At 36.8% G+C, this 144,179-nt stretch overlaps 7 protein-coding genes, 1 long non-coding RNA gene and 2 pseudogenes across 20 annotated transcripts; 5 read left to right on the top strand and 5 right to left on the bottom strand.

Moving 5' to 3' along the window:
- Positions 1–16,971: 16,971 nt before the first annotated feature.
- LOC125475607 lies at positions 16,972–19,628 on the top strand. Its single transcript, XR_007256936.1, has 3 exons — positions 16,972–17,432; positions 17,509–17,582; positions 18,978–19,628. It is a non-coding gene; the product is annotated as an uncharacterized LOC125475607 (long non-coding RNA).
- Positions 19,629–27,716: 8,088 nt separating this feature from the next.
- Positions 27,717–28,202, bottom strand: LOC125475580. The gene has a single exon (XM_048580551.1). It carries the CDS (start codon positions 28,200–28,202, stop codon positions 27,717–27,719), a length of 486 nt encoding a protein of 161 aa, XP_048436508.1.
- Positions 28,203–49,568: 21,366 nt separating this feature from the next.
- LOC103939593 lies at positions 49,569–50,610 on the bottom strand. Its single transcript, XM_048580601.1, has 2 exons — positions 50,349–50,610; positions 49,569–50,092 (listed from the first exon to the last, which is right to left on the bottom strand). The coding sequence occupies exons 1-2, from the start codon at positions 50,450–50,452 to the stop codon at positions 49,744–49,746; spliced, it is 453 nt and encodes a 150-aa protein (XP_048436558.1). The 5' UTR covers positions 50,453–50,610; the 3' UTR covers positions 49,569–49,743.
- A 2,029-nt stretch (positions 50,611–52,639) lies between these two features.
- On the top strand, positions 52,640–55,746 carry LOC103939594 (probable protein phosphatase 2C 22). 2 transcript variants are annotated; one of them, XM_048580430.1, is made up of 4 exons: positions 52,640–53,409; positions 53,678–53,884; positions 54,123–54,334; positions 54,964–55,746. In XM_048580430.1, the coding sequence occupies exons 1-4, from the start codon at positions 53,278–53,280 to the stop codon at positions 55,526–55,528; spliced, it is 1,116 nt and encodes a 371-aa protein (XP_048436387.1). In that variant the 5' UTR covers positions 52,640–53,277; the 3' UTR covers positions 55,529–55,746. The 2 variants fall into 2 exon arrangements, with proteins under 2 accessions (XP_048436387.1, XP_009347967.2); XM_009349692.3 differs by having other exon boundaries at positions 52,653–53,427.
- A 1,456-nt stretch (positions 55,747–57,202) lies between these two features.
- On the bottom strand, positions 57,203–64,303 carry LOC103939592 (pleiotropic drug resistance protein 1). The gene is made up of 24 exons (XM_009349687.3): positions 63,523–64,303; positions 63,302–63,422; positions 63,114–63,202; positions 62,939–63,023; positions 62,696–62,855; positions 62,534–62,610; positions 62,380–62,433; positions 62,196–62,286; positions 61,810–62,111; positions 61,420–61,701; positions 61,009–61,325; positions 60,782–60,942; positions 60,588–60,691; positions 60,300–60,456; positions 60,112–60,219; positions 59,895–60,016; positions 59,498–59,830; positions 59,116–59,406; positions 58,951–59,034; positions 58,668–58,801; positions 58,309–58,536; positions 58,042–58,213; positions 57,679–57,933; positions 57,203–57,587 (listed from the first exon to the last, which is right to left on the bottom strand). Exons 1-24 carry the CDS (start codon positions 63,771–63,773, stop codon positions 57,330–57,332), a joined length of 4,236 nt encoding a protein of 1,411 aa, XP_009347962.2. The 5' UTR covers positions 63,774–64,303; the 3' UTR covers positions 57,203–57,329.
- Positions 64,304–73,476: 9,173 nt separating this feature from the next.
- LOC125475543 lies at positions 73,477–77,009 on the bottom strand. Its single transcript, XM_048580431.1, has 2 exons — positions 76,315–77,009; positions 73,477–75,730 (listed from the first exon to the last, which is right to left on the bottom strand). Exon 2 carries the CDS (start codon positions 75,707–75,709, stop codon positions 75,053–75,055), a length of 657 nt encoding a protein of 218 aa, XP_048436388.1. The 5' UTR covers positions 75,710–75,730; positions 76,315–77,009; the 3' UTR covers positions 73,477–75,052.
- Positions 77,010–79,174: 2,165 nt separating this feature from the next.
- LOC108865421 lies at positions 79,175–86,889 on the top strand (annotated as a pseudogene).
- A 6,623-nt stretch (positions 86,890–93,512) lies between these two features.
- On the top strand, positions 93,513–107,429 carry LOC125475581 (annotated as a pseudogene).
- Positions 107,430–109,489: 2,060 nt separating this feature from the next.
- On the top strand, positions 109,490–117,522 carry LOC103935823 (glutamate receptor 2.9-like). 12 transcript variants are annotated; one of them, XM_048580437.1, is made up of 13 exons: positions 109,490–109,706; positions 109,863–109,935; positions 110,154–110,233; positions 110,450–110,582; positions 110,678–110,744; positions 111,148–111,187; positions 111,447–111,498; positions 111,586–111,658; positions 112,720–113,955; positions 114,341–115,686; positions 115,762–116,074; positions 116,213–116,619; positions 116,852–117,522. In XM_048580437.1, exons 9-13 carry the CDS (start codon positions 113,679–113,681, stop codon positions 117,410–117,412), a joined length of 2,904 nt encoding a protein of 967 aa, XP_048436394.1. In that variant the 5' UTR covers positions 109,490–109,706; positions 109,863–109,935; positions 110,154–110,233; positions 110,450–110,582; positions 110,678–110,744; positions 111,148–111,187; positions 111,447–111,498; positions 111,586–111,658; positions 112,720–113,678; the 3' UTR covers positions 117,413–117,522. The 12 variants fall into 12 exon arrangements, with proteins under 12 accessions (XP_048436394.1, XP_048436395.1, XP_048436389.1 ...); XM_048580438.1 differs by having other exon boundaries at positions 111,447–111,492; XM_048580432.1 differs by having other exon boundaries at positions 110,678–111,187.
- A 10,606-nt stretch (positions 117,523–128,128) lies between these two features.
- Positions 128,129–137,111, bottom strand: LOC125475544 (pleiotropic drug resistance protein 1-like). The gene is given in 25 exon segments (XM_048580444.1): positions 128,129–128,623; positions 128,728–128,982; positions 129,208–129,379; positions 129,472–129,699; positions 129,827–129,932; positions 129,935–129,959; positions 130,076–130,159; positions 130,250–130,540; positions 130,625–130,957; positions 131,150–131,313; positions 131,399–131,506; positions 131,585–131,741; positions 131,819–131,922; positions 132,016–132,176; positions 132,264–132,580; positions 132,740–133,021; positions 133,133–133,434; positions 133,525–133,615; positions 133,711–133,764; positions 133,875–133,951; positions 134,045–134,204; positions 134,297–134,381; positions 134,469–134,557; positions 134,650–134,770; positions 136,535–137,111. Coding segments are annotated over 25 exon segments (4,353 nt in total). The 5' UTR covers positions 136,864–137,111; the 3' UTR covers positions 128,129–128,365.
- Positions 137,112–144,179: the final 7,068 nt, after the last annotated feature.

The following is a 144,179-nucleotide window of genomic DNA, read 5'->3' on the forward strand; positions in this document are numbered from 1 at the left end:
TCTTCTGGATTGCATTACTTAGTCTTCTGGATTGCATTTCGATAACTATGCTCTGGTTGTGTGTATCTTTACTCTAATCACTTTTACTTGTACTTATAGGCTAGTCTAAGGTAAGATAATCTAAGGTAAGATAACTAGTGGTTTTTATTTATTCGCATTTTCATATCATTACCACTTTCGCACAGCGCACATGGTTACTTTACCCTCACGTGACAGCTAGCATGCCTCGATTGAGGTCAAGGTGTGTCAGATATGTCAAATTAAATTATAAAATAAATGAATAAACTTATAAAAGGCATTTAATAATTACTAAATCCAAACCGATCACCTTTTTTTTTTGAACAAAAGGAAGGATTTGGATACTTGCCGAATCCCTTCCTTGGGGATCCTAGGGATCAATGCATGTGGACCGTTGATAAAAAATCGTGCGGGCCCAATTAAATGTTTTTTATATTTTTAAAAATAAAGTAACCTCATTTTGAGTGAAAAATATAAAAAAGGAAAAAATTGTGGCTGCACAATTTTTTGTCAACGGTCCACATGCGTTGATCACTAGGACCCCCAGGGAGGGGATCCGGCAAGGATCCAAATCCCAAAAGGAAACCGTTCAATTGAACAAAAGGGAACCTGTCAACAACAACATTAATTACAATAATGATTAAACAAATAAAAAATTAATAAAAAAATGAATAATTAATTTTGAAACTGCTGTCAAATTTGACCACAACTCTCTTTATTATCAATCCATGACACACCCCGATCGAGATCAGGGCATGCTGGCCGTCACGTGGAAGTGACGTAACCATGTGCACAGTGCGGAAGCTGATAAAATAATGGAAGTAGTACGAATAAATAAAAACTAGCATACTTAAGGTAATAGAACAAGTGCTAGCATAAGTGAGACACAAGTTCAGAGCAATAAACCTAAAGCAGTCCGAAAGAAAATGACGCAACAACAGTACACCCGAAGGTGGTCCTACGCTGGTGATCGTCTGTCAGATATGCCGGGAAAGCCTTCTGGGAAACCACCGAACGTGCTAGCCGACTAGAACCTGGAGGGGCGCAAAACAAAAGCGTGAGTGGGTAAAAACAAAGCTTCTCGAAAACCATTTAATAAATAAGTTCTAACCCCTCGCCGTAAAACCTGTATACTTCCCAGAAAATAGAATACATATATATATATATATATATATAAGTCATGCTCGAGGATATGCTCTACCAAGACCTCAAATAAAATGCAAGTGCTCAAGTAATATCACATCCAAATCATATAAACTGTCAGCCGGAGTCACTTAACGTGACCTGTACGGCTGAATCTAGAGCTCAAATCTCAATCTCACTATCTGGACCTGCACCCGAGTCGGAACCACCTAAAGTGGTCTGTACGACAGGCCTGGGTGTAATACATATAAACGCTCAAGTGCTACGATCACGTGAAGGCTGGGCGAAATGATTGCGGGTCACCTACGAGTCGGAACCACCTAAAGTGGTCTGTACGACAGGACTGTGCACCTAACTTGGATCCAAGCTGAGCGTGTGGTGCGGGAGGTGAACATCACGTGAAGGACTATGCCCTACTCTGGGCGGGAGCACTAACACCAGGGGTGCAGGTTATGAGCTCTCTATGTATCTCAAATCATTACTAAACGTAAATATAAATTACCACTCACCTGGCACTTACCTGAGCATCCACGGCACCAATACATACACACACATATATATAAATGCAACTAATCATGCATAATAACCGACAATATAAAAATGGCATATAACTAATGAACATTTAATTCAATTTCTGGGAAAATATAAGTATATAGGTATATACGGAAAACCAAAAGCCCACTCACTGGTAAGTGGAAGGGTCGTAACCCCCCTGCCTCGAGTGACCACGCTCGTCCTCAGGATACGTCTCACCTATATGCGAAACAACTATAAAAACGTTAATTTTAAAGCACATAACCAACCTTTAGAAATAACTTCTCATACATTGCTCAAATGGGGTGTATGAATACACCAATGTGATCTACTCAACCTCAGGAACATCCTCATATTTTTAAAATAATTTTTCACCGTTGCACGCGCCCCCACGCGCCGGCCACGCGCAGGCACGTGCCTGGCACGCTGACGGCATCAACTGACGCCGTTAGGAATATTCTGTTATTCCTAACGGTTTCCGTCAATGGCGTCAGGAATATTCCGTCAAATTTGACGGAATATTCCGTCGTCTTCTTTGGCGAGCCTCCGGCGCCGTCGCCGGCGCCGGAAAACTGGGAAAATTTTAAAACGTCCTATCTTCTTCGTTTTTCAACCAAATTTCACAAAATTGGTACCAAAAAGAAGCTTACAACGAGAGGAACATAATCATACCACTTTCAAGTGCTAAAATCCACAAAATCTCACTGGAAAATCACTCCAACTCCGGCCAACTTTGAAACTCGTGATCCCGACGTCCAAAACCTTCAAACGAACCACCCCGAGCCTCCTAGGGACCTCACCAAGCTTCCTACAAGCTTGAAATTCCCTAAAACGTGAGAAATTACGTGTGCATGAACAGTACCAAAATCGGGCATCGTGAGTTCGACGTGAAAACGAAGGTATTCTCACCTGAAAAAGGTATGGTTGGACTCCCACAAGCCTCACGAGCACGAATATATACTTTATACCTTCGATCTGTGAAGGTTTGATAGGCTTGTGGGTGTGTCCGTACGTTTCAAAGAGAAATGGGAAGGAATGGGGCTCGGGACAGGGTGCAGGAATAGGGAGGAAAGGTTGTGGAGTGTGGGAAATTGTGTGTGGCTCAAAGCATGCCAACAAAGCCCAAAACATAACACAAAACGTAAAGAATCGAACTGGGGGTAAAATAGTCTTTTCACGCGTGCGTTTTTAAAATTTCAGGGACGGGCTGTCACAATCCATATCATTGCCACATAAGAATTGACATTTCGATTGAAGAACATTAGTGTGGTCTTTTTTAGTATTATAACTTATGTGAACATTTTGACACTCTCATTTGGAGATGTCTAATGGTCTTATTGCCTAATGGGTTATTGTCCAAAAGTTCTAGTTTCAGGTTTCAACCAATGGAACATTCTCTCCTGTCTTGCCGATTTGAATACTATACTATATTTTCTAATAGACGTTACCAATTTTTTATTTTTATTTTTTAGTTTTATATTTCAAAAGTAATGATATGTTTTTTAGTATGTACATATTATCTAATTTTTACACAAAGTATCTTATTCCATATAAAAAACATTCTTCTCGAAATAACCACTATTGAAATTTTCATCGATATATCTGTAAACCATTTTCTTTCCGTAAGAATCGATATTTCCGTAATTTTGTAAAATTAAGTGAAATCGATATTTCTGTATAACTAATATAAAATTTTGTTAATTGATACTATATGAAGCGGTACCAAAAAAAATTTGTTTAATTGATAATTATAAAAAAAAAAAAAAAACAATTTAACTGATACTATAAAAAATGGTGAAATTTTGTTTAATTGAATTTTATTTTTTCGAACATTTCGGCAACAATTGCTTTTATTGATAGTGAGTCTATTATGCAATGTTTTCATTATATGAAACTTAGCCAACACAATTGTAACTTGTTTATATTAATAAACTATGAACGATATTAATATTGTCTAAAAATTTTTGGAACTTTTTACCCTTTTAACTTTAGGAAAACTAATGAAAAAGATTTGAAAACTTTAAATTCTAATGATAAGGACAAAATAAAGAGTAAAGTGAATAGTATCGGGATTGACCTTTTAGTATAAAAATATGATTTGTCGTTAAAATAAACAGTACCGAGAATTTTTCGTTAAAATTCCCTTTAACTTTAGCCCCTCATGGCTCCTCATTATATGTTTTAACATTTCATAATAAGAAAATATAAAGTTTACAAGAAGAAACTATGAAGTGGATTTTTTTTGGGTTGCTATGCTTGAGTTGTACAGATGGAAAAAAAAATTGATGAATCTGGTAGACCAAATCAAAACCACTTAACGGAATTAAAAGAATTCAAACAAATGTGAAGCGAATTTTGAGTTTTATGAAGTAAAATTATGACTTTTGAGTTTCACGGGGCAAATGAGATCAAAATCAAGTTTCAGGTGACAATGTGAAATGAATTTGACTTTTCAAGAGCAAACTGATGGCTTTTAAGTTACATGGAGCAAAATAAAATTAAAATTGACATCTAAAAAGCGTAATTAAAAACAAGCCATGAATTAATCTAAGCATTGAGGAGTTTGAGATGCAATGACCTTTCCTTCTCCCAACATTGTGAAGTAAACCGACTTGACACTTCAACAACATGAGAACAACATATTCCATATCTAATGGGATTATGGGATATTTAATTCAAGAAAAATATTATTTTTATAAGACTTAAGTACAATGACATTATAAATTTCATTTAATTTCTATATTGTCGCAGCCGCGTGAATATGTCCTTTGGTCAATGGCTTTTAGTCTTGTTCTTTCATTTATTTATCTCTTCCCTTTCTTTTAACTTTCATATTGTCGTCCTACTCAGTATTACAGTTTGGTAATATTTAATTTCACTTATAAATAAAATGTTTTAGGTTTGAATTTGTAGATGACGAATTCAATATCAAATTAGGTTGCTTATTATGTTGTTTACCCGAATCCTCCATTCCTTTATTGTATTGTTGTACTAAAAAATAAAAAATAAAATAAAAAATCTTCCATACTTTCGCAGCCGCGTGGATATGTTCCTTTGGTCAACGGCAGGACCCAAACATTGGAAGTCTTGTCCTCACTCTCCTCAACCACTCCCCTTAGAATCTTAGACCAAAGTTCATAGTTTAATTTATTTTGGATAATAATAAAATAAAATATAATTTGTTTAAAAAGATGATAACAATCATCATAATATATTCATTAAGTAATCAAAGAATCAGACATAAAGCATGAACGCATATGATATTGTAACACACGATGGTAGAGCCAAGTTTAAAATAAAAAAAAAAAAATTGGTGGATAATAATTACAAACTTACTAACCAAAACATCTTAATTACAAAGATTATTAATTTTATGTCATATAAATATAATAGTAGTGGTGGGATGTAACCAGACTTGGAAGTTGGAATTTGGAATTAGAAAATAATAGGTTTGAATTTGTTACATTGTTGACCAATAAGAGCATGACTGTAAATGAATGAAGTATGATAATTGGAGGAGGGTTGAAAAGAAAAGTTCAGGATACGCCTAGGCCAATCCTTGTCTCTTCAACCCTCCGCCACTCTTTTCTCTCTTAATAATCGCCAATATCATCTCAGTAGATAAAGGATATATGATGATTTCATTCATCTTTTTACGTGTTCATTATATGCTTCATCAAATGTAACTCATCACGTGGCCTTCAATAGCCTTTTTGCCCTACTGACGCCATTTATATTAATCACTCAAAATAATACAACACTAAAGTTCTCATGTTCCATAAACAACCTCAAGTATTTCCACATATAATTGTGTATATATCCCATCATAAATGTGGGAACATGATATTCCAAGATCAGAGTAAAGCATATCGTAATATGAATGCCTCAAAAATCAGGTCATGAACTCAGAGTTAGTTTGGTATTGCTCTACTTCAAAAAAAAAAAAAAAAAATGTTTTTGTTGTGCTTTTGGAATAAATAGTTGTATATAAAGCAGTTGAGTGTTTGGTAATTTTTTTGGCCCAATTGGATAAATGGTTCTCGCCGTGATAAAGTAATCGGAAGATAGCCCGGTAGTAAAAAAAATTAAGATTTAAACTCCGGAGTGGAGTCCGTTAGCAAATTTAATTCAAAAGTGATTTTTCCGTAAGTTTTCTGTTAAATATGAGGATAAAAATGTATTTTAACGTGTACACCTTCTTCTCCCTCATCCCTCTGCGTTCTTCTGAAACAAAAAAGGATGGTATTTCTTTGCCAGCGTATTGTTCTTGTTTACCGTCTTCAGCCCTTCAACATTCATATAGTCCAACCCAATCTTTTCAACTTGCAATTAAATATATAAGAACAACCCACTAGCTTGGAATAAGTATTCAACGAAAGCAAAATCGCAGAAATTCATCATCCCATCCCACTGGTAAAATTGACACGTAATAATCTCCTGATCAGGGGGTAATCCAGGTAGATCTTCCGGAAATACATAAAGATACTCATTCATGATTAGTACATCTTCATCATTAGGGACTTCTTTCTCTTTAACCGTAACATGAGTAATGTATCCCTCACATCCCTTCAACATAAGTCTCTTGGCTCTTAGACAAGAAATATAACTATTAGGTAAAATCCTTTGTTCACCATGAAATTCCACAAGTGGTCCTCCAAGAGGACGAAAGACTACCAACTTCCGAAAATAGTCAATATGAGCGTGATGCCTCGATAACCAATTCATACCCAAGATAAGGTCAAATTCTACCATATGTAAGGGTACAAGATCCGCTTCCATGAGTACTACACCGACAAAAATTGGAAAATTTTTGAATTCCCAATTTATTCGAATAGTTTCTCCCGTAGGGATAAATAGCCCAAACTCATAATAGAAAGGAATAGGTTGAATATTTGCCATACAAGCAAATTGAGGAGACAAGCAAAAATGAGTAGCAGCTGGGTCAATTAAAACCCGAGCAAGATATCCAAAAGCATTCAACGTACTAGTAATAACATTAGGATCCTCATCGGCCTGCTAACGATTTATAGCAAACATCTAATTCTGAGTCTGCCTTTTGCGACCCTGTCTGTTATTCGGGCTCCAACTACCAGAGGCTCCACCACTGGACTGCCCCTGAGAAATATTCTACTGAACAAACGACGAAGTAGATTGTGGAAGTAAAGGCATAATAGGCTAAGGAAACTGATGAATAGGAGGATAGCATACAAAATGGGCTGAAATAACTAATGCCCATAAGCAGGATAAAGTGCAAACTACTGATATGGATTATCTGGAACTTCAAGCTCCAGCCACTGAGTCATCCCATAAGATATCCCCAAATATTGCTTCAAATTAGGTCAATTCCTCCGATAATGTCCCGGCTGACCACAATTAAAACAAACTCACATACCCGTTCATGATATGTGAAGCAAGAAGTGCATAGATGTATATTGTCCTTATGAAAAGAGCCACCCGAGATCCGCTGCCAGAGGATTGGCCACTACCACTTGAATCCTTGCTGGCACGAACTGTAGTACTATATGATCCACCGCTAGTAGACCTAGAAGGCTGGCCCTTCTTCTTAAAAGTCATCTTACTCTTCATTCCACTCATAGATAATGCTTCCTTAATATTTTTGGCCTTGAACTTACTTTTAAATCCTCCAAACTGTTTTCCACCATCACTAATGCTTGCTTGTTTACACTTTACTAACTACTTTTCCTTTTTCTAGTTAATCACTTGTTCAACTTGTTGAGCTATGCCTGCTTCCTCTTCTCATTGACGTTATCACGGATACCAAGGCAATACTCGACCACCACGACAAAACCATTTATTAGTGTCGCTATGAAAACCGACAAGAAACTTATATTACTGTTGGATATTAAGCAAAATCCAACAGAAAATGGATGTAGTGGCGGATATAATAAGCGACAAATTTGCCAACATCAGGAAATGAATTTTCTGTCGGTTAAGGCACTAAAATCAATAGAACTTGTGTCCGATATATGCGACAATAAATACTAAATTACTATCGGATAATATATATTAATGTCGTTCGTGACCGCCAAGAAATTAAAAATACCGCCGGATTCACATCATGTTCCTGTTGGTTCTAACCGACAGAAACATAAAAAAACAAAATCTATTTATTTTCCATCGATCACAACCGACAGAAAAATATTAATAATTAAAAAAAAATGAAACTTTCTATTTGTTTTTCGTCTCGGAGACACAACAATTAAACATCAAAAAAGGTAAATGGGCTAAATTCCTCAAATGGGTTCTGGTTTCTGATAGACCTGGCAATTTATTACACGACCCGTTAACACGACACGTAAACGACACGAAAATAACGGGTTTCGGGTCAACACAATAACTAATCGGGTCATTATCGGGTCACACGATAATAACCCGTTAATAACGGGTCCTTAACAGGTTTACACGAGAGTGACACGCGGGTAACCTGTTTCGACACGATAAGAAAAATGCTATTTTGATGATTTTAATTTTTTAAACTACTAAAAAAAACTTACTATAAAATGCAATAGATATAATGAATATGTATATATTGTTTATTAATTATTATTCTATTATTATTCTATATAAATTTTAAAATTTAAGTTTTGTTTATTTATTTATTTTTATAGTATATTATAGGCAAAGATTGAGATTAAAAATCATAAAACACATTAAAAATAAAAATATCAAGTAATTTAAAAATACCAAAAACATAAAAAAATTATAATAATTAATCTCCCGCCTAATATTTCAAGAGTTTCATCCATTTCCCACCTAATGTTTGGGAAATTTTGCAACCTATATCCATCCATTTCCCGCCTAATGTTTAATCCAAAGAAAAAAAAATAACTAGCTTTTTTTTTTTTTTTTTTAATCTCTTATAACATTTTAACTTGAATAAAAATAAAATACATAATAAAAACATAAATGTAATTTTATTATTAAATATCATCACATACTAATTGAAACATAGTCTAATTAACACTTAAAATATATAAATAATTAATATATTTATTCCAAGTCATCAAAACGATAAGATTCACTAAAGCTTAAAGTTTATTTATATTTTCATTAAGTATAACATCAATGCGTATCCCTTCAAAATGATGAAAGTATGAATAAACTCTTAAGTGTTAATGAATTTATCGTTTTGATGGGATACGTATCCTACAAAACTAATTTCAACAATCTAACCGTCAAACTTGTTTATACATGCTTCGAGATCGCATACTCCAAAAATTGCAAAAAACAAACATTCAGAGATGAAGTAATGAGATAAAACTTTTCAACGGTTATAAACGAAAAATCACGATTTAACGGTTATTTTAACTCCGATTTTGATGATTTTTTACAGCTACACTCCTTGACCTTATATGAATACAATGAATGAATTTGATCTTCAATTTAAAATATTTACACTAGTGGATACCACAAATCTTATGTTATACTTAATGAAAGTATAAATAAACTCCTAAGTGTTAGTTAATGTATCGTTTTGATGGGATACGCATCCTATGAAACTAATTTCAACGATCCAACCATCAAACTTGTTTATACATGTTTCGAGATCGCATACACCAAAAATTGCAAAAAACAAACATTCAGAGATCAAGTAACGAGACAAAACTTTTCGACGGTTATAAATGAAAAATCACGATTTAACGGTTATTTTAACTTTGATTTTGATGATTTTTTACAGCTACACTCCTTGACCTTATATAAATACAATGAATGAATTCGATCTTCAATTTAAAATATTTACACTAGGGGATACCACAAAATCTTATGTTATACTTGATGAAAGTATAAATAAACTCTCGAGTGTTAGTGAATTTATCGTTTTGATGGGATACGCATCTTAGAAACTAATTTCAATGATCCAACCGTCAAACTTTTTTATATATGCTTCAAGATTGCATACGCCAAAAATTGCAAAAAACAAACATTCAGAGATCAAGTAATAAGACAAAACTTTTCGACGGTTATAAACGAAAAATCACGATTTAACGGTTATTGTAACTCCGATTTTGATGATTTTTTACAGCTACACTCCTTGACCCTAAATGAATACAATGAATGAATTCGATCTTCAATTTAAAATATTTACACTAGTGGATACCACAAAATCTTATGTTATACTTGATAAAAGTATAAATAAACTCTTAAGTGTTAGTGAATCTATCGTTTTGATGGGATACACATCCTACGAAACTAATTTCAACGATCTAACCGTCAAACTTGTTTATATATGCTTTGAGATCGCATACGCCAAAAATTGCAAAAAAACAAACATTCAGAGATCAAGCAATAAGACAAAACTTTTCGACGGTTATAAATGAAAAATTACGATTTAACGGTTATTTTAACTCCGATTTTGATGATTTTTTACAGCTACACTCATTGACTCTATATGAATACAATGAATGAATTCTATCTTCAATTTAAAATATTTACACTAGTGGATACCATAAAATCTTATGTTATACTTGATGAAAGTATAAATAAGTGTAGATTTTTAAAACCCTCCAAATTTCATGAACAATGTTATTTATTTGAGTGAAAAATTAATAATAATAAGTGTGAAAAATGTAATCACTCGTAATGAAAAGCTTTACAACATTTCATTAAAGGGTCAACTCCGAAATTTAGTATATATATACTAATTTAGTATTATGTTTTACATTTTTTTGGGTCAAATTATGTTTTTCTTTTCATTTTTATTAATTTAAAATATAATTTTTTTAACGGGTAACGGGTCGGGTCATATTACCTGATAATATTAACGGGTTGATTTCGGGTCGGGTCATATTACCCGTTTACTTTAACAGGTATTACACGACACGACCTGTTAAGCTATCGGGTATGACACGAAAACGACACAAACACGAGAAACACGACACGAATGCCAGGTCTAGTTTCTGAACAAAAATTATCCATATAACTCCATTTCCTTTGCTTTTATGCCATTTTCTCAGCAACCAAACAGAAAAATAAGAATTAAAGCAAATCAATTTCCCCTTAAAGTTATAATTAAGAAAAGTTATAAAATAAAAAATAAAATAAAAAGTTGGGGGGTGGGGGGCTTACTTTGAGGGGTTGGGAGAGGTCAAAGAGCTGAAATCGGAGCTCGAATTTCGGGTGGTCAGCATCCTTCTCGAGCTCAAGCTCTTTGGGAAGTATGGCCATACTGTAGACATCCCCAAAAACCCCACCACCACTGTACTTCTTCTCACTCTTCAGATACTGTGATTCAAATGCCATGCTTTTCCTTTTCAGTATCAATATAAATATATAAATATATTCAAACAAATGCAGATATATGTTTTCACAAAACACACAAACACAGAGATCAACACAAAGATTCAGCATGCAGAGATTCAGCAAACGCATGCATCAAAGTGAGTAACGAGAGACATGATTATACCTTTCTTTTTTAGATCTTCCGACCAGGGGATTTCCGCTGCTCTCTGAGATGCTCAATTCGTCATTTTTCTCAGCCCTCATCTTTGATCGTAGTCCCTTGTGGGTGTCGGAAAATCGATGATTTATGCACTGAGATTCACCAGAATCTGTTACAAATATTTTTTTAAAAAAGTCAAAAATACTGGCGGTTATAATACTTTTATGGCGATTGCATCCGACAGGACTTCATTATTATCTGACACTAACTGAAAGATGTGTCAGATATCTTTTATCCGACATAATGTCTTATTAAACTGCCACCATCATCCGACACCTAAAGCTAATATTGTAGTAGTGGACCAAGTGCCGAAAGTCTTGTTCATAGTCGACAACAACCATGTCTCCTTGCTTGAGAGCCAGAAACTCTCACATCCTAATAGCTTGAAACTTAGGGCTCAAAAAACTGTTGAACAACTCCTTAAAGAGATCCCAAGTCCAAACCTCATCAGCCTGAAGATTAAGACGCTCCGTCTTCCACCAATTCTTGGCACTATTGACCATTGAGAAAGTTATCATGCTCATTCTCTGGTCACATCATCCATTTGCTCCAACTAAGATTTAGCTTCTGCTCCAGCTCCACCACCATCAAGAGAGTAGGAACCATGACTCACTGCAATTCTGCTTGAGTGCAACCACAACTCGCATTAGGAATTAGTTGGGTCAATGCCTCAATTAATTGTTGTAACCTGTATGTTTTCTTCTAACCATGCTCTGATACCAAACTGATACACCCCAATCCCAAAAACTCAAGTTACAAAGCTGTGATATGCTGGCATACACTAAATTAACCATATGATCCTATTCGGAGATGACATCACAAGCCAACTTAAGGATGAAGCCATAGTAAGATATTTATGATGTGAAAGAATTTGAACCAAAAACGTTCATTAATAATAAATCCAAAGCTACTACAAGAAATCACTTATCATCCTCCCCACTTAAGGACACAAATTTTCTCGGGTTTAACCCCGTTATTATCACATCATGTCAGAACAGCTAGAAGTTTCACATAATAGTAAACACATAAAAGTGTAGTGGTATGCATAATCAAAAATATGATCATGCCATTATTACAACAAGATAAAATAGCAGTAAATGAATCATCACCCAATATCCATAGGATAAAAGCTTCACTTCCAAGCCCACTTGTCACCACCAGTGTTCTCCTTACTTTCTTACCTCCTGAAGGGGTCAATAAAACAAAATGTGAGTGGACCAATTTTATCACAGTTATAAGATCATCATTTGACATAATAACCCCTGTTTTGAAAACATATATAGCAAAAACTATTAATAATATTTACTACCATAATGGTAAAATTTCATCAATCTCTACAATCGAAAATATTCAATCCAAGTTTAGAAATCATACCTTAACTCAATCAACCACACTGGCGTCCACTAGCATAAGTATAGCAAGCAGTATATACTAGCGTCAACTAACTAAACTCAATACCAGTACAAATCAATAACCCTAGTATCTACTACGATAAATATCCCCTGTAAGTAATCTACGATCAAAGATAACTATACAACGTATATAAGAGAACATGTGGTGAAAATAAATCACCAATGATCTAAAGATATTGTCAAATCGTCATAAGTCTTATCAAAGACCAACATAGTAATATGCATTTGCATATAAAACATCTATAAACATCTATATATATATATATACACACGTAAAAACGTTTAGTTTTTGAAGGGGTCCACTCATAGGTAAGCAGAGCGCCCTTTGCTACTAGGCTCCTTGCCTAAATCCTTGTTGATCCTCTAATAACCTTGTGATAGTCAATATAAGCTAAATCAAGCTTTAATCATCAATTTATGGAATATTGCCCAAAAATACCATTTAGGTATTGAATTTGCACAAATGGAGGGCACCACATTATTCAGAACACCGAAAAAACTAGGGTTAGGTCTTGGGTCCGTCAAGTGTTGCCACACACACCACCACACGTTGCCGTGTGTGTTTGTGTGTGTGTGTGTATATATATAATGGAAAAATGTTTACTTTTTGAAGGGGTCCACTCACAGGTAAGCAGAGCGTCCTTTGCCACAGGCTCCTCACCTAAATCCATTTTGATCCTCTAATAACCTTCTGATAGTCAATATAAGCTAAATCAATCTTTATCATCAATTTACGGGACATTGCCCAAAAATACCATTTAGGTATTGAATTTGCACAAACGGAGGGCATCACATTACTTAGAACATCGAAAAAACTAGGGTTAGGTGTCGGGTCCATCAAGCACCGCCCATGCGCCACCACATGCTGTCATGCTTCAGCCACGCGCCACCATGCATTCTCACGGTGGTGCCACGTGCCATCATGGGCTGAGAAACACGTGCCACCGTCGATCATTATCGTCGATGAACACACTGTCGTACTAACACCCGCAGTATGACAAATAAACGTCACACTCGTTGTCACTAGAGCCACGCACCGATGTGGTGACGTTTAATTAAGAGTTAACGAAATATACCTTTTCTGTTACAAGATTCCATTAAAATTAATGGAATCTCAGTTCCTGCCGTTAAAGTTAACGGTGGCCGTTGCTGGTCACCGTCGCCAGTCGTCGGGGTCTCGCTAAAAACTGCAAAGAAAACCCAAAATACCATCAAGGCTTTCCCAAACTCAATTTCATCGATTTCAACGCTAACATTTGTATAACTTAGTCCTAAAAACTATCAAGAACTCACCTAGGACCTTTTTAGGACGAGGAGACATTGAATCCACCTCAGATTCAGTAGTTTGGGCTCGGTGCAACTCGACGAAATATGGAAACAATAGGTAGAAGGTATGCATGTCAATACATGGCAATTTCTAACCAACATCACACATGCAAATAGGTAATCAATTACCTAGGATAATGTTCAAATGAGTTCGAGTGCAAACACCTTCGAACTCGCAGGAGAATGCTGGGGTTTCACAGTCGAAAACTAGACAATGAGTATGGGTGCATGCAAAGGGTTAGTCCGATAATTTCAAGCTTAGGTTAGCCCCAAGCACACATCAGAAGCCAAGATCGAGCTAAAACCAAAGAAGACAGTCACCGCCTAGCTTTAAACTCAACGGCATTCGTCAGAATTAATCGCCGGGGTGACATACATGCACAGATTCAAAATAAGGTTTAAACCCTTGGATTTTTTTACATAAACACACATCAAAGACCACATTATAACCCACACAAACCAAGAGAGGGATTAAATCATACCTAAGATGAAGTTCGAGAGAGCTTAAGCTCTCGGCGTTAATGGTAGAGCACACGGAGGTGCTCTGATGACACATGCAAGGCTACAAGTGGATTTCCCATGTCTCAAAGGTTCAAGGTTCAGATTTTTGGGGTTTGATTTGGACAGAAATGGTGTAGGTGATGGTGGTTTCCTTCTCGGCGCCGGAGAGGGAAAATGAAAATGTTTAAAGAGACAACCGAGAGTTAGAGAACGAGATGGAGTGATTTCAGAAATGAGGAGGAAGGGAGACCGGAGTGGGTTTAATCCCACTTAAAAATTGTTTTAAGTGAAATTACAAAATTGCCCCTCCAATTATTTTAAATTACAAATAGACCCTCGAGATCTTGATTTGTAATTCGTTTTCAATGTAAAACTAATGTATGAAAATAAACGTGAAACCTAAGAAAGTAAAAGGATATAATTCTCGAGTTGTGGCTCGATAAATTAATTAAGACACCCACTCAGGGGTAAAAAAGTCATTCCACATGTCTCAGGAATAAAATACAATGTTTCAAGTTACGGGTTGTAACATTAATCTTCATCAAGGTCTCCATAATCTAGTCCATGGAAGGTGGGGGTTTGTTAATCTATTCGTTGTTGTTCCCAGGTGCAGCTGCTAATTTTTGTAGGTCATTACTCGCTTTAGGAGTGGCAGAGTCATTAGGTAACATCTTTCTGTTCTTGGGCAACGGATGCATCAGATAATGGATTGTCCCCATTAATGGGGTTGGTGTTACCATAGATGAACCTTAGATGGACTGACAGGGAAAGAGATCTTTTAGGATAGAATCCTTGTACTAAACCAGAAGAATCCTAGATGATACCTAAGAGTAAAGATACCTACGAGTAAATATTACATCCTCTTAGGAGTGTGATTACTTATGGTGCATGCCAATTCCTAAATTGTAGGAACGCCAAGACTTATGAGGAATCTGATTAAGTCCTTATCCAGATCAAATCTCATGTCTTACGGAATAAGCATAGTCAATCCACTGGAGTCGCTCAGATTTCGCCTATTGCCCTGGAGCAAGGTGATGGTGGCATTACTGCTCCGTCTGATACAACTTTGCTCAGAGTTGCAGAATCCATTACCGGACTTATGAGGTAACTGTATTCCTATCAGCCTTGCTCTGGCCCTAAAAAATCATGACCCTACAGTGTGATTAGCACTATGATGAAACCCACCCGCTCTAACTAGGTTTGGAAATCAAGAATGGAGGACATGCTTTATTGAATGTGTTAAGAACAAGCCAGCAAGTATGTCTGATGTTGATTGGACCAAAATAAAGATTAGCAAGGTTTTTTGGCAAAGAAGTCTATAATTTCCTTTGCTAATGAAGGTGTGTAGTTCTAATCAGGGGGAGCCTAGTCAAGAGAAGTCTGATCAAGAGGAACTTGGTCAAGAAATGTTCGATCATGAGGAGTCTGGTTATGAGTAGTTTAATCAGAGTCAACCTGATTATGAGTAGTTTGATTAGAGGCAGTCTAGTCATGTGTAGTTCAATCCAGGGGAGCCTAATTATGAGAAGTTTAATCAATGAGATTTTGATCAAGAGGAGCAATCCTATTTTGATATACCTTCCTCATGACCTAAAGAGGGAGATTGTTGGGTTTTTCCAACCCATGATGAGTTGTCCTCGGTCTATTAGGAATTATAGACTTACATGATTTAGTGGTTTTCCCATTTAGAGTCGTTTTCCCAATTGGAGTGGTTTTCCCAATTGGAGTTGTTTACCCAATTAGAGTTGTTTTCCCAATTGAAGATGTTTTCCCAATTAAAGTTGTTTAGCCAATTAAAGTTGTTTTCCCAATTGGAGTTGTTTACCCAATTTAAATTATTTACCCATTTAAGTTGTTTTCCCAATTAGAGTTAGTATCTCAACTGGAGAATGATTCATAATTAGATTCTAATTAGGATTAGTAATCCTTATTGAAGAAAAAAAAAAAGAGATAAAAGTGTGTATCTTATTCTTTCAGGTTTTTTATCAAGTCTTAATTCTAGAGGCTTGGCAAGATTATCCGTTGTAATCATTATTGATATAGTGAAATATCGTTGTTCCTGCCCTGTGGACATAGGCACATATAGCCGAACAATCACTACAAGAAAACATGGAACAGGTGACCAAATTTTATGTGGCGCCCAAAAATGCGTCACATATTTTTTCTATATGTGACGAATTGTTCAGAGCGTTGCACATGACTAGTTTTTAAGGTATGAAATTTGAGAACACTTAGGTAACGATAAATACATCACATATTCTAGAATGGAGTGGCGAAAATCATAAGCGTCACTTAAAATTATTTTATATATTTTAAGATGAAAAAGTGGTGACACAAATTTTTTGAAGTCCTTACTAAAATCTATGGCGAGGAACAATGGCACCCTAACGAAGTATGATATGTGAGGAATTGCAAAAGTGTAACATATGTGTATTCTCGGTGACGAAAGTGATTCATCACTTTTCCAACAGTAAATAAATAAAAAAAGAAAAAAGAAACATAGTAAAGTATTAAATAAATTTGAGAAAGGCCATCTAAATTCTAAACCATTCTCTTTCACTTTCACTTTCACTATCTCTGTCTCTCAGAGTTCTCCCATTTCTCATCGTTGTGACCCAGGCTAACCGACGCATCTCTTAATCTTCTTCTCTCTCTATCGCGACATTACTGGGATCTTCTAAGCCAAATGCTCAAACCGTCTCTCATCTATTCCTTGTCTATCACACTCCACAATCAAAAACCCTAGAGACGAATTCAACCAACAAGCCAAATCCACACCCTGTCGCATCTAAACCTTCTTCCAGTTTCTTGCGCCACCACCGAAAACCCAAGAACCATAGAAACCCTTTCCACCAACTACATAAATCTATGCCAAATTTCTCCACGCCTACGAGACTACAATGTGGCCAAATGGTTAACAAATTCAATTTTTATCATTCTTTTTAACTTAGGGTTTTGGATTTACAGGTAATTGCGTCCAAATTGAGCACGCCAGCAGCCCTCGACCTCTTCATCCATTTTTCAAGGACTCTAATTGGGTAAAATTTGGTTTTTAATTTTTAGATTTATATATATATATCCCTGGCTTTTTCTATTTGTTTTTGGAACTTGCAGGTTTACATTCACAAATTTACAAACAAAAAAACTGAAGGAAGGAACATTAATCAATAACTTTAGCAAAGAAACTTGTAAGCATTTCTTCTTTTTTCTTGCTACATTTTGTTTCCTTGTGAGATTATATGTATTTGTCCCTGGCTATTTTATTCTGGGTAATCGTTGGGGATTATTCAAATGATTTATTTGCACATATGGAGGCTTTAATAAGTTGTTTTATTTGGTCTTTCTATTTCAATTTTTTGTTTGTTATGAACTTGCAAGTTGGTATTTTTTTTTTCTGGGCTTATTGGTTTTACATGGTGATTGAAGGTAAAAAAATTTGAGTTGGTGATACCATTTATTGAAAAGGAAAGTTGTTTGATTTGGTTTTGAATTGCTCTGAAATTTGAACCATAACTCTTTTAAGTGCTCTGCATATGAAAAAAATTGAAAATGGTCTCTTGGGCAAGTATAATGATTTCCCCCATCATAGATGATTTTCTTTCTTCTAATTATTAGTGGCAATGTCTTTTCTATTTATTGGTGTTATTATTTGGAGTCCTAGAAAACCATGAAAAACTATATAAAGAAAGATTTAAGAAACACATATATTTCTCCTATATATTTTTTCAGCTGCTCAGTTCTTATTAGATGATATGGGATGACTGATGCTGCATATGACTAATGCTGCATGTGACTGATGCTGCATATGATTGATGCTGCATATGACTGATGCTGCATTTGGATATTAGATGATATGGGGTGACTGATGCTACCAGATTTTATGTTTCCTCTTTCCATGGGATTCTCTATTAAGTCTAATCCCTTAATTTGAGGAAGATTGACATCTAGATGACTTGTTGATAGTTGTGTGCTAGCGACTTGCTGCACTCCCTTAATTTAAGGAGTGATAGCTTGAGGGCTTACCGGGTTAGTAGGATTTGCTAAGGTAAGGTTGCTTGTAACCTTCTACCTCATTATATATCTCCCCTTGTACATTCAATCAGTCTATGAAAACTACATTCAAACAAACTTAAAATTTCCACAGTTCTGTTTAAGCATGGGCTTTTACTTCCTTTTAAGTTAGATACAAAATAGTTGAAAGCTTATGTCATAGTTTGATTATTATGACTTTGCACTGATCTTTAAGTAATTCTTCCAACTAGTGACCATATGACTTGCTCAAAATTAATCCAATGTGTTTTTTGTGTTCTTCTATTGGCTGGAGGCCATTACCTTAGATGAATATATCAATTTGGTTGTTTAGTAAGAGCAAAACCACCTTTGTAATACCAAAGTTGGTTTCGTTTTGGTTGTGTGAGATCCAGTGCAGAGTAAAATTTTAATTATTGAAAACTTTATCTGCATGCAAAAATGGTAAACTGATTTAGATCTTCTTTATGCCTATTTTGCCTATTTTTTTGTATTAAGCACACTAATGTTTTTATTTCCAAAGTAATTTGTTGTTGTGATTATGTTGTTTGTAGGTTGGTCATGGTTTTTGACAAGGGTAGTTCTCTTGCTTGTGTTTTTAAACCAAGATGTTGTCGGTATAGGTTTTATACTCTGCAAATTTTGGGGTTGTTCTGCTTTCAGTATTTTCATCGTAATCTCACTTAATCAACATACTTGGTAACTTAAGTGATAGCCACAACTTCTAGAACTCACCTTTTGAAGGATATTGAAATTAAAGTACATATAAAACTCAATTGTGTAATTTTGATAGGCTCATCTCTTACGTTTCGTTCTTCTTACTGTTAACTATTCCTTCAATTCTTATTTTCTTCTCTTTTGTTATTCAAATTCTCAATGCACCTGCTATTCTCTAGACACCAATGTTTTTATTTTCTTCTCTTTTATTATGTAAGGATAAGATGAAGAAAAAGAAGGATGGAGTTAAAGGAGAAAGTATTCAAGAAGCACTTGAGGTAGTGATGGTGATCTTTCAAATGACAATGATACTTGTGCTGAACTAAAGACCATGACATGGCTGATGACTTATATTATGTATTTTGTCGTTGTTTTCAAATATGCACATGGTATACCTGTTTTGTTACCGACTCAATGCCTTAGAATCTTGTTAGCATCGCAATATGTTTAGAGGTGTTAGGATGCTTATGTTAGCTTTTGAGATAAACACTTGGTGTATGTATTGGATGTAGTCTAACTTATTGATCAATGAAATGAGATTAACTAAAGTATTGCCTCGTATTTGTTATGAATTCTAATTCTAGATGACGAAGCAGGGAATATGTGGTAATTGGTTCGTCATGAATTGTTTCTAATAGGTTTATGATTTTGACACATGTGACACAAATTGCGTCACATGTCAAAGGAATATGTGACGCTTTCAGTCTCACTTATTTTTAGCCATAACATTCTAGGATCAAATTGGGTGACGATAAATTCCTCACTTATACATTTGTTATGTGACGAATTTATAGGTCACTAACTTTTATGTTTTGTGACGCTTATTTTGCCACAGTTAAAGTTATTAAGTGACGAATTTGGCGTCACAAATACTAAAAATATGTGGCGAACGTAAAATTCGTCACATGAACTATAGGTGACGAACATAGTGACGCTGGATTTTCGTCACATATAATCAAATGTAACGAATTTTCATGTTTATATGACGAATGTCTGTCACCACCTAAGCTATGTTCTTGTAGTGAATGTTAATTCTTGTTGTTAAATTATCTTGGTTATTTGTTCAATTTTGGAGTTTGTTCTGTTTTTTTCTCATTCTTAAAACCCGATATTCACAACAAACAATATGAGGAATTAGTTATGGAGCTTCAAGTTTCCATACATTAGTGCAATTGGCGCTTTATTTTACTTAGCTTAGTGTATTCGACCGTACATCTCCTTCGCTATTAATCTTTTAGCAAGAAGTAGCAACGCGCCTAAACATAGATGCTGGATTGGTGTCAAAGACATCATTCGTTACCTTAAGAGTACTTTAGATTATCAAAAGATAAAGAAATGGTAATGTTATACTTATTATTTTCATCCCACATTTGTACTACATCTTTAATATAAGTAGGACCACTGACACATGTGAGTCCTATCTCTATAAAAAAAGGTGGTACAAATGTGGGATGTGTCGTATTTATTAAAATGAAAATAATCACAAAATGGAAAATACATGGCGGCATGTAGTGCCCTTCGTGGTTGTGATCATGGATGTGAACTTCTAGCTTGCTGCCGCATGTGTTTCTTTTAATTTTTTAATTAAGAAGTTAGGAAAAGTATTTTGAATATTTCTACAGACTCGTTCTCACATTGAGCACGATGATAAATTAAGTTTATGTCATGTGTAAAAGTCCTTCCTCAGTGGAATCAGATTATGGACTTTTCTATTGTGTATGTCGCTTTACCACATAAAATAAAGTGCTCTTCGTTTTTTATAATTGTCATTCATCACTGAATTTTAATCTTACTGACTACACCTACTCTAGATCTACCTGATTAGCACTTTCAACACGTAAGAACTTGGATAATTTCAAGTGCGGCGGCGAAACCTCAGTTAAAACTTACACCAGACTCATTCCAGTCAATATTTCAATTAATTTAAATAGTCAGAAACTCGTGAGAATTGTCCTCCCATTGACATTTAATTAGCCTTCGTGCGGTTGACGATCACATCATTCTTTTTATTTTTGCCATGGTTTCCTCAAGATTAATCAGATTATTCTTCCTTTCCACACAAATTTTGTTACTCGTCATCAACGTTAATTTCACTCAAGCCCTACTTGGACCTCGTGGAGTTCCAAGAGTCCGCTGTTTTAGCGACAGAGGTAACTACACCACTGGCAGCAACTATCAAATAAACCTCAACAGCCTCCTCTTTGACTTACTCTCTTACAAAACGGCTACGGCTTTTACAATTCCTCCCTTGGCGAAAACATCGACAGGGTTTATACAATCGGGCTCTGTCAAGGACTAATTAAAGAGAATATTTGCGGTAAGTGCCTTGCTGACGTTGCAAACGATCTAAGGGAATATTGTCCTAATTGTAAACCTTATAATATATGTATGTATACACACACACAAGGGATCCATTCGATTAAGTTATAAACTACATGTGATTCAGTATGTAATATATACAACTAACCCTAGTATTTACTGCAATGAATGCAGTGTCAATATGAACCCTAACGTTAAATTAATATGCATGAATAAGCATGCAAACCTGAACCATCCAGCCATGGTTTGCAAAGATAAATGTCTTCCCTTCTCTTGTACGAGCACAAGTGGTTCTCCAGGTTACAATGGGACAACCTTTATACTGATACGAACACCATATATGTACCGAGAAGAGAGGCCAAATCCCATTCACTTTGGTAACTGTCTCATCCCATCATTACGGCAGTTACATGAAGTTATGCACTTAAAAATTAACTTCCATTTAATTCAGATAATAATTAAATGTCATTTTTCCCTCCATTATGTTTTAGTTTGTCCGGACCTAAAACCCTTAAAGTCTATCCTTTATGCCTAGCTCATTTACTAAGTATTGCTGCAGTTCATAATTGATGAACTCACATGAATTAAAACTTGTGAATTCACATGATTTCTTACATTCTCTCACATGAGTGAGATCAAATATTCAATATTACTGCAGTTATTTAGTAAATGTGATCACTGAGCTATAACATCCATTAGACTTCATCAGCTAACCAATATAAAATTCTTGCAGAACCTAAGAAAACATAATACCAAAGTAATGTATCAGTTTTCCAAGATTACAAAACAATATTATATAAGGTGAATACTGTCAATGAGGAATGCTTGTTTTTGGGATCAAAGTCAGTATTCGGAGATACTCTCCTACATTTTTGGTCTTTGAGGTACTAAGAATATCTCAACTTAATTAACTTTGCTAAGATTCACATTCGAGTTAACAATATACCCTTTAGTCAGTACTTTGCATTACAAGTGATATTAAATAACTCAATAGTACTCTTTAACACAATACAACATATAAGTAATGAGACACATTCTCAAATACTTTACTCCCACATTAATAGAGATCCATTGCTGAATGCAATCCCATTTTCATGACATGCTTGTTGAATCCAATGACATTGAGAGCTTTTGTCAAAGGGTCAGCCACCATTTTATGAGTACTATTATGCTCAATATCAATGAGTCCATCTCTGACTTGATCTTGCACTTTCAAGTACTTGTCATCCATCAGTCTCGAGGCTTCTGATCTCTTATTGTTCTTAGCAAAGAACATTGTTGAAGTGTTATCACAGTATATTTTATGTGGCCTCTCTATACTACTCCTTACAATCTTCATGTGATATAACAAGTTTTTCAACCAATTTGATTGCCTCATTGCTTCAAAACAGCCTATATACTTAGACTCCCTATTTGACATTGCCCTTGTTTGTAGTTTCTTGCTTTTCCATGAAATTGAACCATTGGTTAGCATGAAAATGTATCCACCATGGTTGACATTCTGTAATCCACACATCCTCCAAGATCAGCATCTATGTAGATTAATTCCAAGTTGTCAACATAGCTGTAGCACAACACATGATTGTGTTCTTTTTCAAATACTTGAGAACTTTCTTTCCAGCATGCCAATGAGCCACTCTAGGATTCGATTGAAACCTTCCCAAAAACCTCAATGCAAATGCAAATGCATAAGGCTTGTCCTTCATCACTTGAATATCATGATCTGTGACATGACAGTGCTTTAAAGTAAGCTTACCACTTTTCCCAATTGGCAACTCTCCTTCACTGCAATGCTCCACATTAAACCTTTTCAGTACCTTTTTTTAATATATGCTCCATGTGCTAATCTCAAAGTCCTTTGCGACCTGTCTCTCATGATTTCAATACCCAAAACATATTGAACATGACCCATATGCTTCATGTCAAAATGACCGGACAGAAGCTTCTTAGTTTCATTGAACAATTCAACATTGGTATTGGCAAGAAAAATATCATCTACATATAAAACCAAAAAGATGAAATTAGACTTCACTATTTTCATGTAAATGCAGTTGTCAATCTTATTTTCTGTAAAGCCAGAAGCAGTCACACTTGATCAAACATACCACTATCTTGAAGCTTGTTTCAACCATAAATTGATTTGTTCAACTTATAGACCCAATTCTCCGTCCCCATTTCAATGAATCTAATTAAGTGGCTACTTCATATAAATGTTCTCATCTAATTCACCATTAAGAAATGCAATTTTTACATCCATGCAATTCAAGATTGAAATGTGCAGTAAATGTCATGATAACTCTAAAAGAGTGACACTGGTAAAAAAGTTTCATTATAATCCACTGATTCTCTTTGAGTGAATCCTTTTGCCACCAATCGAGCCTTATATCTTTATACATTGCCTTGGGAGTCACATTTTGTCTTGTAAATCCACTTACAGCAGATGGATTTCAAGTTTTCTGCATTATCAACCAAAGTCCATGATGAGTCGATTTTATATTATATATTTTCCCCTATTTTTGATATATTTTGGTTATTATTTTGATGAGATTTTGATGCTTTGTTATGTATTTTCAATGTAGGACGTGCGAACTTGTTCTAAGCATAAAGTAATCAAACGATGAAATTTTTTAGTGATTCCAATTGGAGTAGGTTCGTGAGTCTGTCAAGAAGATTTTATCAAAATTTCATAATTTTATCCCGAAGCATCTGATCATGACGAATTCATTTATGTCCAGCGTGCAGTGCTGGAGATTGGACTACAGAGCTTGTTTGTGATTTTTGGGCTGGAAGTTTATGGATTTTGGACTTGGGCTCTTCTTGGGACTTCAAGAGGAGGTTCTAATCTTTAATTTGATTCATTTTGGGCCTGGTTTGGACCCCTGAAGGTTTAGAAACGTGACTATTTTTCTGCTGGGCAGATTTTCTGGTCAGATTTGGAGTGTGTTTTTAAGTTATCCTTTTATTATTTTGTTTCCTAGTTTCTAGAAAACCTTTTCTAAGAGGGATTTTAATTTGTAGTAGTATAAATAAAGTTTTTTAGCCGTTAGGGTTCTCTACACGACATTGAAAGAACTTAGCGAAGCTTTGGCGAATTTTAGACTTTTTACGTACAAGGTGTTTTCAATCATTTTTCTAGTTAATGATATTTTCTTTGCTTTTTATTATGAGTATGCATAACTAATTCCTTTTGCTAGGGTGAGGCCATGAGCCTTAGCATGAATATATGATTTTATTAATTTGCTTATGAATGGATGCATGCTTGCTTTGAATTATTAATCACCATGTTTAAACTATCTAATTGTCTTAATGCTTAGCTACCATTAGGGTAATTAGACAAGTAATTTGAAGCAATTTCTATTGGAACATCACCCTGAAATTGAGGAGGACTTCTTGTGAATAGTAATTGTAAGTTCACTTAAGTCGAACATCATGCTATTAAGAGTTGAATGGTTTTTCAAAGGGTTTTCACAAAGCTTAATGAGTCTTATATGTTTATAGTTGACCTGAACATCGTAGACGGGTTGCATGTTAGATATACGTTTTCGCTTGAACATCACGAGGAAAATATGCATTAGGAAAACCTAACCTTCAAAGCATGTATGTGGAAATTCATAAGTAATTGGTAAAATTGCATATGATTGTTAATGGTGACGGCAGAACCCTAGTCTTTCTCATAATTGTTTTAATTCAAAAGCATTTTCCTTCTTTGCTGCCATTATTTCCAAATTTTCAGATTTCTTTTATTGTTAATTTAATCTTTTAAAATTCAAAAATCTCAAATCTTTGATAAAATATGTTTTAAATAATTAATTAAGAATTAGTATAATCACAAATGAGTTAAACAATCTTTGTGGAGAACAACCTTGCATGAGCAATTATACTATAATTTTCTTGTATTCTTGCAAGTATTTTTAACATAATTTTAACCCTATTTGCGCATGTACTAAAAATCCTATCAATCCACACCGTGTTTTTGGTCATGGAAGCGAACTTTTCTTCCATTGCAGCTTTCCATAAGTGAGAATTGATACTTTCTATAGCTTCTTAAAACTGGCAGGATCATTTTCATAACCAACATCATAATCTATTTCTTGCAGGTAAACCATCTAGTCATCTAGTATAACTCACTTCCTTGTTCTTGTGGATTTTCTTAGAACTTCTTGAGGAACAGTCATGTTTGCCAACGATGGAGGATGAAGTGTGGTTGGAGAGGGCAATATATTGTCCTGAATGGCAGTTGGTGGTGCTTGAGTAGACTGCATAGGTGGTTGCAGATTTACAGTAGCTCCCACATTCTCACTGTTAGTTGATGCATTTCTTGGTATAGTTGAAATTGAACTTGATCCAATTTCTGCAAGAGCTAATGGTAATAATGTGGACTGATTTAGTTGTGGAGCATTCCTAACTTCTAATACATCTTCAATTCTTTCCTAAAAAACATAGGATCTGTTACTTGATGCACAAGTTTATGCATAATTTTCAATGAATTTTGCATTGTGACTCTCTGGAATTGTGGTATAATGATGAAGGCAATAAAATCTAAAACCTTTGGACTTCTCTGCATATTTAACAAAGCAACAACTGGTTGTTTTCAAATCCAGTTTCCTTTCATTTGGATTGTAAAGTTTGGCCTCACATTGACACCCTCATGTGTGAAAGTGTGATAAGCTAGGTTTTCTACATGTCCAAGCTTCAAAAGGAGTGACCATAACAGATTTTGTAGGTACTCGATTCAATATGTAATTGGCAGTTTTTATGGCTTCTCCCCATAAGAACTCAGGCAAGCGCGAATGTGACATCATACTCCTTACATACCTTTGAGAGTTCTATTTCTTCTCTTAGTAACACCATTCTGGGATGGTGTCCCTGGGGTTGTGTACCAAGTTACAATCCCATTTTGCTGCAAATACAAGGCAAATGGTCCCTTATGTTGCCCACTTTGAATATACTTGTCATAGAACTCCCCACCACAATCAAACCTCACTATTTTAATTTGTTTTTCCAATTATTTTTCAACTTTAGTTTTGAAAATTTTAAAACAATTGAAAACTTGAGATTTGTAAGAAATTAAATACAAGTAAGTATAACTTGAGAAATCATTAATAAAGACGAGAAAATATGAGTTTCCACAAATGGTTCTAGTTGGAAATGGACCACATACATCAGTGTGAATGATCTTCAATAGATCATTACTTCTAGTGGCTTGAGTTTTCTTACTGAGATTGGTAGTCATGCCTTTATAGCAGTTTATGCATTCCTCAAAATCATCAAAGTCAATGTTTAACAGTATCCCATTCTTTTGAAGTCTCAACATCATATCTTTTGATATGTGTCCAAGTCTTTTAAGCCATAACATGGAAGAGCTGTCATTAAGAAGCACATGTTTTGAGACAGAATGTTCAAGATTGAGACAATCTTCATAATATGAGCATTGAATTTGCCAAAGATCTCCATTTGGGAATGCATAACCAATGGAATTGTCAAGCTGGTTGTTAAGGAAAACCTGAATCTTATTAACACCACCAACATATGAAAAACCATCTTTAACAAAACTGAGTAACAAAAAACAAGTTCCTTCTTATTGAAGGAACATAGAGTACATTATTTAAGTTAATACCTAACCAATTGACTGTTTTAACATTATCCTACCAATTGCTTCAACTGCCACTTTATTTCCATTTCCAACAAACACATTGTATAGACCTCTTTATTTGTCCCCTTCTAGTTTTGAAATCCCTGCAATGAATTTGTAATATGGATTGAACAACTAGTTTTAAACCATTATGGGTTTTGAGAAATGAAAATCATGTAGACTTACTGTGACAAAAACATTGATTTCAATATTACCTTTCTTAATCAACCAAACTCTGAATGCAGGACAGTTTCTCCTTAAATACTCAGTGGATTGACAATGAAAACACTTTTTAAGATGGACCTTATTAACTCTTAGACTTGTGGAGGAAAAAGCACCATCATTCTTAATAGCAACTGAAGTGTTCTTAAGGGGTTTCTTGGAACCAAAGTCTGCACCAGCTTGATTTTTGTAACCTAATTGCTTTTTGCCTTTTTAATTTTCATTTTTCATTCCTACAGTCATTTTACCCTTCCCTTTATTAGAACTGACAAGATTTGCCAACTCCAATCTCTTAGCTTTGGGCTCCTTCATCCTTTCTTCCTCCTAACAGCAGAAGTAAATGAGTTCATTGATGGTCCAATTCTCCTTCTAAGTATTATAATTCATTTTTTTTTTTTTTAATCTAATCCCCTGACAGGGAATAAAGAGCCATATGGACCAAAAACTGATATGTGATCCCCACTTCTAATGCATTCAGTTTGTTGGAAATGTTGACCAACTTAAGCAAGTGCTCTCGAACACAACTGATACCTTCGTGCTTGGAATTGATGAGTGTTGAGAGATAAGCTCCAATCTTAGCCTTATCAGATGTCTTAAACTTTTCCTCGATTCTAGCCAAGTAGTCCTTAGCCAAATCACATGCTAGTATACCACCTCTGATGTGTTCTTCCATAGCATTTTGCATGATGAGAAGTGACATCTGATTAGCCCTTTCCCACTTTGTAAAAATTTCCCTTTCAGATGCAATGCTTGAATCAGTGAGTGCAGAAGGTTGTGGAGTTTTGAAAGCCATACTGAACTCCAGCATTCCCAAGTTCATCTCAATGTGGTGCTTCCATGTGTTGAAATTGTAACCATCGAGTTTCTCAATGTTCACAAGATTCAACATGTCAAAACTTGCAGAAATTACTTCCTTTAGTGAATTCATAAGTTTGTGATCAAGAATGTAGCATCTTGTCACACTAAAGCATGTATAAAATCAGCATCACCTTTAGGCAAGACACCATCAATGTATAAATATGAATTCCTTAATTCTTGCAAAGCCAAATATAAATATACATGAATATATGTAAAGCATCACCTTTAGGCAAGAAAAACTTTACACAATTGACATGTTCATCATCACTCACTATACATCAGTGAATAAGTAATCCCATTAATCTATTTCTTTTGAAATATTTTTACTGTTAGCCCTATAAACTGCTTTATTAAGTGTTCTAAAGATACTTGTATCATAAGATTAGTCCATATACCTTGGTGTAATTAACTAATTAATCGTAACGCATCAACACTTAAACTGAACTTGCATTCAACTTGCTGAAATCAAATTAACTGGTGTAAAAGCATCAATATTACTGCATTACTGCAAATAAAATGAGTATGAAGCATTTCTGTATGCATAAACATATAAAGGTGTTTCTTAGACATGCATAAAATAAAGATTGTGAAAGAATCTTGTTTACCAACACAACTATGTGTGTACTTTTGCAATTCACAATTTTAATAACAGCGGAATGACATGTACGGATGCAAGTTGAATTCAAGTCCTTCTGATACCACATGTACACTTTATACACACACACACACACACACACACACACATACATACATACAAGGATCCAATCAATTAAGTTACTAAACTACATGTGATTCAATATGTAATATATACGACTAACCCTAGTATTTACTGCAATGAATGCAGTGTCAATATGAACCGGCCCTAACGTTAAATTCATATGCATGAATAAGCATGCAAACCTGAACATCCAGCCATGGTTTGCAAAGAGAAATGTCTTCCCTTCTCTTGTACGAGAACAAGGTGGTTCTCTAGGTTTCAATGGGACAACCTTTTTACTGACGTGAACACCATTTATGTACCGAGAAGAAAGACCAAATCCCAATCAGTTTGGTAAATGCCTCATCCCATCATTAAGGCAGTTACATGCAGTTGTGCGCTTAAATTAACTTACATTTAATTCAAATAATACTTAAAGGTCTATCCTTTATGCCTAGCTCATTTACTAAGTATTGCTGCAGTTCATAATTTGATGAACTCACATGAATTCAAACATGTGAATTCACATGATTTCTTATACTAATCAGAAGGAGGCAATTGGATGTCACAATGATTATATGTTACGCTACTCAAACCGCTCCATATATGGCATAATGGAAACTAATCCAGCTTTCTACCTGCCCAGTGAAGTTAGTGTATTGACGGGCTTGGATGCGTTTAGTCTGAGCTCTCATTTACTTAAAGGACTGGGACAAAAAGCAGCAATGGTGATCTTCGTAAATTTGCAACAGGAAATTAACGCAAGCATTCCAAATCCTAACATAAAAATATATGGACTTGTTCAATGCACCCCAGAAATGTCCGAGCAAAGTTGCATTGATTGCTTAAATTATACTTTGGGAGTGTTTAGATCAAGTTGTAATGGAGCAGTTCGTGTGAGAATTGTGACACCAAGCTGTGGCTTAAGGTGTGAAACTTGCACCATTATTTTTTGTTGGGGTGAAAAACTTAGAGTACAGAACTCTAGCACAAGTGTCGGAGAGACAATACAAGTAAACAAATTACTTGTATTACACAAACAAAATATTACAACACTCTCAAAGGACACTCTTAGGAAGCTATGACACTCACTCACTTTCTAGAGACAAACTCTAGACCACTCACACTCTTACAAGACTACTCTTTCTTCTCACTCTCACTTGCTTGCTTGCTTACAAGCTTGCTTGGTTGGTTTGTTGTTACAAATGGTGTGGATGCCTTCTCCTTTTATAGGCATGGATGGAACCTTGGAGAAGCATGGACACACCATGCTAGAGATATCTAGATAATTCCACTAACTTCCTAAGCTAGAATTATCTACCCTAATCTTGCATGTTGGTGGAAACCTCACCATTCTTCTAGACTTTTCCACCAACTTAAGAAACAACATTCTAGTCATTTCTACAAAGTACTACTTTAACTTGGATAATCTAGCTAACCAACCTTAGTGAATGTTCTAGAATTCTTTATTCTAGATTTGTGTAGGTCCTTGAATGAGATGGGGTTGATTTCCTTAACATTTTTCATACTGGTCTCTCATCAAACTGTGTTATTCTCATTGGTTTTGCTAATTTTTGTCTATATTTTTATGGTACTAACTCTTCTCTTATGACACTCATTGTACTCCCTGTATCTATCATAGCTATTGTTTGTATCTTATATTCTTTTGCTAATTCTATTTCACAATTTATGGTAATTAAAGAACTATTTTTTGGCTTTTCTATACTATAAACAATATTACCTAATATTTCAGTATTTTCTTGTGATTCTGCTGAATTAATTTCTATTAACCTATTACTATAGCATTTTTCACATAATATTGAATATGTATTATAGTATTTATTTGCAACTAACTTGGTACACTTATGACATTTTTCTGGCCAACCTAAATTAATGTATTTGTACTCTTCTTTATGCTGTTCTTCTATGAATGCACACATATACTCTTCTAAATCACTATTTGAACTACTTGGATCTTCCAAGTCTGAATCTATCATATTTATACTTTGTATACTATAAATACTCTCATTATCACTTAAATCATCAAAATTGTATATTGACTGTATATCTTCATCTTCTTCTAACTTAAACAACTCCATTAAATGTACTTTTTCTCTGGGCTATTTTCCTAATTTTGGACACTTAGGTCTAATATGTCCAACCTCTCCACATGAATAACATTTACAACTACTTTTATCTTTTGGTGCTTTATATTTTCTAATCCAAGGTCTGCCACTTCTTTTTCAAAATTGTTTTGGAATATATTTTCTCTTTCTATATGTTCTTGAAGATTTTATGTTGAAATTCTTATGCCGTTTGTAGGGTTATATGACTTATATTTCCTTTTGTATATTTTCTTATGCTTATTCTTCTTATGATAACCATTCTGTTGTGGTAAATCTATATTTTTACAACTCATGTAAAATTGTTTCCTAATTTGTCTCTTAGCTTTTATTTGACTACACTCTTGTCTAAGTATGTCATATACATGTTGAATTCTAGGTCCTATTGCAATATCATTTTTCTTTGGATGCTTTTGCCATTCATTCCAAATATTTTCACCTATTGGGCCTTTTATTTTTTTCATATAAGTATCTAATAAATTAATATCACTAATTCTACTTGTTCTTCCTAAATATTTAAAGAAATTTATTGTGCATTCAGCTATATATTGTAAATCACAAATTTGTAATTATTCTAAATTTCTAATTGCCCTTATTTGTTCTTGTTCACTTCTGCCATCTAACCTATTATGATCTAAAAATTCTTGTTTAATCAAAGTAACAAAACCGTCAATATAAAAATGTATTTTGGCTGCCTGATGCTGTTCTGGATTTTGAACTTTCCATAACTGAAAATAATAAAAAACTAAACCATCTAAAGTATGTTCAAAATAATCTAATATATTTTTTGAATTACTAAAATCTAACATTAATGATGCATGTACGCAACCTTTTTCCTATCTTTCAATTGTTCTCTCCTAATCTTGTGGATCTACATTATCTAAGTTTAATATATTTCCTGCTATATTAATTTGTTCTAACCCTCTCAAATATGGTATCCTATTTTTTCTAGATGATTTTATCATACTTTCTTCTATGTAATCTACTCTTGCTTTTTCATTATATTGTTCATTTGTTGGTCAGTTCTACCTGTGTATCCTGAATTTTCTACTCTTGATGTACTACTTTCTTCTGCTAGATTACATTCTGCTTTCAATTCTAATAAATTATTATGTTTTTTGATCCTAAAATATGTTCTACTCCTATTTCTAAAATTAAAATTTTCATCTCTTCATCTGAAATTTTATGTAGTCCTAAAGCATATGCATTATATTTTTCTAAGTACTCTTCTTCATCTAAATGATCAATATCTTCTATAAGTTTATCTACAATATGATCAAAATTTTGCGCAACTAAATTAATATCTAAATTATCAAAAGCTATATGAATATTCTCATTTTCGATCTCACTTTCATCCTCTTCTATTTTTTCTAGTTTCTTGTAATTAGTAAACCTAATTGTTGGTTGACCTGTACTAGTTTCCTATATTTGTACTTTATTTGGTTGTCTATTTCTTACTACTTGTAAATTAGGTAATGTCCACTGAGTTCCTTCTAAAAAACTATTATCTATAGGTTTTGCTTCTATCATATTTACATGTTTACTACCAAATATTTGAACTAAATTTTGAAATTCTAAATTAAACTTATGATTATATCTATCAGACCCTTTACTAATGTACATTAAGCTAATACACAAATTTTTGTACTTTCCTTTCATATTATAATTTTTTGTTCTTATGCTTACTTTAATATATTTACTAAATTCATTGATTGTCATAACATAATTTGGAATACATCCTATGACTGCTAAGTTTGAACTTAAGTATATTTCAGCTGTTGCTATTGCTGCTTGTTGGTGGTTATCCCATTTATCATCATATATGTATACTAAAGTTTTTGTGCCTACTTGTGCCGACGAGGACGTCAGACCCCTAAGGGGAGTGGATTATGAGATCCCACATCGCCTAGGGGAGTGGATCATATAAGCCTTATATATATATTCTCATCTCTACCTAGCATGAGGCCTTTTGGGAGCTCACTGGCTTCGGGTTCCATCGGAACTCCGAAGTTAAGTTCACGCGAGAGCAATCCCAGGATGGGTGACCCACTGGGAAGTTCTCGTATGAGTTCCCAAAAACAAAACCGTGAGGGCGTGGTCGGGGCCCAAAGTGAACAATATTGTACTACAGTGGAGTCGAGCCCGGGATGTGGTAGGGGCCCGGGCCGAGATGTGACAATAATTTTTTATAACAATTAAGCATTTGCAGCTAGTTTTAGGATTCGGGAGCACAATAGTTAAAAGTGCAGTGATGGTAATTATTTGGTTAGGAAAGAGTTTGTCTGTTGCCAAAAAACAAAATTACAGTGGATGTTAATCCCAAATCCAATCAGAAAGTTAGGAAGGCAGATGCTAGAAGTGACTATAAAGCAAAACTTATGCTATATAAGGGAATTGGTTGTGAAAAGTTTGTTGTAACAATTTTTAATGATGGACACAATTATCCTATGGCAACTGCCTCACACTTATTTAGATTTCATAGTCAAGTTTTGAAGGCAAAGAAGACGATAACGATGATTGAATAATGTACGCATTCTAATATTTTCACAAGTAAACAAGTGGGTTCATGGAGGTGAAACTTGGAGGAATTGGAAATATTAGTTACACTCCCAAAGATATGTATAATGTCGAACAACAAATGCGAACTTGGAACCAAATTCGTGCACCACCGTGAGTGGTGGAGGTACAAATCCGAGTAACATGTAAAATAGAAAACAACCATGGTCAATCCTTAAGGAGGGAGGGTGCCGGACAAAGGCTCTCAAACCGTTAAGCAAGTTTGAGACTCAAGCGATGGCAAGAGAATAACAATATGATGATTGCACCACCAGAGATAAACCTTAGATGGGTGTATTTATACTAATTGGGGGAGAGACCTTTTTAGGGTAGAAACCTTGTACTAAGTCGGGTGAATCCTAAAGGATATCTAGAAGTAGATTTTGCATCCTCTTAGGAGTGTGTTTACTTGCGGCGCATGCCAGTCCCTAGATTGTAGGAACTCTAAGATATATAGAAGATCCAACTGATTCAGTATTGGATCAAATCCTCTTATCTTGCTGAACAAGCATGGTCATTATTGGCGGAGTCACTCAGACTCTGCCTATTACCACGGAACAAGATGGTGGTGGCACCACTACTCCGTCTGATCCAGATTCGCTCAGAGTTGTTGAGTCCACGACCAGACTTCTGAGGTAAACATAGTCCGATCAGCCTTACTTCGGCCTTGAAAAATCGTGGTCCCACATATGAAAAAGATAAAAAAAACTCATTCTATTTTAAGATGGAGATTAATAAAGGTGGAACACTTGACCATTTTTTTTGGCGGATGTTATGTCATGACGTGGTTATGGCCATTTTCGTAATGTGATTGTGTTTGACACCACGTTCAACACCAATGTGTACGGTATGATGTTTGCTCCTTTGTTAGGAGTTGATAACCATGGTCATAATTACGGATCAAGATGGAGCCATACTATAGGTACTAGCAATAAACTACCAACAACCTTTCATTGGTACTGGATATGACATATTATTAACAAATTCAATAATTAGATAGGGGGCATTTTCAAGGATTTGCATGAGTGCATATGTGATATTGAAAACAAAGAAGACTTTGAGGCAAGTTGGAAGGGGTTTGCAGAAGAAATGGATTGGGTGATAAATCTTGGCTTAAGGACATTTATGGCTTGTGTGCAAATTGGATTCCCATATTTTGTAAGCACTTTTTTTCTGTTGAAATGTCGGACAGTATGTGCATAGGAAACACTCTTTGATTGAATTGCTCATTCACTTTAATTAACCCTTGGACAACAATGTCAAAAAGAGGTGGTTGGTGACCACAATGATGAAAATTGTGTCTCTCCTATGCAACTTCGTACCCCAATGAAATATTAAATAGCCAAATTCTACACCGGATTTATGTTTAAAGGTTTCAAATGGAGGAATTAAAAAGTGTGACTTGTTTCTTGAGGGAGCAGTTAGCGGATGGGAATGAGGTGGTGTATAAAGTACTTAAGAGACCTGCATGGGTGACAAAGATGAAGACGTTGGTGGTTGATAAGGTCTCAGAATATGGTAAATGCAGCTGCAAAGAGATGGAGTTTTGGGGAGTTCCTTGTCGCCACATATTTGCCTATTTGAGAATAAAACAAATAGAGTTGTTACCTCAAGATTACATAATGAAAAGGTGGCTTCAAACCGTCAAATTCGATATTGTTTTGGACAATGAAGGCAAAGACGACAGCAAAGATGCCGACAATTCTGTAGTGTTCAAAAGACCTCAGTTTTCAAGAAATGCTTCAAATTTGATTGACAAGGCGGTGATGTCTATAAAAGGTGGCCAATTCTGCCCACACTTTGAAATCCTTGGATACAGAGCTACACTCTTTAGTTGTTGATAACCCTGGTCGAAAAATAATAGAAAGTGAAGAGGGAGGTAGGAGTTCTCAAACTGATGTGGTTAAAATTCAATTCAAGTTAAAAGAAAAGGGGCATCCAAAATAAGTCAAAAAGAGAAGAGAAATCAATTTTGGAGACACAGCAATGGGAAGCTGAATACCAAACACAATGCACAGGACGAAAGTAATTGTCGCTTATGCACTACCTCACAATATTTTAGTGGTAGTAATATTTCAAACAAGTTTGAATTGTGTTGTAATTTTTTAGGTCTTGTCCTACCGATCCTGACGAACAGAGGCCACACCGAGCGTCGTTGCCGGTGTTGTTATCGAGACAACTGAAAGTTCTCACCTTGTGCCAACTTCTCAGCCAACTCAAAATAATAACAATGATGCGACAGCTGGATGTTCGGTAGTGCTATACATTTTTACGAGTATATGCTTGATGAACGATTAAGCACGTTATGAAAAGTCATTTGTGGCGGGCACATTATTAGACAATCAGTGCTAACTGTCCGGAGTGATGTACATGTGCTTTTGTTTTGCAATGGCCAAAGCTGTTTGTTTTGGAATGTATTGTGTGACAGCACAATTGGATATTGTGATACACTAAATTTGACTTGTGATGAATGTATATGAATTTCTATGATAACTTATGAAAGTTTGTGAAAATAATAGCCGTATCAGTGAATGACCCTTGAAATTCGATTATGATTTTATAGGAACGCATACCTAAATACATCCCAATTTGAAAACGAGTCCGGAGACTTGCGTTACAATATACTTAAAAGTGTACAAATTAACGAGACCTAAAAAGGCAAAATTTACACTAAGGATCCTAGAGGGTCTTGTGAGCAGCCTTTATGTAGTGGTGCTCCTCGTAGTCACCACCATCTTTGAGGATTTCATCCACTTTAGAGGAGAAAATGCAGTCCCAAAGGGTTACCATTGAGATACAAACAAAACTTCTCGGACTCATAATAGAAATAGCGGAGCCCAGCTCCCTTCCTCGTCATCCTCCTCCTCCAAGCCCAAATCCGAATTGCTATCCCCCTCATCGTCATCCTCCTTTTCCGAGCTTAGATAAAAAGAATTTGAATCATCGTCTTCCTCCTTCAACTCATAAAAAGTTTTGTTGTCAGTGATCGAAGCCGAACGGAGGAGGTGGATTTGGTACTGTTCACAAGGTAGTGAAACATCATTGCGTGACCAATTAATAATTAATGGGCCTAAACGAATATTAATTATCCTTAAAATTCCTTGATTGCAGGGTAAGCTTTCCAATGAGGAATATACTGCTGTGAAAAGGCTTTCTATGGATTCTGGACAAGGAGATTTAGAAGTCAAAAATGAGGTCTCCTTAGCGGCTCGACTTCAACACCGGAACTTAGTCACGTTCCTTTGTTGCTGTTTGGAAGGAGAAGAAAGACTTTGTCCCTAAGGCTAATGGAAGTCTCGATCAACTCATATTTGGTGAGCATACTTCAAAGACTTTTTTATCATGACTACAATCATGCTTTTATTTACATTGTGTTTGGACGAGGAATTTTAAAATGACGGAATTTTATTTTCTTGAATTTGTGAATTTTCTTGTTTAGTTAACCTAAAAGAACAATGAAATTTGAATACAGAATTTTTTATTTCTAAACTCTCACTAATAGAAATTTAGAACTTACACATATTTGCATGAAATTCAAACTTGGGAATTAGAGGAGGTCCCAAATTCCAAGTTTTTTTTTTTCATGCAGAAATTCTAAAGTTTCATGTTTATAAATCCAAACAATGAAATTGATGCATACCAATTTATAAATTATGACTTTTGTCAAAATTCCAAGTTTATTTCCCTCGTCCAAATAGAGAACATTAAGGGTGGGCACGGTACGGTTTGGTGCAGTTCCACCCTCAAACCGAAATCGGAAAATATCAACGACTCGGTTTAGTACGGTTCCACTTAAATTTACTACTAAAACCATACGGTTCGGTTTACACCGGTTCTGGTTCAGTTCATGACGGTTTATGGTTCCGAATACTAAATCATTTGAGTACCAAATCAAAATGGTATTCAAAGTTTACTTGTTTTTTTTTACTTATTTTTTGCATGCTTGCATTCAAATACGACTTCTAAAATGGTTATACAAAGTTACAAACAAAACATATTTTTTCAAATACTAAATCAAAATGCAAATATCCTTGACACCAAGCAAACAAAAAAAGAAACACAATTCATAAGTACATATACATTGATAATACAAATATACATCTACACGTACTATGCAGTAAGAATGTTAGTACAAATACAGTAATTTAAGCCTAATAAGGACTTATCAAGAGATTAAAAAAAATGCCTAGGAAAAAGGGAAAGAAAAAAGCATGATGTAATTGAACACCTTAAGATCATTCTATCCAAGAAAAATATGAAATCAAAACCTAATTGTCAAATTTGGATATCTGGGAGAGAAAATGACCTCATTTTTTTTTAAATATGTGGATTATCTCAATAGGTGAACCGTGCAAGTGAAAGATCAAATCTAGAAGTGCTCCTACGTAGTCGCACTAGGTGGAACCAGTTTGGCTTTCACCACTCATTTGATGACACTTGTATACAACTATTAAATTTAATTAATTATTTATAGTCACAGTTCGGTTCTAAGTGGTTCTACTAACATGAAAATCGGAACTGGTATGGACAGTTCGGTCTGGTTCTTGAACCTACGTTGACTTTTTTGGTCAACACACTTGTTTTTTATTCATTTTGTTGCGGTTCAATTCGGTTTCGCAGTTTCACAGTTATTATGCCCACCCTTAGAGAACTTTATATACGTCAACATGAAAAAAATGAGGCTCCACCATAAAAACAATTGACATATCAAGAGTAGCAACACATGTAGGGTCCTGTTCCAATTAAGATAGGAACTCGAAGTGGAATGAAAGGTATAATCCATGAATATTGATATGTATATTCCATAAAAAAAAAAAAAAATTATCTTAATTAATTGTTTCTGAGTCACCGGTTCTTATTTCTTTTCTTTGAAAGGGGTCGGTTAATAAAAAAAAATTAAGCCTTTTCTCGATGTGGGATTTACTTTCAACATGCCCCTTCACATGTGGGGCATTTTCAAGCCTTACATGTGAGAAATTTTCAAGTCTAACACGTGGAGAACATAAATCAAGTGACGTGGAGCACGTGGGGATTTTGGGCTTCAAGCATTGGATAACTTGGTCTAATACTGTTAGACAAATAAGGAATATGGTTGGAGTCCTTGTGTAATTGTATATAATATTATTATTGGAAGAATAAGCCGTCCTACAGCCGTCAAGCCGTCCTACAGCCGTCCTACCTTGTCCTACCTACACACTAGCCGTCCTACAGCCGTCCTACCTTGTCCTACCTACACACTAGGACGGCTACCTTGTCCTCTACAGCCGTCCTACCTTGTCCTACCTACACACTAGGACGGCTACCTTGTCCTACCTACACATTTGTATCATGTATATATATCCTTGTAATCTTGTAGAGAAAGATAGTGAAAAAAATAAGCATTCTCTTCCATTTGCATTCTCTTCCATAAGCATTCTCTTCCATTTGCATTCTCTTCCATTTTTCCACATTCATGTATCAATAACAAATATAATTTTTAGCCTATATACCTTTTTCTACATGGTATACAGAACAGGTTTATAACCCTAGCCCTAATTTTTTTTTTTCGGCAGCTTTCTCTGCCGTTCCCATGGCTGTTCGTGGCCCGTCCCGTCCCTCCTCTGCTCGTCCTCCCCTCCACTGCACCTACTGCAATTTTGATTATCATATCCGAGACACCTGCCATAAACTTCATGGCTATCCCGTTGGCCATCCCCTCCATGGCCAACCATGGCGACCACCGCGCCGTGCCACTGCTTCCAGTTCTTCCCGCAGCCATGCACCTTCCAGTCATCCCCAGCAGCCACGGTTTTCTGCTTCCCGGCCCCATAATTTCACCCAGGCCCATCACGTGCAAGGCACCCAGGCCCCCGCCTCCTCTTCTACTCCAGCGACCCACCAAGTGCACGGGACCCAGCCCACTTTGCATGACTTGCAGCTTGCCATGCCTGACCTCTCTGCCGAGCAGCACTCCCGTGTTCTAGCTGCTTTACGTGACACCACCACCCCTCCTCAGGCCAATGCCGTGCTCACTACTGATTTTGCCCAAGGTTTGTTACCTGTCACCTCTCGTCATGGTCAATGGATTCTTGACAGTGGTGCTACGGATCATATTACTTCTTCCGCTTCATATTTGGTTAATCGTTCTTCTTCACATTTGCCGCCTGTTTCTTTGCATAGTGGTGCTTTCGCTCCCATTACTTTTACCGGCACTCTTCCTTTAAATTCCTCAGTTACTTTGAAGGATGTTTTATGTGTCCCTAATTTCCGAGTGGACCTTTTATCGGTTGGTAAACTTACAGATGGATTATCGTGTTCCATAACCTTCTTTCCTTCTTGGTGTGTTTTGCAGGACTTGGTTTCGAAGGCGATGATTGGTGTGGGTAAGCGACGTGGCGATCTGTATTACCTTGTGGCCCTTACCTCTTCTCTCCCCACCCGTCAACCTCTCTGCAACATCATTACCATCCCCTCCTCCCTCTGGCGTAGGCGTCTTGGTCACCCCTCCTCCACTCGTTTGCAAGCTTTAGCATCTAGCTCTCTTAATTGCACTTTTGATTCTAGTCATATTTGTGATGTTTGTCCGTTGGCAAAACAAACTCGTCAACCTTTTCCTTTGAGTTCAATTTCATCAACTTTCCCTTTTGCTTTAATTCATTGTGATATTTGGGGCCCGAATCGTCAATCTTCTCTTTCTGGTGCTAATTATTTCTTAACCATTGTGGATGATTTTTCTCGCTTTACGTGGGTCTTCCTCATGAAACATAAATCCGACACTCAACAATTAATTAAGGATTTTTTTGCTTATGTCACTACCCAATTCCGCACTACCATCCAATGCATTCGTACTAACAATGGTGGTGAATTTTTATCTCTTCGTAGTTTTTTCTCTGATCATGGGGTGCTTTTACAAACTTCTTGTGTTTATACCCCCCAACAAAATGGCGTTGTTGAAAGAAAACATCGTCATCTTCTTGAAACCGCTCGCGCCCTTCGTTTTCAATCCCATCTTCCTATCAAGTTTTGGGGGGAATGTGTTCTTACCGCTACTTATCTCATCAATTGTCTCCCTACCCGTCTTCTCCATCATAAATCCCCATTTGAGGTCTTTTCGAAAACCCCATCTTATGACCACTTCCGCGTCTTTGGTTGTCTCGCATATGCCACCTCTGTCACTCCCACCACCAAATTTTCCCCTGGGGCTCATCGTTGCATTTTTCTCGGTTATCCTCATGGACAAAAGGCCTATACCCTTTACGATCTCGACAATCACCGCATTTTCACTAGTCGAGACGTCATCTTTCACGAAAGTACTTTCCCTTATGCCGTTTCTCACCCTCCTATCCCATCCTCTTCGCCTACCCTACCCATCCCACCCCCTCTGGACTTTACATATAACCCACCCCTTCCTGCCCCAACGCCTCACCCTCCTCCACCTTCCTCTCCTTCCACGCCTCCCACAGATTCCCTTGCTGCCCCATTACCAGTTCCTCCCCATGCCCCTGCCCTCTCGGCATCCCCTCCTTCCCCCCCCCCCCCCCCGCTACTTCCTTACCTTTCACCCTTTTACCCACGGACATCCCTACCCCCCCCACTACCTACCAATCCTCCCCTTCCCCGCACCTCTTCCCGTGCCCATAAACCTCCATCCTATTTAAAAGACTACGTTTGCTCGCAGGTGATTCTGCCATCCCACCCATCTTCGACTTCGCAACCCAGTTCTACACAAGGTACGCGATATCCACTTTGTAATTTTCTCTCTTATCACCGTTACTCTCCTAGGCATTTTTCTTACATTAACTCTGTCAGTCGGACTGTGGAGCCTTCCTCCTTTGCTGAGGCTGCCACTGACCCCAATTGGCAACGTGCTATGACTGAGGAGCTTCAAGCTTTACATGCTAATGGTACTTGGACTTTAACTTTCTTGCCCCCTGGCAAAATTCCCATTGGTTGTAAGTGGGTGTACAAACTCAAGCACAATTCCGACGGCTCTATTGACCGCTACAAAGCTCGTTTGGTTGCTAAAGGCTTCACTCAGGCTGAAGGTATTGATTATCATGACACTTTTTCTCCTACTGCTAAGATGATTACGGTGCGTTGTCTTCTTGCTCTTGCTGCTAGTCAGTCTTGGTCTCTTCATCAGCTTGATGTTAATAATGCTTTCTTACATGGTGACTTACATGAAGAAATCTATATGTCTCCTCCTCCTGGTCTTCGGCGACAGGGGGAGAATCTTGTGTGTCGCCTTCACAAGTCACTTTATGGTCTTAAGCAGGCTTCTCGCCAATGGTTTGCCAAATTCACTAGTGCCATCATTTTTGCCGGTTTTCAACAATCCAAAGCTGACTATTCATTGTTCACTAAAAAGTCTGGTATTTCTTTCACAGCTTTGCTCATTTATGTGGATGATATTGTGATTACAGCCAATGATGCTAGTGCCATTAATTCTCTGAAGTCTTTTCTCCGTGATCATTTTCGGATAAAAGACCTTGGTGATTTAAAATATTTTTTGGGTATTGAGGTTTCTCGTTCCAAACAAGGGATTTATATTTCTCAACGCAAGTATGCATTAGAGATTCTCAAGGACTATGGTTTTTTGGGAGCACGACCCATTGCTTTTCCTATGGATGACACAAAATTATCTGATAAAGGAGAACTTCTCAAGGATCCTGAAAAGTATCGACGATTAGTAGGTTGGTTAATATATCTCACTATCACTCGGCCGGATATCACCTATTCTGTGCATGTTCTAAGCCGTTTATGCACGAGCCAAGGATATCTCATATGGATGCTGTGCTTCGTATTGTTCGTTATTTGAAGGCTACTCCAGGTCAAGGTTTATTATTTCGTTCTGACAACCAGACCAAGTTAACTGCGTTTTGTGATTCTGATTGGGCAGGTTGCCCTATCACTCGCCGTTCGACTACTGGGTATTGTGTATTCTTGGGCGGTTCTTTGATTTCTTGGCGGACGAAACGACAGAAAACCGTTTCGCTCTCTTCAGCAGAGGCGGAATATAGGGCCATGGCAGGTGCTTGTTGCGAGATAGTTTGGCTTCGTTTTTTGTTGAAGGATTTGAACATTCCTTTGGATGGTCCTTCCATTTTATTTTGTGATAATCAAGCAGCGTTACATATAGCTGCCAATCCTGTTTTTCATGAACGAACTCGTCACATTGAGATGGATTGTCACTTTATACGAGATAAGATTGTAGATGGCACAATAGAGACCAAGCATGTGGGTACGGCACAACAGTTGGCAGACTTGTTTACCAAACCTCTTGGGAAAGAAAAGTTTTCGGGTATGTTACGCAAGTTGGGAGTTCTTGACATCCACTCTCCAACTTGAGGGGGAGTGTTAGACAAATAAGGAATATGGTTGGAGTCCTTGTGTAATTGTATATAATATTATTATTGGAAGAATAAGCCGTCCTACAGCCGTCAAGCCGTCCTACAGCCGTCCTACCTTGTCCTACCTACACACTAGCCGTCCTACAGCCGTCAAGCCGTCCTACAGCCGTCCTACCTTGTCCTACCTACACACTAGGACGGCTACCTTGTCCTCTACAGCCGTCCTACCTTGTCCTACCTACACACTAGGACGGCTACCTTGTCCTACCTACACATTTGTATCATGTATATATATCCTTGTAATCTTGTAGAGAATGATAATGAAAAAATAAGCATTCTCTTCCATTTGCATTCTCTTCCATAAGCATTCTCTTCCATTTTCCCACATTCATGTATCAATAACAAATATAATTTTTAGCCTACATACCTTTTTCTACAAATACTGTGAAGAAGTTGAGGCTTCACCATAAAACCAATTAGCAATATGGGGAGTAACTCAACTTTAAAGTCCTTACAAGGCGAGTAACTCAACTTATAAACCTTTAGAAGGTTTCTTTTTTCACCGATGTGGGACTATTTAATTAATCTTCACATCCTCAAGCGTGGCAAATTTTAAAACCAAACACGTGGACAACACATATTGGCTAACGTGATGCACATTACCATTGGGCTTCAAATGTGGGCTAATTTGCACTGATTTTATTAAGAAGTTGAGGCTACACCATAAAATCATTTAACAATATGGAAAGTAACCAAATTACTTATCAACACATGCAAGGACCCTTCTTTCTCCGATACAAGATTCATTCTCATCATAACAAACACCATTACATAAATTTAACTAATATGCAGATCAATCCAAATGCACACGCTTGGATTGGGGTTGTCTTTACAAAATCATAATTGGCATTGGGCGAGGACTCGTTACCTTCATGAAGAGTCTCCTCTTAGAATCATTCACCCTGACCTCAAAGCTGGAAACATTTTGTTAGATGAAAACATGAACCCCAAAATTGCAAATTTCAGCATGGCAAAGTTTGTCGTGCTTGCTTGATCAAACACGAGGAGAAACTGTTCGAATTTGTGGAACCTAGTATATGTACACTAAACTATGCTGTATATACACCTTGCAATAGTTACCGTGTTTATGTATGTATGATGTATATAGATTACGATTTTCATGAACTTGCACACAATTGATTGAAGAATACTATTGCGACGTACAAAGTGATATCACGTACAAAAGTAGTGCATATAGTGAATTAATAGTTCCCCTTAATCTTGTTGAGGAACAGCTATCAAAGTTTTGATTAATTAACAATGCAATTGAAGAACAAGCAATGTCTAGCAATAAAAGAATTAGATACTAACTATGACCTGTTCCTTAGAATTAAGTTCTCCTTTCTTGTTGATATTCATGTGCAGCAGATTTATGGCTCCAAATACTTATTGGTCATTTTTCTGTAAAGTTTGATATTTATAGTTTTGGGGTTTTAATTTTGGAGATAGTAAGTGGACGGAAGAACAGTTCTTTCCAACACCAAGAGAGCGAGATCTCCAAAGCTATGTTAGTTAAGCAAAATAAGTGCCCACTTCATGGTTTTTAATCGTCTTTGGGCTTTGTTTCATCTTGTTTTCACAAACCATGAAAGCATAGAAAGCTTGGAGTGAAGGTACAACTTTAAATTTCATGGATCAACGACTTAAATACTGAAGCAATGAGAAGCATTTAGATTGGATTGTTGAAAGGCCAAACAATTTTTTTTTAATTAAATTTGGCAGCAAAGTCCATCCCACTCCAGCATTGCTATCATGGGAAGTGACTTTGAGGAAAATTTATTGATAAATAAGAAAAATACAATATCTCAAGGGGCATGAGGCCAAACTCTGACCATTAAAGAATTCATGAATAATAGCGCATAGTTCGGAGTCCAAAGAAGAGGTCAAGCCTATTGAACCCGCAAAACAATCTAGAGAATGACCAATAAAATCCCGAAAGATACCACCAAATGCAGGCACACCAAGGGAACCTCTTGTAACACCATCAGTATTTACCTTGATCCAAGACTGAGAAGACGGACGCCACAACACCTCAATAATTTTTGGAGCCTTAGCAGGACGTCCATGAACAAATAGCAACTCCATCACTCTTCCAGTACCCTCGGAACCAAACAAATTTCCACCTAGATCGGGCATGCCCGCGGTCATAGGATCAAATGTTTCATCGTTTCGATTACGGAACTAGCTCCACGCTAGTGCACATTATAGCTTCTTTTGTCGCTATTGTCGTTATGCATGGCAACAGAATGATAAGGAGAAGATAGGAAGGAAAACTGACACGCATTTTCTCTGTACTACATATGATATTGGGTTCAGACTCGGAATTTTTCTGTCATGGCCCTTTTGGGCATATACGTTTTATTCTACATTGCACCAATTTTGACTATTAAATTTTTAACCAAGAATCTAACCACTAAAATACTTGATGTATAAAATGCAACGAAGCATACTAAAAGAATTAAGGATTGAATCATTCAACAAAAAATTAATAATAAACATATATACACAGCAATATACTAAAAAATCTTCAACGACGCATTTGAGGTCATAGGAAAAATAGTTGACCTATTTCTTTTTTGTCAATAGCTAGGTGGGATTATGAGGGAGAAGGGAAGTGGAAAAGCATATAACAAGGAAGGCGACAAGGGTGCTTGACTTTCACTAGGACACTAGCCCTCCTCGAATAGTTGGCCTGATTTCCTCTATGACACTAGCCCACCTCGAATAGTTGACCATCTGAAAGGAGGCTCCTATTAGTACTTTTCTGTGTTTTTGTTTTTTATTTTTCTTTAAACAACTTCCAAAGTTTGTACTACATGTACTACGTACTAAACTATAATCTATATAATTCTAAAAATCAAATGTTTCACTGCATAGCTTCCAAATTTTTACAAATATCTGGTTCACAATTTTCCCAAAATGAAGAAGGATCCAACAGATAAAATGCCTACTTGGTGATATTTCATTGATTCTGTATTTGGCTATCAAGATGGTTCATATACATGGTGTATCAAATTGTAAATCTACATAGCAAAGCAGTCGCCACCTTTTCTAACTACCATTTGAACAGCCGGAGCATCCTTGTTAGAAAAACCAACGGTTTCCCATCTCGTTTGAGCAGATGGTCTAGGAAGATTTTCAGGCACAATGGTCTCTAGTGAATTAGGGCTCCATTGTGGGCACATTCTTTTGTCACTCCATTTTGCTACCCTCTGATCACTTGATGTTTCTATTTCCAACGGCGAAGGCATAGCATTAGCAATGGCTTCATATTTTTGGTTGCTTACTAGGGTTCCCATTTCCAATCCAATTGCGATGCAATTCATACCTAAAACGCATCGATTAGTCCATGATCCATGACCATATTTGTTCCTACACACATAAATATTTGACATAATTAAACACCAAAATGACCTCTTCATGCATAACTTCCAATTGGTCATTATAAAAAAAGAGAGAAAAAAATATTGGATGAGGTATTTCTATCACGTGAGAGTGTTGAATGATCTAATTAAATTTGACAGCAAAGTTCATCCCACTCCAGCATTGCTATCATGGGAAGTGACTTTGAGGAAAATTTATTGATAAATAAGAAAAATACAATATCTCAAGGGGCATGAGGCCAAACCCTAACCATTAAAGAATTCATGAATAATAGCGCATAGTTCGGAGTCCAAAGAAGAGGTCAAGCCTATTGAACCCGCAAAACAATCCAGAGAATGACTTGTAAAATCCCGAAAGATACCACCAAATGCAGGCACACCAAGGGAACCTCTTGTAGCACCATCAGTATTTACCTTGATCCAAGACTGAGAAGGCGGGCGCCACAACACCTCAATAATTTTTGGAGCCTTAGCAGGACGTCCATGAACAAATAGCAACTCCATCACTCTCCCAGTACCCTCGGAACCAAAAACATTTCCACCTAGATCGGGCATGCCCGCGGTCATAGGATCAAATGTTTCATTGTTTCGATTACGGAACTAGCTCCAGGCTAGTGCACATTCATGAATCAGCTACACTGTATGTTGTTCTTACTGAAGAAAGAGGATGATGAGAGTCGTTGGAACTCTTCAAGTGGGGGAAAATTATATGCTCACATTATAGCTTCTTTTGTCGCTATTGTCGTTATGCATGGCAACAGAATGACAAGGAGAAGATAGGAAGGAAAACTGACACGCATTTTCTCTGTACTACATATGATATTGGGTTAAGACTCGGAACCTTTTGGGCATGTACGTTTTATTCTACATTGCACCAATTTTGACTATTAAATTTTTAACCAAGAATCTAACCACTAAAATACTCGATGTATAAAATGCAACGAAGCATACTAAAAGAATTAAGGATTGAATCATTCAACAAAAATTTAATAATAAACATATATACACAGCAACATACTAAAAAATCTTCAACGACGCATTTGAGGCATAGGAAAAATAGTTGACCCATTTCTTTTTTGTCAATAGCTAGGTGGGATTATGAAGGAGAAGGGAAGTGGAAAAGCCTATAACAAGGAAGGCGACAAGGGTGCTTGATTTTCACTAGGACACTAGCCCTCCGCCTCGAATAGTTGGCCTGATTTCCTCTATGACACTAGCCCTCCTCGAATAGTTGACCATCTGAAAGGAGGCTCCTATTAGTACTTTTCTGTGTTTTTGTTTTTTATTTTTATTTTTCTTTAAACAACTTCCAAAGTTTGTAATGCATGTACTACGTACTAAACTATAATCTATGTAATTCTAAAAATCAAATGTTTTACTGCATAGCTTCCAAATTTTTACAAATATCTGGTTCACATTTTTCCCACAATGAAGAAGAATCCAACAGATAAAATGCCTACTTGGTGATACTTCATTGATTCTGTATTTGGCTATCAAGATGGTTCATATACATGGTGTATCAAATTGTAAATCTACTTAGCAAAGCAGTTGCCACCTTTTCTAACTACCATTTGAACCGCCGGAGCATCCTTGTTAGAAAAACCAACGGTTTCCCATCTCCTTTGAGCAGATGGTCTAGGAAGATTTTCAGGCACAATGGTCTCTAGTGAATTAGGGCTCCATTGTGGGCACATTCTTTTGTCAATCCATTTTGCTACCCTCTGATCACTTGATGTTTCTATTTCCAACGGCGAAGGCATAGCATTAGCAATGGCTTCATAGTTTTGGTTGCTTACTAGGGTTCCCATTTCCAATCCAATTGCGATGCAATTCATACCTAAAACGCATCGATTAGTCCATGATCCATGACCATATTTGTTCCTACACACATAAATATTTGACATAATTAAACACCAAAATGACCTCTTCATGCATAACTTCCAATTGGTCATTATAAAAAAAGAGAGAAAAAAATATTGGATGAGGTATTTCTATCACGTGAGAGTGTTGAATGATCTAATTAAATTTGACAGCAAAGTTCATCCCACTCCAGCATTGCTATCATGGGAAGTGACTTTGAGGAAAATTTATTGATAAATAAGAAAAATACAATATCTCAAGGGGCATGAGGCCAAACCCTAACCATTAAAGAATTCATGAATAATAGCGCATAGTTCGGAGTCCAAAGAAGAGGTCAAGCCTATTGAACCCGCAAAACAATCCAGAGAATGACTTGTAAAATCCCGAAAGATACCACCAAATGCAGGCACACCAAGGGAACCTCTTGTAGCACCATCAGTATTTACCTTGATCCAAGACTGAGAAGGCGGGCGCCACAACACCTCAATAATTTTTGGAGCCTTAGCAGGACGTCCATGAACAAATAGCAACTCCATCACTCTCCCAGTACCCTCGGAACCAAAAACATTTCCACCTAGATCGGGCATGCCCGCGGTCATAGGATCAAATGTTTCATTGTTTCGATTACGGAACTAGCTCCAGGCTAGTGCACATTCATGAATCAGCTACACTGTATGTTGTTCTTACTGAAGAAAGAGGATGATGAGAGTCGTTGGAACTCTTCAAGTGGGGGAAAATTATATGCTCACATTATAGCTTCTTTTGTCGCTATTGTCGTTATGCATGGCAACAGAATGACAAGGAGAAGATAGGAAGGAAAACTGACACGCATTTTCTCTGTACTACATATGATATTGGGTTAAGACTCGGAACCTTTTGGGCATGTACGTTTTATTCTACATTGCACCAATTTTGACTATTAAATTTTTAACCAAGAATCTAACCACTAAAATACTCGATGTATAAAATGCAACGAAGCATACTAAAAGAATTAAGGATTGAATCATTCAACAAAAATTTAATAATAAACATATATACACAGCAACATACTAAAAAATCTTCAACGACGCATTTGAGGCATAGGAAAAATAGTTGACCCATTTCTTTTTTGTCAATAGCTAGGTGGGATTATGAAGGAGAAGGGAAGTGGAAAAGCCTATAACAAGGAAGGCGACAAGGGTGCTTGATTTTCACTAGGACACTAGCCCTCCGCCTCGAATAGTTGGCCTGATTTCCTCTATGACACTAGCCCTCCTCGAATAGTTGACCATCTGAAAGGAGGCTCCTATTAGTACTTTTCTGTGTTTTTGTTTTTTATTTTTATTTTTCTTTAAACAACTTCCAAAGTTTGTAATGCATGTACTACGTACTAAACTATAATCTATGTAATTCTAAAAATCAAATGTTTTACTGCATAGCTTCCAAATTTTTACAAATATCTGGTTCACATTTTTCCCACAATGAAGAAGAATCCAACAGATAAAATGCCTACTTGGTGATACTTCATTGATTCTGTATTTGGCTATCAAGATGGTTCATATACATGGTGTATCAAATTGTAAATCTACTTAGCAAAGCAGTTGCCACCTTTTCTAACTACCATTTGAACCGCCGGAGCATCCTTGTTAGAAAAACCAACGGTTTCCCATCTCCTTTGAGCAGATGGTCTAGGAAGATTTTCAGGCACAATGGTCTCTAGTGAATTAGGGCTCCATTGTGGGCACATTCTTTTGTCAATCCATTTTGCTACCCTCTGATCACTTGATGTTTCTATTTCCAACGGCGAAGGCATAGCATTAGCAATGGCTTCATAGTTTTGGTTGCTTACTAGGGTTCCCATTTCCAATCCAATTGCGATGCAATTCATACCTAAAACGCATCGATTAGTCCATGATCCATGACCATATTTGTTCCTACACATAAATATTTGACATAATTAAACACCAAAATGACCTCTTCATGCATAACTTCCAATTGGTCATTATAAAAAAAGAGAGAAAAAAATATTGGATGAGGTATTTCTATCACGTGAGAGCGCTGAATGATCTAATTATTCAATTATAAATTTTCACGATGAATGTTTAGCCACTCAATACGTAAATAAGGACAACAAGACAAAATCTGTCACAACAAATACAAGGCATGAGATTTGGGTTTGATTACACATACCATGCAAGTGATTGGTTTTGCTTTAAGGGCAAAGAAGGGCTTGTACCATGATTTTGATTTGAAGGTGGCGGATTGAGGCAGCAATTGAAGTTTGTAACAGTCATCTCTCTCTCTCTCTCTTCTCTCTGAATTTAAGCACTGAAAGAAGGAGAGGGATCGTGTATATCAATTTAAGCACACAAAGACATAAACGGTGGCTCTCTAAAACAAGCCATCTGGGTTTGGACCCTCCATCACGAACCAATAGTTGCTTGCCGTCTCTTACCACGATTTTATCTTGTAGATGCGTATGGGAATGAGTTTCCTGTTCTCAGTTAGAGAGAGAGAATATATATATATATATATATATATATATGTTGTTTGTCGCTCTCTCTTTCTGCACATACATTCAAAAAAATCAACCAACGACTCCTGCAAAACCTCTCTCTTTCAGCAGAAGCTGGAGAAAATCAAGCCATTCCACCTGCATATTAGTATAAGTTGGAACAACAAAAATTCTTTAATTAATATTCTGGATCGTACTCGGTACTATATTTCTACGTACACTCAAAATCAAAATCTAATGTTTAAAACACTGGAGTACTATAGTGTGGAACCAAAAATAATCAAGAGGCGACACGTGAATTTTTAGATGAAGAGGAAAAAATTACCCTTGAGACACATCGGGTTTCTTACACGCAAGCAATTGAGAATCATCCATCAACCGAGTCAAAAGTGTCCAAAATAGGTAACAAGTTCAAATTTATCTTATCCATCTTTACTTCATATCCTCAACAAGGAAATCATTCCATAACCTTCAAAACCTTTCTTACAAATTAAATTAATTAGGTTAATTAATGGATTAATTCCTAATCAATCCATTAATCACCCATTATACCAATTAATCACCCATTACAAACCAAAAATACCCCAAAGGGCCGGCCACCTTTTCTCCAAAGGGGACCGGCCATGCTCTATAAATAGGACTCTATTTTCTTTGAAAGAGGGGTTCCACACTCTTGCAAAACTCCCAAAAACTCTTCAAACACTTTTCCCTCTAAATTCTAACTTTGGCATCGGAGATTCTTCGGCCAAAGCCCCCCCTCATTCATTGTGAGTGCGTGAGGCTCTTGACCTTGACCTAATGTGTTAATTATTTTGTAGGTGTAACTTTGTCCAAGAAGAAGAAAACGGAAATTTGCATCCACATATAGCACCCAAAAATCTTTAGTTTAAATTTCGTTGGTATTGGTTGGAGTGCTGAGTGCTCTAACCTTGGTTTGACTTTGGACCAATTAGTAAATGCTACCAAGGCGGGTTCAAGGGAGGCTCCAACCAAGCATGAAAATCACATAACTGATCATGACGTAGACATGATATAATCTTTAACGAAGTCTTGACGTAGGCATGACATAATCCAATAATAAAGTCATTCTAGATACGTTTGTGTGAAGAAAACAATTTGGTGTTAGAATTTGAATTTTTTTGGTCTACATGTTCACAAAATATTTTACGGCAACATAACTAATAAAAAAAAAAGTTAACTAAAAAAATTGCTCCTAATCAAATTATCACATAAAATCATAAAAATCTCAAATATAAGGATTCTACTATAAGTACTCTTCTTTGGAGGCAATATTCTTTTAGGAACACAAAGATTCCCTTTAAGTTCCTACATGAGTTCTCAAATGTAGTGGCGAGGGTTCCTAAATAAGGAGTCCCCAATTTGACCGTAAGAGCATCTCCAATGAGAATCTCTATTCAGAGATTCCCACCACCACCTTTGAGGACTCATTTAGGGACTTAATGGGAATACACATGTCCTAAAAGAATATTAGATCCAATGAGAGTGTCTTTATAGTATAATCCTTAAATTTAGTGGTATTTCTCTTCACTTGTAAGTGAGAGATCTTAAATTCAATTCCCGTTAAAGGCTTTGAACCATATTATTGCTAACATGTTGTGTGGCTAAGCCTACCTCTCTCTCTCTCTCTGTCTCTCTCTCTCTTAGTATAGATAATATCGTTTATTCAAAAAACAAATAAAAAAAACCTATTACAACTTTGATCTTCTACCAGTAAACAAAAACAACATTCCGAGAGTCTCATTCACGTGCTTGGGACTTCACCCAACTCAAAATGAACATAGGCCCACCCCGGCCACCCCAAATTGAGTCCCTGCGTGGTCCTCAATTGTGAGGAAATATTTGGGGTCTTTGGTCTGTTCCTCTACCATAGAGATTAGAGTTCCAGCTAATTGAAAGCCACATGGTCTTTAAATTTAAGGACATACGGTAGTGATGATCAGTACATTGATGCAGATTGTCTCTTTCTCCTTATTTTTAAATTAAGTTACATTTTAAAAATATCCACTTCCTCGAAAATGACCAAAGCATGCGACTTATGAAGTCAAAAACGTTGTTGCTGCCAGTTGCCGATACGACGCAGTTTTGGTTTCCCTAAGAAACCGACCAGTTAAATCTCAGCATTCAGCAGAAACCAGTGTCTTCGTGTAGATCGCCCAAAAACTCTCACACTGCATCGCTTTCACTGAGATTTCGTCACTCTCTAAAACCCTAACTCTCTCTCTCTCTCTCTCTCTCTCTCTAAAACCCTGTTCTTGTACTTGCTTTCCTAGACACAAAAATTCCCATTCTTTTCAATGTCTGCGCCTGCAAAACCCTAAATCCCCAAATCCAATTGTAAAAACAAAATTGAACCTTTTCGTTTCAGAAACAGCAATTCCCAGGGGATTCAACTGATTAGTCATCCCCTCCAGTAATCCCAAATCATTTCACTACCAAAAATCCTACTTTTTTCGAAATTCAGCACCCACATAACCATTTCAGCTAAATCCCTTTTTCGTTCAGCAGAACAAGGTCAGTTAGTCACATTTGGAGACTTGAATTTTGGTGGGTTGGTGGGGAAGAGGATGTTGATGGTAGAGAACTATGGAGGGAAGTAAAGTGGAGAATGGAAGCTCAAGTGAGGGTCGGCCTCCGAACCCTCTTTCGACGTCCGCGTACTGGCAGTGTGGCTTCAGCCGCGCCGATGGCGTTCCTGTGCCGTGCAAGAAATCGCTCGTTCGACACCCATCTCTTGTATGTTTTCGTTCATTCCTCTGCTTCTGCATTTTCCCATTTGGATTTCTTAGTTGTTTAGTGAGTAGTTGTATGTTTAGGCATTTAATTGTGTATAACTGAATTCTAGAGTTTTGATTGATTATGCTTACTTGCTATTAGTGGTTTTGTTTTCAGAGTTTTTAAGATCTGTTTTCGTAGCGATTAAATTGGCTAATGTAAATTTTATGGCCGCGGTGCAATTTTTGAATGTGTGAATGGGATTTTGCAGATGAAGACGAAAACAAAAGAGATCAACGTTGAACCAGGAGTTCAAGCAAAGAACTTTGAATCTAAGTTCATTCCAATTGTCCGCTCTGGAGCATGGGATGACATTGGGTCTCGTCCAAACATGGAAGATGTATATGTCTGCGTTGACAATTTTGTGAACGATTACGGGCTCAAGAATTGTAACAATGGTCCAAATGCCTTCTATGGGGTATTTGTCTTCTCTTACATATGTTCTTACGAATTTCCTTACACACGGTGCAATTACATTCTACCGTGAATTGTTTGGTTTTCATTCGTTTATTATATGCCTCAGTTCTTCAGAGGTAGCTTTCCGTCCTGTGGTATTGTTGTTTATATTAAATATGGTGATCTATATGTTTGCACTTGCTAGCTAATATATCTTCAGCATTTCCTAATTGAACATTCCTACCGTATTGGTTGGTCAGGTGTTTGATGGACATGGAGGAAAGCATGCTGCTGATTTTGCTTCCTCTCATTTGCCAAAGTTCATTTTTGAGGATGAAGACTTTCCTACAGATATTGAACGGGTCGTCACTTCAGCATTTCTGCATACTGACACTGCCTTTGAGGAAGCTTGCATCTTGGATGCCAAGCTTGCTTCTGGTACCACTGCATTGACAGCTCTTCTAATTGGAAGGTTGGATTATTTTTGTTTACTCTACCTCTGAACTATAGATGCATGTATCATGACCGTTCAATGTGCATCAATTTTATTGTCTTTCATTTTTTTCTACCGTGTGTTGTACTCCCCCGAATTTGTCATGTTTGTTGAATTTTAGTCTCATTCCTGAATTCTTTTTTTTTCCTGAATGAATTGTTGACTTGATTCATTGTTGATCAATGACACTATAAGCATAATCAGGTTAGTACCCTAAATTGTAAGGGTTGGTCCATTGCCTTTTGAAGCAAAGCTTGGAGTTTTAAATAAAGACTGGAGAAAATACTTGGAAAGTATTAAGCAACCTAGTCGTATTCTGTTGAAATTATTTGCTTATGGTGTGGTTAATCTATGATCTAGTTGACCTGTTTAGCTGTGTACAAGTTACGCTAACATGGTCATAATCTAATACAGAAGGCCAGTGAGTGGGTTTGTTAGGCCAATCATACTGGTTTAGTTGATTGTGATTTGATCTGGATTTTCTCTGTTTATTCCGTTCATGCATGTCCTGTTAATTTGTCCCATGAGTTTCAAAATAGTACTAACAGACGTAACATCAGATGTGTGCCATTGATTAGTCATATGTTGATCTTAGTTTGTGTTCCCAGGTTGTTGGTGGTAGCAAATGCTGGAGATTGTCGAGCAGTGCTGTGCCGCCGTGGCAAAGCAATTGAAATGTCAAGAGATCACAAACCGATTTGTAGCAAAGAGAAACAACGTATCGAAGCATCTGGAGGATACGTGTATGATGGTTACCTTAATGGGCAGCTTAACATTGCTCGTGCATTGGGAGATTGGCATATGGAAGGGATGAAGGGCAGGGAGGGTGGGCCACTGAGTGCAGAGCCGGAACTTATGACAGCAAAACTGACAGAGGAGGATGAGTTCCTTATCATTGGCTGTGATGGGATCTGGGATGTGTTCAGGAGTCAAAATGCTGTGGATTTTGCTCGTCGGAGGCTTCAGGAGCACAATGACCCAGCCGCATGTAGCAAGGATTTGGTTGATGAGGCTTTGAAGAGGAAGAGCGGGGACAACTTAGCTGTTGTCGTCGTTTGCTTCCAACCACAGCCTCCGCCTAATTTGATTGCCCCTCGCTCAAGAGTGCACCGGAGTTTTTCCGCAGAAGGTTTGAAAGAGTTGCAGAGCTTCTTGGATGATTTGAAAACTTGAGATGATGACGAATGGTTTACCCTATTTTCCCCTCTACGTGATGTGTTTGTCTAATTGAAAATTTTCATTGTAGTTTTACTGAGATTTCGAGTTCCAACTGTAAAATAGGTGGCGGCCAAGTCGGTAACCTAATTTGTTGTTATTTTATAACCTCTGATTTAACTCGTGTAGACAGTCCTTGATATGATTTTAATTACTGGACGGGATTTACAGTGGAATTACTTGTTCGTGAACTTACCTTCGTTATTTTATTGGATGTCCACTCTCAAACAACATAATGATTGGTTATCTTGTACTGATGTTATTGATTGTAAGCCTTCTTAAGGAGAGCAACTTACACACGGGTAGCCTTTTTAAGGAGAACAACTTACGCACGGCTATACAACCACGTGGCATTGCAAATGAAACGACATGTGGACAAAAACTTTCATATATCTTTATTTTATTAGTATGGGACCACATGGCATTGCAAATGAAAGGATACGTGGACAAAAACTTTTACATACCTTTATTTTATTGGCATAGGATGTTATTGTAATGGTGTACACTTAGCATGTAAGTCTTTTTCTTAGTAAAGGTTGAGAAGTGCTTTTTGGGAATGCTTCTATAAAGGGGTCAAAATCTCTTTGGAAACTCTATGGCAGAAGAAAAAAGTTAAAATGTTTTTGGGTTCTAACTGTTAAGTACTTATTAGGTGCTTCTTAAAGGACTTCCAATTGCTTTATTTTTTTTTCCAAGTTGTAATTGTTTTAGACATGGATTTAACCAAGTGGAATAAAGCATGTTCCTCGAAAGAGCATGGAGGACTAGCTATTAGAAGGCTAGATCACTTTAATAATGCTTGTTTAGCTAAACTGAAAGTGCTGATTATCGATGATAGTTGGTGGGTTCGGATTGTCAAAAGGAAATATCTTAGAAAGGATAATTTTATGGATTGTAATGTTAAACGAAATTACTCTTTGCCCTTAAAAGGCATCTTCAACAATAGAACTACCATACACAAGGGTATGAGATAGATAGTGGATAACGGTAAGGACATTTTATTATGGACCCATCAATAGATTTTTCCTTACTCTTTGCCTTGAAAGGGCATCCTCAATAATAAGAACATCATACCTAAGGGCACGAGGTAGATAGCTTATTTTGGACCCATCAATGAGTTTTTCATCACCCACCATACCAATTAATTCCAGAGAGTCAGCCGACAAGTTTGAACTGGGAGTTAAGAGTCGGTGATTTTATTGACAATAATTGTTGAGATAGAAATCGACTGGTTGAAGTTGTTGATCAGGACATTGTTAGGAAAAATTGTAATATTCCTCTTCCTATTCAGAATACAAGTGATAGTTTTGTGTGGGGTGCTTCAACTAATGGATAATTTTCAATTAAGACTGCAACTTGGTTACAAAGTCATAACTACGAGGATGTAAGTAGACAAAAGTTGCTAAACAAAATGTCGAATCTGTTGATTCCCCCAAAGGTGAAAATATTTGCTTGGCTTCTAATTCACGAGAGGCTTGAACAGAAGAGGAGGAATATTGTAGCTGACGCCCTGGCACATCACGGACTCACCTTATCTTAGCTTATAAAGCTTTTATATTTGATTGTATGGGAAACGATTGTACAAAAAGTTTTAAGCTTGAATGAAGTTTATTTCTTGATTAAAAAAATAAATAAAAAAAAATCCCAATAATATTACAATATATAACAGTGATGGATGAATGGTACAATCGAAGTGACAAATGCTATCTGCTTCCTACAAACTAATTAGAGTCATAGATATTTCTTTGTGTAACATCTCTCATCTTTTTTGGAAATTAAATGCTCTAATTGCATAGGCAAAGATGAAGCCAAACAGCAATGAAAACCCAACAATCACAACTGCTACGATGCCCAGAAACTCATGCTTGTATCCGAAGTAACTTCTCAAAAAATGCTCTACCGATTCTCCTGACTCCAGTTTCTCCTTTACGTCTCCAAATTGCGAAGCAACCATTCCATACAAGGTCCAGGCAACAGGGCAGACCCAATAGTACCATTTCCACCATATCGGAATCCTCTGCGATAACCAAAACTTAGGTCAGATTGCATCGAAGGCACACAAGAATATATGTATGAGCGTATGCATGTACATGTATGTATAGGCTTACCGTTGGGGGAACAACAAATCCCGAGAAGAGGTTCCAGATTGCGTAGAAGGTAGATGAAGTTATGGCAGCAATGTTGTGGTTGGGAGTGAGAGCCATGGTCATCATGCCATAGAATGTGAAGTACAGCAAGGTGAAGAACATGAAGAAAAGATACCATAAGAACTTGGCCGCTATCCAATCGAATCCCATCATGGCGTATACTATAGCTCCGTAAATAACGGTCTGAATGAAGATGTAGGGAACCTCAATCATCATCTGCAACACAATGTGACTTGGTGAGTAGAGAGCGTGTGTTCTTTGAATTTTTCGACATGAGAAGTCTAGTTTTAATTTGAACTTCATGGACTATTGCAAGTCTTTTACCTGCCCAAATGCGTATGGCAAAGCGGAATACATTCCAGCTGCTCTTTCTCTGTAAAAGACCGTTCTCTCAACAGCCACAACCGGCTGCACTGAGGCACCATTTTGTACCCCGATAAAGATAACAGCAGCGTACATGGAACCCATTGCATTAAAGAGATCTTGCTGCTTACTCCTGTGGTTTCCCAAAAAAAGTTTGAACATATTGGTGATTAAGAAATTGAAGTTCTGCAGACCATTTCTACGCTTTAAGTTTACTTATGTGCGTACCTTTTTGATCCAAGGTTCCAGAATATCAAACCGAATAATAAAGCAATGAACGTTGTGAACAACAGCCTTACTGCACTATATGATGGGTTTCGCCAATATGACCAGTGCTGTTTCCACAGGCAAGCCATACATTGGGTGAGAAAAGATCGTGAGTAGCGAGTAGGGAAGTATAGATCTTGAGAACCCAAGGGAGGTGTGTTTAATTCCTCAATCATTGCTTTGGTTCTCCTGAAATATTCACCTTAAGAGTTTAATGGTTTTAAAGAGCAATAGGAATCAACTGTGCAGGCTGATAAATATAAGGTTTTACTGTGTTCACTAACAATCTATCTGAAAGATAATTGAAATGGAACGCTTACTTATATATTTCCGAGTTATTGTACGCATCTGTGAAGTTAACACCAAGAGCTGCCTCTTGTGCGGCTGAAGTAACCTCCAGCATCCAGGTTGCCGGGTTATATCCATCTTTAATCTTTGGAACTCCATTGATTCCCTTCATGCGGCAAAAGAAAAACAAGAATACAAAAGTTAGTTGTTGACAATGTTATGGATAGTCTGGCTGTAGAACAGACATCTTGCACAGAGAATTTCTGATGCTACGAAGAATATATATTTTATGATTTATTTCTGTATAGTACTGACCTCAAAATAATTGATCAGAATGGAGCAATGGGAGCCTAATGGACCGGCATATATTTGCTCACCTCCCAATTTCAGAAGAAGAAGCTGTGATACGATATGAATTGCTTAGAACATTTACAAGGCAAAACAGGTAATCAGTTCCTTTCTGAATATTATAAATGTAACCTCATCGAAAGCATCGAATATATCTATGCTTGGCTGGTGGATGGTACAAACCACGGTTCTTCCGGTGTCCACTGTGTTCCTCACTGTTCTCATCACAATCGCTGCTGCCCTAGCATCGAGGCCAGATGTTGGTTCGTCCATGAAGATTATCGATGGATTTGCAACGAGCTCAACCGCGATTGTTAGCCTTTTGCGCTGCTCAGTTGAAAGACCGGTTACACCAGGTAATCCCACAAGAGCTCCCCTGAATGAAGTCAGCTCCACAAGTTCCATGACTTCCTCGATAAACATCTTGAACCAGAAAAATATCAGATCAATGTGTACATACTGATGTTTTATTTTTGTTTTTAGCGTCTGTTAAAGAAGAATACAAAACTCATACCTCTCTTGTTGCAGAATCAACCTCAGGTAGTAGCCGGAGCCACGCAGAAAAAAGTAGAGATTCATAGACTGTCACATGGGGGGAGTGGATATCAGTTTGCTCACAGTATCCAGATATGCGAGCGAATGTTTGTTGCCTTTTAGGATAGCCAGAGATCGTGATGTTTCCCTTGATATGTCCACCAGTTTTCCTTCCAGCCAACACATCCATTAGAGTGGTCTTGCCAGCACCACTGACTCCCATTAAAGCTGTTAAGACTCCTGGCCTAAAAGCACCACTTACACCCTTCAGAAGTTCAAGCTGATCCTCCTGAACACCCTCCGCTTTCATTTCCTGAAGTACATGGAAAATTCAGTATGCAGGTATTATTCACTGATTAATTAAACCCGCAACTTACTTGTGGCATATCTATGGCATATCTGATCTCATTGAAAGTGAGGGAAAGGGGTTGAAAAGGAAGAACCATCCCTCGCTTCCTTTTTCCATTAGCTTCATCAGTTCTTCCCACCCTTTCGGATTCTGCATTGTTATTGCAGATCACAACGCTTGAATACAATGTGGTATGTTAAGCAGAAAATAAATGGGAAATGATTGAGATTAACTGAATGACTCACCAGAAGAGATATTTCCCCTTGGTATTAGCTCAATGAACTCTCCATTTCTGCTAAAATTTCTCTCAGCCATGCTTTCTTTGGTTAGTATTGTCTGAGGCTTCCCGAGTGCTGCAGTATTTGTCAAATTTTCAGACAAATAAGTCCAACAATCAAAGCACAAAGAGCATAATAATGATGCGGATACTTACGATCAAGATACTGCAGAGCCAAAGTAAGGAGGAGATTGAATAGAAAAATATATCCAATCAATGCTGCTACTCCAATCCAAAACAATTTTGCTTCTGGGAAAATTCCATGAGACTTCAGGATCAGAACTCCCAAGGATTCTGTAGAATTCGGTGGAACCTATAACACACGTGGTATCTCCACATAAGCATTGATCACAACCATTCTATCTCGTATCATTTTTTTTCGTAGGATATACAAACTCAAAGAGAGAGAGAGAGAGAGAGAGAGAGAGAGAGAGAGATGGTTACTTGTCTCCAACTCTTTCCAAGAAATTCATTCACAGTAATAGCATTTTGTCCATACATCAATGGCGAGACCCAGTAACCCCACAGCCACCATTTTGGAACAGCATCTGATACAAGAAAAATAGGTTTCACAGTTCAAATTTAAATCACACCAGGAGTGATAACTAGGAATCTTATTGCTTCTATAGTTAAATGACCTCGAGATAAGACGAATCCGCCCAAAACCATAATTATAAGCAGTGCAAAGGATCCTGTTGTGCTTGCAACTGTTACATCCCTTCCTAAGGCTGCTATCAACCTGAACAGCCCAGACGCCATCTGGTTTATGCACAAGAGTACAATGTACTGCTTGAAGAACCTGCAACAAGGAGTTTCCATCAAACCCTTATCAAACCGAAAAGTTTGATGCTTTACTTCTTCTCACCTTTCAACATATGGATCAAATCCTATCGCATAATAAGTAATGACAACCCAAATGGCACTTTCGCCCAAACTGATTGGGATCTTGAGGATCCATGCAGGAAGTGAGTAAGCCCAGGAAGGAAAGAAGAGAAGGTCTCTCTGCTTGTAAAAGACAGGAAGTTTCATAATTGCCATGTTGAGTTCTGATATTCCGTTAAACATCGCTACAATGACTGCGAAGAACAAAGCTCCCATGTAAACTCCACCATCCACCACTGAGTCCTTATGCATCTTGATTCGTAGAAATATCGATGATGTTATAGAAGCTAAGATACTAAGCTGAAAATCAAGGTAAACAGGAAGAATTATAAGCTAGAATTACCACATTAGGTCAAGTACTATGCAAAATAATTTCTATTTATGATTTACTCACTAGGGCAAGTTTGAAAACGTAGGCAAATGAGTTCCTCTTCATGAGCAAGAACTCTCTTGAAACGCATGCTCGGAACAACTCCTTCTTGTTAACGCCATACCTTTTAGATGATAAAGCAGCACGATGACTTCTGGACTTGTCGAAGGGAGTAGCAAGCTCGTCGCCGAGTTTCTGACCAATTGGAAATGACTGGAAAGCTTCGACAAACTCATTGACAGTAACAAATCTGTAAGGCTTGTCTCGACGTGCCCAGTACTGCTCTTGATCCTTCTTTGATGTCACCTATCACACCCCCACCGGAAGGGAAGTGTTAAAAATAAACGATAAGCTATGGAGAGTACTCGAAAACATGCATGCAAGAAAGGTGAAGAGATTCAAAAGCGATATCACCTCTTGCAAGAAGTCAGCAACTCCTTTTCTCTCCGGACATATGAAGCCCATGGATTCAAAAAACTCGAGCACATTTTCACGCGGACCCTGATACACGATTTGTCCATCTGATAGAAGAATTATGTCATCAAAGAGGTTATAAGTTTCAGGGGCTGGCTGGAGGAGGGAGACCACTGCAGTTCCACTTAGAATGTGGATGGATTGCCTGATTGAATTTACTATTTGGAAAGTTGTCGAACTGTCCAAGCCGGTTGAAATCTCATCCATGAAGAGAGCTTTTACCGGTCCAACAAGCATCTCCCCTGCATCATTAGTACATGGAAACCTCAGAAGATTGTGAAATTAAAAGGACTTTTCGACCCACAATAATTTGTTCTATGTTTTACCTATGGTGACTCGCTTTCTTTCTCCACCAGAGATGCCTCTTACCATATCATCTCCCACCATAGTATTGGCACAGACTTCAAGTCCGAGAATCTGCAATGTATCAAAAGTAGAAACATGAAGTTAAATGGATGAATTCCAATTGTTGTGCTATCTCAAAGCTGAAATGAATTCCAAATGCCATACCTTGAGAATGTAATCAGTAACTACATTAGTCTCCTGCCCTTCTAGAGCCGCTGCCTGCAGAATTTTTGGTGTCAGAAGATTTTTATATAACGAAAACTTCATCCACGTAAAAAGGGCATGTTATTTTTTTTTTCTCTTCAATCTGTTTACTTGCCTTCAGGTATATGTCAATGTCAGGATCAGGCTTGATATTTTGCTCCTTCTCTCTTCTACACAGTTCCACCAACATGTCTGCAAATTTCCAAGTATGAGATAACCCTTGAAACTGTTTGGAACGAAAAATGAACTGTATCGAGCAAATGGTGTTTTGACTAACCGCAATTTGATCCAACTCCTTGACATCTAGCCGAGAAAGCAAATGTCTCTTTCACTGTCAGCTCTCCTATATGGAGATCGTTTTGACTTACATAAGCCGATGTTCTCTGAGGTACAAATTCTTCCATCCCATGTCCGTTATATGTAATCCGCCCGGAAGACTTAAGATTCATCAATTACCCTATTAGGCCAGAAGTGATATGAACTAAAGAAGGGAAAAAACACTATACTTTAGTTTTCTTACATTTAAATCTCTACCAAGTCTTCCGGCCAACGCCAATAGTAACGTGGTTTTTCCAGAGCTTGGGGGACCTAAGAGTAAAGTCATTCTGCAGGAATTACATTCGTTAGTTAGATAAGAAGTCAAGAACTGTTTGGAAAATGCACATTGAAGTGTTTTAACAAAAATTTTAACTCACCTTTGAGGCTTGATGATTCCACTAATGTTTTGAAGGATTTTTAGAGGCATCTTTCTACTCGGAAAAATTCGAAGATCATGTAGCATTCCCTATACCAGGAGGAGTCTTGTAAGTTATTCATTTTGAAAGATAAATTGCCGAACTTGGAATATATTTTTTACTTTCTTTATGCGATTCAAAAGATTTACCTGCAACATGTTGATTGAAAAGTTGAGTAACGTAGGCAGTGCTCTGCTGCCAATATAAACTTTTGCCTCCACAGTCAGATGCTCGAACCGGACTTCAATTGTTGGCACATTAAGACCAACTCTGTATTCAAATGTGGAAAAACATAGAAAGATGAACACAAAAACCTCATTAAAATTCTCCCAAAGAGTTAAACACACAAGAATTATGGCATGAAACTCACCGATCAATGCGGTTCTTGAGCTTCAACAAGAACTTCTCATTATCTTTCTCTGCATTGCTCACCAGCCTTTCCAACAAAGTCTTTCTCTCCAACAAGCCAAGATTCTCCACATCAACCTCTCTAGCTTGTCCCTCACCATCAATGAATAAGCCTCTTCCAACACGTAAACAAGTAGGCAGCCTTTCAAGCGCAGCCCATTTCAGAGCTTCTTCATCGTCTTCAGCTCGCGAAGACCTCGAAAAAACTTCCATGATGTTGTTCTACCTGATGTCAAAATGACTTGTACAAGGATCACAACTCATATATCACCATTGATGCGCTTTTAACTCCAACTTCCCCACATGGATAGTTGAACTGAAGCAGCTTATATAAAGAAGAATTATGAAATCTTGGACATTGGTTAAATCATCTGCAGACAACAAATGATAACAAAGCATTCCTTGAAGTGTGTGTGGTGGAGTTTGATTCCATCTGTCAAAAGTTGATTAAGAAAAATGAGAGAGGAAACGTGATTGTTGAGTAAAGCGCTGCTGCAGGAAAATTCCAGTTTTTGGGTTGTCTTGTCCGAAGTGTGTGATTATTGGAGGGTTGAATTTAGAGCCCTAGACGTGATTCATGCTTTCGCAAGTGCATGATTATGCATGCATCAGTTGAGTCAGTGACAACAAAATACCATCGATATAAGATTTATTATGTGAGATTCACATCAATTAACGGCAATCCAATAATTTAAGAACAAGCGAATCATGTATATCAAATTGGCAAATCTTGATATGAACGGACAAAAGGTTGGTGCATTAAAAAAAAATATGATTGGAGCATAAGGCAATGGTTAAGGAATATATGAAATGGAAAGGATACCGAAGAGGGGCCCAACAGGATGAACTGTCAAGTGAGAATGGCCTAATGTCAATTTATACATGGGGTATTAGTGAGACTAGTGACATCATTTAATTATCATTGTTATAAGTTAATTGGAACTTTAACTAACTTTCAAGAAATAATAAGGCAATTTAATCAAAGGGATATATACTTTTTGACAAAAAAAATAAAGAACAATAAAAATCAAAGGGATATATACTTATTAAAGTTGGTGAAGCTTTCGTAAAGTGAGAAGGTGACCAATTATATTTCAAAAACATAAAAGATGATAGTGACTTAAAGTTTGTGGAGGAAATCAACGAGACAAGTATCTTTAGTTCAATTGTTTAGTCTTTTCTATTATTTTACCCGTCACGTTTATTTTTTGAAAAAAAAAAAAATTCCAGAATTTATCTACTGACCACCAAACTATAATATTCATTTTCTTTTCTTTTCATCAAAAAATTCCAGAATTTATCAACTGACCACCAAAATATTCCGATAACAATAATTTAAATCTCTCAAGAAAACTATGTAAACTATAGTATATTCTAGTGAAGCAGCTTCTATTTTGTTGCGAGAAATTTTAAATTCAAAACCCGTGAATACGATCAAATTATTAGGCATCATCATATGTCGTATGCTCTTTGCATGATTATTGACTTTTACAGATAATTCGATCGCATTGCAGTACGGAGTAGGTAAAGACATGATATTTTCTTTTATAGAAAACTTCACTTTAATCCTTAAAAAAGATGAGTTTTAGACTATAACCTTGTGTAAGATTAAAATTCAATTTTAGTCCCTAGTACATTTAATCATATCATTTATTAGTTATATTTTGATGTTTTATTTATCTTTTTTATTTTTATTTTAATGTATTAATTACATTTAAGTTTAATTTTTATTTCATTCATCATAATATATTTTAATGTCTACATTTAGGGAACTAATTTTTTTATAATATATATTCCGATAACAATTTTTTATGTTCTTCATTTAGGTACATTAATACATTTGAATATTTCGGTATATCCATCGGTACAAACATATGATTACATTGATTCAATATAATGCATTTCGGTCAATATAATGATTTCATTACGTACATATTGGTACACACATTTGAGTATTGACTTTTAGGTACATTAATTCAATATATTATATTTCGGTACATACATTTAGGTACATACATTTTGGTGCATACATTTCGATATTAACATTTAGGTACATACATTTTGGTATTGACATTTAGGTACGTACATACATTTTGGTATTGACATTTAGGTACATACATTTCGGTATTGACATTTAGGTATGTACATTTTGGTACATACATTTTGGTATTGACATTTAGGTACATTAATTCAATATAATACATTTAGGTTCATTATAATATATTTCGGTACAATCATGTAGGTACAAATATTTCGGTACAAAAAAGTCAATTATATACTTCGGCACAGTCATTTCTGTACACTTATGTATTTATATATTTTTGTATCACAAATTTCTTTTAATATTTTCTCATTTACATTCATTTATAATTAAAAAACTAAATAAGTGCATATTAATAAAATTAAAATTTAATGTGGAGAGATTAAATAACAAAATTTGAATGTAAATTTTGATAAAAGTACACTTCAAGGGATTAAATTGAATATGTAATCTAGCACTAGATTTTTTTAAAATTTTAATCTTTTACAAGGACTAATGTTCAAAAACCCCTTTCTTTTATTATACCTATGCTCTTTGCATGATTCTCGACTTTTATGGAAACACGGATCGAAACAAGAAATCATGGAATTTGCATTTACTTGTCAGTTATTCACGTACAAAAAGTGTTCATTGTTTTGGAAGTTCAACGCTTTGAGAAGGTCTCTAAAACTCAAAATTCATTTCACTTTAACTTGCAGACTCTCTTATGTTCCTAAAACTTATATGTCACCTCTTAAAACATATATGAGACCCAGCACCCAATAAGACTATGTCATATGTGCAATAAATTTGATTATAAATCTTCATTATGCGTCAACATTCAACAATTAGAGAATATTAAGTTTAAAAGAAATTGAAGAGATGAAAAAAATAAAAATAAAAAATTGATTAGCCTGATGATAGGATTTTTACCACCTGCAAAAGTAGGAATAAAAACACTTAAAAGTACTTGCAAGAGTACAAGATTATCATAGTATAGCAACTCAAGCCAATGTCGTTTTCCACAAGGATTGAATGAATAATTTGTATTTATACTAATCCTTAGCTAATTAATTAGAAGTTTCGAAAAGGTTGATTTTGAAATTCAAAATAATAAAAAAAAATTTATATAAAAATAATTAAATAATTGACAAAGTAAATAAAGCCAAAGAAAACAGTTTTGGAAAAAAATTTAAAACACTAGGGTTCTGCTGTCACCATTAACAATCCTATGCAATTTTACCAATTACTTATGAATTTTCACATACATGCTTGAAGGTTAGGTTTTCCTAATACATATTTTCCTCGTGACGTTCAAGCAAAAACGTATATCTAACATGCAACCCATCTGTGATGTTCAGATCAAATATAAACATGCAAGACTCATTAAGCTTTGTGAAAACCCTTTGAAAAACCATGCAACCCTTAAGAGCATGATGTTTGCCTTAAGTGAACTTACAATTACTAATCACAAGAAGCCCTCTTCAATTTCAAGGTGATGTTCCAACAAAAATTACTTGTCTGAAAACCCTAATGGTCGTGAATCACTAAGACAGTTAGATAGTTTAATAATGTTGATTAATAATCCAAAGCAAGCATGCATCCATTCATAAGAAAATTAATAAAATCACATATTCATGCTAAGGCTCAAGGCATCGCCCTAGCAAAAGAACTAGTTACGAACAATCATAATAAAAACTAAAGAAAATATATTAACTAGGAAAAGGATTGAAAACACGTTGTAGGTAAAAAGTCCGAAGTTCTCCAAAATAATGTGTCTCCCTCTCAATGTTGCGTGCATTCTCTCCCCATTTCAATGTTGCATCCCCCCAAACTCTAATGGCTAAAATCCTTATTTGTACTACTCCAAAATTAAAACCCTCATAGAAAAGAAGGTTTTCTAAAAACTAGGAAATAAAATAACAAAAGGATAACTAGAAATTACATTATTATTCTGACTAGGAAATCTGCCTAGTAGAGAAATAGTCACGTTTCTGAACCTTCAAGGCTCCATAATAGGCCCAAAATGACTCAAATTAAAGATTAGGACCTCCTCTTCAAGTTCCAAGAAGAGCCGAAATCCAAAATCCATCATCTTCCAGCCCAAAAGTCGCCAATAAGCTCTGCAGCCAAATCTGCCAGCACTGCACACCGGACATAAATTAATTCTCCATGATACAACCATGGGACTAGCTAAGACTATCCTCTCTTTCTCATCCTCGTCATGCTCAACGACCACTCCTGTGATATCCCGTCCCCAAAATTATTATTTTATTTTATTCTTGACGTATTTCGAAGATTTGATTGGAACTAGTTCTTTATTTCTCCAAATTTAAGAAAACGAAGTGAAGGGTACTTTAGTCATTTCTAATTTTCTCGACCTTTTCGGTCAACTCTTGAATTGGTTAGGTAGAGTTCGATTCCATGAGCGCGTAGGCGCAAACAGATCTTATTTCCGAGTCTGAACGGAGAAGTTAGAGTCGTTTGAAGTTGGTGGCATTTTGGTTATATTACCAAAATGCTATAAATTGGGGGGATTTCAGAAAATGGGAAGGGGGAAACGGCACAAAACCGTTTTAGAGGGAAATTTGACCCATAAACCCACCAAACTTGACCCGCTTGTATCTTTTTCATCCGAGCTCCGTTTTGGATGATCTTGGTGTCCCTGGAAAGCTCTTGACGAGCTCTACATCTCTGTGATTTTATATTTTCCCATTTCTTTTTCCATCCGTGCAGTTCGAGGTCGCAAAGTCCACGACCTTGCCGGCGGATTTATCATCTTTCCGGCGATTCCGGCAACGATTTCCTTCGAGTGAGGTATGAAACTTCATCTACTCTTCATAATCTTCAAGTGGGTATGCTTAGTTTGTGCTTTCGTATTCATTTTAGAGTTGGGTGTTTAGAACACCTAGAAATCCGGTTTTCTCCGGTGAAATTGGACTGTTTCCGGTTAGAATTTATCGCCGGCCTAGTTGTGAAAAGTGTTTCCCTTGTTGAGCTCTAGCTACCACGTAAATTTGAGCTCCTCTAGTTAATGTTGAAATTCGGGGTTTGTAAACCCTCAATCTTGGCTTCCACCGCGTGTGGCAGTGTGTGAGATCGTTCCCGAGTGTTGTCTAGGTTTTAAATACCTTCTAGTGACCATGTGAACCTATGTCTAACTTGGTTTCCAAAGATTCAATTGTTGGGTGTGTAGATCAAATTTCTTGATCAAGGGTTTGGTTCAAAGGTCAATTTCTTGTTAATTTTGAGTCATGTTAGTTTTGGATGTTGTGTACATGACTTCTGGACTACCGGGAAGTATTTTGGGATGTGTTATATGAATTGGAAGTGGGTTGTTACGTAAGTTGCAGAAAATTGATTTCTTTGCAAAGAAAACTCAAGTTTCGAGTAGCCTTCTTTGGCTCTTAATTTCTAGGCCTTTATGTGCTCCTTTGGAGAAAATTTTTAGTGTGTTGAAAGTACATATGCTCATGATCGTAACCCAATTGTTTTCACTCAATTTCGTTGAGTTTTGGTTGATCAAAACCTTCTTTAAGTTTGGGTCGCGGGCTGCCAAACAGCAGCAGAAAATTGGGTTTCCAGTTTCAAGACTCCGTTTTTCCCTTTGGCATAACTTCCAATTTAGAGCTCCGTTTTCTACAAACTTTGTATGCTTTTAAAGTACAGAACACAAGCTTCAAAACCCATATAATATCAGATGATTTGGTTTAGTTTGGAATGTCCCAAAGGGAGTCTAAACTTGGTCTAATAGTGCTGTTTCTGCAGATTTTGTGGAGAAGTAGAGTACTTTTTTTTGCCACACCTATTTTCTTTTCCAGTTTCCCTTCTAATCTTCTTACTACTAATTGAGTGATATTATTTGAGTGGTAGATTCCATAATCAGTTTACTTTCTTTAGATAATATTAATTTTGTTCCTTTGAAGAGCCTAATCGGAACACAAAAGTACAATCAAGAGTATAAATACAAGTAGCACACATTACTAACCAAACTAAGCTATTAAAATGTGATTTCTTTTATAATTGGCCATCGATCTATTTTTATTAAATGTGGTTTGATTATGGATGGGTAATATTGTGGAAAAGTGATTCGAATTGCATATTGAAATGTGAATTATATATATACATACGCCATAGACCCATGTTAATTAAATGTGAATTCTATTGAAGTGTTATTTTATTTGTGGCCAGTGATCTATTTTCAGTAAGTATGATTTGACTTGTGGATTGGAAATATGGTTTGTATTGTATGATTGGATTGATGTGATGAAATGCGAGAGCTAGTAGTGGACCTTTAATCCATTGTTATGGGGTTTGTTGCTTCGAAACATGTTTCAACCCTCGTGTCATTATTCATTCTCGTTTCATTGAGTCTTTGTACCTTGAGTAACTTGATCCATGTCTTGTTTTATCGATTGGTGTTACACATTCTACTCCGCGATTTCGTTGAGTGATGGTCCGAAATCGTATCCTGGTTTGGATTCCGTTGAGTGATGGTCCGGAATCCTTCCTACTCCACTCCGCGATTCCGTTGAGTGACGGTCCGGAATCGTATCTTGGTTTGGGTTCCGTTGAGTGATGGTCCAGAATCCCTCTTACTCCGCGATCCCGTTGAGTGATGGTCCGGGATTGCATCCACCTTAGTTCATGGAGTTTAGTTTGAGATGGTTGCAAAGTGTAGGTTTTGGATATAGTGTCGCCTAATTCTACCTTCATTGTGTGTATGTGAATATGGGTGTGAGATGTTATGGTCGTTTAAAATGAACTTTTGGATGTCTGGGTGCCTCCCTCGGAGTTTTCAAAAGTTTGGTATTGATTTCCTATGAAAGATTTATATTCAAGGTTTATAAATTATGATTGATGGCTGGTTTTATTATTGTATCACATGCTTATTTTATTGTCCCTCACCCGAGTCTCTCAGCTTATCTGAGTGCCTGAATTACCAGTGCACCAATTCCATAATATGGGCATTGACTTTACATATGACAGTTTTGGGTGGATTATGAGAAACTGCTTGATATTTTGGTTCCGTTGAGTGGTCCGGAACCCAATGTTGTTGGATTCCGTTGAGTGGTCCGGAATCCTTGCTCTTGTTCGTTCCGTAAGGTGATTTAGAATCCTAAATTCGAGTAGATGGGAATTACTCACAATAGATATTGTGAAAATAAATTAGAATTACCATGTTATTATTCTTAACCCAAATTGGGAATTATGTAGAGTTCTTTAATTAAATTCGTGAAATGATATGTTATCTCATTGATTGATTAACGTAATTAAATGTTAATGTTGTACTTCGTGATTACTTGATATGTTACAAGCTATGTATTGAAATATAATGTTGGAAGTATAGTGATTAGTATGATGAAGTGAAATGTGATGTAACTTGGGTATTGGAAATGGTTATGACATATGATTGTAATGCATATTGAATTGCTTGGGAGATGTGAGGTCTAGTAAATGACCGATGACCCATTGTGATGTGGATTTTACTCAAATATTGCTTCGTTTCGTTGAGTTTCGTGAATTAGGTAACTTGAATCATGTCTTGTTCCTTCGAGCCGTTGTTATGTTTCTTGGACTTCCGTTCAATTCGGTTGGGTGGATTGGAACTGAGTTCTGTTTGGATTCCGTTGAGTGATGGTCCGGAATCCCCTTTGGAGCCTTGGTCCGTTGTGCGGTCCAAAATCCCCTTTTCCAAAGATGTAGTCTTCAACTGAATTGTGTTGCTCTAGTCTTGCGTTTCGACTTGTTGTATGTGTTATTGATGATGTGATGGTTGACATTATTGATTGATGTGATTGTGGAATGACGTTGGATATGAGTGGAGTTATCATGAGTATTTTAGTTGATTAATGTTTCTAGAGATTAATATGTTCTTTGTTAATTCTTAAATATGTTACTCGCTATGAAACGCGAATTTATGTGGGAAACGTGAGGAATTTATGTGAGAGTTGAAGTGGGATATGTTAATCGTCATGTGGGATTGTTATGTTGGATACCATGGTTATTGTTATGACTAGACTTGTTGATAAATGTGGCTAGAGAATGGTATTATACATCGTTGGTTCTTTGAAATGATATATGTTGTGAATTGCGGTATCATGTTGTGACATAATGGCCTATATATTGATGGAGGGGAAATCATGATTTTCAGATGGGTTGTTATGTAACCCTGAGTCTAGTATTTTCATGCTTGTCAAGTTCTATTGACTGATTGAGAAATGTTATACCTTTCGACTTAATCGGACTGTGTTATATGTCAATTATTGTGCATGACGAACTACGAATGGCTTGATCCCTGTCTAGGGTACGTAGGCAGTCTAACAGGGAGGTTAAATGCAGCCATAAAGCATACGAAAATAACTATGTGGTTCGATTATTGGGTTGTGCTTGGCCATACCCCGGAGGTGGGATATGATAGATACGGATTTTGTTGACGCCACATGTCAATTCTGGACGTATGTCGGGATTGGGACGTGACAACTCCCGACAGACTCCTCGTCATCTCCGGTCACCTAGATCAATCATTAACTTTCTGACTCTCTTTCAGATCCATTTCACAACCAACTTTCATATAAAATATACCAAATTGAAGCTGGGAGTGACAAGATTACGATTTTACCTGAATCGAGGCTAAAATGTGGTCGAATGTGGCCGGAAAATGGCCTGGAAGTCTCGGCCTGTTTGGGCTTCTTCAAATCCATTACAGATTCGAGCATTCAAAGCTAAGATCTCGGTCCAGGGATGGTGATGAATTTTTTGGCGGTGCTAACTTCATCCAATTTAACGAGGGTTGGCCAGAAAACACATTGGGAAACCTGCAACTCGTCGGGAAAATTGAAGCCGTGAGGTTCCGTTCGAACAACGCATAGCTAGAGAGGGAGGGAGGACAGAGAAATAGAGACTGGAATCAATAAGGAGTTTGACCAGGAATGAGAAAGAGACATGAATTGAGGGGTCTAAGAGGAAAAAAAGAGGGAGAGGGTGGGACGATGAGAAAAGAGGAAAAGAGTGGGACAGAAATGGTAGGAAAAGATGGAGAAAAAGATAAGATCATAATACAATATTAATAATTTATATATTAAATAATATAATATTAGAATTTGTTATTATCCAGCTTCTTAGTCTAATACTGCACCAAACGCTTCACTAAGTTAGTCCAGTTTAGTCTAGTCTAAGCCAGTCCAGCTTAGTCCTTGAAGCTAATCCAGTCCGAAATAGTCCGGCGCAACAAACGCCCCCTTAATGATTATACGCAGCATATATGATGAATTCTATAGCTAGCTATGAGAGATTTTTCAATATGCCTAGAATACAAGCACATATGTCATATGTCATTATATAAGTAAAGACACTTGATAAAAAATTTCCTCCACTCGTATAATAACACATAGCGATACACCTAGCGTTCCTGACACATTAAAAAATCTCTTGCTAGTTAGGACTTCCAAATTCTAGACCATCGCAATTAATCTCTGTATAAATAATTTTCTTTGGACAATTAATTGAACATATGCAATCAGTCTTCACCTACTTTTATTTGTGGATCGAAAAACTCACAGGAAACGAAACAGCCGAATGCTAATTTTGTGCATATAGTCTGAATCTTCTAGCTACACGCACAGTATTAATTTAGTGATCATATTCGTCCCTCAATTTATCTTGAGACAACCACCCTAGCTCAATAATCTGCAAAGAAGTGCACCTGTTACACACATGGACATCATGAGCAGCTTGGGCCAATGCCAGTTTGAGGGATCTAACATCTCGCTCACTTCCATTATTTGCACTGCGTTTGAAGGTTCTGATGGCTCAAGCACTACTGGCATGATAGGATCAGAGGTCGACATAACCGGAAAGGAAATTTCAAGAAAGGAAAATACAAGAAAAGTAGAAGAAATTAAAATAAATTCATATCATTTCATTCGTAGTCATCTTTACATCAGAAAAGGGTTTAAATACATCTTAAGATAGTAGAGTTGATATGTAGATAAGCCTAATGGTATTACATATATAATGGGTCTAATAGATAACAATAACAATAGGTGATCCAATTGCTCCTAACAGAAGCCCAGTAACTTAGAGTCACATCAATCGTACCTTTTAACACGAGGCTGTAAAACATACTCTAAAATCATAACAAGACATTAGGATCATGAATAATTATGCGGAGAGTAATTGAGGGAATAGTTGACTTGGCAATCAAGTTAATGAAATCTCTAGGACTCTCGACGCCTTAAGGAAATGAACATATTGGAGTCCTAATTACATGCAATCAATTATGGACCTTTATTAAGTAAATACAAGGAATAAGAGTCATGATGGGACTCTAATTGATTAGATATGATTTAGGTTGATATCATTTCCGATAATAGGGAGGAGTTGGTTGAAACCCTAGCTATATAACCAAGGAGCAGTCCCTGCTTCCATAGCAACTGAAACTCACGAAAACTACAAGCGTATTTCGATAGTAGAGTTCATTGAGAGGTACTGGAAGTAGAAGACTACTTCTACCTTGTTCTCGAGGATCAATGGCTTCATCTTCATAACCAAGTGTTCTGTATTCTACAGATAAGTTTAATATAATTAGTCAATCTCTATTTTATATTGATTTGATTTATTCGTGATCCTAATGTCTTGTTGTTGTGATTTCAGAATATGTTTTACAGAGGCTTGTCCTCAAGCCTCTCAAGACTCAAACCGAGAAAGAAGCATGGAACAGTCTGGGAAAGAAAGCAGCCAAATTTTCAACCCGTGTACCATACACATCGCCAGTATTAACTTCTGTATGGTCTTTAATCCCGAATCATGTTCTTCCAAAGCATCTCCATTGTGGTCACCCAAAAGACAAATATCAGTAACAGATATCCTGCCAAAATGAATTCATAAAATAGTTGGAGCACACTGATCTTGACAGCGTTGAGTAAGAGAACTATTGGCCTTGTGCATCACCAACCACCAACTCCTGTGGTAGATAGATTGAATTAAGGATGGCAAGAGATAGAGTAAGATGTACCAATTGCACCCATTTCATGGCATTCAGCATCTCAGGTGACTGAGCATATCCACTAAATTTCTTGTCAATTTGGGCTTGCTTGATTGGCTCCATAAAAATCAACTCATGTTGTGCAGACTCCAACAGTTTGATCTCTTCCAATAGTCTCAGCCTTGGAAGCTTTTGGAGCCTCTTTCTCATTTCTATCGGGTTTTTCAATGGTAGCTCTGCTCATATTTGCTGCCATGTTTTTGTCTGGAGAACTCGAGGATATCTCGGTGCAACTAAACCAGCTTGGTCCAGAAGCCTCATTGTGGAGTAGAACTCTTGTCATACTAGGAAAATACGACGAATGGGACTCTAAGTTGTTTACTTCTGGAACGTCCGGTAATCAATCATGATCCTGTTTAGGACCATTAGTAGAAGTAGACCCAGTAGAACTATTAAACCCAGATTGATTGAAACTATTATTGCCTTTTATTGATTTCCAAAATATGGCCTTGTGAAATTGTTTCCAGAGGCATATCTGTTAGAATTATAGGACCCTTTGTTCTGAGAAGAGTAAGGCCTTTGATTTGAACTTCCTTGATAACTGCCAGATCCCATGTTTGAGCTGTCCCCTTGATACCTTCCATGACCTCCATTACTCCTTGAATTAGAGCTTTCACCATGTACATACATTGCAGACATAGAATTAGTTAAAGAAGAAATTCTGGATTCATTAGCCAATTCTGCACTTAACAACTGTGCTCCAAAATCCTTCACAGAAATCGATGTCTCTCTTGCCAAGATCACAGTTCTTATCATATCAAACTCTTGTGGTAATCCTGTCAGCGCAGCTATAATCAGATCATTATCTGAAACTTTTTCCCCTGCAGAAACAAGTTGATCTCGAATAGACTTCAATCGCATTAAGAACTTATCAACTGAATCTGCTCCCTTCTGTGCAGTGTAGAACTCAGTCTTTAACTGATTAATCCTTGCAACAGACACCAAAGCAAATCTATCTTGCAAGCATGTCCATGCTTCTTGAGGAGTTTTACAACCAATAATGTGTTCCATTGCATCATCAGATAAAGTTGCCATTAGCAGACTAAGCAATGCCAAATCCTTTTTAACAGCTTTTATAAGCATCAGTGATCTCCTTCGTAACACCTGTTTCAGTATGTATAATAAATTTTGGTGGACAGGGATTCTCACTAGTAAAGAAATCAAACAGATCATATCCACGCAAAACAGATTGGAATTGATAGGACCATTTTACAAAATTATCATCCTGAAGCTTCACAGTCAACATTCCCAGAAGCCCTTCAATTTTCAGAGTGTTTTCTGACATAATTGCTTCACAAATCACGCAAGATTGATACTATGCCTTTCTAAGAACAGAATACTTTCAAGAATCAAGAAATGAAACTCCAAAACGATCAACCAATTAATCAACAAAGATACCCCACTCAATCTTTCAATCAACAACTATTTTCAACAATTCTTTACTACTGGCATCGGCCCTTCGTAGCAAGAAACTCAAAAAAATACTTCAATCAATTTCACTGGATGTACACACTTGGCATCGGCCTTATCAAACATTCTTCATCACATACATCAAACATATCATATCACAGCAAGACATGGCATCGGCCTTCAATCAATTACTCACGAAAATCAGATCAAAATTCTACTCAGACAATATCGCAAACACCTTATATGCGAAAACAGGAACAAATATGAACACATAGAACCTGATAGTCGTCTACGCCAGCAATTCAGAAAACACCACAGAAATCCCAGCACTTGCAGAAAATTACAGCGGAAGAATCATGACATCGTTCCTCGGCGATGATACCATATTAACAGCACCAAGAAAGCAGAAGAAATGAAGGTTTACAAGAAATGCAGAAGCACAGAAATGTAAAGAATGAAAGTATCGAAGAGAGAGAAGCAATGAGAGAGAAAGTAGATTGTGTTCAGAAGGAATGAATTCGATACAATTACAATCTGCTAGCCTTGTATTTATAGGCTATTGTTTCTTACTCATTACACTACTAACCACCCTTACTAACTTCATATGGTGTATGTTGACCATTTTATTTAATGTGCCTATCTACGATACGAATTTTGAAATTCAAACTCATTTAATGATAATAAATAAGATGGTGATCATATACCACACTAAATGATGGTGAACAAAAATGCTCCCATCTCTCTAACTTCTTTTAACTTATTTGTTCTGACTTGGCAGCTGAGCTATCCTCCTTTTCTTTCAGCTAACAAGGTTTACATATAAAATAACTTATTTGCCCCCGCCACCGCAAATGCCACAAAAGAAATTTGGAGAGCTGAAATTCATCTTTGAAACCACCATGGATCTAATTGAATAGGTCCATTGTTGTTTTGGAAGCAAATGACGCCCCCATTGCCACCATGGCTGGGCTGGCTCTTGAAGGAAACAAAATTAGTATCTCCTCCACCATAATTTTCAATTAAACATTTGTGACAATTTAATTTTTTTCTTCTATATATATGGAAAATTCACACGCGTGTGACATATATGACGGTACGAGGATCCTAAAAAATATGAGCGTAAAAATTAATACTACACATATTTCTCAATTGCTAATCGCAATGAAAAAATTCTTAAACCACTTTTTAGAAGTGTCCGTCTCTAAATGTTCGAGGGGATGGGGATGCCATAGGTTCAATGGAAAAAACAAGTTATTGATTAATTCATGTTAGTACTATTCGACTTATGCTCCTCCCTGTATGGTGACCGTAGAGATTAGTAAATGATTGCAACAGGTTATGACGATGAGCTTTGCTGCTTAATTAATCCATAGCCTGTGTGGAATTGAGACCTCTTCCGTTGAAAATTTTAGTCTTAACTTCCTATGAAACTACATGAACTATGAAAACAAACAAAAATTCTGACTTAAATTGTGGCTTGCATAAACTTGACTTTGCACAGCATTTGTTTAGTATCCGCCCCCACAATGCTGGGAGAGTTCTTGAGTTTAAATCCCCCTCCTCAATGATCCAAAAGAAAGAAAGAAAAAAATCTCATTCAACCATACACAGTTTTGCATTTCGTGGACTTGAGTCTTCCTAGTAGAAGCTTAAATTATTAATTTGACACTATCAGGAAGTCATATGTGACGCTCTAAGACAAAGTCGTAAGCCATATGCTTGAGCCTTTTGGGTCAAGAACGTATGCTACATCCTTGAACTTTGAATCAAGTGGCGGATTAATTAGACTTAAGAAAAAAGTAAGTTTATACCTCATTTATAATCTTTGAAAATTTCAAATGAATACTCCATTCCTTGTAGATGACTTTCTTTTTGGCGTCATTTGCAATGCATCTTCCTTTTTTCTATACCTCGGCGGTACGAGGGGAAGTTTAACATCTTCCATACTCTCAACCATACACTTGTCTGATTAAGATAGTCCATTCAATTATTTGAACAACACAGACAAGGATTTCGGATTGTATGAAGGGCAACAAACTCCATCTACTACTTGTCATTCGTCTGCGGAGATATGGTTCCCATATCTCAGCTTGCTATCCCTAATTAATCAAGAAAACAAATAATATTAAGTGGTAAAGAGTTATATAACTTGATTATTCAATTCTAATCTGAACCACATATCACGTAGAATCAAAAATTTTGAACCTCCCCGTCCATCTTTAAATTCATTTAATTGTTTATTATTAAAACAATTCAAATATGTAGATATACGTGTAGCCATATTCAGTAGAGCGGATGCTCCCCTATACTCTCAATTTTGAATTTTCTTTCATGATTTAGATTAATTTAATGGAAAATTAATGAAAAGAGCTTGAAAACTTTAAGTTTTAACGAAAATGACAAAATAAAGGATAAAGTGAATAGTACCAGGATTGATTTTTTAAAGTAAAAATATGGTTTTTCGTTAAAATAAATGATACCATGAGTTTTTCGTTAAAGTTTCCTTAATTTAAAGATAAAAACAATTCAAAGGCTATTCCTTTTTATACGAAGTCAAGTTCTTCATTAGATTATATACAGGTCATCCGTAATTTTAAATTCTAGTTGGCTGCTTTCAATTAATGTAGCGTAGTCAAGACTCAAGAGTAGTATGCTTCAACTTTGAATTAAGTAAGTGGTGGAATCTAAGACTATTTCCCATTTAGGCATATTAAACTACAATTAATGTTTATGCTTTTGCACGTAAGAAGTTACTCATCTTAATCTATTTACAAAGTACAGTTTAACACATACAAAAAAATAATTCAAACTATGATTTGTCTGCTGAATTACCAAAAGACGACAACAATAGGAATGAGTAAAAGAAGGAGAACAGAAATGAGTACGAAAAAAATTATTGGATGAATACACACACTCCACGTAATAGTCGAGATTCATGCTACACGGTTTGTCCACAGAGAGAGTACAGCAAAGTCAATAATAATTAGTTCAATTTCCCATATAATATTGTTAATTCAATGTACATATCTTAATTTTCATAGTATATGGCTACATATTTGTTCTGGCCGTATAGATTGGGTCATGGCGACGACGACCGGCTGATTCTTTGAGGATTTTCCAGGGACTTTTCATGTGATTTTCCAGGTACTTTTCATGTGTACCTACTCTGCATATTCATATATTTATATATGCTTCAGCTTCACAAATAGAAGTGTCTTGCAAGTTAAGGAAGCATTTGTTGAAATAAACATGGGTACGGTCAAGAAACTTTGTATGGTCTTTTTATGCTTTCTCTTCCTCTTGTCATGGATTTTCAATGTGGCGGCGGTTGCGGCGGTGGAAAACACAACTATCCAAGTGAATGTGGGTGTTGTTGTTGACTTCGATCAACCCAGTCAGAGCGGGAAGATGTATTTGAGTTGCATCAAAATGGCCGTCGAGGACTTCTATGCATCTCATGCTCACTTCAAGACCAGGCTTGTTTTGAACACTAGGGACTCCAAGCAATCTGTTGTTGGTGCAGCTGCTGCAGGTTCTCTCTCTCTCTCTCTCTCTCTCTCTCTCTCTCTCTCTCTCTCTCATATGATCATGTCCTATTATAATGGATGATACATGCCTAGAGTGTGCTATATATGAATTTGTTTAAATAGGAGGCTTTTAGATCCAGGTCCAAAAACATAGAGTGTTTTTAGGAGTGAGTCCAATTATCTAATTATATGTTTTTATTTCTTTTATACTCGTACTCATTTTATATTTTCTAAAAATATTCAAAATCAGTTAAAATCTTCTAATATTATGCATTTTCCAACTCCAAAAAATCTAATAAATATCTTATAACAAAAAAACTAATATACTAACATAAATCTATCTGCCAAACATTCTACCCTAACTCAAGTAACAAATATATGAATGTATATTATACCTATAATTGAGATATGAAACCTAATTGAAAGGTAGAAAAATAATAATATACCTACAAACAAGACACATTAATCTATGACAGGATGTTTATAAAAAAAGAATATGTCATATAGGTAGATAAAATACAATTAACCTGCGATATAGGTTGATTGTAAAAATTAAAAATAAAATCTACAAATGGGGTTTAAAGCAGGAGGAAGAACAAAGAAATAACAAAAAAAAATTAAAAGAAATAATCAAAGAGATGATTACGAAGAAATTTGATTTTTATAATAATTCTTATCATTGAAGAGATAATTATTGATAATTAAATAATTAAATTTAAGAAATTGGACTTATTTTTAATAAATTGGACTATTCCTATTATTGACACGCCTAGATCCTGATGTCATGGCCACGTGCTAGCTGACACCCGAAGGTGACACAAGCCATTTATGAATACAAATGTTGAGAACATGTGAAACATGCGCGTAAATTTTAGCAAGATAATAGGATGTGACTATTCGTGCAATAGTAGAGTACTATCACAATATAATATTTAACTGCCAACAATGAATACAATGATAATGCATGACATATTCAGAGCATACACCTAATACATAGTACAAACGGAAGGTAAGATAGGGGAGTGCTATTACAATAAATGTCAAAGTAAAGAGAGAATATCATGATATCACTGGTAGGGGAATGCCTCGTACATCGAGTGGTAGTCCTTGTTCCTATATCCTGAGGGGGCGCAAAACAAATATGAGTTGACCAAGTTGATACATATATATAAAATAAAACAGTTATCAATATACTAACCCCCAAAGTTTTCTGAAAACTCAATAGTATAATATGTAATAGGTTTTTTCAAAAACCCTAGCGTGCCATAAAACCTTTCTTAAAACATATCTCGTATATAGTGTGCTAACTAGTGATATCAATATCGGTATCTCCCATATGCACAGAACAGTGCCCTACACAAACCCACCCAATTAAAAAGCAATATAAGTAACATCACCGGTAGGTAGAACAGTGACCACTAGATACACACAAAAACATTGAACATAGACTTTCCAAACATAGGTACATATATCTCAAAATCATCTTCATAGTATAAAGTCATCCATCATCTATACTATAAAGAAGTGTGTAAAAACATGTTCTAAATAGTATATCGTCATCCATTAGATAATCTACAAAGAACATGGGTCTGATAGAAAATATGGTATTTCAAAATATTCTAGGTAAGCATGATAATCATATAAGGTAAAACGAATTTACTCATCAAGCATTTCGTAAAACGTGCTCATCAAATCATGCTTTTCATGTATGCATTTCTACTATTAAAACATGCATTTTAGAAGGGGTCTACTCACAGATACTCCATCGTCGTAGAGCCGTATGAAATAAGAATGACGGAATCGCTGCTAATAATTGCACCTAAGCACATAAAGCGTACAATTAACAAAACTATACTCAAATGATTGAATTTCAAAAAATGAACATCATAAACGAGTCCAGGACATCGAAATTAACCTAGGAGGGGTCCCAGACGAAAACCCAAAAAAAGTCCAAAAGTCAATGGTGACCATTGACTGGTCAAAGTTAAAGTCAATGCTAACTGTTGACCGGGTCAACGGTCAGACCAGGTCAAAGTCAATGGGTCCTGGTCGGTCAACGGGTCAGGTTAGCCTGGGCGAGTCTGGGCTTGGGTTGGAACCGAGTTGGGCCTAAAGGGTTTGGGTCTAATGGGTTTTAGGGTTTAAGGTAAACGGGCTGGAGGCCCCAGTTCCATTCGGCCCTGAGGCCAATTCCTTTGGGTTCTAACACACGGGCTTGGGCTTGGAAACCCGGCCCAAGGTTTAGGATTAAAAGGGTTTGGGGGGTTAACGAACAGCCCGAAGGCATGGCCCAAACAACAGGGTTTTGGGTTTTTAAAGAAAATAATTAAAATTAAAAACTAAACAGGTTGGGCTTTTGGGTCTAACTGCTAACGGGCTTAAGGCCCAAGTCCTATACACTACCTAAAAGGCCTGGGTTGGTTTTCTCGCCGGGGAAGGAGGCCGAAGCCTCCCGTGCTCAGGTCAACGGTGATCTACTTCCTTAGGGTTCAATCTAGGTGCTAAAACAAAGGTAGGAGTGAGAAGAAGTGAGTGTTACCTGAGACTCAACGTGGAATGGCCAGAGGTGGCCGGGTTTTGCTCGACACTTAGTGGGCTTGCTAGAGTCTGGGTTTTGGTTGCCCTCTGGGTGCTCCGGAGTTCCACAAAGACGAAGGGAGAGCGAGTAAACAACGGTGATGGGGGTGGTACCGTCGTCGGTGAGTGTGGGGGTCTAGGGTGTGAGTGGGTGATATGGCTTTCATCGGGGAGAAAGTGAGAAGGAGAGGTTCGTGAGAGAGTGAGAGTTGTGCTGAGAGAGTGAGAGATCCGAGAGGGACTCATGAAAGGAGAAAGGGATAGGGTGAGGGTTAGGGGCTGCCATGTGTCAGTGTAAGGGAGAAGGGAAATCTAGATGGAGGGTCAGGATTAGATTAGGATAGGGAACCAAATTGTAAACTTCAATTAACTTTAGGGAAATTGTAAAATTACCTACTCCTTTTTGGGGTGGGATTTTACAACTGTTGACTCAAAAAATTGGACTTATATCAAGTTTCCCCTTAAATAATCAATGTAAAAATTAAAGGTTCGTTTGTAAGTACTTTTAAAATGGCTGAAACCATTTTGGTGAAAATATTTTTGAAGCCAATGTTTAATAAAAATCTAAGTAGATCTTGGAAAAACACTTTAAATGTTTTCTGCAAGAAGCACATATTTGATGTTTCTTTCGAAAAATTTGGAACCCAAAATCAATTTCACCAAAAGCGCTTTCAGTAATTTTAAAAACATTTTCAAATGAACCATAACAAATTATGTCAAAGATGTGTCTATAAGTGCAAAGTGCAAAACCCTACAATTTTTGACCTCACATGTTTAATACAAGGGGATGTGCGCAAGAGGGGAAAACGGTATGATCTTCAGTTTTGTCTTTTAATTATATTCTTCAAACCGTGTTAGGCACCTGGTCCCGTCAAGCTTTATAAATTCTTCAATGACCAACCAAAATGTTGTCTCTTTGTGGATTCGGGGTATTAGCGAATATTGACATCGTTTCGTATAATCTGATCATACTTAACTATGCAATTCATAAAGATTTAACCATTTTAACTGGAAAAAAGAATGTCTAATATCTGTTGAGAGTTGATGGTGTGTGGAGAGTTTGTCCCACATTGGTGACGGACAAATCTAGCTAAGCGCTTATATGATCTTAGACTATTACTCATATAGCCAATTGGTTTTATGATTACTCATATACCCAATTGGTTTTATGATGGAACCTAATTTCATCACATGTCACCCACATGTTGTTCATATGTAGACTTGAAAATCGGTTACACGTGCAGGAGCGTGTTGGGAGTTGATGGTGTGTGGAGAGTTTGTCCCACATTGGTGAGAGACAAGTCTAGTTAAGGGGGCTTATACGATCTTAGGCTAATCCCCATATTGCCAATTGATTTTATGATGGAACCCCAATTTCATCAATATCATTAAATTAGTCAATCACACTAATCAAATTTTTATTATTATTGAAACACAGCTCTAGACCTGATAAAGAATGTAGAAGTGCAAGCAATCCTGGGGCCAGTGACATCAATGCAGGCTAGCTTTGTTGTTAATCTTGGAGACCAAGCTCATGTGCCCATTTTATCATTTTCTGCAACAAGCCCCTCTCTTACTTCACTCCAAAGCTCTTACTTCTTCCGAATCACACAAACCGACTCTCACCAAGTGAAAGCCATAAGTGCCATTGTTAAAAATTTCGGATGGAGACAAGTTGTGCCAATTTATGTAGACAATACGTACGGCGAGGGAGTCATACCCTTTTTAATTGATGCATTGCAAGAGGTTGATGCTCATGTCCCTTATCGGAGTGTCATTCTCCGCATCAGCTACAGATGTACAAATTGAAAAAGAGCTTCACAAGTTAATGACAATGCAAACTAGAGTCTTCATTGTGCACATGTTGCCCAATCTTTGCACTAAGCTATTTGCCAGGCAAAAGAGGTAGGAATGATGAGAAAAGGATATGTTTGGATCATGACCAACGGGGTAGGAAATCGTTTATGGTCAATCCCTCCGCTAGATCTGAATTCAATGCAAGGGGTATTAGGTGTGGAAACTGACGTTCCAAGAATAGAGAAGCTTAAAAATTTCAAAATGCGGTGGAAAAGACGATTCCAACAAGACAATCCAACCATCATCGATGTTGATGTCGATGCATTTGGATTTCGGGCTTATGATGCAGCTTTTGCACTAGCCTTTGCAGTAGAAGAAGTTGGGTTTAATACAAACTCTGATTTTCAAAAGAGGAATGATTCCGTCAACTCAACAGATCTTGATACATTTGAGGTGTCTCAATATGGTCTAAAACTTTCACAAGCCATATCTAATACTTCATTCAAAGGTATAGCTGGTGACTTCAGGCTTGACGATGGGCAACTTCAGGCATCGAATTTTAAGATAGTTAATGTAAATGGTAATGGAGTAAGAACTATTGCATTTTGGACACCGGAAAATGGTATGTTAAAGATACTGAATTCAGCAAACACAAGCACACTTTCAACTTCAACTTCCAAGTGCAATCTTACAAGCATAGTTTCAACTTCCAAGTGCGATCTTTCACCGATTATATGGCCTGGAGATTCTTTCTCTGTTCCAAAGGGATGGGAGATCCCAACAAATGACAAGAAGCTGAGAATTGGAGTTCCTGTAATGGGTGGTTTTAATGAGTTTGTTAAGGTAACCAAGAACCCTAGCACTAACATAACGGAAGTCACTGGGTTCAGTATTGATGTCTTTGAGGCTGCTGTTGAAATACTACCATACGCTCTTCCTTTCGAGTTTATTCCCTTTGAGAATTCTAATGGAACAATGGCTGGCACTTACAATGATTTGGTCTATCAAGTATATCTTGGGGTAAACTTATGTCACAATAAAAATATCGAGAACTGATTTCATTTTAGACCCGCATTATATATTTTTCTTTGGTTCTAACATATTCTATTGACAGAAATTTGATGCTGTGGTGGGAGATACAACGATTAGGTCAAACAGGTCTTTGTACGTGGACTTTACGATGCCATACGCAGAATCGGGTGTAATAATGGTTGTGCCAATCAGAGACACTAGAAGCAAAAATGCATGGGTTTTCTTGAAGCCTTTGACATGGGATTTATGGCTTACAACTTTTTGTTTCTTCATCTTCATTGGTTTCGTCATTTGGGTACTTGAACATCAAATTAATGAAGATTTTCGCGGCCCTCTTTCATATCAAGTTGGCACAAGTTTTTGGTTCTCCTTCTCCACCATGGTGTTTTCACATGGTAATTATCCGTCCCCTTCACTAGCTAATTTCAAAATAAGAAATCATAATGGCATTCACTCATTTTTGGTACACTTTTTTTTTTTTAAAACAACTTTTACAGGGGAGAGAGTGGTTAGCAACTTGGCCAGATTCTTGATGATTATATGGGTGTTTGTTGTGCTAGTTTTGACACAAACCTACACAGCTAATCTAGCATCGCTATTAACAGTTGAACAACTCCAACCAACTGTCACGAATATAAAGGATATACTAAGAAATGGGGACAATGTTGGATGCTTAGAGAAGGGCTTTGTTTGCGAACTCTTGATGAAACAAATCGGTTTCCATGAGTCCAAGGTTAAGGCTGTGAAAACCCTGGAAGAATGTGATGAAGCTCTTTCGAAAGGGAGCGGAAAGGGTGGTATTGCAGCTGTTGTCGCTGGAACCCCACTTATGAAGCTTTTCGTTGCGAAATATTGTTCCAAATATACCATAATTGGTCCAATCTACCAAACTGATGGCTATGGTTTTGTAAGATTTCTTGCCTTTATAAACACCTTTTTTGCTCCTTATGCACCAATGTTTATTTTTGCTCATTGATTTATTCAACTCAACAACAATAACAAATTCTTATCTCACTAAGTGCGGTCGGCTGTTGTTTATTCAACTCAAATGTCATAATTAAACATGATGCATGAGGAGAAAATGTGTACGGAAATGATTTTCCATATACATATAAGTAGACATTTACACACATTTATAAAAACGTGACTTCTTTGAGGTGATCACTTAATTGGCAGGTGTTTCCAAAGCGTTCTCCTCTTGTACCTGATATTTCACAAGCAGTCCTAAGCGTGATGGAAGGAGAGAAGATGATGAAAATTGAGAGAAAATGGTTCAGTCAAGAAAGCAATTGTGAAGATAACTCCATGACTCCAAGGCTCTCAAGTAACATTCTTGGCCTTGAAAGCTTTTGGGGCCTATTCCTAATTGCCGGGGCGGCTTCAATTCTAGCTCTCATTATATTTGTAGCTTCCTTCTTTTACAAGCATAGGCATGTCTTGGAGCACCCTGATTCCAGAGCTTCTTCGAGATGGAGAAGGGTTCGAGCCATGATCGAAATTTTCAACGAAAAAGACCTAACCTCCCATACTTTTAAAAGCAGTCAACAAGAAAATGGAATTGGTGGGGTTGTAGAAGAAGTTCAGGGATCACCTAATAGGAACTGGCCTGAAAGTCCATTCAGCTATGCAAACGACACCGATAAGGATTTCGGATTCTATGAAGGGCAACAAACGCCATCTACTACTGGTCATGGGTCGTCGGAGCTTACTGTCACTGTTCAAGAAATGCATGGAGCTCATGTAACAGCTCACGTAGAAAACAATTAACAGATTCAGTGAAATAAAAGAAGGGATAGTTTGGCGGTATAAATAATCATGTAACTAAGGTTTAACAGTAAACTTTTTATCTGAAGAAGACATCTCACTTATTCGATAGAGCACCTTAAATTTGTAAATCTATAATTCAAAAAAAAATAAATAAATAATACTAAAATAATCATATGGGTGCTATTATTGGCATTCCAAATAGTCAACCTCCACTTCTCTCGTAAAAAATTGTAAGAGAAAGTAACACTAGGAAGAAGTATAGAAGAATGACTTTTTAAAGTGCCAATAACATCTTTCTTTCGTTCTTCATAATGCAATATGCTCCCTTTGATACGCTCACTGCACCTAGCACACAAAAAGAATTCCGGAAATTGCAATTTTATGCTTAGACCCTGGATATATTGAAATTTTGAAAGTTAATTAGGGCAATACTGAAAATGCATCTTCATCCTTAAAAATGAGTTGGCCCGAAATTTAGTCAATTTGTATTAAAATGTTATAATTTTTTTATAAAATAATAAAAAAATAATTTTATTTTTAATTTCGGATTGAAGTTTTAACTAATCTTATAACACCACATGTCATTTTCTGTAAGTACGATTTTTGTAGAAGATCGTTGGATATTTAAATATATAAAAAAATCATTTAATTTTTTTCTGTATTTTTAAACAATTTTTTATGATTTTTATTAAGTTAATTAATTTAGACCATTGGATTTCAAAAAGGTTGAAATGCAATAGCCCAAAAGTGGACACATGGCCCACGGTAAGATTCTGACATTTTTTTTGAAGTCTGGAACGCAGGCCCACGCGCTAGCCTAAAAAAAAGAATCAGACATGGCTGATGTCATGCTGACATCAGTATGATGTCATGCATGCTGACATCAGTATGATGTCAGATAGGCCGGTTCCTTACTCAGCCCATTCTGGGTTGGCCAAAAGACTGGGGTGGACTTTGGGCCAATTTATTTTGTGGGGTGGAGTGGGTTTTTGGGGTGTCAGCCTATTTTTTAAAACTTTGGGCTAGCCTCCAATGGAGGAGTGGACTTTCTCTAAAGGAAGAAAGGATTTTATAAAAGGATGCAAAAGGATTAGAGAAAAAGACGGCTAAATAGCCAAAATGGTCCCTGAGATTTGCATAACACATTACTTTGGTCCCTGAGATTGTCCACCATCCATCAGGTTGGTCCTTCCATTAAAAACTCCGTTAAGTGTCCCAGAGCTCTTGGCAGGAAGTTTGGGCAATTTTCAAAGCTTCGTAACTTAATCGTTTCTTAACCAAATCCAACTCATAATATACCAAAATGAAGATAGGAAAGTGTAGAATAAGATTATACCATTTTGAAGCCCAATGGTTGCTGGAGATGGCCAAAAAATAGCCTCAAAGTTGACTGATCCGAAGAAAAACTGGAAAACTCGCTGGAAACTGTGTAAATTTTAAACGTTCATAACTTCTTCAATACTCAACAAAATCAAGTGATTCAAGAACAAAAATCATACTTCTCGACGATACTAAGAGAATGATACCTTTTTCGATGGCTAAATCGCCTTGGTTTGGCCGAGAAAAGGCTCGAAAGTGGCTAACTTGATACCAAGACAGCCACTTTTGAGCCGTTTTTCAGCCAAACCACAGCAATTTAGCCATCAAAAAAGGTATCATACTCTTAGTATCTTCAAGAAGTATGATTTTCGTTCTTGAATCACTTGATTTCGTTGAGTATTGAAGAAGTTATGAAAGTTTAAAGTTTACCCAGTTTCCAGTGAGTTTTCCAGTTTTCCCTCAGACCAGTCAACTTTGAGGCTATTTTCCGGCCATCTCCGGCAACCATTGGGCTTCCAAATAGGTATAATCTACACTTTCCTATCTTCATTTTGATATATTATGAGTCGAATTTGGTTAAGAAACGATTGAGTTATGAAGCTTTGAAAATTGCCTAAACTTCCGGCCAAGAGCTTCGGGACACTTAACGGAGTTTTTAACGGAATGACCAAAATGATTGATGGTAGATAATCTCAAGGACCACTTCTATTGATTTGAAATCTCAGGGGCCAAAGTGATTTGTTATGCAAATCTCGTGGACCATTTTGAAAAAGACACTTAACTCAACATGCAAAAGACTTTTAAAAGCTCTTCAACCTACTTTTCACTTATTCCTTCGTAGTTCAAACATTCCTTTATATTTATAGCTCTGCTACTCCCTTTGTACTATCTATTTCTTGTATTAAAGTCTTACCCTAACAATGCTAGTAACTTCAAGAACTTGCCCAACAAGCATTGTAACTTGCCTGAATAGGTTTAAACTTTGTATGATTGTTTGTCTTTGTAATTCACTCTCAAGTTATCATTCTATAAGCATCTGTAAACACTTTCCGTTCTCGCTTTAATTCATTCTACTTTGCTTTATGTCTTCCTTATTTTCTTTCAAGGATTGCAAACTGGTTTGAATCATCTCTGATCAGTTTGTGGTCATTGTTTTGGCATTGAATACAAGAGAAATACAAATTACTTGTCTTCAAGGCATATAAAATAACTTAAATATGGACTTTACCCTGCCACAATTACTCCCGCTGGAGGGCTCAGTTCATCCCCTTGCCACGCAGTCATAGTCTTCTTCCCTTTGTCAATGGAACATCTCATTGTCCTCCAACATTTCTTCTCGACGCTGAAGGACAACTGACAGATGATCGAGCCCTGAATCCAACAGGATCAGATGGTCCTCTAGTGGCTGACGAGTTCACTGTCTCCATCTGTGATGCATGTGATTGTATAATGCAACAGTGCTTCTAAGCATAAAGGCTTTGCATGTGATTGTAAAATGCATCAGTGCTTCTAAAGCATGAAGGCTTTTCAAGACTGATACGCTCTTTCCTCACGCAACTGTGTTATTCAACTGAACTTCTCAATCTCCCTCGAGGGTGTTGGAAATTCAACTCAAAACAGGCTGTAAAAGGTTGCTGATGGCTGTTAGTTTCTTTACAGGTTGTATCCACACATGCTGCAACTTTGAAGACTAAAGTTTCCTCCATGTGCTAGCCGAAAGTTTGTGATTACAACCTGGAATGATGCAATGCATGTGTGTGCCAACTATCCAAAGTTGCTGCATGTGTTTGAACGGGTGGAACACCATCTCTTATTGCATGTGTTGTCTTATTGTTTATTAATTTCTGTTTTGTATAAATAGGCCTTTCTTGCTAGGCTTTAGGAAGAATCCGAATCCCATTTTCTGATTGTATTCTCTCAGGTTCATAAGCTTGTAAGCTTCTGTCTTTTTTCATCAGTTTGTAAACTGCCTTTTATTTCATATATCAAGAAAGTGTGTTTCGTGGAAGCTTGTTATTTCCTATCCCTTCTCCATTTGTTAGTCCAATTTTATTGAGAGTGAAAGTGAGAGGTGTGATAGAGTTTGTAAACTTATCACCCACATATTTTGGTATTGAGTTAGTAAACTTTGGAATACTAACAATTGGTATCAGAGCCAGAATACCATTCTGGCAAGTGCAGTAGCTATGGCGTCCAATTTAGTGAAACTCCAAGTTCCCACATTGAAGAAAGAAAATTCTGAAAGATGGTGCATCCAATTCAAAGCATTGTTTGGATCACAGGAGCTATGGGAAGTTGTCAGTAGTGGGTATGTTGTACCCACTGCTGAGCAAGAAGCCACATATACTGCGGATCAAAGGAACACTCTCAAGGACTTACGAAAGAAGGACCAAAAGGCGCTGTATCTTCTATACCAGGGTTTGGAAGATTCAACGTTCAAGAAGGTTGCAGAAGCAACAACGAGCAAGCAAGTATGGGATACACTCAGTACAATCTACAAAAAAGTAGATCGAGTCAAGAAAGTGAGGTTACAGTCACTTCGAGCAGATTTTGAAACTGCTCACATGAATGAAAGAGAGAGCATCTCCGACTATCACACAAGGCTCATTGCGATAGTAAATCAGATGAGGAGAAATGGCGAGAAACTTGATGAAGTACGAGTTGTGGAGAAAATCCTTCGATCACTCACATCCAAATTTGAGCATGTGGTGACTGCCATTGAGGAATCCAAGGATTTGGAGGTGATGAGCGCAGAGGAGCTACTAGGATCCCTCCTAGTTCACGAGCAACGCATTCAGAAGAATGCAAACCCCACAACGCTAGAGCAAGCTTTGGAGTCAAAGTTGAATATTGACAAACCAAATGGAGGTCGTGGGCAGTGGAACTCACGTCGTGGGAGTTCATCTAACTGTAGCCGAGGACGAGCTCGAGGAAGAGGTCGAGGCTATGCACAAAATAGAGGTCAGTCTCAAGAGTGGAGATCTACTCGAGGAAAGGCGCATATCCAATGTCACAATTGCAAGCAATATGGACATTATGCCAATGAATGTTCACATAAAAATGGTGAGCATGTCAACATGGCAGAATCAAGTGGAAATACTGATGAAGAACTTACAGTCTTGCTAGCACACCATGATTCCAGTAGCCAACAAGATGTTTGGTATTTGGACTCTGGTGCAAGCAATCACATGTGTGGAAAGAAAGAGTTTTTTGCCGAACTAAAAGATGAGGCCTATGGATCTGTAAGTCTTGGTGACTCCTCAAAGTTGCCAGTTGAAGGCAAAGGGAAGATCAAGATCATCCAGAAGGATGGTAAAGAAGAATACATCTCCAATACCTACTACATACCAGGTATGAAGAGCAACATTCTAAGCATTGGTCAACTGCTCCAGAAAGGGTACATTATACATATGGAGAATATGTTTCTCACTCTCAGGAATGCAAGGAGAAGCCTTATTGCACGTGTTCAAATGTCAAAGAACCAAATGTTCCCGTTGAAGTTGAACACAAAGATTGGAAGCTGCAACATCGGTGTAATGGAAGATGAGTCATGGAAATGGCATCTTCGATTTGGCCATCTTCATTTCAATGGCCTAAAGTTGCTGTCAAGTGGAGGAATGGTTCGTGGTCTACCCCAAATTGAAGCCACACGCCAAGTATGTGAAGGTTGTGTGCTTGGCAAGCAAGCACGACTATCATTCCCTGTTGGTGATACATGGAGAGCAAGGGCACCACTGCAGTTGGTGCACACAGGTATATGTGGTCCATTGGATCCCATGTCTTATGGAGGTAATAGGTATTTTATTACTTTCATTAATGATTTTAGTAGGAAGACTTGGGTTTACTTTCTCAAGGAGAAGTCGGCTGCCCTAAAAATCTTCAAGGAGTTCAAGGCACTCACAGAGGCTGAAAGCAACCACAAGCTTGTGGCTGTGAGATTAGATAGAGGTGGAGAGTACACCTCCAATGCTTTCCAAGCATACTGCAAGGAGCAAGGAATTAGGCATCAACTTACTGCTGCCTATACCCCACAGCAAAATGGGATAGCTGAAAGAAAGAATCGAACCATCCTTGACATGACAAGGTCCATGCTTAAGGAGAAGAATTTGCGAAAAGAGTTATGGGCAGAAGCTGTAGCTTGTTCGATTTATTAGTTGAATCGATGTCCAACAAAGAGTGTCAAGAGGATGACACCACAAGAGGCTTGGAGTGGATACAAGCCGAATGTTACACACCTAAGAATTTTTGGGTGTGTTGCATATGCTCAAGTTCCAGAAGCCAAGAGGAGGAAACTTGATGATAGAGGTGAGAAGTGTGTGTTTGTGGGCTATAGTGAAGAGTCCAAGGCGTACAAGCTCTACAACCCACTAACTGGCAAACTAGTGGTTAGTAGAGATGTCATCTTCAGTAAGGAAGAGGCATGGATGTGGAACAACAAAGAAGTCAGTAAAGAGAAGATCGTCTCCACTGATTTTGAAGAACCAGAAGTTGTACCACCTGTTGAGCAACAACCTGCTCATACAATCACAACAACTCCAGTGCACAGAATTGCAAGGAGCGGTCCTACATCTAGTGAGGAAAGCAGCTCCTCAACTCCAGTGAGGTTAAGGAGTCTCACAGAGATTTATGGACAAGAAGAAGAAGAAACCAATTTTTTCTGCTTCTATGCAGACCACGAGCCTCTCTCATTCAATGAAGCTGTGGAAGAAAACTGTTGGAAAAAAGCCATGGAAGAAGAGATCCATGCCATCGAGAAGAATGACACTAGGGAGTTAACAAAGCTCCCACCAAATTAGAAGGCTATTGGTGTCAAGTGGGTTTACAAGATCAAACGCATTGCATATGGAAGTGTGGATCGATACAAATCAAGGCTTGTAGCAAAGGGCTACAAACAGAAGTATGGAGTGGACTATGATGAAGTCTATGCTCCAGTTGCAAGACTTGACACGGTAAGATTGCTAATCTCTCTTGCCGCTCATCATAAATGGAAAATTTATCAACTAGATGTCAAGTCAGCCTTCCTTAATGGAGTTCTTGAGGAAGAAGTGTACGTGGAACAACCGGAAGGCTTCCAAGTACAAGGAGAAGAAGAAAAGGTGTATCATTTGAAGAAGGCTTTGTATGGCCTTAAGCAAGCACCACGAGCTTGGAACTCAAGGATTGACAACTAACTTCACCAAAATGGATTTCAGAAATGTCCATACGAGCATTCAGTTTACATGAAGAACGGTGAAAAAGGGGAGTTCTTAATTATTTGTCTCTATGTAGATGACTTGTTGTTTATAGGAAACAATGAAGCAATGTTCTATGAGTTCAAGCAATCCATGTTCAGTGAATTCGAGATGACTGACAATGGATTAATGTCATACTTTCTTGGCATAGAGGTGAAGCAAGAAAGTGATGGTATCTACATCTCTCAACAAAAGTACATGAGAGATATATTGGAGAAATTCAATATGGACAAGTGCAATATTGTCAACACTCCAGTTGCAACTAGATTGAAGCTGTCCAAGGAAGGAGAAGGTGAGTTTGTAAACTCAACCGTGTACAAAAGCTTGGTTGGAAGCCTAAGGTACCTTACAATCACAAGACTTGATATAGTTTATGGTGTTGGACTCGTGAGTCGATACATGGAAACACCAAGGGAGTCTTATTGGCTGGCCGCCAAGAGAATTTTGAGGTACATAAGAGGTACTCTAAACTATGGTCTATTTTATAATTTTGGTGAAGAAGCAAAATTATTTGGTTATTCAGATAGTGATTGGGGAGGTGACCAAGATGAAAGGAAAAGCACAACTGGCTATGTGTTTTTTCTAGGATCAACAGCTTTCTCATGGACTTCAAAGAAGCAATCAATTGTTGCTTTGTCATCATGTGAAGCCGAGTATGTAGCTGTAGCCTCAACCGTGTGTGAGGCAATATGGTTAAGGAATCTGTTGAAATCAGTGTGTCATTCACAAGAAGAATCGACCTTGATTCATGTGGATAATATATCTGCAATCAAACTTGCAAAGAATCCAGTTCAACATGGAAGGAACAAGCACATTGATACTAGGTTCCATTTTCTAAGGGATCATGTGAAACAAAAGACAATTGAGCTTGTCTATTGTCACACAAAGGAACAAGTGGCTGACATCTTCACTAAGCCACTGCCAGTTGAACCATTCAGGTTATTGCGTGAAATGCTAGGCATGAAGGCGTTTTGATTTGAGGGGGCGTGTTGGAAATTCAACTCAAAACAGGCTGTAAAAGGTTGCTGATGGCTGTTAGTTTCTTTACAGGTTGTATCCACACATGCTGCAACTTTGAAGACTAAAGTTTCCTCCATGTGCTAGCCGAAAGGTTGTGATTACAACCTGAAATGATGCAAGACATGTGTGTGCCAACTATCCAAAGTTGCTGCATGTGTTTGAACGGGTGGAACACCATCTCTTATTGCATGTGTTGTCTTATTGTTTATTAATTTCTGTTTTGTATAAATAGGCCTTTCTTGCTAGGCTTTAGGAAGAATCCGAATCCCATTTTCTGATTGTATTCTCTCAGGTTCATAAGCTTGTAAGCTTCTGTCTTTTTTTCATCAGTTTGTAAACTGCCTTTTATTTCATATATCAAGAAAGTGTGTTTCGTGGAAGCTTGTTATTTCCTATCCCTTCTCCATTTGTTAGTCCAATTTTATTGAGAGTGAAAGTGAGAGGTGTGATAGAGTTTTTTTAAACTTATCACCCACATATTTTGGCATTGAGTTAGTAAACTTTGGAATACCAACAGAGGGGATCTCTGTATCACTGATTTTTTGGACAGGATAAATACTGACTGACCAACTAGCTCTTTCTGGCTCTCCCATGACCGATGATGATTTAATTGCCACCATTATGAACAATATTTGTTCTCTGTATGAAAACACAAGGGCTTCCATTCAAGCCCGCGAGACTCCTAAAAATCAGCAATATAGAGATCACCTTGACGGAGATTGAGAAGTTGACCTTGATGAATGACACGGTTGTAAGAGGAAGGCTCTTCAAGGCTTCAGCAGCACTGATGCATTTAACAATCACATGCATCACAAGTGGTGGTAGTGAATTCATCAGCCACTAGAGGACCATTTGATCCTGAATCCAGGGTTCGAAGAGGGGATTTATCTCATCAGTGAGTTGTCGTTCAGCGTTGAGAAGAAATACAGAAATGCAGGAGGACACTGAGACGTTCCATCAACAAATGGAAGAATGTTACGACTGCGTAGCAAGGGGATTAGGGGATTAACTGGGCCCTCCAAACGGGGTAATTGTGGTGGTCAAGTTTAAGAGGCAAAATATGAGAGACACTGCAAAGAGAGGGTGCAGCAAAATTTTCCAAACGAGGTAATTGCGGCGGTCGAGTTTAAGAGGCAAAAAGTGAGAGACACTGCAAAGAGAAGGTGCAGCAGAATTTGCCATGGTGAGGGGATAATTTGTCGTGATGCTAGGTGAGGATGATAACATGAAAGAATATTGCTCGATGGTTTGAGTAGTCTTGTATTCAAGTATATCTAGGAATTTAAAATGAGAGTTTGGATGAAGAACAAACTCTTCAAAACCAAACAGATAATACAAAACAAAATTTACATTCGAAATTCAACAAACTTTGAACGAATTCACCAGCCCAAAAGATTAGTCTGTTGAGAAGTCAGCGGAAAAGGCTTAATCGAGGATATTCCATCAGTCTTGTGGCTGCTGTGGCATCTTGGCTGTGGCGGGAGATGCAGAATTCAAATGTGCTTTATCAACAAGCATGACAATATCGTGATCACAGTTTCTATAAAATCTGTTTTTATTTGCTTTGTTCAGCCACTGATCGAATGCATTCCTTTCGCAATAAAATTTTTAGTTGAAGAATTCCATTAATGCCTCTGAGTTGATCGATTCAAATACTAAATATAAAGTCCACTGGTATGTAGTTGCACACACTAGCTAGCTAACTGGAAAAAACACAAATTAAATTTCAAGTTGATCAACATTCTTGTTTCTCTAGGTACGTACATTCAAACCCCTCATTATTGAATCGGTTCACATAAACTTGCTGAAAACCTAGCAATTTCAAGTTGTTCATATCCTTATTTCTCAAGTAATTGCTAGGTTTTCAGAACTTGCACGGAAAGGTACCATTATTCATAACTTGCACGGTTTGGTAAAGAAGTATGCTTGTACCATTATTCATAACTTCCACGGAAGGGTACCAATAATAAAAAATATATATCATTCATACCAAACCATACAATGAACGGAAACGATCGTTTGATTTAGTCAAAGCTAGACTTGGTTATAGAATATATGAAAACTGACAACATGTAGGCCTAATTTGGTACTGAAGTGATTTTGAAAAAAGTTGGTATAAAAAAAAGCTAGAAGCTGTTTTTGTGCTTGGTAAACATTCAGCTTCAGCTTTTTTCACAGTTTTGGGTGAAAAAAAGCCAAAAACAAAAAGCTGCAAAACCCAGCTTTGAAAAATCGGTTTTTTTCACATCTATTTTACATAAAAGTTTACCAAACACTATAATACTGCTTTTTTTTTTTTTTCAAAAGCACTTCTACAAAAAAGTTTACCAAACACTCTGCTGTTTTATTTCACAGCTGCTTATTCTCACAACACAGCAGAAGCAGCTTTTTTTTAAAGCACAGTAATACCAAACCAGCCCGTAATGTTTCAGACTGATTTCAGTACCTAATCCGACTCCCATTGACTGGGAAAGTCAACTTTTATCCCTGCCAATATTTTCCTTGAAGAACCTAATAATATTCTTAGCTGTCAAACATGGACAAATTTGAGCGATATATAGGGGCTTGTAGCTAAGGTACCGTGTTAGAGTCCCCCTCCTCTAATGAAAAACATTGACAACTTGCAGTTGACTCACTGAAAGAGTGACAGAAAACTTAAATACATCATTCGGGCATAGCATCATCACAATTTCTATATAATCTGTTTTTATGCGTTGTTTCCAGCCACTGATGAAATGCATTCTTTTCACAGTAAAATTCTTAGTTAATTGAAGAATTCCATTAATGTTTCTTGGAGTCGATCAATCCAAATTCTATATATAAAGTCCACTGTTATGTAGTTGCGCAGAAGTTAGATAAAATTACAATTCAGGTTGATCATTCGTCTTGTCTTCTCTAGGTAGCTGACTCCCAAGCCCCTCTCTTGTATTAACAAAAACGTTCTGTAGACCTAGCAATTTCACATGCGCTTTTTTTTTCCCCCTTTACTTCCAAGTTATTCATATCTTTGTTTCTCAAGTAATGCTATTGTAAAGAAGAATGCTTGTACTATTACTCATTAATTGTATGGAAAGTTACAAAGAATTAAACATATATATCATATCAGACCATACAATTGTCGCTTGAATTATTCAAAGTTAGACCGACGATAGAAATAAGACAAATGATTAATCATAGAGTTCTTGGTGTCTAAAATTAGGTTGGACTGTCCAAGTGGAAGGTAAAAAATGAATTACTCATAGAGGAAATTTATTCCTTTTAAACCCTCCAAAACGGTAAGAAATCAACACCTTATAACTTTTCTCGTCTAATCCACAAATGAAAAATCTTGCACCTCTACCATCAATTCTTTATTACTTAAATTTTATTAGTTAGCCAATCAAATCCAATTCTAATCATCAAAGGAGCCAAAAGTGTTCCACACTTCAAATTTTAGACACCGTGTCCCACCCCCATCAATTGGGAAATTCAAATTTTATATCTAACAAGGGACTTGTAGCCGTTAAAAAAAATTCACCCATGCACTTGAAATCATGTGTTCAAATTAATCTCTCTTTTGATACCACTTGTACTGAAAATGACTTGGCATTTGAATCATTGAATTGACAGCAGCAAAACTAAATACATATATAACATAAAGTTTGTGGATTCTTCTTTTACTTCGATTTGTTATGCATAATTAATAATCTTTAACTTCCATCAAGTTCTATATAAACAAGATTCGGTTGTTACTTGATTCCATCAATTGCATATTAAGCTCGGAGAATGTCAAACATGACCATCAATGCTAGCTGCAACCCCATTTTCTCTCTCTTATTGTTCTTATTGCTTACGACTACTTTCCTTGCCTCAGCAAAACGCACTAAGACTAGCCCAGTTAATGTGGGTATGGTCGTTAACCCTGATACCAAATCTGGGAAGATGCTACTGAGCTGCATTAGCATGGCCGTCTCTGACTTCTATGCCTCTCAATCTGCCTACAAGACAAGGCTTGTTTTGCACAAAAGGAAATCACCTTTCGATGTTGTTGTCACAGCTTCTGCTGGTAATTTTCATCTTGTTTTTTTTTCTTATGAGTTGGTATTCTCCGTTGTCAAGGCTTGTTTTGCACAAAAGGAAATCGCCCTTCGATGTTGTTGTCACAGCTTCTGCTGGAAATCGCCTTTCAATGTTGTTGTCACAAAAGGAAATCTGCCTACAAGACAAGGCTTGTTTTGCATAACAATTAAGTTGGTGATTTAATTTTTTGTATACTGACTCCGATAGAGCTCTTAAGGTTCGAAACTACATCATATTTAATTCAATTCTCCGTTGTCATTTTCATCTTCAAATTAACAGCTTTAGACCTTATAAAGAATGCTAGAGTGCAAGCCATCATAGGACCCGAATCATCAACGCAGACCAACTTCGTAATCAGCCTTGGAGACAAAGCCTAAGTACCCATAATTTCATATTCAGCAACAAGCCCAACTCTTACTTCAATTCGGAGTGAATATTTTTTCAGAGCAACACTAAATGATTCATCCCAAGTGAAAGCCATAAGTGCCATCATTAAAGCTTTTGGTTGGAGAGAAGTAGTGCTCATCTATGTTGACAATGCGTTTGGGGAGGGAGTAATTCCTTACCTTTCTGATGCTTTGCAAGAAGTTAATGCTCGAATCCCCTACCGCAGTGTCATTTCTCCAACTGCTACTGATGACCAAATTGCTACCGAGCTTTACAAATTAAAGGGAATGCAAACTCAGGTTTTCATTGTGCACATGTTGCCTGATCTTGCCTCTTGGATTTTTGCCAAGGCAAAGGACATCGATATGATGGATGAAGGGTATGTTTGGATAATGACTAATGGAATTACTGACTCATTTAATTCTATAAATTCTTCTGTTGCAGCAAACATGTTGGGCATAAAAACTTTGTCCCAAATACAAAAGAGCTTGAAAGTTTAAGAGTTAGATGGAAGAGGAAATTCCAACATGACAATCCAACTGTGCATGATGTCAAACTCAATGTTTTCGGATTCTGGGCCTATGATGCTGCTTGGGCGCTGGCCATGGCTGTTGAGAAAGTTGGGGCTAACAAGTTCAGCTTCCAGAAGAAGAACTCTACTCGGAATTCTAGTACTACCGCTCTAGAAGGATTTGGTATCTCGCAAAATGGTCGTCAACTTGTCCAAGCATTACTAGCTACAAGTTTCAAAGGCCTTTTAGGAGATTTCAGTCTTCTTAACGGCGAACTGCAACCATCAACTTTTCAGATTGTTAACGTCCTTGGAAAAGGGGAAAAATTGGTTGGATATTGGACACCTCAAAATGGAGTTCAGAAAAATTTCAATTCCACAAAGAAAAGCAAATATCCTACACCTAATGTTGTTGGTCTCCGATCAATTATATGGCCTGGAGACACCACATCTGCTCCAAAGGGTTGGCAGATTCCTACAAGTGAACAGAAACGGCTGAAAATTATAGTCCTGGTAAACACAGGGTTTTCTGAATTTTTAATTGTGACACATGACCCTAGGACTAAGAAAACCACTATAATGTTGGGGTTTAAAAATGCTTCACTACTTTGGAGATGTTTATCTCACAAAGGAGAATGTAATGCAGCGGAATTTGATAGGCAAGAGAAAGAAAAAAACACTCAAAGTGTTCTACAAAATTTTTATTCTCACACAATCTTAATACAAGAGGAAACACTCAAACACTCTTACACTTCTTCACCCTTTTTCTCACTTCTTGCTCTCTTACTGGCTCTCACTTCTTCTTGCTACATGGCAACACACACACACACACCTAAATTTATAGGCATGCATTTTGCCGACTTACTCTGCCCACCGACTTGGGCATTGCAGCAATGACCACATGATTTGCTGCCTCTAGATCTTTCTTGAATGCACACCGACATTGGCTTGCATAATACTCCCACCGACTTCCATTGCTGGAATTTTCCAGCTACTATCATAGATTGCTAGAATTTTCTAGCATTTGCACAATAGGCTTTGGGTTGGATCACTTGTCATGGGCCGAAGACAAGATTACCATTCAACATATAAATGGTGGATACTGCATAGACGTCTTGGAAGCTGTAATATAAGTGTTACCATACGATGTACCTTATGATCTTCATCCCTATGCAACGTCTAATGGTGAGGCTGCTGGCAGTTATGATGACTTGGGGTAAGACATAATCTGAGCTATTTTTCCTAATCTAAAGATTCTAAACAAAATCACATTTCTTTACTAACAGTGGCATTTTTTATTGATAGAAATATGATGTTGCAGTACGAGATATAACCATCAGAGGAAACAGGTTCTCATATGTTGATTTTACATTGCCATTCACAGAATCTGGGGTGTCCACGATTGTGCCAATCATAGATAACAACAGTAAGAATGCATGGGTGTTCTTGAAGCCCTTGACATGGGACCTTTGGATAACAAGCGCTTGTTCTTTTGTATTCATTGGTTTTGTTGTTTGGGTCCTTGAGCATCGTGTTAATGAAGAGTTTTTGGCCCTCGCAATCACCAAATTGGCACAATCTTTTGGTACTCCTTCTCAACCATGGTTTTTGCACACGGTAAGTTCTTGGGAGTGGTGGTACTCTATATCTTAGTGCAAACAGCTAACTGAAACAATTTTTTTTCTCTTCAAAGTAGCTCAACATTTTCCATGCCTTCCATTATAAATATGCCTGAAAAAGTAAATCCCAAATTGTACAGTGTGTTTTATACTTATAATTCCACAATGTACTACTAACTATATTGTTCGTTCCTTTCGCATCAGGGGAGCGATTAGTGAGCAACTTGGCTAGATTAGTGGTGATCATATGGTGCTTTGTTGTCCTCATTCTGGTTCAAAGTTACACTGCAAGTTTATCATCTCTTTTAACAGGTCAACAACTCCAACCAACTGTTACTGACGAAAACTGTTTGAAATGGTACCAGGCATCCTGATAGATTTAATGATCTTAATAAAGATTGAAACTTTTACAAATTGTTTCAATGAATCTGTAAATATTGAGGGAGAGTGAAAGAGAGGAAGAGTCTGTATATTTTCTTATCAAATAAAAATGAAATTACAAAGGCTATATGCATCTCAACTTGGTCAACAAACAAAACCTACATTTTAGGGACCTAGTACTCTTCTCCGGCCACTAAGGGCTCTGGAGGATATCATCCATCCATCTGGACGGAGATGAGAATGCATAGTACAACTCAATAAAACAAAAATACCAGCTGTGAACTTTCTAACAATGGTAAATGAGACTAGCTGTTGTGATTCAAACTCAACGGCTCCTTTCTAAAATTGGAAAGTTGTTCATCCCTTGGTTCCCAGCTTCCTCTCAATTTGAACTGCAGGATTAACATCTGCAGATTGGAATTAATGCTAGTAGGCAGCTTAATTCTCAACAGCCTCTCCTAAGCTGCTTACTGGCTTCACTCCTAACTTCATCCTCAGATAATTGAATCGATCTTTGGGCAAAGCTTTAGTAAATATGTCTGCCAACTGCTCTTCACTTTTGCAATACTTCACATCAATTGATCTTTGCTGCAATGCTTCACGAATAAAATGATATTTCCTGTTTATGTGTCTGGTTCTCTGATGAAAGACTGGATTTTTTACCATTGATATTGCTGACATGTTATCACAGAACAATGGTGTTGCATCAGCTTGCAATTCACCAAAATCATCCAACACAAATCTTAGCCAGATGGCTTGAGCTGTTGCTCCAGCTGCTGAGACATATTCAGCTTCTGCAGTTGACAATGCAACTGTGTTTTGCTTCACTGAGGCCCATGAAAAAACATCACTTCCAAAACTAAAAGCATATCCAGATGTGCTTCTACTGTCATCTTCACTTCCAGCCCAATCTGAGTCACAAAAACCAATCAAAACAGCCTCCTTGTCCCTTGTGAATTCAATACCATAGCTGAGAGTGCCTTGAATGTATCTGAGAACTCTTTTAGCTATTCTCATATGTTTTTTCGTGGGACCATGCATGAATCTAGATAGCAAACTGCCAGCATACATTATATCAGGCCTGGTTACAGTTAAATATAACAAACTGCCAACAATCTGCCTAAATAAACCTTCATCAGTCAGTTCACTTCCATCAATTTTCTTCAGTTTTTCACCAGTGGGTAGAGGAATTGTCACAGACTTACAATCTTCCAGACCAAACTTTGCAAGTAAGGACTTTGCATACTTGCTTTGATGAATAAAGACCCCTCTTTCAGTTTGTAGAACTCCCATTCCTAAGAAATGATGTAAGAGTCCTAAGTCAGTCATCTCATACTTCTGCATCATGTCTCTTTTAAACTCACTGAGCAATGTGTTGCTACCTCCAGTGTATACTATGTCATCAACATATATAGAGACTATGATCATATTTCCCTCATCATCAGTTCTAGTATATAGGGTAGCCTCACTAATGCTTCTTTTGAAGTTGCAGCTTGTGAGATAGGTGTCAATCTCATTGTACCAGGCTCTAGGAGCCTGCTTCAAACCATAGAGAGCCTTCTTTAACTTATAGACCTTGTGACTTGCATTTTTGACTTCAAAACCCTCTGGTTGCTCAGTGTAGACCTCCTCCTCAAGTACTCCATTCAAGAAGGCTGATTTAACATCTAATTGGAACAGCTTCCAACCCTTTTGTGCTGCAAGTGCAATCAAAGTTCGAATTGTATCTAACCTTGCCACAGGGGCAAAGGTTTCATTATAGTCAATACCAGGTTTCTGAGCATACCCTTTTGCCACAAGCCTATCCTTGTGTTTTTGAACTGATCCATCGAGATTCAGTTTGGTTTTGAACACCCATTTGACTCCTATGACAGGTTTGTCTGCAGGTCTTTCCACAAGCTCCCAAGTTCCATTTTTCTCAATAGTTTCAATCTCAGCATCCATTGCTTCCTTCCATGCATTGTCTTCAATAGCTTCATGATAGGTTTCAGGCTCAATGATGGTCATATGACATCTTGCATAAATGTCCTCCAAGCTTCTCAGCTTTACTGGTGTATTGCTTGGTGTTGAGCCTTGACTTGTACTGGCAGTGTTGCTTCCAGGAACATGTTCATAATCTGAGATTAATTGAGTAGGATTTGGAGAGTCAATACTGTGAGTTTCATGAGAAGATTCTTGCATTTCTGTTATCTCAGTATTTTCATTTCCAATATTGAGAGGCATGTAGATAGCTTCATCTTGCTTGCTTTCCCAATTCCAGGTCTTATACTCATCAAACACTACACTTCTTGAGAGAATAATCTTCTTTGTTTGAAGATTGTAAATCCTGTAACCTTTTTCACAACTGCCATACCCCATAAAGATCCCCTTGCTTGCTTTGTCATCAAATTTCTGTCTCAGATTTGATGGAATGTGGCTGTAACAAATACTTCCAAACACTCTCAAATGTTTTACACCTGGTTTTCTTCCTGTGAAAGCTTCAAATGGTGTTTTACCCTTCACTGAGATTGTAGGACACCTATTCTGCAAGTATACTGCAGTTCCAACTGCTTCAGCCCAAAAAATCACAGGAATGTTCTTCTCTGCCATCATTGATCTAGCCATTTCACAAATAGTTCTATTTCTTCTCTCAGCAACTCCATTTTGCTGAGGGGAGTATGCCACTGTTAATTGTCTTTCCATTCCAATGTTAGAACAGAAATTCAAGAATTCATGGGAGGTATATTCACCTCCTCTGTCACTTCTCAGCTTCTTAAGCTTGAAACCACTTTGTAGCTCAACAAAGACTTTAAATTTCTTAAACACATTGAACACATCAGATTTGTTTCTCAGAAAATACACCCAACACATTCTTGAGAAATCATCTATAAATGTTATGAAATATCTGTTGCCACCAACAGATTCATTCTGCATTGGTCCACAAACATCAGTGTATACCAGTTCTAATGGTTGACTAGCTCTCCACACTTTCTCTTTATCGAATGGTTCCATATGCATCTTTCCAGAAACACAACTCTCACAAACTTCCTTCATCTCAGATAATGCAGGCAAACCAAACACCAATCCTTCTCTCTGCATCCTTTTCAGACTATTAAAGTTCAAATGACCAAGCCTTCTATGCCAAATCCTTGACTCTTCTTCAATTGAAGCTTTTCTAGCTACTGCATTTATAGACTCAAATGACAATGGAAAGCATCTGTTCCCTGTCATAACCACCTTTGCTACCACATTTTCAAGGTTACTATCATCAAATATCACAGCCATGTTACCACCAAATAGGACATAATAACCGTGTTCCATCATTTGACCAACACTTAACAGATTTTCATCTAAACCTGGAACTAGCAGCACTTCATTTATGTATCTTTTCCCTCTTCTAGTCTCAACTACAAGTGTTCCTTTTCATGTGGCTTGAACAAGATCACTAGTACCCATTTTTACTTTGCAGGTCACTGACTTGTCAAGATTTATCAATAAGGACTCTTGCGAAGTCATGTGATTACTGCACGCACTGTCCACAAACCACACAAACTCACTTGTTGTAATTGAACTTGCATGACAAGCATAGAACATGGTTGCTGTGACAGCATCTTCTTCCTTTGCACAGTTTGCAACTTGTTTACCATTGTCACAATCCTTAGTTAAGTGACCAAATCGATTACATCTTCCACACTTGGTTTTTCCTTTGTATTTGCACACACCAAAATGGTATTTTTCACAGACTTGACATAGTGGTTTCACATTTCCTTGACTGCCACTGGTTTGTTTGTTGTGTGCAACAAACCTGTTGTTCCAGCCACCACCACTGCCATTGTTCCAGCTGCTATTCTGACCCCAGTTCTTTCCCTTTTTATACTGACCAAACTTTGGATTTGATTTATACTGGGACCCTTTAAAGTTTCCAGTGCCATTTCCATTTCCTCTAACTTTAAGGCTACTGAAAGCCCTCTCAGTACCTGTGTATTTGTCTCTTTCATCATGTAGATCTTCCCTCTTATCATAAACTTTCACAGAGGCTAGGACTTCTTCAATCCTAATAGTATCTAGATCTCTGGTTTCTTCAATAATCGACACTATGGACTTGTACCTTCTACTTAGACTCATTAACAACTTTTGAACAATCTTTTTTTCTGTCACATCTTCACCTAGAGATTTCAAGTTGTTTACTATCTCAAAAAACTGAGCCAAGTAATCAGCCAGAGATTCAGCATCATTCATTCTCAAATATTCAAAATCAGCTCTAATGGCTTGTAATTTCACAGCTCTTACCTTTTTATCTCCTCTGAATTCTCTCCTCAGAATTTCCCAGGCACCCTTTGCCGTCTTCTCATTTCGGATTCTGGGAAAAAGTTCATCAGTGATGGCTCCTTGAATGAGACTCAGAGCCTTGGCATTCTTGATCTTCACCTCCTTTGACACAACTGGTCCTTCAACTGGAAGTTGCTCAGTCTCGCTTTCTCCATCTTCCTCAGAGACATCCTCTGCAGGGGCTTGTTGTTCAGCAAGACCAGCTTCAACCACATCCCATAGATCATAGGCTATGAGAATGGTTTCCATTTTAATGGCCCAAAAATCGTAGTTTGACCCATTAAATTGTGGTGTTCGTAAATCACCACCGGAGGAGCTTGATCCGGCCATCTTCTCAGGTAGCACAGCACAAATGGTTATAAAGGTACCACCTTTAACCCTTTCTGGATTTGTATCTTCACAGAATCACGTCCCTTCTTCGAAAATCAGACCTAGAGCTCTGATACCATGTTTGAAATGGTACCAGGCATCCTGATAGATTTAATGATCTTAATAAAGATTGAAACTTTTACAGATTGTTTCAATGAATCTGTAAATATTGAGGGAGAGTGAAAGAGAGGAAGAGTCTGTATATTTTCTTATCAAATAAAAATGAAATTACAAAGGCTATATGCATCTCAACTTGGTCAACAAACAAAACCTACATTTTAGGGACCTAGTACTCTTCTCCGGCCACTAAGGGCTTTGGAGGATATCATCCATCCATCTGGACGGGGATGAGAATGCATAGTACAACTCAATAAAACAAAAATACCAGCTGTGAACTTTCTAACAATGGTAAATGAGACTAGCCGTTGTGATTCAAACTCAACGGCTCCTTTCTAAAATTGGAAATTTGTTCATCCCTTGGTTCCCAGCTTCCTCTCGATTTGAACTGCAGGATTAACATCTGCAGATTGGAATTAATGCTAGTAGGCAGCTTAATTCTCAACAAAAACTTCCTCTTAAACAACGGGCATAATGTTGGCTATCAAATAGGTTCTTTTGTTTACAAGATTTTGAGAGAGATGGGATTTCGGGATGAAAATCTTAAGACCTATAACTCTGCAGAAGAGTTGAACCAGCTTTTTCGCAATGGTAGCAGAAAAAATGGTATTTCTGCAGCTTTCGATGAACAACCCTACATGAAAGTTTTTCTTGCAACATACTGCTCAAAATATATTTCAATGGACCCAACATTTAAAGCCAATGGTTTTGCCTTTGTAAGTTAACCTGCTTATCAATAGATTTTGTCTCTATGATGGTCTCCCATATATATACATATATATATATATATATTCAAACATTTTTTTCCTTTGATTTTGTAATTTTCAGGTGTTCCCAAAAGGTTCGCCTCTTGGTCGTGATGTTTCGAGGGCAATCTTAAATGTCACCGAGGGAGACCAGATGAAAGCGATTGAGAGCCAGTGGTTCAAGAAACAAGCTGTGCAGACCCCAACAGTCTGATATCTTCCAATAGTCTCAGCCTTGAAAGCTTTTGAGGCCTCTTTCTCATTTCTGTCGGTGTTTCAATAGTGGCTCTGCTCATATTTGCTGCCATGTTTTTGTCTGGAGAACTCGAGGATATCTCGATGCAACTAAACCAGCTTGGTCCAGAAGCCTCATTGTGGAGTAGAATTCGAGTCATATTAGGAAAATACGACGAATGGGACTCTAAGTCGTTTACTTTTCGTAATAATGGACTGGAACGTCCAGTAATCAATCATGCATGATCCTGTGATTCAACCAGCGATTTGAAGATTCGGATCCTAGGTATTAATTTTGTATCAATGTCAACTTGATCTAATCAAATTTAAATTATGATGTGCTCCAAGGCTATGTTTGGATCACTACTTATGGGATCGCTAATCGTTTAAAGTTGATGAGCTCATCGGTCAAAATTTCTATGCAAGGTGTATTAGGTGTACAAATTTATGTTCCTAAGAAAAACAGAGATATGCAAGTGGTTGATTGCTCTGATATTTAGGGTCTTCCTCTTCAATTCGTTGCGTTCCGAGTCACTTGGAGTAATTTAGAGTAGAAATATCGCTTGTATTGGAAAAGAAAATAAGACATCGTGCTTATTGCAATATTGGCATCAAATCGGGTTTTAAGCCAAGTTTTTAATAACGGATAGAACATCTTACCTTGTATATTTCTTTCTCGCTTGCATAATCATGTCAACTCCATGTTTATGAAAAAATAAAAATCCTAGCCCCAACAGCCCCATCTAAGAACCGCCGCCACCATCAGCCACCAGGCATGAGGGGTTAGGCTGCCCAAATATCTTAGACGTGAACTTTATGAATCAAAGCTAATTGTGTAGCTCCAAAAAGGAGGAAGAGCCTTCAGGTATAGAATTGGATGATTCGTACGTAATAACATAGCGATTTACCAGCGACGCTTCAAGTTGATCTATATATCAAATACATGTTGAGCACATCACTATTTCAACAATTTCAACATATTTAGTTATGAATTGATGTCATTGGCAGCCTTGATCTCCTACCCAACAATTTCTCGGACACTAGGTTTTGCCTTGAGCTACAATATATCTTCTGGAATCTCATTTTAGATGAAGTCATCATTTCTTACTATATTTCTGAATGCTTGACCTAGTCATATCTACATAAACAACTTTAGGAAAATTATTCACTTCATTCCCACATAGCGGTGGATTTTTTTGCCAAATTTCCATGACAACCGAATAGTCAACCATAACATACCGACTTTGTGCCAATCAGTAATGGTACAGTATTGGTAATAAATACTATTACCACGGTATTACCGTACCGTACCAAAAATATAATTATATAATTGAAAGAATCAATTTCAAGGAGTTGACATTTAATAGACCTTACAACATAATTGATGGAAACAACCTCCACATGAAAGCGAACAGTGTTGCGAGCATGCCATATAGAATAAAAACCAACTCCAATCATACCCCACCAAAGCAATTGCACTTGGGTACCAAAACCTTGTTGTAAAGGATAATGGAAAAAGCTAAAAATATCTTGAAATAAATATTGAACTCTGAATAATTCCAAAACAGAAGACCAAATTTTACGTGCAAAAGAGCACTCAAAGAAAATATGTGAAGCAGTTTCCATACCTTCACAACAAAGAGAGCACATAGATGCTATAGAAAATATGTGCAAGTTTTTTTTTTTATTTTTTTATTTTAGTACAAACAATATTCTACAATAATCTACACTAAGGGGAGCAAGAGAAAGGTTTGAAACCGGAACGCAATGGTTTGACAAGGAAGACCCAAACCACCAAGGTTGTCCACCACTTGAATAGTTAATTATCCAAAACCCTCAATTTAATTGACATAAACTTTTTGTAAACCTGGAATATATCTTGTACTATTGTAAAAATAAAAAAATAAAAAAAAAATTGTATAATTATTCGTTGAATTATGATAGCATCAGATGTGCACGCATTCATAATTAATTTACATAATTTAGTGCTTATGTTGTTAGTTATGTGGAATGTTTAATTTGTTGTTATGTTTTACTTACTCTTTTTTTGGGTGATGGCTTTGGCGCCTTGGAGTTGGGATCTCTTCCCTTTTTATGGTTCTTGTAAGACTCCTCTCGCTTGTTACTAGAAAATATTATTTTGCCGACAAATTCTTAGCCGACGAAGTAAAATTTTATCGGCACAAGAGTCATCTACCGACTAAAATTCTAATTTATCGGCTAAATATTCAAGCCAAAACCAATTTATAGCATTAATTTTAACCGAGAAAATTCAAATGTTAACCGACAATCATTTTGTCGGCATAAATACAATGTCCTGACGAGTTTAATTTTGACGGGTAAACTGCCCCCTTCCCTGCTATCTTAGAATACTACACGACGATTTCGGGGCGACAAAAAATATTTCCTCAGCTGAGGAAATAACTATTAACCAAAAATAAGGCGCGGAATAAAAGCGCGGTTTCAAAACAGTAGCGCGGAGTAAGAAAAAAAGAAAAAAAGAAAAAAATTAAGCGCTTTAGTCAAACACGAAGCTGTTATTTCTCTCCGTCCCACTCCCTCTCCCTCGCCCTCTCCCTCGCCCTCGTCGCTGCAAATACACAGACCGACCGACTGCCTCCTTCGGCTGGAGATCGAAACTGCCGTCAAATTCAAAGCCCTCAAAAAGGTTTTCTTTTTTTTTTTTTTTTTTTTCTTTTTCTTCTTTCCCTTCTAATTGTCATCTTCAATTTAAGTTCTGATGCATAAACCCATCAATTGTCTCTGTAATTCTCTTAGGGTTGTCAAAATTGAAATGGAATTTGTGGGCTTGAATTTGTATTAGGTTGCGAGCATATCGTGTGTTATGTTTATTAGGTTGGATAAAAAAAACCATCAAAGCTGCCAAGAACTCGAAGGTCAGTGATCTCTTTAAGTGATTATCTTCCTTCTCCTCTCTAATTCTATGTCTTCCAGTTCAATTTGTAGGATTTAATTTACGGTTTTAAGTTGGAAATTTTAATTTAACATTTTAAGTTGCAAGGCTTGGTGTAGACGACAATTTGGGTTGTTAATTTTGATTGTTGATCCACTTCCTAATCCCCCCGCATGTTATTTGGGACTCGACCGAACACAGAGGGGCAAATGTTTTGTGGAAGGGACTGAGGAACAGGGCAAAGGTTTTGGAATCTGCACTAGATGATGCTAATAGTAGAGGTTCGTGTAATGCCACATCTTAATTTTTTTTGTTCCAAGTAATGTTGTAATATATTACTTTTTCAATTGTGGTTTCCTGTTATCTATGATTGGTTGTGATGTTAATGTTAAATTACATTCCTTTTGGTGTTCTAGCTATGTTGATCGCGGTTTCTGGTTTTGATTGTGACCAAATTGTTGTTGTGGTTGAGTCTTAGTTTACTATGTAACACGCAGGATCCGACATTGAAGAATCGTGCAAGGCAAGTGATGTAGAGAAGATGAGAGCTGCAACTGCGATTAATAAAATCTTGTCCAGAGTTAATGGCCATCCTAGCTAGTTTGTGGGAAGAGATCCAGCTTATCAGGGGTAGGCCTTCTCAGTTCAGCCTTAATTTTATCTCTTACAGTCGTACTGATGATTTTACATTTTATTTTCTTTGATATGATTGTGTTGCCTTGCAGAACTGATCTGCACTTGCCAGACATGAGCAAGGAGTTTATGCAAGTGATGCCTTCTTCAAATTGACAGGTAACATGTACAATGTTAGCTACTTGCCAGGATTTCTCTAAACCCTTCTAAACTCCTTGTTGTTTGCAAATCTTTTGAATAATCCAACATATGTAGTTGTTACACAACTCATATGTAGATGTGTACAATCTTGGCAGAGCTGTAACCATGCGTTTTGTGTTGCACAAGTAATCCTGTTCTCAAGAGTGGTTCAGTTTACTGCTGCAAACTTTCATCGTGTATTGTTGACAAATTGGTTAGGCTTTCATGGTTTATCGTAACACTATGGTGTTATTGCAGCCCTTCCGCATTTTCTAATTTTTAACAGCTTGTTGTATCAAAGTGTCTTCTATTGAATGTGTTTTCTTCATGCCAAGGATGCTTTTTTGCTATCGGTTCTTTATACGATTCTCTCTCCTCTCAGAAACCCGGACCCAAACCCAGTTGCCGATACCCAGATCATTGTAGGTCTATAACCTTTCTCTTATTTGAAATTTCAATTTCCAAGGTTCGATCCATCTATATTCGCTTAATCTGTAATTTGGAGTTTATTTCTTCTTTTTTGATTTTCTGGTCAATAGATGTTTTCAGGTCCAGTGTTCTTCTTTCGAAAGATTTCTAATAGCTTGGTTTGACAAGTGCAAGTCCATATTAACTTAGTCTTCTCTTCATCAAAATTATAATAATAATACTATTAAATTAGTCTTGTTATTTTTATTCCAGGTGCGTGTGCTTGAAATTAATGTAGTTGCACTTGCTTATGAGGCTGGTGATGGTGAATTTTATCTCAAGTATATCGTATGAATTATCCCTCTGTTATGTTTTCTCATGGATTCCTAACTTGTGTTACTCTACCATTCAGCTAATGACAAGAATATATTGTATATTTTGTCCCTCCATTGTGCACAACACTCTGAGCAAGGAGCTTTGTACTGGTAAGTTTGATTGTGCTAGGAATATATTGTACCGTTTGCTTGCTCTGCCTTGTGTTTATTTCAAGTACATAGACGAATAGTTTGATTATGTCTATGCTAGACATGAGCAAGGAGCATTGTGTAAGCAATTTTGATTCCCCAATAAGTTACAACTGTCGTCATTAATAAAATTTGATCAAGTTGTGAGAAATTTTTTATGTTTGAGGATTTTCTTTGTATTCTTGAGGGCAACTAATTAATCCCAGAGTTGAATATCTTTTAATTATTATTGCGTAACTTATTGTACCTTCTTTCATTCATTTTGAATTGCATCTTATTAAGGGATTAAAGAGTAGCTCTCTAATGGTAGGTGGTCTGAGATGTTGATTGCAAGGTTTGGAATATCTTTTACTATATGCTTGATTACATGAGTACATGCTTTATCATCCAAGATGCAAGTGAAATTCAATTCTTGATTCAAGTCTGACTATATGCTTTACATGAGTACATGCTTTATCAGAAGTGACATATATATCGGCTGAATACTCACGCTAGAACCAATTTACATTGTCAATCTTTCCCAAGGCAATCCAAACCTATTTGGTCGGTTCACATCCCCCAATTGCATGATCTCTTTCCCATATTCTTCCTAATCCTATTTTGCCGCCTCATGATCTCCGTCCCATAATATTTTAATTATTCCAATTGTCGGTTCACATCCCCCAATTGCATGATCTCCCTCCCAATTGCATGCTAATCCAAATTGCTCATGACTTCCCTCCCATATTCTCGCCGTTCGATTTTAGTTTCATAATAATTCTTATTTATCTTGTAACAACTTGGCAGGGTCTTTCCCGCTATGAAACAATTTTGACGATTCTATCCCTAGGTTTATATATTAGGGTTCTTGCACTCTTAGCTGATTTTATCATCTCTCGCTTCTCTCGCTCTCACGATTGTCTCCATAATTTTGCAGAAGATGCACCACAAGCAACCAGATTTATTCTTACCGATGAATTCTAATGCACTCGATATATGTATTTACATTTAACTTAAACTTGTTCTTTTTTTTTTTTTTGTAGATGCCAATGATTAGCCAAAAAAGGAAACGACCTCTTATGTCAACAAGACTCCTGCCTCTGCCATCCCAGTTACGATCTACATTTGCTATTAGAGTTGCTCCTCCTACTTTTTGTCAAGAGATTAAATAAATTATAGGCTAAAGAATGAATTTTTGGTTAATATTTCGGCGAAAGATATAAACATACCTTGTTACACTTTAATAAAAAAGGAAAACTAAAGAAAAATCCTTAAAAATATCCTGTTATATTATGGCTGGGATCTTCCCGCTCATATATAATGTATATGAATCAAATAAATGAACGGTTTATCATGAATCTGTTACTTGGTACCAACACCGTCCCTTTGTTTCATATTGTTGCTCATTTTTTGTTTTATTGCATTCTCATTTGCCAAAGATTGGGCATATCATTTTGTCAAGATATTATCTTTTATTTCATTTGTCAGTACGACAATCACTATTATAGTGTTATGCAGTATTACTAATTCATGTCATCAATTTTAAGTCACTGCACCGAATTCGAAAGTGACCATTCCACCACACACTAGGTGAGCAAATCTCTCTACTAATTTTTTTTTTCCACATGCAAATATAAACGCGTCTTTCATTTGTCAAAGCTAGACTTGGACAATGTAATGAGACAAATAATACCTTTGAATTTTCAACTTTTAGAGACATCCACCACTATTGACAATCTGACATTGACTCACTGAATGAGGACAGCAAACTTAAATGCATTTTTTTGGAGATGCTCATAGCATGAAATTACATGCTATCACAGCCAACGGATTATGGAGTGTTGGATGCTCCTTGTACTTGTATTAATTTATGTAATCAACAATTAATTAACCCAGTTTAGAGCTTCAAATCTACAGTTTCTAAGTCTATATAAATGTAGACTCCATTTTCTTGAAGTCATGAATTGCAAAGCTTGAAAAGTTTCCCAAAAAAATTTGCAACATGGCCAAGAAAGCTAGCTGCAGAAGCTACCTTTTTGCTCCGTTCTTCTTGTTCTTATTTTCTAAGACTACTTTCCTGGCCATGTCACAAAACAATAAGACTACCCCATTTCATGTGGGTCTGGTTCTTGACTTTGATGCCTGGTATGGGAAGATGCAGCTGAGCTGCATCGAAATCGCCCTATCCGATTTCTATGCCTCTAACTCTAACTACAAAACCAGGCTTGTTCTGCACAAAAGGAACTCCCCTTTAGATGTTGTTGTCACAGCTTCTGCAGGTAATTCTATCTCTTTTATCTGTGTTCATGTTTTGTTCTTGCTCCTTCCAATTAATCCCCCTCTGTTGAGAGCCTTTCATAATAGTTTTAAATGATTTTGGTGCTTATCTAGTTTATTGTTCATTGATTTTGATTTAGACACTCACATTCTAGCATTAACCCATTTATGTACTCAATTAGTTTTGAAAGTATAAATCTCATGTCAGGGGAATAATAGCCTTGCATAATAGTTTAAGAAATCTTGGGCATCTCATGTTCATTGTCAATGAGTTTTGAGTTGGACGGTCACATTCTAACAAGTACCCGTGAAGTTTTGAATACTCAATCGGAGCGTGAATCCCATGTCGGGGAGATTGATTTAACATTTTCTTGTTTGAATGAACAGCTCTAGACCTGATAAAGAATGTTCAAGTGCAAGCAATCATAGGGCCTGCATCATCAATGCAGGCCAACTTCCTAATCAACCTTGGACAGAAAGCCCAAGTCCCCATAATCTCTTACTCAGCAACAAGCCCATCTCTCACTTCAATCAGAAGTACATATTTCATAAGAGCCGCACAAAATGATTCATCCCAAGTGAAAGCCATTAGTGCTATCATCCAAGCATTTGGCTGGAGAGAAGTTGTGCCTATCTACGTCCAAAACGAGTATGGGGAAGGAGTCATACCTTACCTCTCTGATGCCTTGCAAGAAGTTGATGCTCGAATCCCCTACCGGACTGTCATTTCTCCAACTGCTACTGATGACCAAATTGCTACTGAGCTTTACAAGTTAAAGGGAATGCAAACTCAGGTCTTCATTGTGCACATGTTACCATCTCTCGGTTTGCGAATTTTCAACAAGGCAAAAGAGATCGGCATGATGAAGGCAGGGTATGCTTGGATAATGACTGATGGGATGACCAACAGGTTTAGTTCCATAAATTCCTCTGGCGTAGAAAATATGCAAGGGGTTTTGGGTATAAAAACTTATTACCCGAATTCAAAAGGGCTTGAGAGTTTTCGAGTTAGATGGAAGGGGAAATTTCAACAAGACAATCCAACTGTCCAGGATGTTAAACTGGATGTGTTCGGATTGTGGGCGTATGATGCTGCTTGGGCACTGGCCATGGCTGCTGAGAAAGTTGGGGCTAAAAACTTCAGCTTCGGAAAGAAGAATACTTCTGGAAACTCTAGTAATACTGATCTAGAAAGATTTGGGGTCTCACAAAATGGTCCTCAGCTTGTCAAAGAACTATCAGGTACAAATTTTAAAGGCCTTTCAGGAGATTTCAATCTTTTCAATGGCCAATTACAATCATCAACTTTTGAGATCGTTAATGTGATTGGAAGTGGGGAAAAACCGATTGGATTTTGGACACCCCGAGATGGTCTTCAAAGAAACTTAAATTTGAAAAAAACAAGCAAATATTCTACTTCCAATGCAAGTCTTGGATCTATTATATGGCCTGGAGACACCACATCTGCTCCAAAGGGTTGGCAGATTCCTACACCTGACACTAAGCTGCGAATTCTAGTCCCGGTCAAGCAAGGGTTTTCGGAATTTGTAAATGTCACACATGATCCTAGAACCAACACAACCACGGTCAATGGTGGATATTGCATAAGCATCTTCGAATCTGTAATAAAATTGCTACCCTACGCTGTTCCTTATGAGCTTATTCCCTATGCAAGGCCTAATGGTTCGGCTGCTGGCAATTACAATGACTTGGTCAATGAAGTGTATCTCAAGGTAAGAGTCTTTTCTTCCTAATCTAACAAACTTATCTGATTTCGTAACTGAAATGGTAACATTTTTTCTTGATAGAACTATGACGCGGCAGTGGGGGATATCACCATTAGAGCAAACAGATCCTTATATGTAGACTTCACGTTGCCGTACACAGAATCTGGTGTGTCCATGATTGTGCCTATCAAAGACAACAAAAACAAGAATGCTTGGGTGTTCTTGAAGCCCTTGACATGGAACCTTTGGGTAACGAGCGGTTGTTTTTTCATATTCATTGGTTTCGTTGTTTGGGTTCTTGAACATCGGATCAACGAAGACTTTCGGGGGCCTCCACATCACCAAATCGGTACAGGTTTTTGGTTCTCGTTCTCAACCATGGTTTTCACACACAGTAAGTTCGCTCGTCTTAATTTACTCTCCATAGAAACTAAGCAAATTTAATGCTTTCCATTGTAAGGTATCCCTCAAACTTATAACATCCATGACTCATAGTTCTCCATTTCTTTGTCTTTTGAAATTTTCGTTACAGGGGAGCGAGTAGTGAGCAACTTGGCTCGATTCGTGGTGATAATCTGGTGCTTTGTGGTCCTCGTCCTGACCCAAAGTTACACTGCAAGTTTGACATCTCTGTTAACAGTTCAACAGGTCCAACCAACTGTTACTGATGTTAACTTGCTCCTCAAGAATAGGGACTCTGTTGCCTACATATCAGGTTCTTTCGTTCTTGGGATTCTGAAACAACTAGGCTTTCCAGATGACAGACTTGTGACCTATGATACCCCTGAAGAGTTGCATAAGCTTTTTCAAAACGGGAGTAATAAACATGGCATCTCGGCAGCTTTCGACGAGACACCCTATATGAAACTATTTCTTGCAAAGTATTGCTCAAAATACACCTTGGTTGAGCCGACATTTAAAGCTGATGGTTTTGCCTTTGTAAGTTCACCTGCTTTCGCTCCTTTGTCTCTATCATGTTCAAATGTCTGTTTTCTCATGTCATGTGGGATATTTTGTGTCCTTTCAATTGAGAGTGTGAGTTTCGAGTCGGAGGATTAAAGCGTTGCATAAGTTTAATTATCCTTGGCTTATACTTAACTCCTCGAGAAGAATTACTATAAATATTTTCCTAATACCGTCTTTTGACACTTTCACTTTGTGACTTGTGTAGGTCTTCCCGAATGGTTCGCCTCTTGCTCGTGACGTTTCGAGGGCAATCCTAAACGTGACCGAGGGATACAAAATGAAAGAGATTGAGAAGATGTTGTTCAACAATCAGTCAAGTTGTGCAGACCCTAACAGCGTTGTCTCTCCCAACAGTCTCAGCATCGAGAGCTTTTGGGGCCTCTTTCTCATAGCCGGTGTTGCTTCAACATTAGCTCTGCTCATATTTGCTGCCATGTTCTTGTACGAACACAAGGGCATCTTCTCGCAACTCGATCCAGAAGCCTCATTGTGGAGAAAATTTTGTGTCATGCTAAGAATTTACGACAAAAAGAACTTAAATTCGTTTACTTTTAAGAAGGGTGAACTGAAAGGTAACACCATCTTCCCGCCAAGTCCATCTGTCTACTCAAACGACACTGAATCGCGCAATGTTTTCGAGGAACAGATAGGAACACCGTCTACTGAGCATGGTGGTTTCAGTCACAGTGATTGTTCGCCAACTGGAAGAGAGATGGAATCAGCCATTGAAATTACTGAGAGGCCAAGACCTTACGAGATTGCCTGATAGGATTTTTACCATTTGTAAAAGTATGAATAAAAATATTTTAAAATACTTGCAAGACAATAAAGTAGTTGTAATAAAAATGCTTATGCAAGGTTGTTAATTTCCACGAAGATTATTTAAAATAATTTATATTAAAATCAAATCTTAATTAATTATTTAAAACAAAGTTTTAGAAAAAAAATTGATTTTGGAATTTAAAATAATAAAAACGAATATGAATAAAAATAATTAAATAAATCAGCAAAAGGAAAACAATTTTCAAAAATCAAGTTGTAAAAGCATATGGTTTACCGTCATCTTAACAATCCTACGTAATTCTCTCAATTACTTATGGCTTATACATGCATATTTTGAAGGTTAAGTTTTCCTAAAGTATGCTCTACTTGGACCCCAAGCTAACTTATACATGCATATTTTGAAGGTTAGGTTTTCCTAAAGTATGCTCTACTCAAGTCAAATCTAAACATATAAGACTCATTAATTTTTCTGAAAACCCCTTGAAAAATCATGCAACCCATAAGACGTGATATTCATCCTAAGTAAAACTACAATTATTAACCACAAGAAGCTTTCGTCAATTTCAAGGACAATCCTCTGACCAAAATTGCATCAAAATACTTTTCTAAATATCATAATGGTGATCAAGCATCAAGACAATTAGATAATTTCAACACGGTGATTAATAATTCAAAACCTACTTGCATAATATCACAAATAAATTGAAAAGAAACTACATATTCTTGATAAGACTCATGGCCTCATCCTAGCAAAAGAGATTAGTCACACACAATCATAAAGAAAAATACTATTAAGAACATGGATAGAAAACACCTTGTAAATAAACTTAAATCGTCAAAAGCTCTCTAAGCCGAATTCTCCAAAGTAGTGTGTGGAGAACACTAATGGCTAATAGGTCTTATTTATGCTACTACAAAATAAAATCCTTCCTATAAAATGTGTTCTTAAAACTAGGAAACATAAAAAATTAAGAGAAACTAGGAAACATAATCCTAATCAATAATGGGAAATCTACCCAGCCACGTTTCTGGGTCTTTAGGGCTCCAAATCAAATCCAAAACTACTTGAATTAAAGCTTAGAACATCCTCTCCAAGTTCCAACATGAACCTAATAGCAAAAGACACCATCTTGGATGCCAACAAGCCAAAAACGTCACTTTGATAGCTTCGTATGTTGGTCCTTTATTTCATCACCATAAATTAACTGCTTAGTAGAAAAATATGAAACTTTGACACGAACAAGTTGAAAGACTCGTGAACATCTTCCAATTGGAATCACTCTAAAATTATCCGTTTGATTATTTTTAGCTCAAGAAGGAGCCGCGTGTCTACGTTAAGAATATAAATCAAAGTATTAAAATTCAAGCAAAATCACCAATAAATTATAAATAAGAAAAAAATAAAATATATAGTATAATATTGACTCATCATTGCCCAAGAAAGCAATTGATACAGTTTCATAGTTTCACATAGTCATGTACTCATTGTAGATGTAGCACCTATAATTATACTTAACCTTATATGGGTACAAAATATTGTAAACTGGGTTAGAAATAAAATGATAATACATAACACGTGAACACCACGGATTTTACAGAAAGCAAAAGCTAATTATTCTCTCTAATAATTACATAACTTTGTTACAACTTTAGTGTACCTCTCGAACGCCAAGAACCTAATTATGCAGAGGTGCATATAAACCGCCCTTATATGGCTTCTTAGAAAAAATAAATGAACGAATTAGCATATAGGTGAAGGAAGCCACCACAGCCTAAGAGAAACCAACTAATAATCTCTAATGCACCTTTCAGCCCATGAAATCCTTGTGAAGATCCCTCTTTCACATTCATCACATCATACTATGGATACCTTAGGTCATCTCCAACCGAAGGGTTCAGAGGGCCAAAAGGCTGAAAATAGCCCTAAAACCGTCTCCAACCGAGGGCTATGCCAAAGTGCTCATGGACCCCATTGGACAAAAAAGGGCCAAAGGGCCAACCGGGTGGCCCAAATGAGATAGCCAACTGGCCTCGGGCCAGGCTAACGTCAACTAACCGTTATTTTTTAATTTTTTTTTGGGCCAAAAATTTAAAAAGAAAATTTAATTAAGGCCCAAAAAGGTGATTGGTAAGCATGTTTGATTGCTCAAACCTCTCCCACAGCCGATGTGGGACAAAAATAATGGGTGTCACACATGCAAGTTTTTGCTTGCTCAATTCTCTCCCGACGTGGGACAAATATAATGGGTGCCCCAAATATAAGCTTCCTATTAGAAATGATAAATGTGCATTTATACATGGTAAACGTGTATTTAATTTAAGTTGTTGTAGTTTTTAAATTTAAATAATATGTTTGGCCCTTTGGTCCTCGGTTGGAGATGTTTTGTTTGTGACATGGCTAAAACGAGCCCTATGGTCCTTTGGCCCTCAGTTGGAGATAGTAAGAAATATGGTTCTGCACTGTTTATTAAAATATTAATTTCTTGGAGGGCCAGAGAGCTAAAACGAACCATCTGGCCAGCCTTTGGTTGGGGATGGCCTTAAAGTTTGGAAAGCCGGATCAAAGTCCTCAACCCCATGAACAATCAGTCTTCCGTCGTTGTAGACATCCCACTCAGTGACTTTGACTTGGTTAAGAGAAGTGTATCCGTCAATGCCGGCGGGCAGGGAAGTAACAACGAGAGGATGACAGGGCCCTTCGACGACTACAAGTGAGAGCTGGGGTTGACCCTGATGGCGTCGGTGGCTGCCCCTTTTTTTGGGTATTTACATTTTAGAGTTAAGTGGCATGCACATGTCGGAAAGAAATAGAGGATACACGAAAGAGACATCGATTTGGGGACATTCGTGGCTCTGTTGATCTATTGGATAATTGAACCATCTCCACCATATCCGAATTCTCTGTCACAAACAAACAACGAAATTGTGAGCCAGCGTTCCATACAAAGCTAAACTAAATGTTATTCACGCTCCCAATTTGTCACTCGTGTGTAAAAAAGAAAATATAAATTGAAGTGCCGGATGGCAAATTTGGAGTGTGATTATCAGCTCTCGTCAAGGGGGAATTTCATAAAAGAACAAAGTGCGCATAGTGATCTTGGAAAGTGAAGTACTCATTGTTATGGGAATGATGAATCCGAAAAAAAGGTTCCACAACAGGTAGAAGGCCGAGGAAACTATAGCTGAAATGCTGGTGTTGGGCGTAATGGCCATGATCATCATGCCATATAAGGTGTAATAAAAGAAGGTCTACATGAAGAACAGATACCAAAAGAACTTGCTGAATGTCCGTTCAAATCCAATCATGGCGTAAACTATAACCGCATAGATGATAATTTAGATCACAGTGTATGGGAGCTCAATGACAACCTGCATTAACACAATGAAATTTGGTGAAAAATCAGTAAGAACTTTATCTGCAAGGTCTCAAACAGTCAAATTTACTCCCATATCTCATTAGAACATTTTATGTTAAATATTCAAATCCCAATCCGGGTTTTTTTTGGATCAAACATCCTCAACATTTTCAATCCACATATCCAAATAGAACCTGAAATCAAGTTAGTGGACAGAGTTAGTACATTGCAAGGACTAACGATCCAATTCGTGGTTAAACTAGAGAACGGGAGCAGCTATTATTCGTGTTCAGAGAAGAAAATGTAACTCAGGGTATAATTTAGAGACCATAGCTACAATTTAACCTAAATATATGATACTGAGATTTCACGAATGAATCCTGAAACTTTCGTAAAACACATCATACATGTCCAAAGCATATGGAAAAGCGGAGTGCATTCCAGCAGGCCGCTCTCTGTAAAAAACTTTCTCAATAGCCACAACTGGCTGAACTGATGCATCAAGTTCCACTTAGGGAACCTCAGAACACAGAACCCATTGCACTGAAAATTTCTTGTTGCTTTTTCCTGAATTAATTCCTGAAGTTTTAGCCAAAATCAAGGATCCGGCTGGAGATGAGGGGTCACAGTTTTACACATTCCGGTTCCATATTTTCCCATGAAGCTAGGTCAAACTATGTCACCATATGTTACATTATTTTTGACATTTACCTTATAGAGGCAAGACCCCGGAATAGTAAACCAATTTGTATAGCCATCGTAGTTGTGTTAAAAAGTCTCACTGCGCTGTATGGTAGGTTTCACCAGTAAAACAAATGCTGTTTCCATAGGCAAGTTATGCACAGGGTAAAGAAAGGCTGAGAGTACTGTGTAGGGAAGTGCAAGTCTCTTTCATTTGGTGGAGTACTTAGTTCCTTGATCAAAGCCTTGTTTTTACTAAACATTCAACCCATAATGTTAGTGGCTTAAACAGAATCTTAGTACTAATAAACATGGTTACTTTTTGTATTTTCCTTTCCAACTCAACCTAATAAAATATCGGAACTCCGAAGTGTAAGAGTTTAACAAAACTCTAGTTCATATCAAAGTCTTCAGAAGGAGATTCGCAGCAGCTAATTTGTTATTGACAATTGTCAAGTACATAAGGAAGTGAAACTGTGAATGCTCTTGCAGGAAAAAAATAATCATCCTAACTGATATATATATAAACTGACTACTCTGAGATTTGTTTCTATGGTGATATTGGATTGGATCACATAACCCTTAAATCTAATCAATTATCCAAACTAGGTGAATCGCGATAATTCTTATTTTTGTTTTCCTAGATATCGTACGCCTATGTATCTGAGTTCCTGTATATGTCAGCGAAATTAACTCCAAGAGCTGCTTCTTGTCCTGCAGAAGTAACCCCCAACATCCAAGTTGCAAGAGTTTTGGAAATTTCCTTGATGAAATATAACTCATTTATGTTAGCAGTTGAGCAGAATGTATTGCAGATAGTATAGAATTTCATGTACTTGTAACCCTATCTAACCTCAAAGTAGTTGATCTAGGGGGAACAATGGTGGCCTAGATCCAACATAAATTTCTCCGCCTCCTTGTTTCAAAAGAACAGCTGCAAGAATGTATTAGTTCTTGTAACATTAATTAGCATAGTCAAATTGTGTAACCTAAAGCATAAAAAAGGTAATGCCAACAGTGACGTGGTCTTTCAGAGCCCGGGGGTCTAAAAGCAGTGTCTTTCTGCAGAAATCAGACTAGAAATTTGAGAACCTTCTTGGCTTGATAATTCCACTAACATCATTGAGGATTGGCAATTATTGCTTTCGACTCGGAAGAATATGGACGTAATTCAAGAACAATTTCAGAGAGAGAAAGTAAAACGTGATGTACAAAAGAAGTTTTAAGCTACATATAAACTGTTACTGCACAAATTTGTGAAAGATGAAGTGCCTCTCATGTACCCAGTTTTTGGTTTGTTTGATTCAAAAGATGAATTACCTCTAACATATTAATGGAGAAGTTGAACATTGTAGGCAGTGCCCTACCACCAACATAAGCCTCTACTTTAACATTTAAATGCTCGAACCGTACTTTAGTCGTTGGATATTCAAGGGCGGAGTCAAGAATTTTTTATTGGGTGGGCTAATTTTATTTATTTATTTTTAATGCATAAGTTAACTTCTATAAGGAAACTCTAATGAATGACCAAACAAGATATTATTGTTGTTTAATTAATTAGAAAAACAAATCTTTTAATATTTTATTATTTGGACAAAAAAAGAAGAAGAAGAATAAGTCACTCAGTACTACGGTTTGGTGATATTCCTCTTCACTTGGAAGTGAGAGGTTTTAGGTTCGAATGTCGTGGATGGTGAATTAGATACCAAATTAGGTTGCTCATTGTGTTGCTTAACCGAACTCCACTCTTCTTTTAGTGTAAAAATATCGATGTACTAAAAAAAAAAAAAAAATGGACTACACTAGATCAAGGAAGTTTGTTGTATTATTAATGGCATTGGCATTGAGCTTTTTAATGTGAACATGGGTGGACTAGCGGTGGCTAAACTAAAAACTTATATGAGGTAAAATGAATTGGGCGTTTCTAAGTGCAGACCTTGCGTGCGAACTGGAATTTAACGGTCGTGATCTGACGAGCTCACGCCTAAAATCGAATTGTTGTGACTGCAATTCAAAACTTTTTTTTTTTTTTTTTAATTCATTGCGGCGAAAGGGGGAGGTGAGAGAGGTTCTTCACGCGTCCAAGAGGGAAAGAATGGCAGAAAGAGGGAGGTAGTGTGAGGAATCGATTTCAGGTGGACTGAATCTTTTTTTCGATTGTTACCCGGTAGTTCTATACCTTTAATTTCTTTTTTTCACTGGGTGCGTTTTGTTGGAGAGAGGGAGAAATTAGGGTTGTTTTCGCAGGGAAAGAGTGGCATAAAGAGGGAGCCAATGAATGGTGGAAGTGTTTGATTTTAGGTGGATACCGTGGATTGAAGCTAAATTTCGATTGCGACCCGTAAATCCTGTAAAATTGAAATTCAAATACAACCCACCAAGCTTTCCCGCACTTTCATGCAAATTAAAATTGCATATCGTGGATTTTTAGAGCTGAACCAGCTGATACATTAAATGAAATGGCTCTCAGGGTCTATGACCAGACATAAATGACCAAACATTTGTGTGTGTCTTACCAGACATGTCATTCCCTTCAGAAGGAACGGGAGTTTAATACAAATTTATTTTATATGAACTTCAAAAAGTATATCCTATGCATAGTCCAACATTTCATAAGATACTTGGTTTTTACACAGTTACACTTAGTAATCTCTCTTACATAAATCATAGTTTAATATGTATAATCTTTTTTTTTTGTGTATTTATTTTTTACAAGTAATTTTTGAACATATGTCAAACTGTGATTTGTACATGAGAAAAAAATTGTAATTTTTAGTGTGCCAATTGAATATGTTAAACTGTGATTATACTTGAGAAGTATGACAAAAAACTGTAATTAATTTGTATGTAGAAAAGACATTGGAGCAAAAAAACCAATCTCTCTTTATGTACCACAAATCGCAAATTTAAAAGTAAAAGATTTTAGGGGCAAAACGAAAAGAAACGGCTTCAGATCTGCAGCTGCATGATTTTCCCTACACAAGAAACAAATATCAATCACTTACTTAAAAGGTAAAACTACAGGGTTGTTTATTCAATTAAACGTGCCGGTTCCAAGACTCGTCATCATCACCGTCAACTGTTATTACCAATGCATACGTGCAATGAACAAATTAATTTGATTCTTATTTAATCGTGATATGAATCTGTTGCTTATTGCTTAATATCCCAGCTAGCAAGATTTAATCAATTTCTAATAATGAATGAGACTGTGAGAGTTCCATTGAATTATAAATTGCAATAAAATGGCAAAAGCAAGATTAATCACTATATTTCCTCTTCTTTTTTTGTTTCAATTTGATTATGTCATCGCTAAGCACAAGCTACAATGTCAACCCTTTTTTAATAAGCTCCGGGCAGACAGATATTTTGTCTTGCTTGCTTGCTGGTCGGCCTTCCATAAAAAAAGAACTAAAAATTAAAATAAAAAGCTTTGAGAACGTGATCTAATGCGAGATCAGAGACACAGAATCATATATGATTAATAAAAATGTACAAGTTTCTTTACATTTTCTCTTACACTACACGGAATTTTGCTAAGAAAAACTAATCGCTTCAGCCTTAAATTAATTCCATCTCTCTCAATATTTACCAGCTTTTCCAAATATTTAAGCGATCATGCATGTCCATCGATGTTGGAAATTGAAACATGCACGTCGTTTTGTTTTTTAAATTATTTACACTTTTGATAAATGATTCTTTTCTTAAAAAAAAGAGTAGCCCTAACTAGAATTATGAATTATGATACCAACCCAAAGTGGTATGAAGTACGTCCTCTGATCATTTACTGTAAAACGTGATTGCTTACTTCTTTGTTTTTCGATGGAGACGTCATTGCTAACTTCATAATTCAGTTCACAAAAACACATTTCTTTCCCCTTGCTCATGAGAAAATGTTGTTGGACAGTCCATTTTTCAGGTCATATGTTACATTCTTGGATTTTCGTTTTTTCTTTCTTAAAGAAAATATCTCTTAACTATCTGGTCACCTAACATAACCCAAAATTCAGTAGTTAAAAATGCTTTTAAAACTAATAAACAAAAAAATTTCCCCAAGCTAGTAGTTTTTTTGTCAATTTAATATATGACCCACAAAACAATTAGATAATATATTAGTACTAATATAGAAGAATAACGTGGCAAGCAATGATAGACACTGGCAGATCCATTAAGGGGCAAGGGGGGTCAACTGAACCTCCGAAATTGAGTGAAACACCATGAATTATTTGGGTGATTTACCTCTGAATGTTGGAGTTGTTCTTCATACATGCCCTCCAATTGCTTGATAAAATGCCTAAAAGAGGAGTTGTCATTCTTATTATTTAAAAAACAATAATCAACTTGAACATTATATTCTCAATGTGCGTTCAAGTAGTGAATTTTCTAAATTGAAAGGAATTGGTAGTCTTGCAAAAAAATAGTGGAGACAGGGGGAAATATAGTATATAATCATGTGTATTTGTTATGACATTAGCTTTGATTCTACTAGTTCCCACTACTTCAGTCGAGAGAGCCTTTTTTCGCTCTGAATATTGTCAAAAGTAAATTACATAACCAAATGTGAGACCAATGGTTGATTGATTGCATGGTGGTTTATATTGAGAGTAATGTTTTTTCTTCCATTAGTAATGAAGTTATAATGCAGCATTTTCAAAATATGAAAATGCATCATGGACAATTATAAATTGTATTGTTATTTTTTTATTTATAAATTATGAATAATAGAACTACAATTTCATTTTTAAGGTTATTATATGTCTAAGAAATATTTATGAACTTTTATTATGACCTTCCAAATTATTTTTTGGATCCGTCACTGATATCCGATGCATGAATTTTTTTCACCTTAGCTAGGGGAAAGATCAAGTCTCAAGAGGCTCTCAGAGTCTCAACCATTGACTTTGAACCAAAAGTTCGTATGTGCAATCATTTTCATCTGAGCTAGGGGGAAAGATCAAGAGGCTCTCAGAGTCTCAACCATTGACTTTCAACCAAAAGCTCATATGTCTAATCACCATTCAAGTTAGCTCATATGCTTGGATCCGGCTTCTTTGTCCCTCCACTTCCCATGCACTCTCATTCCCTCTTATTTTGTGCGGTTACAGTTAAGCCACGTTAGTATTTTATATTGATTTTTTTATAGAGATAATAAGACAAAAATCAATAGTAACATAAAATGTTGACGTGACTTAACCGTGACCGTACATATAAGAGGAGGTGAGAGTGTATGGAAAGTGGAAGGGCAGAGAAGCCAGGTCCCATATGCATCAACATCACTTACTTACTTCCTTCCCCTACCTTAATTCTCTCAGAGAATTTTTGTTTATTATTTTTCTCCTATCACAATTATGTTGTTCCTTCCCCTACCTTAATTCTCTCAGAGAATTTTTGTTTATTATTTTTCTCCTATCATAATTATGTTGGAGGTTAAAGAATAGAATCTCACATCGGTCATAATAAAAAAAAATTAATATACTATCAATATATAGGAGTATCCATACTTAATATTACCAAAAACTTTTACGATAAAACTCAACACTTAGTGATAAGTGATTAAGTTAAGAAAATATTAATGACATTAATAGTGAACCATGCTTTGGACTTACAAAATTTATCTTGTACTACTTCAGCCTTCAGCTAGTAAAATGGCGAATAACGGCAGTAACCTTCCCTTGCCCTATTAATACATCCACCACCTGGTCGTAGGTGTGCACTATCTCTGGCCACAAAGCAAAAAAAATGAAAGAACAAGGAACACTAACTTGAAGCACAACATGCTATATTATTCTTTATTCGAGCAACATGCTATATTATTCTTTATTCCAGCACAACATACAAAGCATCTGATGAGGAAAACTAATGAAAATTGATTGAAAATTTTAGGTTTTAATCAAAATGATAAAAAGGTGTTGTAAGTGAATAGTACTATAAATGACTTTTTATAGTAAAAATGTATTTAACGTTAAAAGTGAACAGTATCAGGAGTATTTCGTTAAAACTCCTTTATTACTTATTAAAATCCCATTCTAAATCTTCTTGAATTAAACTTATCATTCATCATCCATCATTATTGTTGAGAATAGGAATTTATATTGGGAAAGAAGAGACTTTGTATGAGTTTATAAGTAGTTGGTACTTTTTATATTATCAATTGCCTTTATGATAAAGCATCAAATTTCTTCATCTATCAGAGCATGTTATCCCAAATGTGAAGCCTAATGGCCACATGTGCTTTATGTCACCTAATTTGTGTTATTCACAAGTTAGACTTGAAAATTTGTCACACATGAGAGAGCGTGTTGAGCGTATGAATCCTATATCAGAAAAAGAATAAACCTTATATGGAAAGTACTTGAGCTACTCCACATATTGCCGATGTTAATTTTAAAGTTGAACCTCAACTTTCTTCGATTATCAATTTTGTCTTTTAAATTCACATGACAGACAACATGATTAAGATCTTATTCATCCGTAATAGACCAAAACGGGTACGAAACATTGTCTTTTTAAGGACAATGGGATAGTGATTCCACACTTTCGTTTTCTCTTTCTGCAGTCCTCCATTCTTTTTTTCCCTTTGACACTCTAATTTGTTCAATCTAGAGGAATGCATAGAGAGAAAAGAAGAGTGCAAAAATTACTACTCCTGATTTACACATTGGTGAGATATAAGACCCTATTGGGCCCAAAGACATTTATTAAACAGAAACGAAATTTACATGTTGAATTAAAATGCAATTACAAAATTCAGATCAAATTCCATACATATGGAGTCGGCTTTGGCATACCCCATAACATGTATATTATGCATACTTACAAATATCTTGGAATTCCGTAAAAACCAAGGATCAAAGCTTGAAGCCATGTTATTGGCTTTTTATGTTTTCTTCAGTATCCTCTCATCTCTTTTGGAAATTAAATGCCTTGATTGAGAAGGCAAAAGTGAACCCAAAGAGCACACAAATGCCAACGTGCACAGCTGCAACTACACCCAAAAGGTCCCGTCTATACCCAAAGTAATTCCTCACAAAGTGTTCCACACTTTCACCTGAATCAAATTTGTCTTTTATGTCTCCAAACTGCGAAGTAATCAATCCGTATAACGTGTATGAGACCGGGCAAATCCAGTAGTACCATCTCCACCAAATTGGCATTCTCTGTGATAGAAACAAATTTAGTACATTGTAAGTAATGGTTCATCGTGATACAAGGAAGTTTCTTAAACACAAACCAGACATACATAAGAGCTATAGGAACTTACCGTTCTTGGAACGATGAATCCTGAGAAGAGATTCCATATTGCATAGAAGGCAGAGGCGACTATGGCACCAATGTTATGATTGGGAGTCACGGCTACGGTCATCATACCATAGAACGTGAAATATAAGAAAGTGAAGTACATGAAGAAGATGTACCAAAGGAACTTGCTGACTGTCCACTCAAATCCGATCATTGTGTATACAATAACTCCATATATGATTGTCTGAATAAAAATATACGGGAGCTCAATCACTACCTGCAAATCATAGGAATTTGGTGAGATACATACCATCATGGCCGAATTCAACAAAAACTAATAAAATTCATGTTTATACAACTTCATGGGTAAGAGTAACCAAGTAGACTGAAACATGCTTCAATAATTTGTTCTTTTTGAAATTCTGAACATTTCACTAAAGAAGAATCACAGTTTGATTGGATCATCTACCCTTTAGAAAGGCAACCTTAATGAGTGAAATACCTGTCCAAAGGCATACGGCAATGCCGAGTACATTCCAGCTGCCCTTTCTCTGTAAAAGACTGTCCTCTCAATAGCCACAACCGGCTGTACTGATGAGGAATTTTGAAACCCAATGAAGAGAACAGCAGCATAAATGGAACCCATTGCATTGAAAAGATCTTGTTGGTTTCTCCTGCATTTTCAATAATTATTGTCAAATTAAGGACTAAAGTTTCCATTTTCAAACTGTTTTGTTGTATGTTTTAAACTTGGGGTGCCATTTACCTTTTCGAGCCCAGATCCCAGAATATTGTCCCAAACATTAAAGCTATGACAGTTGTGAACAAGAGTCTCACTGCACTGTATGGCGGGTTTCGCCAGTATGATAAATGTTGTTTCCATAGACAGGCCATACACTGGCTGAAGAAAGACTGAGAGTACTGAGTAGGGAAGTACAAGTCTTTTGAACCGGCTGGAGGAGTACTTAGCTCCTTGATCATGGCCTTGTTTCTCCTGAACCATTCAAGATGTTATTAGTAGTTACAAAACCAAATGTGCTAAAATTCAACTAGAAAATTCTTCAACTTCCAGGTTTTAGGGGCATTTAGAATTAGAATTAGAAACTTCAACGGAACCCTACCTGTATAGTTCTGAGTTCCTGTATATATCCGTGAAGTTAACACCAAGAACTGCTTCTTGTGCTGCTGCAGTAATCTCTAACATCCAAGTTGCAGGATTGTAACCATCTTAATTTTAGGAACTCCATCAATATCCTTTGTTAAAACAAAAACCATGTCAGTAAATACAATTAGGTATGACAACGTTTGAGAGAGTGCAAATTCGTAAACATGTTAAACAGATATTGGAAACATGCTTTTATAAGCCTTGCCTCAAAGTACTTGATCAAATGTGCAGAATGACGGCCTAAAGGACCAACATATATTTCTTCACCTCCCCTTTTCAAAAGAAACAGCTGCAGTGCGAGATTGAATTGATCAGTTATGGTAATATTAAGTAGCACATTCATTTTTTTTTTAATTCTAAAGCATAAAGAGTGTCTTGCCTCATCGAAAGAATCAAATATGTCAATGCTTGGCTGATGGATGGTGCAGACTACAGTTCGCCCAGTGTCCACTGTATTCCTTACTGTTCTCATTACAATTGCAGCTGCCCTGGCATCAAGGCCAGAGGTTGGCTCGTCCATGAATATTATGGATGGATTGGCAACAAGCTCTACTGCAATCGTTAGCCTCTTACGCTGCTCAGTTGAGAGACCATTCACTCCAGGCAATCCAACAAGCGCTTCTCTTATGGAGGTCAGTTCCACAAGATCCATGACTTCCTCAATAAACATCTGCAAACAATTTTTAGTCAACAACTTGACTAAACAGACCACACTAAATTGACAAATATGCGACCTTACTGTCATATGCTTTACCTTTCTGGTAGTGGAATCAACCTCAGGAGGCAACCGGAGGGATGCAGAGTAAACCAAAGACTCATAAACTGTTACATGAGGAGAGTGTATGTCGGTTTGCTCACAATATCCTGATATGCGAGCAAATGTTTCTTGCTTTTTAGTATACCCAGATATTGTGATGTTTCCTTCAATAAATCCACCCGTTTTCCTCCCTGCCAACACATCCATTAGAGTAGTCTTTCCAGCGCCACTAATACCCATCAGAGCTGTTAAGACTCCTGGCCTAAAAGCACCGGTCACACCCTTCAGAAGTGGTAGCCGATCCTCAGTTACCCCTTGATTTTTCATTTCCTGAAGCCATGTTATAAATTTGAGGTTAAAGATGTATTCAGTGCTACTTGTAGAGAAGTAAAGAGAAACATCGTTGCCTGAATCTCAAACCAAATTCGTGAATAACCAAAACAAAATGGGAATTTTCTTCAGAAAAGCTCTTCAAGCCTGAATCTCAAACATTGTTTTCGCTTACATAAAACTGAAAAATACCTGGGGCATGTCAACGGCATATTTGATTTCATCAAAAGTAATCCAAAGAGGTTCGAAAGGAAGAACCATTCCTCGCTTCTTGTTTTGGTTGGCTTCAGTAATGCTACCCACTCTTGCAGACAGTGTTCTTGATGATACACTTCTTCGACTTTCATTCCTTGGGTCTGCATTGTTAACCAAGAAATCATGTTATAGATCGAAATATGCAAGCTACAAGGGAGACTTAATCTTGGGAACTTTTCGACTCACCAGAAGAGTTCTTCCCTCTTGATGATAGCTCAACAGAATCTCCAGTTTTATCAGTAAGTTTCTCAGCCAAGGCCTCTTTGGATAGTACTGCTTGAGGCTTCCCAAATGCTGCAAAATAGTTGTTCGGGTCATTAGTTATAATGCTCATATGGAAATACCAAAAAACATATGTGCACAGATACTTACGATTGAGAAACTTCAAGGCCAAAGTATAGAAGAAATTGAATAGAAAAATATATCCGACTGTAGCTCCTACTCCAATCCAGTACCAATATGGTTCTGTGAAAACCCCGCGAGACTTCAAGACCATAATTCCTAACGATTCTGTTGAATTAGGAGGAACCTAGAACACAAATATATCCATATGTATCAGCTAATGCTTTCAAAATAAAATCCTGAAACACTAATGTTTCCACTTACATGGCTCCAACTGTCTCCGAGAAATTCATTGACAGCTATGGCGTTTTGGCCATACATCATCGGTGAGGCCCAATAACCCCATATCCACCACTTCTTCACGTTGTCTGATTCAAAAGACATATTTAAAACCATCAGCCAAAAGAAATGCGATTATTTTTCTTATTACTTGGATTATATTGTTTCCATGCATAGTTCACCTCGAGACAAGACAAAGCCACCCAAAACTAGTACTACAAGCAACGCGAAAGACCCGAATGTGTTTGCAACAATCATATTCCTCCCTAATGCCCCCATAAATCGGAATAGTCCTGATGCCATCTGGTTAAGCAATAGGAGTAAAAGATATTGTCTAAAAAACCTGCCATTTGAGAGACGTCATCAGATTCTGAAACCAGATGCGAATTATAAATAGGATTTGTAGTGTGTATGATGTTTTCTTTCTCACCTTTCGATGTTTGGATCAAAACCAATTACATAGTACGTCATGACCACCCAAATGGCAACTTCTACGAAGCTGATAGGGATCTTAAGGATCCATGTCGGTAAAGAGTATGCCCAAGCAGGATAGAAGAGAAGGTCCCTTTGCTTGAAAAATACAGGAAGTTTCATGATAGTCATGGCAAGCTCTGAGAACCCATTAAACATAACTATGATCACTGTAAAGAACATAGCACCCATGAAAATACCCCCATCGTCAACTGTATTCTTATGCATCTCAGTCCGGAGAAATAGGGTCATTGATATAAAAGCCAATATAATGAGCTGAAACAAAAAACCACAAGAAATCAATATGCCTAGTACTCATTGAGCTTCGCTGAACAAATCTTCTTTTCAAATAGTGTTAGCACTTTTTTCGAATTATTTTCCAACAAATTATAGAAATCCACAGTATGATTCCAATTTACATTAAACACCACTTACCTGAGTCATCTTGAAAATGTAGACGAACGAATTCCTCTTCATAAGCAAAAATTCTCTATCAATGCAAGCTTTAAGCAATTCCTTCTTGCTAACACCATACGTCTGAGTTGTTAAGGCTGCAGGGTGACCCTTGGACTTGTCAAATGGAGTAGAAAGCTCATCACCAAGTTTTCGACCAATATGAAATGACTGAAATGCTTCAGCAAATTCCTTGGAAGATATAAAATTATATGGCTCTTCTTTATCCGCCCAGTACTGCTCCTGATCTTTCCTTGATGTTACCTATAATACAGCAGGCGAGGGAAAAAAAAAAAAAAAACATAAGGTTAGGAAAAAGGACCTCTCTGAAGAACGAGAAAGTGGTAACACAACAATAGGAGTGCAAATTCTTACTTCTTGTAAGAAGTCAGCTACTCCTTTCCTCTCTGGACATTTGAATCCCATGTGCTCAAAGAACTCGATCACATTTTCGCGGGGGCCTTGGTACACGATTTGCCCATCAGACAGCACAATTATGTCATCAAATAGGTCGTAGGTTTCTGGTGCCGGTTGGAGAAGAGAGATAACAGCAGTTCCACTGAGGATGTGAATGGATTCTCTGAGTGATTTCACTATCTGAAATGTTGTTGAACTGTCTAAACCAGTTGATATCTCATCCATAAAAAGTGCTCTTGCCGGTCCAACCAGCATCTCCCCTGCAGTTATGGATCAGAATTTTCAATAACCAATAGGCAAAGAAAGTATGTCCAACATTAGTTACGGCAGTATGGTAATCAACGGTTTACCTGTTGTGACTCGCTTCTTTTGTCCGCCAGAAATACCTCGTACCATTTCGTCCCCCACCATGATGTCTGCGCAAACCTCAAGTCCCAAAACCTGCAAAGTTTTGTTAGCATCTGAAAGAAAAATGGTCCCAAAATCTGATACATTTATCTAATTTGAGCTTAAACTTAGAAGGAAAACGAATCCACCTTGAGTATATAATCTGTAACTACACTGGTCTCCTGTCCTTCCAGCGATGCTGCCTGCAAAAGTTGAAAAGCATTTCAAGATATTGAAACGGATTTTTTCAACAACACTTTTGCATTATCTGAAATATGTTATAAACAGAAAGTTCTGTGGATATTAAGTTTACCTTCATGTAGATATCTAGATCAGGATCTGGCATGATATTTGCTTCCTTTTCTCTCCTTGATAATTCTGCCAACATTTCTGAAAATTTTACAAATAAAAAATTAGTTTCAGATTCATGAGAATACTTCAGTTTAAACCACAAATGTCAAATGTTTTGGGGTTTCAACTTGCCATAACGTGGTCCGACCCCTTGACATCTTGCCGAAAAAGCCAATGTTTCTCTCACTGTCATTTCCCCTATGTGGAGATCATGCTGACTAATATAAGCCGAGGTCCTCTCTGGCACAAACTCTTCCATCCCATGTCCGTTATATGCTACTCTCCCAGAAAACTACAAGTTTATGAACAATTTTATCAAATCATGAGGTGAAACAACTATGTTAATAAGGGTTGGACACAGGGTTGGAAATCTTATATCCCTACCTTTAGATCTTTAGCAAGTTTTCCAGCCAAAGCCAATAGTAATGTGGTTTTCCCAGAGCCTGGGGGTCCTAAAAGCAGTGTCATTCTGCAGAAGCCGAATCCGAAAAATCAGAAGTGGACAGTTAAAAGGAGTGTGTGATGATTTACACCAGTATTTAGTCCAATCCGTTACCTTCTAGGCTTGATAATTCCACTAACATTAGCAAGGATTGGTAGCGGATGCTTTCTACTTGGAAGAATGTGAACAAAATTCAGGCACCCCTTCAAACAGAAAATGTCATCCACATTAAGTTTCAAAAGTATAAATTGTTGCAATTGCATGATTTTAAAGAAAGAAGGAATTGTTGAATTACCTCCAAAATATTAGCAACAAAATTGAATATTGTAGGTAAGGCCCTGCCTCCCACATAAGCTTCTGCTTCAACATTTAAATGCTCATAACGCACTTCAATTGTTGGCATATCAAGTCCAACCCTGAGACAAACCAAACCAAACCACATGCATCAATTTTTTTCCAAAACAAAAATCTGACCACAAATTTCTTTAGAAAAGCTATTAAAATCTATGAAAATATGACTTTAGCCCTAAAACTTAATTTTCTCTACATAAAACCCGAAATAAGTTTTTTTTCTTGAATAAAACCCATTGACTAGATTCCACATCAGCAAATTCATTAATTATGTTTGACTTCACACATTAAAAAAATTTCGCATGCCTAAAATACCCCTATTTGGATATTTTCTTTATTTATAAACCCTCTTTGAATGTTTGATGTACATAATTAATGTCATGCGGATGGATGGTAGGAGAGAATTAATGATTTTACAAAAAAAAAAAAAAAATTAATGTTATAAATTCATTGCCTAATATATAATAACATAAAACATGTCTAATATATGTTATTATACATGCTTAATTAAGTCAATAAAATTATATTTTACATATTAATGTAGGTAAATTATTTCACACACACACACCTATATATATATGCCTAATATATGTAAAATTCATGCAAAATAATTTACCTACAAAAAAAAACATTTGATTCAAATAGTGCACCTACTATATTAAAATTTTAAAATGTTAGATTCCTTAAAAAAAGAAAATAATATACCCAGTATATGTAAAATACATGAAAAATAATTTACCTACGTAATAACAAACCCATATATGTGACATCCCACATCGCCCAGGGGAGTGATCCTTATATGTATATTCCCATCCCTACCTAGCACGAGGCCTTTTGGGAGTTCACTGGCTTCGGGTTCCGTAGGAACTCCGAAGTTAAGCGAGAAGAGGGCTAGAGCAATCCCATGATGGGTGACCCACTGGGAAGTTGCTCGTGAGTTCCCAAAAACAAAACCGTGAGGGAATGGTAAGCCCAAAGCGGACAATAATATGCAAAATACATGCAAACTAATTTACCTTATAAATTCATTGTTTAATTTAAAAAAAAAAAAAATGTTTCTACTAGTTTTTTTTTTTTTTTCCAAAAATAAAGTACCTATTATTTAATTTTTAAGAAAATTGTGTACCTATTGTGTAATTAAAAAAAAGATTACATATTGTTTATTTTTTTATGAAAATAATGTAACTAATTGTTTAGTTTTTACAAGAAACAATGTATCTACTAGTTTATTTTTACCTTTTTTTTTTTTTTTTTTTTCCACAAGTTAATGTATCTACTTTTTCAATAGAATGTATATTGAGCGAATTAGATTTGGATTAGGCGATTTCACATAAAAGAAGAAAAGAACTTCTTTTTTTTTTTTTTTTTAAATTAAAAGAAAAAAAAAACTTAAACTAATTGAATGTTGTTGACAAACAAAAGACAATAAATTAAAAGTCTACAAAAAAAACCGTAATAGCCATATTAATGTTGGTGGCATGGTGTTGTAAATAAATTTAAATGTATGAACATCTTTTATCTTACATGGCATCAAATTCAAAATTTGGGTTTTATTTAGATGTTTTAATATAGGTGGGTTTATGTCTAGAGTTCAACAGTTGTAAGGAGCTAAATCTAAACCATCCTTTATTGCACAAAAGTCCCATCTTGTTTCTTTTTTTTTTTTTTTTTTTTTTTTTTTGGAAAAAAAACAATATTTTAAACTACTCCCATTCATAGGAACGGATTCAACTGGGGTGCGAGGGTACGGGTACACTGCCTTGACTCTATAATTCTATTTTCTTTTCTTGACTTTCACAATACAAAGTTAATTAAGATGCAAAACTTACCGATTAATCCGGTCCTTGAGCTTCAACAAGAACTTCTCATTGTCTTCTTCTGCAGTTTTCACCAGCCTCTCCAACACATTCTTTCTTTCAAGCAACCCAAGATTCTTGATGTCAATCTCTCTTCCTTTGCCTTCTTCCTCGGTGAGAATTCCGCGCCGAATGCGCAAATAAGTAGGCAGCTTCTCAATGGCTGCCCATTTCAGAGCTTCCTCATCATCTTCATCGTGTGAAGACTTGGAGAAAACATCCATGGTGCTGTTCCTCCAAATATTAGAACTGCTCAAACGAGCACTACTCACTCTAACTATATCACCACTACCATTATCCATTTTTACTACGTTCTTTTTTCACTTCCAATACAATCAAGCACAACAACCCACAAGGCCTTGTGTAAATCTCATGCAAAAAAAATCGTATTCGTGGATTTCTGAGAAGAAAGCAGCTCGGTATCCCAGATGGGACTGAATATTTATGGATGAACAGACTGCAGAGTTAACATTAATAATGCATGAAGCAGGTTTCTGTGTTCCTGCATTGAGAGGATTTTGTGGGGGCTTTTTGAATTTTTGAGGTTGAACTGAGAGAAGGGTATTTATATAGCTTTAGCAGTATACACAAACTAAATGAATAGTCAACGTGTATAGGTAAATTGTTGTTGTAGTATGATGTAAGAGCATACCTCATATATATATATGGCTCAACTTGAAAAAATAGAAGTTGTGGAAAGATTATTCAACAAAATGGGTGGAAGTTACTTTAATTGGATTTCGGTTGCGAAATATTAATATCTGTGCTTGTGTTTTATACACAAGTAATATTTTACATTGAATTTATTTAAATTATGAGGAGTGAGTTTTAAATTGTGTACGAACATGAGAGTACATTGTTTTAATTAAATTGGTTAAATGTATAAGATGATGGGCCATTTATGTCTTTGAGAACCCTTTACAATGGAGTTTTAAAATCATTAATGAAGTGGCATTTTACTTGAGCTGTCCAAGAATCCAGACCTAATATACTATGACTAGCCGACTTTTTCTAATAACCAATGAGAATTAATAAGAAAAATAATCAGTACGTAAGAAAGAGGAAAGATATTGTCCACCAAACAAAAACATTAGAAATGAATGCGCCCCAAGTATTGTTTCTTCTTCACACTAATTCCCATACAGTACTAAACAGAATAAGTTTTAAGGAACTATTATTAGTATTCAAAAAATCTTATTCTACAATCTTTGTGAGTATTTTTCTTTTTAATTATAAAAAGTTTTGAGTGCTAATAATAATTTCCCAAGTTTTATTGTCAACTTAGACCTAGGTTAGAGACTGTAAATCTTATGCCACCTATTTCCTATATATTATGAGAAATGCTAAGGAGATTTTCTTAAAAGTGGAACTCTTCATGAACTTTCAACCCTTCATGTTTTTTGTACAATGTTTTATAAAGTTGACACAAAAATTAACGTTAAACTATGAGGTATCAGATAATCCATGAAGAGTCTCACTTTGAGAGCGTCTTCTTAGCATTTCTCTTCCTATTATTTAGTCAATATTTCTTGGCAGACATCAAAGCCCCAAAAACGGTTTCCACTCCTTTAAGAAAAGTTTATGGCAGTCTTCTAATTTCCAGGAAAGTGGAAGTTTGTTCCTATCTCTTGGAAAACAATCAAACTTTGACCATCTCCAAGGCATGCTTCGATCCACATATCAAGCTGAAAAACGTGTGGAATATAGGTTTTAAGCACTTCACAGGGATGAGGCAAGTGCATACGCAAAAATTGTGTCATGTAGAATCCATAAAATCCAATTAACCAAAAAAAATAAATAAAATAAAATTTGACACATAAATAAATGTCCACCCAATTTTTATTTTTATTTTTACTTTTTGAGGTAATAAATGTCCACCAATTATTAAACGGTAACTTTATTAGGATATTAGCTATTTAAAAGTTGGTTTTTCACTCCTAACATTTAACAATTTAACCGACTAATGCTATAATTTGTAATAAAAAGATAAATTAGAACATCCTTCTAAAAATAGCTATTTAAAATTCATGTCAAGGTGCCGCATAGATTAGCATATAGCACTTTGTGACTGAACAAGGATATAAATTAGCAAATAGCACGTACTCTAAAATCCATAATTTTGAGTAATTTCATCGTAAGAGAAGAGATCAACTCCTCTAACCTCCTAATCAATCTAAAACTTGACTTTTGTGGTATTGAATTACAAATTTTAATGTGAAAGCCACATCATTTTTAATTCTTTTTTTGTTAGTTAAATGCAAGAGAAGTAAGAAAATCAAAATAATTCAATTACACATCATGTGCTAGAAAATAAAGGAAAGTTGAGTAATTCCCATTTAGAGAAAATAAATTAAATGGAACTGAAAATCTTTTCCATCTGTTTCAAAATAGGAGAAAAACATAATATGGAACAGAAAATCTCTTCCACCTGTTTCAAAATAAATAGAATCTGTGATGGTCCTTGACTCTTTGGCATACGTTAAAAACTTACTGAACAATTTCTTGGGGTTCACCCAAGTGGCAAGGAGTGGTGGGTATTATGCCTACATTTGTAAACAGAGGGAATGATATAGGAGTACCAAAATGTTAAATTTTAATTTGATAGCATAGCAATTCCAACGAGAGAAACAAAATGTCTTAAAATATGTATTACATTTTTGGTTGGTCGGAAAGTTTTCAAAGGAGAGATATAAAATATTATTCTTCATCGGAAGATATAAATAAAAACCTAATTTACATGTTTTTTTAGGCCATCTCCAACTGAGGGCTGGCCAGAGGGCTCTTTTTAGCCCTTTGGCCCTCCAGGATATTAATATTTTCATGAATAGTACAGGGCCATATTTGCCTCCATCTCCAACCAAGGGCCAAACGGCCATAGGGCTCATTTTAGCCCTGTCACAAAAAATTGTCTCCAACCGAGGGTCAAAGGGTCATAGGGCCAAACATAATTTATTATTTAAAAACTACAACTTAAATTCAAATCCAACGGTTATAGGGCCAAACGTTAATGTTATTTAATGTTTGTTCATGTTAGTTAATTTAATTTAATGTTGTATAATGGCTTAGGAAGTTATAGGAAAAAAAATAGAATTTAAAAAAATATATATATGAAACAAATTTTGTAAAATAGAAGTTATAGGAAAAAAAATATAATAAAAAAAATATATGAAACAAATTTTGTGAAATAGAAGTTATAGGAAAAAATGGAATTAAAAAAAATATGAAACAAATTTTGTAAAATAGAATTTATAGGAAAAAATGGAATTTAAAAAAAATGAAACAAATTTTGTAAAATAGAAGTTATTGGAAGTCATAGAAAAAAATAGAAGTTATAGGAAAAATTTTTGTAAATAAAATAAATAAATAAAACTGTAAAAAAAAAAATTCAAAAAATAACGGCTTGCTAACGTCAGCTAGCCGTTATATTTAAAATTTTCCCTACTATTCGTGTTGATTAGCTAGCCGTTACATTTAAAATTTTTCCTACTATTCGTGTCGGTTATAACCAACACTATTGCTCTTAATCTCTCGGTTATATCCAACAGGAAATCTGACAGTTTTAAGCAAAAATAGAACCCAGCCCGGGCTAGCTGGCTGGTTGCAAACGACCAACCCTTTGGCCCTTTGGCCCTTTCAGATTTTGTGGGGCCCACAAGCCCTCTGGCCTAGCCCTCGGTTGGAGACGGTTTTCGGGCTATTTTCAGCCCTCTGGACCTTCGGTTGGGGATGGCCTTACATCTTTTGGGGGTCTCTCAATCAAAGGGAAACTCTCATTTACATTTCCCAAAAATATAAAATAGAGTGAAAATTTGAATTTTGCATCTCAAATCTGCATCTCCCTATTAGATGTTCTCTTAAGCTAAAAGCTACTTACATTTATTGATATAAATGATACCATTAACAATATGGGTGGGCATGGGCCGGGCCGAGCCTAAATTTGAAGGGATCGGACTGGACCCGGGTGAAAAGGAGACGGGCCAAGCCGAGTCGGGGATTACATTTTCTTATATAGGAACTTGACCTTACCTGGCCCGGTTGAAACGGGCCGGTTTGGGCCAAGTTTAAGGGTCCTTGGTTTTTTTTTTTTTTTTTTGAAAAAAAAAATACTGGAATTTGCACAGATTCACCAGTGCAACAGATTATGCAATAGGAAACCTAGATAATGCAAGAGGAAAGATTTTGAAAATTTTCCAATTCGAAATGCACCCACTTCCTTATAAAATCTTGAGCATAAACATTTCCGAACAAAGCAGATCAAGACTCAGTAGATCAATACTCACAACAGAAACCCAGATAATACAATCTACAGAAATTTGAAGCGCATAGCAAAATTAACAAAGTTCAAATATTTAGCAGGTCATTAAGTATATAAGCATCTCAAGAAATCCATGATAAATATGAATAGATCTCGATATAAAAGCCCTAATACGAAGCTAAGAGTGACCTAACACACATGGAGAGATCAGTACTCTTCGGCCTTAGCATCCTCACTAGCGGCAGCAGCAGTAGATTCCATCGCAGAGCTCGCAGTCTTAGACTCCATGACGCTGTTTTGAGCAACGGAAGCAACGACGTTCTTGGACTTGACAGTGTCGAGCATGCGCTTGGTGATCTCCTTGGAGTAAACCTACAGGATCTGAATCCCGTCCTCCTCGATGAGGGGAAGGGACGATGTACTCGAGAAGACAAAGGAGAGGTAACAAATCGAGAAGATAGTGGTGGGGTGGCTGGGTTCTGTAAGTCTGGGTCCTTGAGATGTCAAATCGAGATGGCAAGAAGGAGATGACAAATCGAGAAGATGGTGGTCACCTAGGCCGTTGTGCTGTCAGGGTGGTGGAAAGAAGGGGACAACGCACTGGAGACGGCAAGAGAGACTCGATCGACAGAGTGAGAGTGACAGTTGAATTCGATAGGTTTGAGGACGAGCAAACCTAAAACCAACGATTCAGATTGGATGCAAAAATGATCTCTTCAATCTCATCCGTCCATTCTAACTACAAACGGGCCGGTCCGGGTACCTGCGGATCCTATACTTCAGGAACCGGGCGGAGCCGAAAATCACAAAGGCACGCCCCGTTTCTCTCTTTTAAAAGTAGGAACCAGCCCGTACCCACCCTAAACCGTCATTACCCGTCCCGACTCGCGGTTCCTGTACCCGTTTGCCCACCCCTAATTAACAATATGGCCTCCTCACACCATGACGAGGATTTTAACAACTTCACCCAAAACTTATATTTTGAACATAATGATATTCCTCTTTATTTGTAAATGAAAAGTTTTATATTCGACTCCTGTATATGACAAGTTTGATACCAAATTATAATAATTGGTCATTATGTAACTTAATAGAAATTGTCGCACTCTTTAGTATAAATATATAGTTGTATTAAAGAAAAATTATGAAACACATGATGATTGAAGCTATAATTTTCGGAATAAGAAAAAGCTACAAAGTAATTTTAATATTGCTTCCCATCTATTTCAATTTTCCTGCCATAGAAGTCCATCAGCTTCACCAAGAAAAATGAAATCCATCTGAAGCAGAACAGACCAAGACTTGCTTTCTCAAACTCTGTGTGGTTTCTTTCTCCGACCGTCTCCCTATCTCTCTGTTGAAGAATTCCGTGTTGCCATCACATCCGCCAGTGTGCAATCTTAGAATTCAGATCTCATCACTCCGCCACGTTGATTTGTTGCTCTACCATCAGATCTCGTTGCTCCGCCTTAAGACCTCGTTGCTCCGTCATATGTTCGAGAACTCGATGCAAGGATTGGAATAGGAACGCATACAGTGGACATGATAATAATATTAAATGTTTAGCTAAACAGTTAATTTCTTCTCATGCTCTCTAATTTTGGCGGACCAATGTTCCAAAACCTATGATAGCTAGCCAGATAGCTAGTACGCTGGAAACTTATTTTTCTCTGTTTTGCTACCTTAGAACCTTTTGCGTTAAATTAACCAAAACAACCTCTTTTGGCAAGGCCGTTGGTGATGCTATGGGGAAATTCCAACTTTCACCAACACTTTCTTGAACATTTTCAATTCCCTGTGTGCATTATTTTTTCCGGTATGTTATTGTCTGAATTAAATTAACAGAGAACGGTTGCTTAATCAAAGATTTTGTTTAGTAGTTCCTTGAGCAACAAGCGATTGAGCAATACGTGACGTCATTGCTTACTTAAACGTTTACCCATTCTCAATAGATGGATAAATAAAAGATTATTTAAGCATTTTGTAAATCTTCAAACTCATTAAAAAAAAAAATCTCCGTAGCCTATTGGATATTGTTTTTAATTTAGGCATTTTATAAACAGTCATATATAAACACATACAGGCCCTTTATGCGAAGGGATTCTTATTTTTTTTTAAATGGGTATTAGGTGTGGGGTCCGCTCTACATCAAACTTCAAAGATCCAAACGTCTACTTTGTAAGTCTTGATTCATATATCATCCTTGCAAAAATTCAATTCAATCCAAAACCATTTGTTTATTTAATTATCAAGATAAAATTTCATTGTTTCTTATATAACAAAGTATTCGTTAATTTTTTTTAGTCCAATTAGATGTCTTAAATATTTTTGATTTGGCTAATATTTTGTAAGGATGATCTATAAGGTGCAACTTAAAAAATAAACGGTTCGGATCAGTCCCCATTTTTATTAAAAAAAAAAATGTAGATCCCTTCCCTTAAAGGCATGTATACACACAAGATATTTAGGGTTTTAGTGTTCCTACGTGGCACTTTTAAATTATCTTTCTTATGTTTAAACATTTATTATTATCAAATTAGCTGACTGTTTACTTGGTTTTTTATATGATTATAATTTTATAAATATTTTGATAGACTCAAACATTTTTTTGTTATAAAGTCAACACAAAATATAGATAATGATTCCAACTAACAATATACAATTTGATTTCCTTTGGGTGGTTTTTTTTTTTTTTTTTTCGTCAGATGATAGATTTTGTTAGATTAGTCCAACTGAGTTCAAATCCACGCCGCCATGCAAGGGCTCAACTCCTTTCCACCATTGTGCGTTGTAGTAAAAAGCCACTTGCGATACTAGGGCAACAATGTTTGGAGGTTTTATTTATTTTATTTATTTTATTTTTATTTTTCTTTAACAAGCGATATTATCTACACTAAGAGGGTGGGGGAGTGGGTTAAGCCTCACAATGGGCTAGCAAGAATGTGGTTTAATCTTGTCTTTGGCAAGAATCGAACCTAAGACTTCTTACTTACAAGTAAAGAGAAATACTACTATATCGTAGTACCAAGTGATAACAATGTTTGGAATTCTATTAGTCTAAGTAAAAAGATAAAAGTATTTTGGGGATGTCATGTGCTTCAAGATTTTATTCATATTTTTGCTTTCATGAATATTGTAGTATAACTGTACTTCAGGCACGAATAGAAAATTGTGATCATGAGATGTAGTAATATTTATAGGTGACCCATTCCTTCAAAATTAGCATGCATGTGAACCGTATTTTACAAATATGAGTAAGGCCAGTTGGTTAGGTAGTCTATCTATTGTCTCGCACTCAAATTTGAACCTCCTTTCCTGTAAACTAGAGCATTAATGAATTTAAAATACTGTTTTGTCCAAAGA

Source organism: the organism of the source record quoted next, unplaced genomic scaffold, assembly GCF_019419815.1.
Source record: "Pyrus x bretschneideri cultivar Hongxiangsu unplaced genomic scaffold, Pyrus_bretschneideri_v1 Contig15, whole genome shotgun sequence".
Classification (NCBI taxonomy): Eukaryota; Viridiplantae; Streptophyta; class Magnoliopsida; order Rosales; family Rosaceae; genus Pyrus; species Pyrus x bretschneideri.

Bases quoted from the DNA above. Each gene is read 5' to 3' on its own strand.
- LOC103939594 (XM_009349692.3), top strand. From the start codon at position 53,278: ATGGAGGGAAGTAAAGTGGAGAATGGAAGCTCAAGTGAGGGTCGGCCT. The intron at 53,885-54,122 runs GTATTTGTCTTC...TTGGTTGGTCAG, and splicing joins GTCCAAATGCCTTCTATGGG to GTGTTTGATGGACATGGAGG. The intron at 54,335-54,963 runs GTTGGATTATTT...TTGTGTTCCCAG, and splicing joins ACAGCTCTTCTAATTGGAAG to GTTGTTGGTGGTAGCAAATG.
- LOC125475580 (XM_048580551.1), bottom strand. From the start codon at position 28,202: ATGTTGAATCTTGTGAACATTGAGAAACTCGATGGTTACAATTTCAAC.
- LOC103939593 (XM_048580601.1), bottom strand. From the start codon at position 50,452: ATGACTGTTACAAACTTCAATTGCTGCCTCAATCCGCCACCTTCAAAT. The intron at 50,093-50,348 runs GTATGTGTAATC...ATTTATGTGTAG, and splicing joins CAAAACCAATCACTTGCATG to GAACAAATATGGTCATGGAT.
- LOC125475543 (XM_048580431.1), bottom strand. From the start codon at position 75,709: ATGCTTATAAAAGCTGTTAAAAAGGATTTGGCATTGCTTAGTCTGCTA.
- LOC103935823 (XM_048580432.1), top strand. From the start codon at position 113,679: ATGGCCAAGAAAGCTAGCTGCAGAAGCTACCTTTTTGCTCCGTTCTTC. The intron at 116,075-116,212 runs GTAAGTTCGCTC...TTTTCGTTACAG, and splicing joins AACCATGGTTTTCACACACA to GGGAGCGAGTAGTGAGCAAC. The intron at 116,620-116,851 runs GTAAGTTCACCT...TGACTTGTGTAG, and splicing joins AAGCTGATGGTTTTGCCTTT to GTCTTCCCGAATGGTTCGCC.
- LOC103939592 (XM_009349687.3), bottom strand. From the start codon at position 63,773: ATGGAAGTTTTTTCGAGGTCTTCGCGAGCTGAAGACGATGAAGAAGCT. The intron at 60,017-60,111 runs GTGAGTCATTCA...ATAACAATGCAG, and splicing joins AAGGGGAAATATCTCTTCTG to AATCCGAAAGGGTGGGAAGA. The intron at 58,214-58,308 runs GTACGCACATAA...GGGAAACCACAG, and splicing joins TGGAACCTTGGATCAAAAAG to GAGTAAGCAGCAAGATCTCT.